Consider the following 144,179-nt stretch of genomic DNA (forward strand, 5'->3'; position numbering starts at 1 on the left):
CATCATCATCATCATCATCATCATCATCATCATCATCATAATCAATGTCAGTAATAAAGAAATAGGAGACTAAAAGCAAGTGAGATACTTTTACGACATGAGTTCCCGCAAATCACAAAGTCAATGTTACATTGTTGTTAATGTCAGAGTGATAAAAGCCATTTATTCCACTTTCCTTTCATTTAATATTGCTTTCACATTTAGGTTTGTAAACCTTTAAAAGCAGATGGTGTACACTCTTAAAACATCCGAGTCAGAACTGACCCGGAACTGCACCTGGGTCCGTTGGGGTCACACACCGTTCCGGGTCAAAAATGACTTGGAATTTGGTCATGAAGACCCCGAATGGGGTCACCCTGACCCAATTCATGACTCTGAATGGGTCATATCTGACCACATTCCTTATCATTTCTGACCCGGAACGGTGTGTGACCCCAACGGACCCAGTTCCGGGTCAGTTCTGACTCGGATGTCTTAAGAGTGTAGGATTTAGCTTGGAGCTTACCAAAACATTTTGTGTGTGTGTGTGTGTGTGTCAAAACAGGTAGGTGTATAGGAAACCTAGTTATCTCAGGGGAGCTGGAGACTACGTACTTTGTTATGATGATGATCAGTTGCCCCATAGTGTTCATAAACACGTAAATTGACATCGCTTATATTCACAAGCGGAAGATTTAGAGTAAAACATATACACAAATTTCTCGTCAAAATAACAACATATTATGCAAGGTAATGCATGATTCTTATTGTTTCTGTGATATTTCAAGACAGTCATACCCTATGTATACATGTACAAGAATCTACCTCACTTCTCGTGAGAAAGAGTTCAGGGAAGAAGAAATAAATTCTGAACTGGGTTTAGGCAGTTTGGTCACGCAATCTTATGTGAAGGGCGCCATCACACGCCTAGTGCTTTGATTACGGTTTAACCTTCTGAGTGCTGCATTTATTTCCTGTCCACAGACATGTGTGCGAAATTTGTGCACATTTAACTCATCAGCACACAAAGGGTTAAAAGCTGCTATACAAGACAGAAACAGTGATAGTTTTGATACTAACATCAAGAGTATTCATTTTTATGTATCAAGTGAAGTATCGCTGGAATTTGCTCTGATGATGGAATGACTTCCAGAGTTTAGAAATGGCGTTATATAACCCATTTTGCAATCAAACTCTTGATTTTTGTCTCCTCAAAGAAATGGGCGTAACAAAATTATGATTACAAATAACACCAGAGGACACCAAACGCCATGCAAGATCCACAAACAGTAGGGCCTATACATTGTTTCATGTTTGATTTTTTTCTTCTTCAAGGTTATCAGGGCCTACATGTATAGCTACTTTAAAGAGGAATTCCAGTCCAGCTATAAGTTAGTCTGATAAGAATTAAAGAATACGATTTCTTCTTTAAGATTTTCCAGTTTGTCTGCTGATTTAAGGTGATACTTTCTGGGAAAATTTCTCCCTAGGAACGAGATGGGTGAAATGGGGTATAAAATGGGGGGAGGGGGTAGAGGGGAAGGGGCTGAAGTCCCACCCCCTGCAAGTTCTCGCGAGCTTTTAGGCCCTATGTTGACAAACTTTTCAATGAGGGGGGCTGCATCCCCCTTCCCCAGCCCCCCCCCCCACACAAATGGAATGAAGCAAATGAAACGAACAAAAGTTCAGTCAATCATTGACCCTCCCCTCCGATCCGCAGCCCCATTCGCTCATGATGACTTCCCATCACCCGTCCCACTCAGGGGCGGCTCCAGGAATTTTGTAAGGGGGGGGGGGGGCGCAAGTAACATTTTCGGTGCCACTTCCGGGTTTCATTTCATTTTTCCTTTCCATTTCTTTTGTTTTTAACGAAAAAGAAAGGGGGGGGGGGCGCGCACCGGTTGCGCCCCCCTCTGGATCCGCCACTGCAATTGTACTAAAATGACTCTTGTGTACACGATGACCACGGTCCGAATCGAAACATTCGGAGTAAACATAGGCTGCCCAATTTTAAACCCCACGTACCACCCCACCTCTCCGGCCCCCCACCCCCAACCCCCCCCCCCCAAAAAAAAAGGAGAGAAAAAAAAAATCAAAACTAAAACAATGCAATCCCAGAACGCGCGCCCAATCGACCTACCAACCATGCAAGCAAATAAGGCACACACTATACGGTTGTCACCACCACTACTAAAAAGTAAACTTAAGTTCAAGACCAGTCTGAACCATGCACTTCTTCCCAAATACCAGGGGTTTATTCTCCGAGGTCGGACAATAGTGTGATCTGTGTACTCATACACACACACACACACACACACACACACACACACACACACACACACACAAGGCCAACACTATCATCAGGATGGTAAGACCTCTGGACTTCCCACTTGTGATGATAATAAAGATCGCTTATAACAAAACATGGAACAGAAAAAAAAAACACACAACAAAAGTTGGCACACAGTGACATTGCATGTGAGCGCAAACCTGTACCTCGACCGGATCGCAAACACGATGTGCATGCACAAAGTAGGCCCAAAATACATCTGTGCTCGAACCGCGACCGCCGGCGGCTCTTACCATTCAGTACATGTACCAGGCCAGCCCAAAGAGAAGCTAGCTTCTATACTCTTTGGTCCTGCCGGACTGCACTGCTGAAAGCCGAACAAATTCGCCATGCCTGCGACTCACTTCACCGACGAAACGTTCCCAAAGGTAAACTATAAGCTTATGAAAATGTTGTGATAATATACCTTTGGTTGATTGCCGTGACAATTTGATAGAATGTCAGAGGGCTGGTGGCCAAAGGCAAAGCTATAGAGATGAAAATTAGAGGGTTCAATTTTAATTTGCCTTTTAATTTTGCCGCTCGCATGTGAAGCTCGCATGTGCGGCTCTCCCATTCGCGCGCAGCGGAGAAGGGGGAAAACCCGCGGCAGACGAACTCGCCCCAGCCTTTCCTCTGTACATCACTATACACAGCCCTGTCGCAGTACACAAGTGTCGGGTTTACTCTCAGAAAGCTACTTGTTCTCAAAAACTTATTCACTGTTTACTGCGTCCACCCAGCTAGCTATAGCTCACGTCAATGGTTATGGCGCGATCTCGCTATGTAAACAACCAAACAAACACCGCGACTGTTGTGGAGGTCTTGCCTTGAATATTGATATTAAACTAGAAATGTCGCTATCATGGCTATGGCGACTGATGCCTCCGCCATACATGATTCTCCCAATAGGTGTATGGTACAATGTCTTCACAATGCTATGCATGTGTTATGACAGCAGGGCTGCCGGTCAACCTTGAGTGAGAGTTTGGCCTGGCGTGAGACACTGCGAGGGAGCGGAGCGACCTCCTGGCTAGCGCCTGGCGGCCCCAGGGGTGGTATTCTGTGCGGCTGTACGTACATACGTATGTACGTACACAGTCAGTGTATGTAAAGTGATGTAAAGCACACGTCATAGCCATTTGTACTGTGATTTGCCAAAAGTACAAGCTACGCTCATTATAGGTAGAAACCAATCGTAATCCAGTAGCTCGTCTTTGCGCGCGAACCGAAAACGATTATTATTGGTTAAGCTTTACACCCGCGCGGGAAAATCTCGAAATTTTGGGCTTGGGCATATCGATATTCGGAATATCAGAGAATTTAGAGATATATTTATTTGTGTAGTCATGTACATTCCATTTTGGGGGTTTAGCGTGAGATTTCGTTTATCAGAGTGAGACAGTCAAAATTGGTTGAATTGCGTGAGTCTCACGCTCAATGCGTGACAGTTGGCAGCCCTGTGACAGTTTCACAAAACTGACAAAATATTGAAATGACAGGTTTGACATAAATATCTTGAATGTTCACTTTCCTTGAACTAGGTTTGCTATAATTGTCTAAGAGTGCATGGTACCTGTATTTGGGGAATTGAGAATTTTTACTTGACTTCTGACCTACCCTTTTTTAAGTTTATGCATTGAGTAATTTTCAAGGTATGAAGAAAGAGTGTAATTACAGTATGAAATATATATATATTTGCATTTAAACCTGACCTTTGACCGTTAACCTTTGACCTTCTGGCTGGAAATTTCTCAGAGAATCTCCATTAGGGAATACATGTATACATCAAGTTTTAGTTTTAAAAATAATAATGTAAGCATTGCATATACTAGTATATGACGGAAATAGTAAAATTTTGAGGAGTTGACCTTGACCTTTGACCCCCCTGACTAGTGACCCATGACCCCTACATTCCCTAGAAATCCCTGCCAGTCAGTACATGTGTATGTACCAAGTTCCATGAAGATACATTGAACCATTTGCAAGAAAAGTGAAATTGTAACATATTCACCTAACCTTTGACCTTTTGACCTTTGATCTTATGACATGAAACTCTCTCTGGAGAATCTTTATGCAGTAGTACATGTCTACACTAAGTTGCAAGATAATACATTCGGGCATTGCATGGACATGGGGGAAATAGCAACGTTTTTAGCATTTGACCTTGACCTTATGACCTTTGACCTCTTGCCAATGTCACTAAAATCTACTCAACTAATTGCCCCATCATACATCATCCTTGGACCAAGTTTGGTGAAAGCTGCTTCGTCCAGTTTTGAGTTATCACGTAAACAGATAAATTTTAGGATTTGACCTTGATCTTTGACCTTTGACCTCTGTCCAATTTCACTCAAAAACTAATCAAGTAATTGTCCCATCATACATCATCCTCAGACAAATTTTGGTGAAATTTTCTGAATCCAGTCTTGAGTTATCGCGTAAACAGATACAATTTAATGATTTGACCTTGACCTTTGACCTTTGGCCGATTTCACCCAAAATCTAATCAATTAATTGCCCCATCATACTTTATACTTGGACCGAGTTTGGTAAAATTCCAGTGAATATTACTCAAGTTATCGCGTAAACGAATGTGGACGGACGTACGGACGGACGGACGGACAACCCGAAAACATAATGCCTCCGCACCACTTCGTGGCGGAGGCATAATATACGAATAATTTATGAGTTGTGAGTGCATAGGGCACGAATATCGCACGAGGCGCGAGATAAGCCACTGGTCTATTCAACAAGGCGCGTAGCGCCGCGTTGAATAGACCAGTGGCGAATCTCGCGCCGAGTGCGATATTATGTGCCCCAATGCACGAACAAAATCATAAATTATTCGTTTTATACAACACCTTGTCCACAATCACAGTACTAAATCATGAAATTAGTGACCGCCAACTCAGGAAGGCCCAAAAATAAACGTAACAATCAGGCCGAGAATTGTAAATCACCCTGTGTCCTGCTTTCAACACTCGTCATGATTCGACCACACAGTCACAGGAATCACAAGCCCTGCAGGGTCTATGCCCATTCTACACTAACGTTAGATCGAGTTAGGCCTGACTGTTAGGCCGATCTGAGATGTCGTTAGATCTAGTAGTAGGTCTAGACTTTGTCTATTTCCGAAAATGATTTTGTATAAAAACACAGAAAAATAATCAAATTACGGTTTCTCAACTTGAAATGAAGTCTTGATTTTGGGATCACTGTGGTCACGTAGCAGATCAGAGTCAAAAGTAAAAACACAGCAGTAGGTAAGGTCGCAATACATGCAACTAGCTAGGTAAAGTAGCTGTGCGTACACGTTAACGTTGCAGTACTCCGCCGCGCCTGGTCTGTACTTAGCGCAGCCGCAGCCGGCCAGCACGTAGTTTGCTGGCGCTTTGCTAGTGTGAGCCACAGAACTCGCGTAGAGTTCTGTGGTGTGAGCGGCCGTGCATTAGTAGCCCCCCGCGAAGCCGTGCTATAGTACCTTCGAGCCGTGCAATAGGCCCATGCCAGGGGCCTATTGCACGGCTGTCACTCTCAATGAGTTTGATAGGTATTTTCTATTGAATGTCATGTGACATGTTCTTGGCCAATCACAATTCGACATCATTCTGAGGTGTTGTATAAAAACTCATATCAAGCGATCACAAACATGGTACAAAGTAGTCGATTTGCAGTTGTAGATATACACTCTACTGGTTTAGTTCAGGAGGTGCAGATCACTATGCACAAGCAGATACAGTAAAATGTAAACCAGCAACTTCGGTGTTGGCAGGAATTCAATACTCAGTTTGCCGTACTATGTGTCCCAATGACGCCCAATCGTTAAAATCATTGGAGCTAAAACAGACATAGGCCCTACTTCTAATTATGTTAAAACTAACATAGTGCAGAGTCAGGCCATTGTTGATGCCAGTGCACCGTAGTACGCATTATGAATAATACACTCGCGTGCATGCATGCGTATTCGTTAAAAAGAAACAAAGGGTCCGCGTCCCGGGTTTAACGTGTACATTTTATGAGATCTCGTCGTAGCAAGTTTTTATTGCTTACGACTGATTTTGATAGTGACACACTGATGTATCATGGTTGCGAAATCAAAAGTAAAGGCGGATGGCTGCTGTGTAACACCTCCGTTATAACAACCTGAAAATACTCGGCATTCAGACGGACTTTGGATATTGGCTCACATGTGATCTGTCATTTCCCGCCATTTTTTTTTTTTTTTTTTTTTTTTGCTTGATTTGGAAAATTCGTTAAGTGCTTAATAAGAAGCGTATAATCATTACCGATAAGAGCGGACGTGGTTCATGCTCAAGTATCGCTGAGATGTGAAGACAGGAAGCAATATATTGTTTGATAGATAAGGATGTTTGATATATATAACGATCATATTTTTCACTTTGGAATGAAGTCCAACATCTGCTTCATGGATGGGGACAGGTTTGCCGAAATCGAACTAGGGAGAGGGGGGGGGGGGGAGGGGGGGGGGACATCTCCTCTCTCACTTTCTTGGAGAAGTAGTATAACATGAGGCTTTCTACATATCAAACACATGGCAACACAGATAAACACACACACAAAAACAAACAAACAAGAAAACAACAACAACAACCCAAATGTATGCAGATGATGATACCTTACTTTTTTTTCACAAAGAAATTTTATTCACGTGTCAACATCCAGGTACAAATAAATGACACAATAATGATACACAAAACAAATGATACGATTTGACAGGCAGCTACATAGGGTGCCTACAGTCTAATATGATACGATTCCAGTTAATGTTGGACACAAGAACCTTTGGTTTTGCAGACATATCATCTATACTTCCTCCGCTGGCTTCAGAAAATGACAGAATTGGCTGAAATCTAATGATTTTTTATTTTAGTTTTTATTTTTATCATTATTTTGTTACATCTATAATAGTATTTAATATACCATACTTGCTCTTCGAAATTATCCCACATGACACTGCGAGGTATATAAAGCAGGATCCGAAATATTTTGTCCCGTGGTGTTATTTTCACTGACATCCAATTTATATGATATGTGCAATGCCAATCAACAATTTTAGGTGAAGCTGGTCCTTAAAAAAATAATAATGTGTTTGTGGTTTCCTTCTGCAGGTAGAGTTACATGTTCATCTTGAAGGTGCCATACGACCTGAGACGATATGGGATGTGTCGAAGTAAGTTCCGACAAATCGTAAGGGGTAGAGTTTGGAAATTGGTATAGGCATGTCGTTTTTTGTGTTGTTTTGTTTTTGTTTTGCCTTTGGTCAGAATTATGGCCCTTTTATGCGTTCAAATCAATCTTTCATTAATCAGCTTTTTTTTTTTTTTTTTGAAAGTAATATGGGGTAACGCCACAGATAAGGCGCAATGAACTACATCGGAGTTGGACTGGGTACACTAAAAAAAAAATTGGATGGTAAATATGAAACACCGAGCTGGTGTTAAATTTCTGGTGTTCATTTGTGATGTTAAATCAACACTTTCGAGCGTCACTTCAAAATGAAGAACTAATTTTTAGTCAGGTAATTAGTTACTGTTTTTCTTGTTTATTTTAGATTTCAATAAGACGAGCAAGAAATTTCCGATAAAGTATTTGATTTAAAAAAAAAAAAGTTGTATACACATTTACACCACAGTAACACCGGTTGGTGTGGTCTCCTATTGAAGCTGGGCTGATGCTATACCATTGGCATTGACACCAGCAATATCAAATCAGCACCAAGTATAGTGTCATTGTTGAATTTACACCAGCGCAGTGTCAAAATATCACCAGCAACAGTGTCAAATTAACACCAGGAAGGACCAGGTGAACGCTTTTCAACACCATCAAAACGTACTTTCTACACCTGTGGGTGTGGTCCTCTATAGACACTTGATCGGTGTTAGATTTAACACCTAACACCGCTCTTTTTACATTGTATAAAGATGAAAAAAAAATGACATATTAAAGTTTGGCTCCATGTCAAGATTTCTCACGTTTTAGGAATTGGTCCACGATTGCCACCCTCTTCCATAATGTACTCTCTCTTTCCCTCTCTCCGCTCTTTTCCTGTCCCTCTGTCTCTTTCTCCTCTCTCTTTTTCCCTCTCTGTCTCCTCGTGGTCAACATCGGGACCCATAATACCTTAAAGGGATGGTGCAGTTTTGGTTCAGATGGGGATTCAGTTTGTAACTTTTTATGAGATCATATGCAGAAACCACTTAAAAATACGAAATATCAAAACGCATAATATATCTATACCATTTTAAGAGGAATTAAAAGTTCATTTGATGAATAGCGGTTTTGAAATGGCTGCGATATAAAAAAAACCCCCAACAACAACAAAGAGGTAGGCCTTACTTTAACCCACCTTTTTCATGAATTGGGACCACTTTGTTTAAAAATGTACTTTGTTTTTGGATATATCACCCATTTCAAAACTGATTTTCATTAAATCAACTTTCATCCCTCTTAGAATGGCATGCTCTTTAATATTCCATATAAAGCAGTCTGTGATTATCTCGCAAAAGGTTAAAACCTGAATCCTCATCTCAGTCAAAACTATGACACCCCTTTAAGTTCCTTCGAGATGACTGTAATGCATTGAGGGTAAAACGTTTCTCTTTCTATTCATTATCCTTCTCCGTCGCCGCCACCGTCCATCAGGCAACGAGGTATTAGAGTGGCAGAAAACGATTCCTTAGAGGAACTCCGGAGCCATCTGGTGGACTGGTCGGCAGGAGACCTCTCGACGTTCTTGCACCAATTCACCCATTTCATGCCTTGCATTGCGTAAGTCTTACCCTTAGAAGTGACTTTTACCTCAACAAAAACAATATGAATTAGCTAGTGAATACAGAGAAATTAGTAGAACGCATCAGTGAAGTTTGGGAAAACGTGGACAATCTGTTGAAGACTTGTGAATTTCGAAGCTCGTGTGAAATCCATGTGTAATCATAGATCGAAAATAAGTTTTCAACAATATGTGGTTTCAAGTCAGTTGAACGAGGATCATAGAAAAAAACGAAGAAGGAAAGCTTATTCTCTTGACTCAGAAGTATAAACGGGTACAGGGAAATGCTGGGGTAATAACGATAAAGTAAGGGTGGTCTGGGAAAAAGTACGTGACATCTTAAAGGTTATTCTCTACTTGTGAACAAGACCATGGTATCATCCACGTAAATTTATTAGTTCACGTTAGTCCACATTATCAAAAGGAAACCATAATGACAGACAAATATAGCTTGGCTCTCAGGAAGGTAACGCTCAAAGCTCTATATCTTGATATTTTTCCACCACTATGAATTTTGTCAACATCGATTATTAATTACGATAAAGGATTATTGTCACACACACACAAGCAGTCACGCTCCCAATTATCATTTATAGTTTTTTTTTTCCATTTAATGTTGAGGTTTCATGTTGGGTGCAATCGAAAAAATAACAATGGGGGGGGGGGGGGGTTCAGAGAGCATTCAGTCATTGACGCCTAACCCAACCAACAACGATCACTATGAAATAAGATAAAACAAAGGGTCCGCGTACCCTGTTTAACATGTACATTTTATCAGATTTTGTCGTAGCAGTTTTCATTGCTCACGACTGATTTTGATAGTGACACACTGATGTATCATGGTTGCGAAATCAAAAGTAAAGGCGGATGGCTGCTGTGTAACACCTCCGTTATAACGACCTGAAAATACTCGGCATTCAGACGGACTTTGGATATTGGCTCACATGTGATCTGTCATTTCCCGCCATTTTTTTTTTTTTTTTGGTTGTTGTTGCTTGATTTGTAAAATCCGTTAAGTGCTTAATAACAAGCGTATAATCATTACCGATAAGAGCGGACGTGATTCATGCTCACGTATCGCTGTTATTACTACTCCTACTGCTGTTGCTGCTGCCACTACCAGTGGCGGCTCCAGGAGGGGGTGCACCGGGCGCGCCCCCTTTTCGTAAAGGCGCCCCCTCTTTACGGTATTCCTGGATCCGCCCTTGACTACTGCCATTTCTATTACTACAGGTGTACTCCTCATGTAACGAACACGGTTATAACGAAATTTTCAATAGAACGATAGAAATTCCCGTCTGAAATTTGTCATCTAGACCTTTGTCTTCACATACTCTACTGGTCGGCTATAACAAAATTTCGATATAACGAAAGAAAATTGCCGGTCCCGAGGACTTCGTTATAACGGGAGTGCACTGTACCGCGATTTTCATTATTTTGATCATAGCTATACATTTCCATTACTCTCCTGTTAGAGGGAGCCGCAAGGTTGCAAAACGCATTGCCTACGAACTGTGCGAAGACCTTTCCAAGCAAGGCGTGGTCTACTTCGAGATGCGCTACGCGCCCCACCTGCTGGCCAACTCTCCGGACGTTGAACCCGTCTTCCAGCAGGCTCCTGGTGACGTCACTCCGCGCGACATCGTCCAGGCGGTCAACGAAGGCATCCACGATGGGGAAAGAGACTTTGGCATCCAAGCACGTTCAATTCTCTGTCTTCTGCGCGAAAAGCCGGGTTGGTAGACATCTCCAGACCTCGTTCATAGTGCTCCCTGGAAATGAATTCGGTGTACCTTTAACCCTAACTAGGCCGGGCTATTTAGGTAGATGATGGGGGGGGGGGGGGGGGGCTCCCAGGCCCCCCCCCCCCCCCCCTCCAGACCTCGGCCGTCGACCGCGCGATCGTGACGAAAATTGGCATACATATTGCCTATGACGTAATCTAAAGTACCATGAAGTTAATTTTTTTAGAAATCATAATTTATGCTAAATTATGCATAATGATGCTTAAAATCAGACAATTTGGTATAAATTACTAGATAAATTTCTTCTTTTTAGTGTCCTTAGCAAATGTAAGAGAAAATAATTGTGCAATCAGAAAATATTTCTTAAGTATTTTATTGTATTTTTATTTCTTATGTATTTCTTTGTTTTTCTACATTATGTTTTTCATTGTTTTTTTCGATGAGATTTGTCCGCGAAATTGTTCCGAACAAGAAAATATATTATTAATTGATTTTAATCAATAAAACCCCAAAATAATCATGCTTTTATGAAATTTGCCTGTAAACACAGTTTGCATTGAAATTGTACGTACGAATTCACGTTTTTGAGCAATTTTTGGTCTGACATGCACGTACATACTTCTGCGCAACTTCGGAACCGCGCGCCCGAGCATCGCAAATTTGGTGTCAAAAGATGCGCGAGACTGAAAAGAAAAAAGTCATGAAACGTCGCGGCGATAGCTTTTCGCAATAGCGATACATCGCGCGAAACGTCATGGGGGGGGGGGGGCTCGGAGGCCCCCCCCCCCCCCGGGCTTAGTTAGGGTTAAAGGAATGGGATAATTTTGGTTGAGATGAGGCTTCAGGTTTCCAACTTTTGGTGAGTCGATGAGAAACCTCTAATGAAATATGAAACAGCATGTAATACCCCGGTCACACAGCACTCCACGTCTAAATCACGTACAAAAAAGTTATGAAAATCTGGTGGACGTGGTCGTCACTGGTAATTTTTGGTCAAATTTTGGTTTGGCCGTGCTTTTGTACGGGGTATGGCCGTCGGCGGCTGTTCCACTGCTGAAGCACTGCCTATGCACGGGTAACCACGTCCAGCCACGTGTATGTACGCGGAAAAATCCATTTGTCAGTGATAAGCCGCTGAACACACGCTATTTCCCGTGATACCAACGCGTAACATGTCACGCGTAAGATGACCGTGCTCTGCCCGTGACAGACCGCTAAACTTTCGCGTCTTACCGCGTCTCCCCAAGTTTTAATCACTGCCGGAACACGGATTATCACGTGTGTTTCACGTGTGTTGCACGTCTTTACCACGTGTGCCGCCCGTGGTTGTCCGCGGAATAAAATTTTGAGCAGTTCAAAACTTTTTACCGCGTCCGACGCCGTTCCGATTTTCCCCCGCGTCCTGCCACGTCTATAAATCGACGTAGCTCGTCTTAAACTCGACATCAACGCGAACAACATCGTCTGCTTCACGGAAGACCACTTTTTGACGTGTTTTGGCCGTGATTAAGCCGTAAAGCGCTGTGTGACCGGGGCTTAAAACTAAGAGGGATTCGAAGTTTATTTGATGAAAACCATTTTTGAAATGATTGAGATATCCAAACAGGGGATTTTTTAAGGTAGGACCCTCCTTTTATTAGGATCGCTTTATTTTACTCTCTTTTAGGATATCTGAGCCATTTCAAAACTGATTTTCATCAGATTTACATTTTGGATTCCTCTTAGAACTATATGCTCTGTTGTACATTTCATAAGTAGTTTCCTTGTATCTCGCCAAAAGTTAACAGCTCAATTCTCATCTCAACCCAAAATATACGATCCATTTAAATAAAGACCCGATAGCGGGGGAGGGGGGGGGGGATACTATGAATTGGAAAGACTGGCCCAGCTCGGATAAGATAGTCGAAAATCCCCGTTACAAAATTGTGAACAGCCTTATCACTGTATCTCTAATCTCTTTAAAGTATACACACAGAGTTCCGAAGAATTTCGACTGGATTCGACCGTTACCGATGAGCGTACGATGTACATATTGCTGATCGGTGCTATTTGGTACTTCTCGCATGTACCCCTTTGGGCATCAAATGAATCGAACCAGCCGTGGATCCTCTCGCTTCCGAGTCTTTAAAGAGAATGTTCACTATATTAAGTTGATTGCAAAGAGAGCTTAAGAATAAATCCAATGGCATACCTGCCAACTGTTCAGTTTTAATCTGAATATTCAGATTTTTCACTGCAAGAAAACGTATTAATTTCAGTGTGTTCTGATTTTTTGGAAATATATGTTAATAGTAAAGTATATGAAATTTATGAAAGTTCAGATTTGTAAATAATTTTTCTTTGTTTGTACAGATTTATTAATTCTCACGGTTGGCAGGTATGCAATGGCGTTTCAACGAAAACCAGTAGAAAGAAGCAGACCGGTATTAAATTTTGAAATTTGATATGGTTAAGTGAAGTGACGATATCGGTTGATATCACGCATGCAAATAAGGCAAGGATATGGGTATATGTGTGGGAAAAAATGCAGGGGAAATCATACATTTGGCAGACATAACCATTCAGCACCTACAATCCCCAACCGCTTAATAATAGATTCCAGGAAAGCTGTAAACATGGAAAATCATGAATTTAGTGTGAAATCCACAGATTATGAATAATTGCGGCGAGATCCGCGTGCAGTGAAAAATAATGGCAGAAATAAACCAACCAGACAAAACCGAAAAAATAAACCAAAACAACAGCAAAAACAAAAGAGGAAAAACGTGTTTGAATTAATGAACTCTTACGTTGACTGATTTTATTAAAAAACAAAAAACAAAAACAGAAACAAAAAACACTTATAAAACAAATAATGAATAATCGGTGCTTCATTACGTTGATGAAGGGCACTTTTTGCAATAAGATGTTACGGACTTTTGTCGATTTACATTGTGTATAGAGTGGTCCGCGGAAGTCCTGAACCTCTGCAAGGAATTCCACAACGATACGGTGGTCGGTATCGACCTAGCCAATAATGAATCAATCCAGCTCTACGAGGAACACATCAACGCCTTCAAGGCAAGCTGTACATGTTTATTGTTCTTCTTCTTTACCCGTATATATGCCACTTTCCTCTGGAATAGATTTCAGCCAGGAAATCCATGAAGATAGTCTTTGCTTATATATTTTTCGTGGGTTGGGGTGGGGGTGGGTGGTTGGACGAGGGCCAAAGACCGTATCGTTAGATGTTATGTTTCCCGGTGTGTTTCAGACGCGCAAGAATAACTTCAGTGCCGCTGTGTATAGAATGGTGATCAATCCTGATCAGAAATTGAAATATGCGTAGTAAAAACTGTTGTTGCCTTTCGATGGTGTGCTATTGATACTGATGATAATAATGATAACAAGGGTAATAATAAAAATTACAATAATGTAAGTGATAAAGATATCAATGTTGATAATTGTCATGTATGTACAATACTACTGTACTACTACTAATAATGATAATGTTAATGATAATAATATATAATCATTATTATAATTGTGGTTATCATGACTTTTGTCATTATCATCATCATCATCATTTATGTCATTATTCATTATTATTTTCTATCATTATTATTTCCACTATTATTTTCAGGGAGCTTTTTCGGCGGGTATTCATCGGACCTGCCACGCAGCTGAGATGGGCCCGGCTGAAAACGTACTCACAGCCGTGCAGAAGCTCTATGCTGAGCGAATCGGGCACGGCTACCAAATGCTTGGACATGATGACATCATCAAGGTATAGTGGTGGGTCGCAGAGAATGAAGAAATAATCTCTACAGTGGGTGTCGATCCTGTGAAAATGACTTCTCAAAACTCAAGGGATGGTATAGTACTAGTATTGGTTGAGGTGAGGATTCACCTTTAAACTTTTTTTTTTTTTTTTTTTTTTTTGCGAAATACTTAGAAACCACTCTATAAAATGTTAAAGAGTATACAATTCTAAGAGGAATTCAGTTTATTTGACGAAAATCGGTTTTGAAATGGTTGTGATACCAAAACAACAACAAACAAACAAAACACACACAAAAAAAAAAAACAACAAAGCAAAACAAAGCGATCCTAATAAAAGGTGGAAGGATCACGTTGTTTTGCATATCACGGTCGTTTCTAAAATAATTTTCATCAAACAAACTTTGATTTCCTCCTAGAATTACATGCTCTTTCATATTTCATTAGAGTTTTCTCATCATCTCACACAAAAAAAAGTTGGAAACTTGGAGTCCCATCTCAACTGAAATCATACCATCCCTTTAATTGTTCAGAACCAGAAGGAGAGAAGACGACTTGTTGAAAATCAATAATCTGTTATAATGCCTTCATTGTATCCGCTTGTTTTTCACACACTGGTCATATTTGATCATACCCATTAACCATGGAGCTATAGCTCCATAATTTACTGGTAAATAAGTCATGAAAAAGAACCAGCCAAGCGCGGTTGTTTTGTTTTGATTATCTCTCTCTCTTTCTCTCTCTCCCACACACACATGTGCACGCGCACGCACACACACACACACACACACACACACACACAGACACACACACACACACACACCGCTGATGGGATAGATTAAGCTGGATATACCCGATGTACAATGTATGTTAAATTTGAAAGGTGAAGCTAAGATTTGAACCCTCTCTGCGTGAGCGGTAATCGGAGCGATCCGTGCATGGTAGGCCCTATAAATTACAATAGTTATCAAACTGAGCATGTGGGATCATGGACCCTGTCCGTATGTTGGGATAAAGTTTTGCGGAGTTATTTATTGTGTAAATCTCACAAAAGCAAAGTTCAAAACACAGTCACATCGCACGTCGACATAATGAAAGAAATGAAAGTCAACAATACCAACTTTAACAACGAATGACAAAACATCATGGTTACCTGTGGCATTTGAGCGGAATCTTCCTGTTTCTTGTTCGTACAATACACGGTCAACATTTTTCTACCTGGCTTGGCTTCCATGGGCTCGTTACAGGGATAAGTGCTTTAAGATAGCCATGGATTCCCAAACTGAGGTTCCATTTTAAATCATATTATCATGACATCCATATTTTTAGATACATTGATAACAAGAGTAGGTTCTGACTTCTGATGTCTTTTACTTCATCTAAGAAAACTGAACCTTTAAAGTACTTTTTCTTGACCTTTGACCTCCAACGCGAAGTACACGTTATAATGGTCACAACTAGAAAAATGAGGAAACGCAGATATTTCCTCCTTCAGCAGTTATCGGTTTCTGCTAACTGTAGAGCGCAAGAGCGCATTTCCACATCGTGTAGGCCCAACAGGATGGCTTCAAAACAGAAAGTGAAATCGCAAAAAATGGCAAACCAAATGGAACAGTGTGTGTTTTATTTATTTCTTTTTAATCCAACATGTTCCCACCATGAATAACGAATAATATCCTGATTCCCTTTGCATTAAAGTAATCGTTCTGCTATAGGCTTACTACAATTTTACAATCTGAATGATATGGACTGCGTTTTTTTTTTTCCTCTGCTACTCATTTTCATATGTACTTTGTTAAAGGGGATGGCTAGTAACTGATCAGTGGGAATGCTGGGGGATGCCTGTTCCAATCCTTGTGGGATTCATTTAAGAGTATATATTATGTATCTATTATGTGAAAATTATTTGCTTCAGAATGGTCTCATATTCAAGCAATGTGCAGTTTAATCGCCCTGTCACTGTACAGGCATGCTAACCTGGAAACATTTAACTGCACATTACTTGAATATGAGACCATTCTGAAACAAATAATTTTCACACAACAAGAGATACATAATGTACTCTTAAATGAATCCCACAAGGATTGGAACAATCATCCCCCAGCATTCCCACTGATCAGTTACTAGCCATCCCCTTTAAATCACACTCTGCAATTATTACAAATATCCTGTACATATGCATTGTATATAATTTCTTTGTTTATTATGGAAGTGAAAATAAATTTGAATCTTGAATCTTGAATCTTGACTGGTCTGCAGACTCTACTAACAATCCAGTGCACACCATATACACATATCCACACACACACACACACACGAGAGCGAACAACGCGAATAAAGACTGAAATCGAACCATACACAAAAATCTCCATGGCCGCTGTGGTTAACCGTTAACTATAAATACAGTCGATCCGTATTCATCTCTCTTTTTTTTTTTTTTTTTTTTTTTTATCCTGGTAGTCTTATCCAGTGTAGTCTATTCGTTCTTACTTTATTTGATTTGCTAAATACACTGTATGAGGAAATCTATGAGATTTGACAGACAGAATCAGATCTATCATTATATCAAGAACACCATGTCTCGCCCAGACATGAAAGTGAGTCTATATAATGCAAATATTTCTTTTAATTCCCAAAAATAGCAAGCTGTGTGATATGCTAATATTTGCTGGTTTGTTCCTCCTCCTCTTTACAATCATATTCTCTGGATTATTCGTGATAAATGTGCTAGCAAAGATGCACCTTTCAGTGGATATGGTGTAGCTAATTGAAGAGTTGAAGCAACGTACAGCATATCGTGTGTCCAAGCCGATGAACATTGCACGTACTCTGCTAAAAAAAAAAAAAAAAAAAAAAAAAAAAGAGAGAGAAAAAGATAGCACCTCAACGTGAGTGTCAAAACATGTGCAAAACAGGTACAGCTGTACAACGATTGCGTTCACACTTCCATTTCACCAACTGTTGTTACATGATATCATATGTATTCTACTTTGATTGTTTACATTATTTTCAATTCAAACATTTTGTTTTCTGACATAGCGCGGTAATTATATGTGACGTACAATGAGGAACATCTGTTAGAAAAACAAAGACGAAACTTGAAATCATGGATCGCACTTTGATATCACGCAAGTGTGATAGATGGAGCTCGAATGAGACTACGAAATTGAGTACTGTAAGGAATGTTGACAAAGTGCGACCAGGGAGGTGGAACCACCTCCATGGTACGACCCAGAAAATCATGCGGGGGGGGGGGGGGCAAAGGGGGGGGGGGGGAATACTTCAGGCAAACAATACTGACCTTTGCACAGAAGTTTCCTTCCGTGATAATGTTTCCCAGGCCTGTGGGGAAAGCCAGCTGTGGTGAAACTACAAAGAATAATCTCTAGCTGTTTGTACCTTTCGTGTGCCGTATTCACATACGCCTACTGCTGTTCGTACGACCATGGAACCTGTAGCTCCATGGTATTGAGAGAGCAACCGTTCTGTTCGACGTTAGAGTTGAGCATGCATGTGATAGATATATCGCTGCCGGGACAAACTCATACGAATTCCAAGATGTTAAAGGGATGGTACAGTATTGGTGGAGATGAAAATTGCGCTTTAACTTTTTTGCGAGATACCAAGAAAACACTTATGATATAGTACAGAGCATACCATTTTAAGAGGAATTCAAAGTTTATTTGATGAAAATCGGGTTAGGAATAGCTGAAACATCCAAAAACAAAATAGGCCCTAAAACAAAAATTGTAATAAAGTGTGGATCCCACGTACACTTTATTAGGATCACTCTGTTTTGGATATCTCAGGTATTTCAAAATCAATTTTCATCAAATAAATGTTGAAATCCTCATGGAATTACAATGTCATGCTCTTTCATATTTCACTATCTCACAAAAAAAAAAAATGATAAAAACCTGAAGTTAAGTCTCAACCAAAACTATACGATCCCTTAACTGAAACGTAGAAAGATCTTGTGATGTTCCTTCATGATCATTTTCTTGAAAGTGTTGAACATCTATTATTGGTGCTATATCGTGCCAGTCCCACGCACGATTGTAGTATTATTAACGTCACATTTTCTGATAGATATATTCTTCCAATAGTAAAGATTTCGCTCAGTTATTGTGTCAAAGTGTACTGCTTCAGATCAGGGAGGTGTTTTGTCTCACCTCCCTGTTCAGATATCCTTGGAAACTTTAATCACTCCTATAACAAGGTAAATGATATACTGTGAACTACTCTCCAGGGTAGGCCCCAATTAACTGATGATAGGCATAGACGCCTGTCATTAATTGTCTAGTCAGCGAATTCACACGAATGAATATATGATGACTGACGTCAAAAAGCAACTGTTTCTCAAAACACACACTGGTGACAAGGTAGTATGATATATGCATCGATGCAAACCACAGATGTGTGTTCATAATTATTAACCAATTTTTATGCCTCCGCCACGAAGTGTCGCCGGAGGCATTATGTTTTCGGGTTGTCCGTCCGTCCGTCCGTCCTTCCGTCCGTCCTTCCGTCCTTCCGTCCGTCTGTAATCATTTTTTGTGGACAGTGTAACTAAAAAACGGTTTGAGGTACATTGTATCCTAATGAAACTTGGCGTGTGTATGTATGAGTGGGCGAAGTTGTGTCTATCAACTTTTGGGTGCACATGCTCAAGGTCAAAGGTCAAAAGGTCAAGGTCAATGCTCAAAATCTCACTATTTCCCCATATCTATGCAATGCCTGAAAGTATTTTCTTGAAACTTAGTGTATACATGAACTACCAAATAAAGATTCACCAGAGAGTTTTGCGTCATGAAGTCAAAGGCCAAAGGTCAAAGGTCAAGTGAGAATGTTAAAATTTCACTTTTTTATCCATATCTCACAAATATTTGAAGTTACCTTCATGGAACCTAGTACATATCAGGTACTAACTGCCAGTAATCATCTAGGGAATTTAGGGGTCATGGGTCAAAGGTCAGGGGGTCAAAGGTCAACTCATCAAAATGTCGCTATTTCCCTGTTATGTATGCCATGCCTGCATATTTTTTCTTAAAACTTTAGTGTTTACATATATTAGCCAATAGAGATTCTCTTGGAAGTTTCTTGCCAAAATGTCAAAGGTCAAGTGAAAGTGCTAAATTTCACTTCTTCCTTAAACTTATAAAAGGGTTAAAAGTCAGGTACAAATCCTCAAATCCCCAAATACCTGCGCTGTTAGACAGTATAGCTATTCATCCAATTAAACCTAGCTCAAGGAGAGTGAACATTCAACACATTTAATTGTGACAAACCTGTCATTTTAATATTTTGCCAATTATATGAAATTGTCATCACTCATTGTCAAGATATTGTACTATAGACCTATTAGGAGAACCATGCATTATGGCGGAGGCATACCAGTCGCCATAGCGACATTTCTAGTTTTTATCTACTACATAGAAAATAATGATAACCTGATGGAAGCATCCGAGAGTGTGTACTTAATGCATTTGGCTGTCAAACCATAATTGTACCAAGACTAAATCATAATTTGCTAATTTGGAACTGAATAACAAAACAAAAGCAGCGGATATTTCTCAACTTATATAGAAAGTGAAAGAATGCGTATTAGGCTCAGGTAAATCTTCACTGATCATTTTTTTTTTTTTTTTTTTTTTACATGGAGGACAGATTCATAATTTCATAAATATCTCTATCCCCACCCCGTACACAATGCAAAATATTATCAATCTTCTCTGTCTGTCTGTCTCTGTATATGTGCATGCGTTTCATTGTGTAACTGTCATAATTAGTTGCTATAGCTGTGTTACATGTATTTTACTTTTGAATCTAAGTTTGTTGTATGTGTCTTGTATAGTTCTATGATTATGTATTGAGTGTATATGATATTTGTTTCGTTTTTATTCAAGATGTATGTATTTTTTTTTTTTTTTTTTTACATTTTACCGTTATTTGTGTATGTATGTGGACCCGTATGGAAACCAGCTTTGCTAATCAGGGGGATCCAACCCCATGAAGTGGCAATGATTTTAATCAATCAATCATTCATTCAATCAATCAATCAATCATTCAATCAATCATTCATTCAATAAATCAATCAATATATTTAATCAATTGATTAATTAATTATTCAATTATGCAGACAAGCGATATTCATGTATTTGTATTATATTCCTTGTGAATAATGATATAAGCACGTGTACCTTAATGGAATGAACTATGGACCGGGCCGGCGGAGCGTTTTGAAAAAATGTGGGGGCCCACTTCCGGGTTTCATGAGCTAACAAGCAAAAAAAAAAAAAAAAAAAAGTCCTCAGCTCATCTCTCCCCTTCCATTTCCGTGTTTCTTCAGCTGACAAGCAAGCAAGCAAAAAAAGAAAAGGTCATCAATGGAAAAACATAACCCATAAACTTACCACGCTCACTTCAAGATCTCTATCTATTTCTATTTAGTGCCACTTACGTACTTCCGGGTTAAAATAAGTGTAGGGCCCAAAGTGATGACACCTTATATATTCCTTTGTATGGTGCACAAAAAGTGTGGAGGCCCGAGCCCCCATGCACGGCCCCCATGGTTCCGCCGGCCATAGAGATGTAGCTATACATTCCAGTTTCAATCTCTTTGCTCCTAGGCAACAGTTTGATGGAGTGTTTTGTTTTAAATCTCATTGCCTGTATGCAGCTTGTCAAAGATAATAACATTCACGTGGAGATGTGTCCAACGTCAAGCACGCGGACCGGCGCCCAGAAGACCGATTTCACGATGCACAGCGCACACCGGTAAGAAATAATCTTTGTCCATGCACTCATTCATAATTTTCCCGCGTAAAAATAGCAAGCCGTGTGCAAAAGAGACCACGGATGTGTTATTTTGGCGAGCCGTGTGCAAAAAGTATTGGCGATCGAGCTCCTTGCAGTTGATCAGATTGGACCTGCAATCTCGATCAGATTTAACGTTTTGTCAGGCAGTGCTAGGCCCTATAACGCATCAATCACTTCGGGAGGAATGAATGATTATTATGGACATTGTGAGAATTTCACACAGTTGAATCGATTTGCTTTCATAGCCATTCAATATGTTCGATGAATAAAGCACATGCAGTGCACCGACAAAGAAAACTGCTTGAATGTTATTCCCTAAACACACATTCACCGAATCTGCACATGGACATCATGCGAAATAGGCGGGAACTGATCATTCTGCTGCGGCATGTGTTCAGTACACTTGAACTTCCCGCGTTTTTCATTGTATTCACTCATTGCAGTCGTGCGTTCGGCTAACCACAAAGGCAGTCATACGCACGTGTTAACAGACAACGACAAAACAAAAATGATTCCAATGAAAAGACCCGAATCCAACTCTATAAGTACGTCACGGGTACATACGTCCATTGTATAGCGAGTCTCTTGATTACGAGTATACATGCCTTGTGTTGATTGCGAACGGTTTCGCCACAGAACAGAAAAGAACAGAAAAGGCAACAGCACACGAGACTGACTTGTTACAAAAATCCCCACTCATTTGGCCTGTGGCTGAACGCGCGGCGGTCGTATCCGTAATGGTTCTGTGTAGGCGCGAAATTTGGTTTCCGTACTGAGTTTGGTGTCGGCTTTCGTACTGACTGACGTAGATCTGAAATAGAATGCAGTGTATGATGATCCGGTTGTAACCTACATGTAGTGCTAAAATGCCTCGGTCGGAGTAGTTGCAAATAGACTGTTTCAAGGAATACGATATTCTATATTAAAACCTACCCGGAGGTAAAATTCTAACTAAACAATATTGATAGTTACTATCTTGGTAAATATGACTGAATTGGCATCGTATGTGCAAATAAGTGGCACGTACTTTTGTCAATTTAATGTTTATGCATGTGACTCAAGGGAAGCAATTCATCGGTGTGGCGATTTTCAACGATACCAAGGAAATATTCAAATCATATCGAACTTGGCTTCATAGGACTATTATTTCCAAATAATGTACAGACCTATCTTATATCTACAATGAGTGGTGGCGAGTTGATTCACAGTACATGAACCGGTATGGAAACGGGAAATTTGAATTTTTGTTTCATAAATGTAAGTTTGTCATTCAGGCACTGCTAAATCAAAGTCTGACATGCATAAAGACGGCGTTTTCTGTGCAATTGCATGGGTCAGCCATAAAACGATAAAATCTTGATACGCAGAACTAGTCAGATCTCAAGTGATTGTGTAATGCTACAGCTAGTTTTACAGCAGTAGGTGATTTAGGTCCCTTTTCAGCGGAGATGATGGAGACTTTTGGAGTAAAAGAGTAGCTTTAATATGAGTAGCAATCCTGGGAATTTCCATGCTACTTTATTATGTGTAACTATAAACATTATATCTATAAATAAGATGAAAACTGACCAAACCTCATGCTTATCATTATCATTATCATTATTATCATTATTATTATTATTATTATTATTATTATTATTATTATTATTATTATTATTATTATTATCATTATTATTATTATCATTACTATTATCATCATTATTATTATTATTATTATCCTCATCATCTTCATCATTATATCTATGAATGTGATGAAAACTGACAGTGATGACACTGACCTCAACTAATATAATAACCAAACCTCCTGCTAACTCTTCTTTGGTGTTGAATGTATCTTAAACTAGATGAAATATTGTGACTATCGAGAAATCCGTATAGGTCCTACCATTGTGCTGTATCTCATTCATAATACCCCCCCCCCCCCCACACACACACACACACATCCGGTATCTCATGGCAACGCCCCTCCCGCTTTCCGGTATGACATGGTAACGCCCCTCCCCCTTTCCTCCTATCCCATGATAACTTCTCCCTCTCCGCGTTTTTCTCACAGATTCCTCAAGGAAGGCCTGAATATTTCTTTCAACACCGACGACCCGACTCTCTTCGGATGTACGATGACGAAGGAGTTCGGCATAGCTCGGACTCAGTTCGGAATGAACGATGCGGACCTCGCTAAAATGGTAAGTCTCTCGGAAATGTTCGCAAGATGCGCGTGTGCTTGCAGACAAGCTAGGTTGTCCGTGTTCTGGCAATATAGTACACACTGATACATTAACTATGTTTCCGTTTGCTGTGGCATTTGTGCAAGAAATGTTGTTGGGAGCTTAATAGGCCTTGGCCTACCTGTTTATGGTTAATATTTAAAACATAACCGTTCAAACTTCTTTGAATGCAAAACTACTTCATGTTCAAACTGACTTTGAGAAGAGTAAAATGAAACAAAAAGACGGACAGAAATATCAGAAAAATATCCAATATAAAGATATAAAATGGGGTATGAGAAAAAACAAATGAAGAATAAAAATTCTTCACGTTTTCACGATGCAGTCATATAAAGATAATCAGAATCGCAATTCTTAGTAGGTGACATATGGAGAATACCATCGCCTTTTAACCGCCATTGTCTTGTTCACAAATACAAGAAATCTTTGAGAAATCAAATACACTAGATCCTAGAATGTTCTGTAGCTTTTGCGACTTTGAGAAGAAAGAGATAAGACTAGAATTGACTCACGTATTTCACTGTGTATTTCATTTTTCCTTCTTCTCGTAGACCCTGAACGCCGCACGTTCGTGTTTTCTTCCCGACGACCAACGAGACAAGCTCGTGATCAAACTGGAGGATAAGTTTTCTGACATTCTGGAACAGTGAGAATGTTGGGGCACAGGGTTTATCGTATACGTCATTCGTTCATCCTATATAGGCGCTTGGCAGTCAAAGTACACCGTATAATGCCTTTGAAACTTTCCCAGCAAATTGCTAGAAACAAAGAGTTAAAACTGCCACCGCTAATTCTTTAGAGGAGCTCCAGAAGAGGTTTGTTGACCCTTGAAGATCTTGAGAGGTTTATGTGCACAATCCAATGAGGTAGAAAAGTACATTTTTACATTCCTTTACTCCAATCTCTCGGGAACAGGTGTACAAAGCTTCACCAGCAAATACAAAACAGTATAGTCAGCGACTGTAAAATTAATTCCCGATATTATAATCATTGTTCTTGGTTTACTTGAGTTGAATCTACATGTATGTCCCATAATCTTGAAATCCGAAAGATTTAATAGAGATTCAGCCAGATCTGAGGTAGTGAAATTCTCGTGTTTGATATACGATGCAGAAGTATTTTATTTTCTATACAGGCAAACGGGTAAAACTGGGAACATGAGACCTCTCCTAGATAAAGTAATAAAATATGCCAGGAAGTACAAGATCCTACAACTGGCCAAGCCCGATTATAGGAACAGACAATATGCCACTTTTCAGGAAAACATGCGCTTGGTACTCCGCCAAGTAAATTCGCTGTCTGCTCGGGTTTTCATAACCTAAATTCTAGAATTAACGCCATTCTTCATCTATTCACTGAAGTTTATCCAAACATTCCTAAGTCAGTTCTCTTCCAGTATCTTAGTTTCATATCTGCTCCGAGATGTTATTATTATTGTACGATATATTCTATGAATGAATGGCTCTTTTTTTTTTGTGTAAAAAGATCATCGATATTAAACCTACCAGTCACGAAAATATATTCTTTCATTGTAGTAATTCTATAGCATCATTTTACTGAACATGTGAACGGAAACCGTATCCAAACCCGTATCAAACATCCTGTACATATATCACGAACTGTATAACATGGCATGATGCAGCTACAGCTGTGTAGTGTTCAAATCGCATGTTTTCTAAACGCATAATTTGGATTTCTGCAGGAATTGCATTGTAAGAAGATACCTCTTCTCCCCCCCCCCTCCCGCGAGGGCGGGGGGGGGGGGGGGGAGGGGGGGGGAAATAAATGTAAATAAAAAATACCGGTATTGTCTCCTGACTGATGAACGCCAACACGAAAATCCCTCTGTTTGTACAATGCAAACACACAATCATTAATACACTACTTATATACAATACAGGCGCTCTTAAACTGTAATTTTCCGAGTAGGCCTACTTGTACAATGCACCAAGTGCTTCGAAACAGTCGATAGGGCTTTTCTTGAATGACATACGCACCGATGTTTCGTGTTGTGTTTTGTAAACACATTGTTGTTGCTTAATTACCAACCCTGAAGCTAAAATGTATAAGCGCTGTAATAAAACAAGGAACTGAGTGGGACATGCATTTCGAATGAATGGTGAGGGACATGATGTACATACTGGATTGATCGGGAGTTACATGTTGTTACATGTTTTGTATCTTGAAAACAATGCCGAAATAATACAAGGGAAGTAATGCAATCGCCGCTGAATTGTAAATTCCGAGAAGAGCTGTAATTTTATGAAGTGATTCGAGGGTTCTTCTGCAATGTCGTAAGCACCCGTGTTGGGCGTTGTGTTTAGCCGCTAACACGTTGATATTGCTTAATTACCAATCCTGAAGCTACGATGCGTAAGCGTAGTAATTAAAAAAGGAACTGAGACAGGGAACTAAGTCGGCTAGGGTAAAGCTATGTGCATTTCGATTGAATGCCGAGAGACATGAAGTAGATACCGGAGTGATCGGAAGTAATACACACTTGTCTCTTGAAAACAAAGGAAAAAGATGGAAGGGAAGTATTTAAAAGGCAATCGCTGCTGAATTGTAATTTTCCGAGTTGTACACTGCTGTAATTATTTTATCAAGTGATTTGAAGCAGTCGATAGGGGCTCTTCTGGAATGGCATACGCACCAATGTTGGTTATTGAGCTTTGCAAACACATTCATATGGTTTAATTGCCAACCCTTAAGCTACATTTTATAAGCTCAGTAATTAAAAAGGGGGCTTAGACGGGGAACTGAGTCGGCTAGGGTAAAACTACGTGTATAATGAATGGTGAGAGACCTGAAGTACTGTACCGGAGTGATCGGAAGCAATATACACTTGTACGTTTGTATGTTGAAAAATGCCAAAATAATGCAAGGAAAGTAATGCAATCACTCCTACACTGTAATTTTCCGAATACTGTCTTGTCCCAATTTTTTACGAAACACTCAGTCGATATTAGAGGGCTCTCTTACAATGACATAAGCACCGATGTTATGTGTTGTGCTTTGCGAAAACAATGGTACAATGTATCGCTTAATTACCAACCCTGAAGCTACAAAGTATAAGCGTAGTAATAAAAAAAAGTAACTGATCATGAGTCGGCCGTGGTAAGACTACTGAGCATTTCGATTGAATGACGAGGGACGCGGCGAGTATATACCTGAGAGATCAGAAGGTTATACAGTGTACATTATTTTGTACAATCTATCGTGGAAAACAATGCCAAAATAATGCAAGGCAAGTAATGCACTTGCTCGTAACTGCCGAAATGTGTGTAAATCAGGTAAATTGAACTTTGATTGCTTGCTTGTCTGTTTGTTGTTTGACGATTAGTTTGTTTTTAGCCTTACCATTTCTCATCTCCGTGTCTTCATAATTATCATCCACGGAAGGATCGTGATTTGTGTTTGCATTTCTTGGAAACTACATTTATGTTGTACATGTAATCAGTGAAGTTTTCGAACAGGGTTTTGCATGATTTATTGATTAATCTTGCTGTGTCAAAGCGTTCAAGCAGAAAATGTGTCAGAAAATTAGGCGCTTTCTCGTACAAAGCTATTGCAATGTATAATAAACACTGCGAAGACGTTTTTTCATCTCATGCAGATATTTCATCCGCTTTGTCTCGCATTTCCTTGTGTGTTTTTCCTTACTTTGTTTCTAGCTTTACACACGCAAATTAGGTGTCATTATGAATCCGAAAGAAATGGTTCTTTACAAATAAGAAAACCAGTTGAACATATCATACCCATACTACAGCCTCCCACTAAGTCTTACAGCTTTTGAAAGTAAATAAGAATGGAGAGCTGTGAGCGCTCCATGTTTCTGTTAAAGAGGTTCTAAGTTTTGTTGTTATTAGAAGGTGAAAAGGGGGGGGGGTACAAGTGTTAACACAACTGAACGTCTTTATATGACACCAAGCGTGCTTCAGCTTGAACACGCAATTACAGTATTTGTGACGGATTTAATCGCACTCGTCGCCTTGCGAGAATAAGTTATAGCTACATGTTGCTTTAATTCCTGAGATAACGACTTAGTGTGTCTTGAAAAAAGGGAAAAGCAGTAATTTCGTGTACAGGAAATTGGAAATTGAGTCACAAAGAATGCCAGCATATATATATATATATATATATATATATATATATATATATATATATTATATATGTATATATATATATATATATATATATATATATATATATATATATATATATATACATATATATATATATATATATATATATATATATATATATATATACATATATTATATATATATATATATATATATATATATATATATATATATATATATATAATATATATATATATATATATATGGACATTACCATCCTCACACACACATACACACACACACACACAAGAAGCGTTCTATACCTGTAAACATACATTTGTCAATCATATTCTAATGCTCAACAAACTGAATTCAACTGAGCAACATACACGCAGGTTTCCGCAACTTTCTCGTTTATATTCCTATCTCACTAAAACTGCCATTTATTCTACTAAGTACATGTATTTTGTTTGACTCTTACTACAACTTGGACTCGGGGTTAATTTTAGTCCTCATCTGTGGTAATCTATGTAATTGATCACATTAGTAAAATACCAACTTGCAGATTACCGATATAATCGTATAATTGGAGGGTAGAAGACGGCCTTTACGAGTTGGACTAATAAGCTAGTTCTTTCGGAGTTAGCTCATGGGCACATTGGTACAAATGACCTTTCTTTTTTCTCAGTCGGTCAGGGGCACTTCACTCGTTTTCAGAGCGACATAATGGATAAACTTTACGATGTATGCGAGTCATCAATCCTGGTCAAACCAAGAATGAACTTGGGAAGACCAGATGACCACAATGATCCGCCAAATAACACTTGGGAAAGCATCCATAGCCCTGTCTTAAAAAAAAACCAAACAAACAAACAAACAAACAAACAAACAAAAACTTGTGATAGAAATCAATCAATCATGAAAGCTGCAATCAATCGCAACCTGTGATTGATTGATTGCAGTTCTCCATCTTAATTTCAATCATAACTTTTTATAAGATGGATTTGCATTCAATCGTAAAGTTGTGATTGATTTGAATCAATCACAAGTCTTTATAAGACAGGGCCCATGTCATTAATTTGCATTGAATGTATTCACAATTTTTTTCTGTTGATATTGCCAATTACAGTACCATTTTTGCTGTCAGGTGGACGTACTGGCTAGCAGCATTTATAAGGATTACATGAATAGTCAATACATCACAGATGCTTTAATATGCCAATGAATTAAAAAACCAACATGTCTGTTGGTACGAATGACGTTTTTCTGCTCATGCTCAAAATGGAACTCCAAGTTGGCTAATTGGACACGGGAAGAGTGACTACAGCATGACGACGTAGATTAAAGCGCAGGGAAACTTTATTAAAAATTCAGTCGACAAATTTGTACAGAGATCATGATACATTTCACACATTAAATAGATTTAAATCTTGTCACGATTCGTGATTGTTTTATAAGCCATGAAACTCCATTAATAATCTTCAAGTGATCTGAAAAAAAAATATCAGTAAAACAAACAACAAACAAACGCCGACTTTTCTTTAAAAAAACCTAGAATCACATTTATACTGCTCGTTGATGTAAATGTAAGGATTAAAGGAAAAGAAAACGAAGTTTGATGCATCTTATAGGGATCAAGAGTTTCAGTGTACTTAAAGGAATGGAATTACTTTTTGCTGAGAACGGGATTCAGGTTATTTCACTTTTTGCAAGATAATTAGAAATCACTTATGAAATATTGAAGAGCATACAGTTCTGAGAGTTCCGAGAGTTCATTTGACAAACATTATTGACTATGGAATGGCCGAGATATCCAAAAATATCTGAACATCTTAGCCATTTTCAAAACCGATTTTCACGAAATGACCTTTAAACTGCTCTTAAAATTGTATGTTCTTGAATACAGTATTTCAAATTATTAATGGTTTCAAATTATCTCCTCAACAGTGAAAATCTGAATCCAAATCTAAACCAAAACTATACCATTCCTTTAAATAACTGTCCATTGTATTTCCATTATTTTGTGGGCTTATCCTTGGTGTCCATAAAGATTAATAGGCCGTTTCTTTGTCGGTTGACAATACACTGAATTTACATTTTGTTGCATACACACAAAAAGGCACTGTTTCAAAAAGACATACCAGCTGGCTAGAAAGACAATATACGCAATACCGAATTGAATACAAGAATTTGTTACATGTACTACACCAAATATTATTGAGATTGGGACGCTCTTTTGTTCGCTAGAATCACAAAGGGGACAGCTACATTCAACATCATGGTAGTTTTGCCATGTTCATGTACTTAAAGAGGGATTTATTTGCATAAATGGACTATGAATTGAGCACATGTGTGTTGAATGGATTTCGGTGCCAGTCAATATCATATTAGAAAATGACTACACACTCATACAATTTTACTTATTTATGTATATATTTATTTATTTTTTAACAACGTGTACCATTACATCAGTCATGTAAAGTACATCAAACAATTATTGTGTGCTGAGTACACTATAATTATCAACCAAGTACCCGAATTAAATTCATTGTTCTGGTCCCTACACTGATTATGGACATTGTCGAAAAATTAGCACTTTGGCACTGTAATGCTTTTGCTTTAAATTTGTTTTTCTTTTTCACAGTATATTTCGCCAGTGACAAAAAAAAAAAAAAAAAAAAAAAAAATTGGCACATACTATAATCATTTCATTGAGAACAAAGATTGTATTCAAGTTCAAGGTGATGTCAATATACACATCTTGGGGATATTTGGACGGAAGCATGACAGAAAAAAGTACAATTTTAGATTACACTGACAGACAGCACTCTTCAAAACCATACATTATATACAGGATTGTATCTACAAAGATTGTCATTCTCGCATAAGGAAGGCTTGGACAATGCATGTATTGAATATCTTTTCATTCAAAGCAAAAAAATGTAATGAGTTATTTCCATTCTTAGCGAGCAGATGGAATCACCACTGTTCAGTCAAGGGGGTGTTGGAGAAGGAGTGAAATCTTTTTGCAATTTGTGCGAATTTATGCAGAGGTTCCGTAGCATGATAATTGAATGCTTACCATTTCACTGGCTTTGATGTTCCATGCCCCAAGCCGCTCTTCCATGAGAGTCTGGATATGGAGACCTAAAAAGAAGCTCTTGATCTGAACAATTTTAAGAGGTATTTCAAAGGAAATGTTGAAATCCTGGAACTTGGAGGTAATCTTGTACATAATAACTACAAATGTACTTTAAGTGTTTCTTCATATCTCCTTGTCATTAATACCCCCGTACTGAAAAAAGAGAATATTTGTACATGTACCTCATAAAAAACGTTGACACACAACCATCTTGCTCACATTAAATTGTGCAAAATATTGTTCGCAAGATTTAGCACTTGAATGTTAAATCTTTCAAATTAAGTACCAGTACCAGTAACTGCCTAGTGTGTGTTTCTGCGAGTTTAGTAGCATTTCACAAGTTGAGAAGTACAATTTTTAGTCATTTTCTTTGCATGTCCAATATTCTTTGCACATTTAAGCAATTACTGCTGAAAATATTGCATGGGACAGCAGCTGCTGTTGTTGCTGTTGGCTAGGGATTTAGTATTTTAGGAATAATGCATACTTAAGCAAAAGTGCTATCTTTTGTTAGTGCAATTTACATGTATTAACACCTGTGATAGAGCACATAACTTCTCGGCGGCACGGAGCATGGGTAAAAAGGAGAGATTCTTGTTTCTTTTTCCTTTTCTAACACCTCTGTGATTCAACCAAAGGCTAAAGAAATGCACAAATACATATTCCAAAGACTCCAAGACTAGTTTTGGGTGTCCAAAAGTGAAATCGTGTCTTCAACCTTTCCAGATCATTAAATCAGGCCAGTGTCTTGCGGATGGAAAAACTCAACTTTCCTTGATCACATCATTTGCATAATAGATGGAGTGCAGCATTTGCGATCAGAAAACTCATAAATTGTTTGAACTAGTCCTTCCATGATTACATCAGAATGTTGTGCCTTTACATACCGGTAATCTTCATAAATAGTATCTCTACACTCAGAATGATAACTGCAGAGTCTTATAAAATTCAATATAATAAGGATCTTTTCTTTGATGATTAGATCAATTTGCTGAGGAAAATACACAATTTAATCAAAATATTAGTCATCACAAAGAAATTTAAACAATATTCTCCTCTCACATGAAAGAAATTAAAAACCAAACAAACAAAAACACTCAAACACATTGAAAAGAATGTTTGACACTCCTATAAGCTTAAATCATAAACACATGTGTACATGCTTTGCTATAGAAACTATCAATCACATTCGAGGTACACTGTATGTACAATAGTTATGACATAAATTACATGTATGTGTTAAAAAAAAGTTTATCCACATGATAACTTCTCACACAAAACTTGGAATGATATTTCGAAGATTATGAATGATTATGGTTGATATACATTGTATATATATTTTTTTATCGGAAGCAGCAGTAGAAAAATCCCTACAACACACAAATGCACATCACTAAACAAGTATTCTTTAAGTTTTCTTCACAACACAACGCTGTGGTCTAATATGGAACGAATCCTCTCTACAATTTGCACATGAATGCGTCTCATTTTCGACAGTAAACTTCACACACAAGCAGATCACAATCTCCATTTCACGACAAGTGACGGATTTACATTCTCATCATTGCAGAAGAATCACATCAAAACATGCTTGATAGAGAACAAATATGTTAGACATATATACAACAAGATCCTCTGAGAAGCACATGAGCATGCAGGACACAGCAAATCGAATCAATACCGTCAGATCAGCCGATCCATGTTATACAATACATACACACGATTATATATATATTTTTCAAATGTGTTTATCGCCACATTATTTGTGGTAATTGCTCCTACAAACACAACTTAGTGCATGACTGAATCCAAATCTCTTGAATGTTGGCATGATTAGGCTCCATAAATTACTAATCGACCGATTAGACATCTGATGAAGATAAATTAACAATTTGATTTGATCTGATGATGATAAATCAACAATTGCATCGACATTGGACATCTGATGAAGATAAATTAAACGCTGAATCTCACATACAGTTTACATGACCCTGCATCACAAAACCACCACCAAAAAGTCGCCAGGCGTGGATTTTAAATTGAGGGTGGATTCTGAAAGAGCAGACTCTAACAGCTTTAAAAATGACACTTCCTGAAATACAAAGGGACTTTCCAAACCCATCTAATGGTGGAAAATATGTACACACTCTTTGAAAACTGTGTACTGACAAAAGAGGCTTTGAAGTTTATAGGGTCGAGTGTAGTGCCTACAATGTAATTTTATCCCATTGTGCTCTATGCAAAGAAAGGAACAAGAGAGCGGGACATAGAGCTCCGTGGTAACCACTTATGAAGGGATATCATACTAAACTGAAAGTTTGCACATCATCAAGTACATTCTATTCATGACCGATACTAACTCACGAAGACACAGCATCACCCTTCCAAAAGATATCAGGGTTGAAAGTGATGAGTTCTTAAAGCGTTTCTGGTGTCTCAAAATCTGTTAATCTGAGAAAGCCTACATCAGACCGAATCAAAGTATTCTTGAAAAAAAAAATGCAGAAAGATAATCTCCCATTTGTTTTATGGTCCTAAATTTCAGAAATATATGGAGGGAGAAGTGCTCTTTCAGAAAATATCAAAAACTATGCATTGACTCGATTTCCTTTTCATCTGTTTTAGGTCCTCACTGAACATCAGGTAGTGTGACTTTGTTGGTTTTGTGATGCATGGTCACATACATATGCACAGTTTTGATTAAGTGGGAAAATGTAAGTGCAGCAGAAATTCACTTGCAGGGGTACTATCTTACTCCAAAAAACATAGTCCCTTATTTTCCATGTGTTCCCCTCATGCCTTGAGCGACTTCAATAGTCCTGTCCTCAGCAGGTTTATTCCTGGGATATCAGATAGGAGCTTATAATTACTATGACCAAATCAATAATATTTGAGCAGGTTGTTGGCAAAACCAACATACAATATCCAGGATTACGACTTCCGAATGCATTTTTGCATTAAAAGGAACACCCCTGGTGCAATTGTGGCCCAAATCCCCCCCCCCCCCCCCTTCAATACAATGTACCAGGTAATAAGAAGCAACTTCTGATAGTATATCATGCATATGGACACATACAGTGTACACTTGTTGTACATTTATTTGTAGTCACATTCTATTGATTGGTGAGTCTCTACAATCAGCTCCCACATTATAATAACATGTAAGACTATTGTCCCCAATAACCTGATTTATCATATTGCAAGATGATTGACACGAATCAGTTGTCATTCATTGTCTGCAGTATCCAGTCCACGAAGAGGGATGTTCTCGCGTAGATGCCAGGGAATCCTGCATAGGCACACCCAACACCTCTGCTGGTCACGCCTACCAGATGCCAGCGACCATCACCACCTTCACACACCAGTGGGCCTCCGCTATCCCCCTGTGGAGTTTTACAAGAAAAAAGATGATCCCATGAGAATTATTACTACACGTACGATGAATACGACATATAGCAACTTGTTTCTCTTAGTCTCACACCTCATAACTTGCGTGGTCTTTGTTGACATACATGTACGTGTACATACACAGTGGACACATGCTACGGAACATCGCTTTTTAGATCTGTGCACAATCGACAAGCAAGTATTTCATATTCACTGCTTGACTGACGAATTAAATCTCACATCAACAGACGATTGCTAACTGATTGATTCATAAATTGTTGTGGATTAACCCTAACCAGGCTGGGTGTTTGTTTTGGCTGTTCCGTGGTTGGGATTGCGCAATTGCCATAAAACTTGGCGTGTACGTTTCCAGTGGCATCATCTACCAAACTAAAAAAAAAAAGAAGAAATTCTCATTCTTCATATTTCAAATTCATGAATAATGCCAATTATTGAGTGAAATCAAACATTTTGCTCTAAATCAGAAAATAAAGCCACTAGAATCCTAACATTTGGTGTAAATATTCTTTGTAGCATTCCTTACAATATACTTTAAAAAAAAAAATCAAATTCAATTTCTGATGTATTCTATTATTTTATGAATTTCTTACGTATGTCCTTGTCATTCACCTCCTTTTGTTATTTTTTCCACAAAATTAATCACAGAACCTTTTTCAGGCATAATCATTCTAGAAAGACTTGATTTTATCCAATGAAAGTGAAGAAAAAAAAAATATTTGGAATTAGGTGAGAAAATTCCATTTGCATTGACTTTGTACAGAAAATCATGTTTTTGAGCCACTTTTGGTCAGTCGAGCATGAATTGTATTTTTACTCCTAAAATTATCTGGTTCGGCAGCGTCGTAACGTATGACCGATTTTTGCAAGAAAGGTGTCATAAGATGTGTTCATTCACCCCCCCCCCCCCCTCCCAACACCCCGGCCGCATTAGGGTAAAAAAGTTTCCTTGATTAGTAGATTTAGTTTTCATGTTCAATTTGTTTGTTATTTTGCATGTTACTGACTTCTTAGAACGATTATAAGTTCTTTCATGCAAAAACAAGCAAACATACAAACAAAATATAAACACCAGGGGCCTACAATTCCTTTTGGCCGGTAATTTTGATAACCCTGTGTGTGAGAACTCCATAGAAATTTGTGCAACATTCAACCAAAATGTTTGCGGACACTGGCCCTCTGAAATGGGTTTGATGGAGGGAAAATCCGACTTCGGAGAAGAATAATGCTGTTTCCATGGGAACGCACCTGACAGGAGTCGACGCCCCCCTCCTCATATCCGGCACATATCTCCGAGTCCGCATAGACTTCGCCTTGATAGTATCCGTAGCAGGTGTCAAAGTCAATGAGCTGAACAAGAGCCTTCTGTAGAACGTGGGAGATTACTCCTGCCAAAGCACAAACAAGACATGAATTCTCATTTACTCCGAGAGACCTACAATTGTACCATGGCACAGATCTACTGGGGGCATGTTGCATGAAACTATTATCCTGAGAAAACTTAGGTAACTTTGTAACAGTTTGCTTTTCTCCTGCGTTCAAGTCAAAGGCAGAATTGTGCAAACATGAGGTTTCAGTTCTTACAGGAGTATTTCCCAGGTAGAAAGTTTTAGACAACAGGACCCTGGTTTAAATGCACCAACATTTCCTGTTTTTCATCTCATTCTGTGTTGCTGCATAATCGAATTGAAGTTTAAGACTTGAAGATCTGAGCTATTCATGGGTTACAATGTATATAAATGCGGTTAAGCAATCATATATGTTACATAGGGGACCTCTCTGACGAGTGATTCATAGACTTGTACATGGTGAGGAAAATTTTGAATAACGTATAAAAACACTAACCCATTTTTTCTACTGGTCCAACCTTTCTGTCAGACCAGTAGGTACCCAGTTTTTCCATTTTTTTTTTTTTACTGGTTCATTCCTGAAAAAGTTACTGGTCTGACAGTGATTTTTACTGGTTGGGGACTGTTAGACCAGTGCCAATGTGCAGCGTTGTATAAACAGTAGCATAGGAAACCAATGGAGAGAGCTATGCTAAGGTTGAGCTGGAATACTTCCTTCAGCCTTGAATACTCACAGTTGAATGAAATGACACATCAAAAGTGACAGGACAACACAACAGCTTTAAGGAAAACCACTTTTGTACCAAATAATACGCAACATGCTATTGCATAACAATATTTTTATCTGCATTAAGTGCAGTTATCAGTTGCCTCATCATGTCATCCATGAGGACGGACTGAATTTGCTACAACACAATTTCCCATAGACACCAGCCCAGGTACACTCGGGACTTGTCCTCAACGGGTTAAGTTCCAACATAAGTCATTAATTCTCACAAGTAAGCCCATCAGAACGGAGTTAATTTTTTGGTGTGATTTTCACCTTGTCCTTGTTTGCATTTGTTTTTGCAGTTATGCTGTTTTGTGATATTTTTGAATTTTTTTTTTCCTCTTTTGATTTAAGAAAATGTGGAAGAGACAGGTACAGGAGGAACTCGGGAGGGTTGGTTTGAGAAAAGAGGATGCCAAAAATTGGGAGAGATGGCGAGAAAGTGTGAGAGCTATTGCTGTGAGAGCAGTGAGGTAATTTCAGCCACGCCTGTTATCAAATACAGATCCGGATAAAAACTGGTATGATGATGATGATGATGATGATGATGACGATGATGACGATGACGACGATGAAAACGATGACGACGATGACGATGATGACGATGATGATTTGGTGGTGCTGCAATTGTGGCAGCGGCGTAAAACAGTTATCTGTGCTGGTGGTGCTGTTTTTGGTGATGTTATTGGGGAGGAGTGGTATTGTACATTGTGGTGGTGTTGGTGATGTTGTGCTGGTGGTATTGATGTGGTTGTGGTGTGCATGTGCTGTTGGTGGCACCTGTGTGGTTGGGGCTAGTGGTAGTGGTAGTGGTAGTGTTGGTGTTGGTGTCAGTAGCATTGGTGGTGTCGGTGGTGTTGGTGGTGTTGGTGGCATTTGGTGGTTTTGGTTGTGTTGGTGTCAATGATTTCAGTGGGATGATGATGTCAATGGAATTGGTGGTGTTCTTTGTGTTGGTGTTGGTGTTGTTCTGGCATTGGTGGTGGCTGTGGTGGTGATGTCCAGTTACTCTCAATATAATGGTCTGATGTCTGACCCCTCCCATTTCTAACCTCCAGACGATGTGGTCCCCCAGCCTGCAATCCAGCATCGTGTATAGTCCTCAGTCTCGTTCCTACTCGTTGCTAGGCAAGCTGGCCGGATGTAGTCGGTGAACTCCACTGGTTCAGACAGGAGCAAGAGGCTGAGGTCAGCGCTGGGGTGATTGAAGTAGCTGTCGACAGTAAGGGTGACTGTGTGTTCGGTGGGGTCAGTCAAATCGCGCAAGCCAAGGTACACATTCTCCAATGCCCAAGGTCTGTGGAGAGAGGAAAATAAAATATGGGATGGAAGTTTGCATTTCACACCAAATATTTTGATTCTTGCATCTTAAAGTCATATTTGACCAAAATAACCCCTTCCTACAATGTAGGGTCTACAAACTCCTTTGAGTTTCATGCATATCTACGAGGAAGCCTTGCTAGAACTCCTGGTCCTGTATTATCTATTTTCAAACTTGACAGTGCAGGTAATTTGAAGTGTCAGTTTCACTTTTGATGTTATCTAACAATTAACTTATTGATGGTACAGATGATAGATGAGCAGGTACACTGTAGCTACACAATGTCATGGGCATAGATTAAAGGCTTGACAAAATGAATGAATGGATGGATGGATGGATGGATGGATGGATGGATGGATGGATGGATGGATGAATGAATGAATGAATGAATGAATGAATGAATGAATGAATGAATGAATGAATGAATGAATGAATGAATGAATGAATGAATGAATGAATGAATGAATGAATGATGAATGAATGAATGCATGAATGAATGATGAATGAATGAATGAATGAATGAATGAATGAATGAATGAATGAATGATGAATGAATGAATGAATGAATGAATGAATGAATGAATGAATGATGAATGAATGAATGAATGAATGCATGAATGCATGAGTGAAAGTGTGAATGACAGCCTGAATGGATGGGTGGATGTGGTGAAAAAAAAAAGCATCTGCTAACGCTGACTCACACACAGTGTTCAGCAGTAACCACCCATCTGTCAGTGATGAGAGTCCCCGCACACATGGATGAAGACCGGACTGATGCGATCCAGGGGAATTCCCCAAGGTCGGCATCGACTCCACCCACTATCCTGGGCTGGGAGCTGTCCACAGCTGGGCGGGTCCCACAGATGTCTGTGCCAGAGACATCTGAGTGGAAGATTAATAGAAGGAAGTGGAAGATAAAAACATGCTGGAATGATTAGCAGAACATCAATACTTCATTGCATTCATACAGCGTAGAACCTACAAGCAATATTTTTTTGGGGGGTAACTTTTAAAAAAGTTGACACTTTCTTTATTGATAGTGGGCAAGATCAGGATGAGCATTGTGAAACATTCCCTTCCATCACAGTACATTCAAAAGCCTTTGGTTTGGAAAGAATTTCATACCTTTTTCCCACTAAAAATTCATTGGGGGCCAATATGGACAGTGGATCTTTCTTTTTGTGTTTTTTTTTTTCTTTTGTATTGCATTCTTGTTGCTTGATGTATTTGGCCATACTACGGATAGAGGATTTTCTAGAACCATATCACAATCCCACAAGTAAGAAATGTAGCAGTAAAAGTACAATGAATTTACATTCTTAGTCCTGATTCTAAGTACTATTTCAGTCTGACCATCCTCATTACCACTAATATTCCTGTTGTTATCATATCTTTTGTACTCTTGTATGCTCTTCAGTGTAAATGAGTATCACCAGAAAGGCTGCGATGTTCCTTGTTGATTATGTCCTTCAATTACATGTACTGTTACAAAAGTATAGCCGTGTAAGAAGAGTTTCGCGTGTTTTTAATACCGTGGAATCAAGACATCAACTATGGGAACATATGGCAAGCAAAAATATTTGCGTGCTTTTATTTTTACGCTAGTTTCTGGTTGCGCGAAATGCGCGAAACATTTCAACACCGCGAAAATTTCCACTTTCACAGTATCTTAACCTGTAAAGGGATGGCACAGTTGTGGTTTACATGGGGCTGCAGGTTTCCAACTTTTCTGTGTGTGTGAGTGTTTGTGAGATAGTGAGAAACCTCTATGAAGTATGAAAGAAAATGTAATTCTTTGAGGAATTCACAATTTATCTGATGAAAATAGTTCTTGAAATGCAATCCTAACAAAGTGTGAAAGGCCACGACTTTTATTAGGATTGCTTTGTTTTACCTCGTTTTTGGATATCTCAGTCATATGAAAACAAATTTTCATCCACAAAAACTTTCACTTACCCTAAGAATTGTATGCTCTTTAACAGTTCATAGGGTGGTTTCTATAAATCTTGCAAAATGTTAGAAGCTGAATCCTCATCTCAACCAATACTACACCATCAATTTAATTCCCAATCAAAAAAAGCAAAGAAGATTTGAGCGTTAACACCTATCCACTTATCGAGCATCTCACCTCCCTCCCCACCGTCACAGAACTTCTCGTCCACCACGCCGTCATCGCTGAGCTCTGCGCAGTCAAAGGGCCAGCTCTGGTCCGTGGCCTCCAGGTAGGCGCTCTGGCAGGCGTCCATCACCTCCTCACACACCGCCCTGCAGGGGCGCCGTGTGGGCCCGTTGTGGAGACACTCGGGGAAGAGCATGCTGCAGAAGACCAGTTCGAAGTCCGGATGACACTCGGCCGTGCCCTGCGCATCTTCCATAACGAGCTGGGCGCTCGCCTGGCTGTCGATGCTGGGGTTGGGGAAGTAGGTACGGCTGTAGGGCACGACGGACGAGCACATCATGAAGTTCAAATCAGAGCATCGAGCTGCAAAAGATGAAAGCATACGAAAAGAAAAATATTCCATAAATCATGCTGATTACATGAATCCAACTGATTAAAGGCATAGTTTATCATTTGTAGATGAAACAAAAACCCAGCTGTAGTGCTTCAAAATAGTTCTAAAATGTGAGTTGGGGATATAAACAACCAATGTAACAATTTGAATCCGTATAATTAATGTTACATGTAAGTATTGTTGATTATATGATTATGATTACGTCTGACAGTTGGATAGCCCATATTCAGCTACATTAAGCTGGTCTTCCATGGGGTCCAGTTGGATGTGAGGTGAGACCACTTCACCGGGTTAAACACCCTGCTCTTTGCGATGAATGAATGAAGCGGGATCTTTTACGTGCATGAGTTGTTACTCTCTCATACATGGGACCTCCATTGTATGTCCTATTCGAGGGACAGAGTGTTTTGCCTCTTGCTAGAGGGGACGGTATGCTTACACACAACATTGCTCAGTCCAGACTCGGGTTCGAACCCGGCCCCTTAGGATCGTGAGGCAGACGCGCTACCGACTGAGCCAACTCACCGCCCCTCAATAATGTTCAATATACAAAAGGTGAACGATAGTTATTCTAAAAATGTTTCTACACTAAACCATATGGCAGTGGAGGATATTGAGAGAAGAAGTACATTGTATGACAACTTACGGCACTCATCCTCATCGGTGAAATCTGGGCAGTCGGGTACGCCGTTGCAGACGTCACTGGCGCTATAGCAGGTGTCATTGTTGCTGCACAGATAATCACAACTTTTGGGTGTTGTTGACATGGTAGTCGTTGACGGTCTTGTCGTTGAATGTGCTGTCGTGGTATCGTCTGCAGGAAAGAAAAAAAAATAGTACAACCGTATATAGTGGAAGACCAGATACTAGGAACAATATCAAAATTCAGGCTTGTCATGTTCTGAACTTTCATTTCCCAGCTTGAATTTCCATAAAAACTTTCAATACATAAATGGACTATTCAAATTAGTGCATTTATGATGACACCAATCGAAGACTAGATTGGTCGGAAACTTTAACTGGACAACAAATATAACACAAGAAAGAAAATTAAACATGCAATTGCATATGGCCAGCCTCACATGTACATTGAAGACATTAAAACCACACAACAGGATCCAAAATAGATTACATGCCTATGTTTATGAAAGTAGAAAATCCATTTGAGAACTGAAATTTGGCATTTACTGAAGCTAGTTTTTTTTACAATTTGAAACTTCACCTAAATTCTACTCCAGGGAGTGTGCTTGGTACCAAATGACTGTAGACACATTAGCAATGAATTCTCCATTGCGATGTGTGTTGGCATCAAAACACCTTTGAAAGATTAAACCTTGAATGTGCTTTCGTGGTAAGATTATCATAAGTGCGTATGCATAAACTGAATGCATAATTGCCAAACAGTGCTCGAGACAATAAAACATTGTCAACTTAAGAATAGGTGCAAGGAGATGAGCTGCTCCATGTCACAGACCCTTATATTATCGGGCAGGTGTCTATGGGAAATGCATATTGTAGCAAAATCAGCCCGTCCTCAATGGGTTAACAGATCCTGATGGTTTGTATTAAAGTGGGTCATACTCATCATAGAAAGGTGTCCGAGGACTTATGGTCAACTCTAGCTGGTACATGGATCAAGTTTATTTCCTGGACTACAAGTTCACTAACTGCACAAAATTAAGTACTTGGACTCAAGTTTAGAACCTAAACTACGTTTAGTACCTGGACCAAGTTTAATACCTGCACCAGATCAAGTACTCGGGACAAGTCTAGAACCTTGACCAAGTTAAACACCTGCAGTAAATTAGGTACCTGGACGAATTTCTGTACCTGCGCCAAGTTAATCGGTTGATGACTTGTCCCGAGTATCGATACTCGGGCAGGGGTCTATGAGAAACATGTGTTAGAGCAAAATCAGCTCATCCTAAACAGGTAAAATACATTTTGTACCTGGCCAAAATTTAGTACCTGGACTAAAAGTGCCTGCCACAGGATCTGGGCAAATTTCAAAGTAGTCCTCACAGCAGTCACCAAAGGAATAACACTGGTCGTCGCAGTAGCAGCTCCCTACATAGCAGTCCAGATCTGGGTCCATGCAGCAGCTAAGGCGACAGGAGCCTTCTGAATAGGATGCTAAACAACAGTGATTCAGGATTTTAAATTACTTTAATATCACAACAATGAAAACAACACTGCTCCTTAAGGACAGTGATAGGGCCTACTAATAATGCAACTAAACATATAATGTGTGTTTTCTAATTTACTGTAAGTGTGGTAGTTAAAACATGCTATAATGCATTATTATCCAAGTCATAATTGTAACAAGACCTGTAGCTTTAAAGTTTTCACTTCACTCTTGGGGGTATTCAAAGGTGATGGCTGGGACTGGCGGTAATTTCAAGTGGGTTTTCACTTTATCACCCACACATAGTAAATCCAACATGCAGCTTGCTATGAGGCACACATACAATATATTGGGATTAATTAATTATAACGTGTCCTATTCTAGGACACAAGTGGAGTAACAGAATCTTCATCAGGACCCTTTTCCATGATTGAGTGGGAGTAAAGTGTTCAATTCTTGACATCACAGACTATCCACTGTTCAATGTGGCCAAACTCTATAAAATCCAATTAACAACAAAAATGCTTATACTGTGTGAGTAGAAGAATTAATGTCATTCTCTGGACTAACGCTCAAAAATTTTAGAATATTCTACAAAGTTTTCCCCCGACCGATGTTACTGCCTTTAAAGAAGAAACACAAAGATTAGTTTGCATGACTTACGGCCTGTTGACGGTCTTGTCGTTGAATGTGCTGTCGTGGTATCGTCTGCAGGAAAGAAAAAAAAATAGTACAACCGTATATAGTGGAAGACCAGATACTAGGAACAATATCAAAATTCAGGCTTGTCATGTTCTGAACTTTCATTTCCCAGCTTGAATTTCCATAAAAACTTTCAATACATAAATGGACTATTCAAATTAGTGCATTTATGATGACACCAATCGAAGACTAGATTGGTCGGAAACTTTAACTGGACAAAAAAAATAACACAAGAAAGAAAATTAACCATGCAATTGCATATGGCCAGCCTCACATGTACATTGAAGACATTAAAACCACACAACAGGATCCAAAATAGATTACATGCCTATGTTTATGAAAGTTGAAAATCCATTTGAGAACTGAAATTTGGCATTTACTGAAGCTAGTTTTTTTTACAATTTGAAACTTCACCTAAATTCTACTCCAGGGAGTGTGCTTGGTACCAAATGACTGTAGACACATTAGCAATGAATTCTCCATTGCGATGTGTGTTGGCATCAAAACACCTTTGAAAGATTAAACCTTGAATGTGCTTTCGTGGTAAGATTATCATAAGTGCGTATGCATAAACTGAATGCATAATTGCCAAACAGTGCTCGAGACAATAAAACATTGTCAACTTAAGAATAGGTGCAAGGAGATGAGCTGCTCCATGTCACAGACCCTTATATTATCGGGCAGGTGTCTATGGGAAATGCATATTGTAGCAAAATCAGCCCGTCCTCAATGGGTTAACAGATCCTGATGGTTTGTATTAAAGTGGGTCATACTCATCATAGAAAGGTGTCCGAGGACTTATGGTCAACTCTAGCTGGTACATGGATCAAGTTTATTTCCTGGACTAAGTTCACTAACTGCACAAAATTAAGTACTTGGACTCAAGTTTAGAACCTTAACTATGTTTAGTACCTGGACCAAGTTTAATACCTGCACCAGATCAAGTACTCGGGACAAGTCTAGAACCTTGACCAAGTTAAACACCTGCAGTGAATTAGGTACCTGGACGAATTTCTGTACCTGCGCCAAGTTAATCGGTTGATGACTTGTCCCGAGTATCGATACTCGGGCAGGGGTCTATGAGAAACATGTGTTAGAGCAAAATCAGCTCATCCTAAACAGGTAAAATACATTTTGTACCTGGCCAAAATTTAGTACCTGGACTAAAAGTGCCTGCCACAGGATCTGGGCAAATTTCAAAGTAGTCCTCACAGCAGTCACCAAAGGAATAACACTGGTCGTCGCAGTAGCAGCTCCCTACATAGCAGTCCAGATCTGGGTCCATGCAGCAGCTAAGGCCACAGGAGCCTTCTGAATAGGATGCTAAACAACAGTGATTCAGGATTTTAAATTACTTTAATATCACAACAATGAAAACAACACTGCTCCTTAAGGACAGTGATAGGGCCTACTAATAATGCAACTAAACATATAATGTGTGTTTTCTAATTTACTGTAAGTGTGGTAGTTAAAACATGCTATAATGCATTATTATCCAAGTCATAATTGTAACAAGACCTGTAGCTTTAAAGTTTTCACTTCACTCTTGGGGGTATTCAAAGGTGATGGCTGGGACTGGCGGTAATTTCAAGTGGGTTTTCACTTTATCACCCACACATAGTAAATCCAACATGCAGCTTGCTATGAGGCACACATACAATATATTGGGATTAATTAATTATAACGTGTCCTATTCTAGGACACAAGTGGAGTAACAGAATCTTCATCAGGACCCTTTTCCATGATTGAGTGGGAGTAAAGTGTTCAATTCTTGACATCACAGACTATCCACTGTTCAATGTGGCCAAACTCTATAAAATCCAATTAACAACAAAAATGCTTATACTGTGTGAGTAGAAGAATTAAAGGCATAATTTACCATTTGCAGATGAAACAAAAACCCAGCATTAGTGCTTTGAAATAGTTCTAAAATGTGAGTTAGGGATAGAAACAGCCACTGTAAAAATTTGAATCTGTATTATCAATGTTAAGTATTGTTAAATACACAAAATGTGAACAATAGTTATAATAAGAATACTTCTAGACTAAACCGTCTACAGTTATGGTTTATTGAGAAAAATACTGATATCTCCTTATATTTTAGGCTTTATTGCGAAAATTGTACATGGTAGGACGTTTTGTAATACAACAGATCTACATGCATCAAAGGTGATATCTTGAAAAATTTCAAAATCACTTCTCCCAAAGGTAAACTGGACCTTTAATGTCATTCTCTGGACTAACGCTCAAAAATTTTAGAATATTCTACAAAGTTTTCCCCCGACCGATGTTACTGCCTTTAAAGGAGAAACACAAAGATTAGTTTGCATGACTTACGGCCTGTTTCATTAAAGAAGTCATAGTCGTACTCGTAATAGACGTAGTCGTCGTCGCCGTGGTAATCGCACATGTCGTCCTCACCCCAACCCTCGTCCGTCAAGTTCTCGCAGTGAAGCGGCCAGTCCATGTGCATCTCGAACTCAAAGAACGGCTCGCAGAGGTCCGTGACGTTGAAGCACGAGGAGCGGCAAGGCCGGCGGTGCGGCCTTTCGCAGTCGGGGAAGGCCATGGCACAGAGGACCAGGGTGGACGAGTTGTCGAGGCAGTAGTCGACGGCGGAGATGTTCTTGAGGAGGTCGATGGCCTCGAACTGGTCGAAGGCAAACTTGTTCGGGAAGAAGGTGGAGTTGTAAGGGAGCACTTCGCTGCACAGGTCATACTTGATCTCCTCGCAAGACCCCTTCTCTGCAATATCAAAGAGTAATGATACAGTCCCACATACTTATTTTGCAGTCTTGCTTGCACTTTGTCTTCTCTATGAGAAAAGGAGATGGCAAAGTTACAAAGTTTTCTTGACAAAGTGTTATTATGGAATATCAAGCTGATAGCAATTTTAATGTATGATGCACAGGAAGAAAGCAAACACTTATGCACAACAATGGTCTTTTATATGAAAACAGTTTACAAATGTTAGTCCTCTGTATGCAAATTAACATTCGAAGTGCTCTCCATTTGTGACTTTTTTTAAAGCAGGCTTAGGGTACTACGTCACAGATCATATTGAACAAGATATCTCTCCCATGCCTGACTAGTGTTTAATTTTCAAAATAAAGCTATATTCAAGACAAGTACCAATAGTGCCTCAAGCAAACCTTCCTGGAGGAGGCATAAAAATGAGAATAGAAAGTTGAGATCAACTGGCAGATGTTGAAGGAAAAGAAAGACTAAAAGCACTAACAAAAAAAAAAAAGAATACATGACCATAAGCAACTCAAGCAAACACATCATCTCTAGCATATTACATTTAACACAAGAAGACACAAAACTTGATTAAGGAAGGGTTTGAGGACACCACTGTCAGCCAGCAATGCTCTTTCACCTTTGACCTTTAACCTCTGACAGTGCATGAGCACTTTGCATTCAAGGCACGTGGGATACAGAGAGATAGAGAGAGGTAGAATTGAGGTGTAGTGATGTTAGAGAGTGATTCATTCCTACCTTTCTTGTAGTAGGCGCTGATCTCCACCTCAAAGCCCTCCCGGGTTTCACTGTAGTCTGTGGTGAAGACCAGCCACATGTTGCTGTCGAAGGAGACCACATCCTTGGGCAGCAAGGGACCGGTCAGCCTGGCCAGCTCCGAGTGGCCGTCAGTAGGGTCCAGCCCCCCGCCAATGAGCAGGACGTCGTGCTTGAACTCTAGGTCGAAGGCTCGGAAGGAGGCCCGGGCCAAGAACTCCGGCGGGCCCATCACCAGCCAGCGCATCTCGACGTCGTTGGGGTAGTTCCCGGGGAAGTTTGGCGACTTGATGAGGATGGGCTCGTGGACATCAAAGTAGAGAATATCTACCTCATCATGGGCATCTACAGGAGGAAATAGATTGTGTGACAAAAGTTGATGTCATGTGCATACATTTGTAGCTTTTGTATTTCCCCAAGATATTCTCAAAAATATTCTCCTTCATGAGACTGGTTTGTCAGGCCGCAACATGTCAAATATATACCACATACATTGTATTATCTTGCCATAAACTATTTGCAAACAGAACGAGGACACACAGAGATCCCATTCAAGAAGACAATATAATTTGTTTGTTCCTTGCATCATGCCTTGCCAAAAAAGCCCCCCCCCCCCCCGAAAAATGCATCTAATGTCCAAGAGTCCAACCAAAACATAACTAGCAAAAAAAGGGGTTGCGTTGGAAAGAGAAAAAGAAAAAAAACCTTGTCGCCTCTGTATTATATTACGACTAGAGAAGCACTCTAAGAGTGCAGACCTCTGCCAAGCAGCTCATTTCCACCATTGATCTTGTTCTTCCATTGAGATCAGTGATTTCCATCCATACACATGCATTCTTAAGGTGAAAGTTGCCCGATTTCCTAATATAGATTCGCCTTTTGTTGCGTCATCAACTTCCAGCTGCGCGGCGTACCTCGCTTTGATGGAGCACTCTATTGTGCATATGAAAACCTAAAAAATGCACAGCTTGAACTCCCAAGTTCATTAACTCTACCTACCAAAATAACAAAAATCCTTCATAAAATCCACAAAAATTGCTGGATCACTACTAAAATTGAATCATCTGTTACTTGTGTCACATTCAAACTTCCCTGAAAGTTTCATCCAAATCCATTCACAACTTTTTTAGTTATTTTGCACACAGACAAACCAACCAACAAACAAATGCCGAAGAAGACACAACCTCCTCACTTGGTGGGGGTAATAAAGACTACATCATACTGTATATGCCGTTAATTTCGAGTACAGATATTTCCGTGAATGAGGAGGTCACAGACATTTTCGCGAGATGTTGTTTTCGCGAATTGACACGGAGGCCTACATAAGTGCACTACTACCTTCGCGTATTGTTAAATTTGCGATCCAACTGTGATTCGCGAAATTCGTGAAAATTAAACCCTCACGAAAATAACAACTTATACACTATATTTTGCGAGTCTAAATATTCCCGAATCGGGAATTCCCCAATGATTTTGCGAGTGGTTGAATTCGTGATCGTGAAGTCCTGCACTGGACTGAGAAGAGTACACGCATACGTCACATTCACATCGGGATCAGAGTCAATATTTTTGCGTATCTTTAATTTCGCGAATAGCACCTGACTTGTGAAATTCACGAATCAAAAACCTCGCGAAATATTCAGCGTATATAGTACTCACCAACTGCCGTAAGTTCCATCTCAAGGTGATCATGAGAGCGGAAGTCATCCGCCTTGAAGACGATCCACATCTCGTGGGTGCGGGAGACAAAGTCTTCCAGCCTGCTCTCGGCGTCAAATTCCTCTATCACTGTCATAGACTGACCCGGCGCAAGACCGTCACCAAAGGTCAACGTCTCACCATCCCATCCGTCGTTGTTGCCCTACACAACACAGAGATTACATTGTAGGATGAGAAAACACCAACTCTAGAGTTGCAGGACTGGCAAAAAGAGTATCACGCAATTTATATATACTCTAAAAGTGATACACTTGAAAACAAAAAATGTTACCCAATCACTTTAAGTAGTATTATTGCACCTGTTCTGTTAAACTGCATAGTTTCATGAGACATTTACTATTCCTTTATTTGATCGATGTAATATTTTGGTAATATTTCTCATCTTCCTACTGACAAGGCTAACTAACCCATTTCTTCTACTGGTCCTACCTGTCCATCTGTCCAGTAGGTATCCAGTTTTTCCATTTTCATGGGTAAATTCCTGAAAAGGTTACTGGTCCAACAGTGATTTTCACTGGTCAGGGACCAGAGCCTATGTGCAACCTTGTCCTACCTCATGGAATGAAAGTCTCTTTCTACAAAAAGCAACCATTATCTCAAAGCTTTTCGACATTTCATATCCCACTTATCAACTTAATCGGTGGTTGACAGTGATAAAACTGGAAAAGAAAGCAGCACCTCATTACATTGTGTTCTTTTAGTTTTATCTGAATCCTCATGGCCCCAATAGGTTAAACTAAAATAAAATACTAGATTGCAGGTCAAGTGAAAACATTGCCTTATGATCCCTAAGCTGATCAACCCACAAAGTTTACATCAGTGTCAACTTGTGCCTCACTAAACTACTGTTTATGGCAATATATTTGACTTTGATAATAAGGTATCATGCAAAATGATATCTTTCACACGTAGTACGGCCTACTACGAACATAAAATCACAGGAAGTACAATGTAAAACCCAAACAGGATTCCAGTTTTCTACATATTTCTAAATTGTTCGGAGATTTGAATAAAAACAGCTGCAAGGAATTATTCTGAACTTTTGCCCATTTCAGTTCCGCACTCTTGTTGGTCTTACCCTAAAGTGGACTTGGATCTTGAAGCGGTCATCAGTGGAGACAGTCCAGTGAGCTTCGTTGCCATTGGCAACCAGGTCAGGCGGTAGCATGATGCTTAGATAATCATGGACATCAAGCTCATAATGTTCCTCCGTGACAAGGTCTGCAAACACAACACAGATTTTTGAAAGAAAAAAATCAGTTACGGAGTAATCTTTTGTGCAGTTATCATAAACATACACCCATGCTACCATGATGACTGTATCTGATTAAGAACACAGTATATATATGAAAAATGAGCAAAGGAAATGGGGTTTCAATAGGATCTCAACCCAAGACCTTATGATTGCTAGACCCAGCTCTTACCAACCAAACTATGGAAGGCACATAGTGTGATGTTCATTCAAGAAACTCCTCAATCATTAATGAATGCTTCTGTGGTCAAAAGCTTTACGTAAACCTGACTGTGACGGAGAACCGTGATGTGCCTTGGTGAAACCAGGGTGGGGTGGAATAAAAAGTGTCCATTCGGGACATGAGAGTTGGAGTTGGCAAACATGGCGTGAACAGCTGTATTCATTCGGTGCTAATCCAAGAATGTTTTGTCGGTGTATGACAGTTGTTATGTCGGTGCTGACGGGTGTTCTGTTGGTGCATGACATGTGGGGAACATGTCCGGGAAATGAACATACAAACAAAGCCATTTTTTGGTAGTATTTCGGTGTTTGGTACATCGTTGTAATGGTTGATGCCCGTTGGAGGTACAGTATGTGTAGTGTTCGCACTCATGTGAGATGTGTACACAGGGTAGCGAACGTAACAGTGTCGTTCGTTCGTTCGTAGCGGTATTGTATACTGCGTGACATTGCACGGTATGTGTAATGGGGCTGCGTTAGCAGTGGTTGTGAATGGAAGTGCGATTCGCGAAGTGATGCGATGAGTATGTTTTGCGCACTTGTACTGGTCTTCTCGCAAGTTGAATCACCAGGGTTGCAGCATTGATTGCTGGAAAGGAAGGGTACGTATAACCGTTCCGTTATGTCATTCTATCAGATTAGTGTGTCACTTTCTGGTTATTTGGATTAGCATCGTTAGATGTGGCTTTACGAGGAAATTGGCCTCGAGATATACGAGTGTTTGTCAGGTCTGAATTGCTTAGACTATTCTCGTAGTTCGGTACGCAGTGGAGTGTACTGTGGAAGTTGCGTTAGCGACGTAGTATTGAAATCTAGTCAGAAAGCTAGATGTGAATAATCATGGCAGCCAAGTTCGATGCTGCAGAGTTTGTGAAAGACGTCACTCTTGGTAGATTGAGAGGGTTAGTGAAAGCTCAATTGATTGAGGTTGCAACTCATGTAGATGCTGATATCAGAGAGTGTAGTCGAAAGAAAGAAATCTTTGCAGTTCTGGTGAAGAAGCTTGAACTGGGTGGTGTAGAATATGAACACACAGACCAGAGTGAGAGTACAGATGAGATTGAGAGCGCAGGTAGAAAAAGTGCTCAAAGTACTACTACTAGACCTAGTGAGATGAGGGTAGATTCCACACAACTAGAACTGGCTAGATTGGAGTTAGAAAAAGAAAAAATGAAGGCAGAAAATCTGAGACTCGAACAAGAGTTAATGCAACGTCAAATTGAGTTGACTCAGGTACAGGCCAGTAGCGTCCCAGGGGATAGGCCTAATGTTACTATGTCGAGACCAAAGACGCCCGACATTGCAAAAATGGCAAACACAGTCCCCCGCTTTGATGAAGAGGATGTAGACTCTTTCTTTTTCTCCTTTGAGAGAATAGCCAGGAATTTGGAGTGGGAGAAGAAATATTGGTCCATGATAGTACAACAAAAGCTCACAGGCAAGGCACATTCAGTAGTGTCTGCTCTCTCGGATGAGGAGGCAAATAACTATGACACAATTAAGGAAGCAGTCCTTCTTGCCTATCAGTTAGTCCCAGAAGCCTACAGGCAAAAGTTTCGAGGATATAGGAGAGGTTCGAGACAGACCTACGTAGAGTTTCAGAGAGAAAAAGAAATTCTGTTTGATCGATGGGTTCGATCAATGAAAGTAGATCTCACTTATGAAAATTTGAGAGAGATAGTGTTGATGGAGGAGTTCAAGAAATCGACACCTCCAGATTTGAGAACATATTTGGAAGATCGAAGAGTACATGATGTAAAGAGTGCAGCAGTCACAGCTGACCAGTATGAGTTGACACATAAAGTGAAAACAAAAAGTCCTGAAGGAAAGAGGAAGTTTGATCAGTCGAGAAATCCTGACACTCATAAGTGGCACAGTAGTCATAGTGAACGCAGGGATAAAGTAAAGACTGAATCACAGAAAGAGCGACCAAAATCGCCACGGCTTCAATATAAAGAAGTGAGATGCTTTTTCTGTGGGAAAACAGGTCACATTAAGTCCGAATGTAGGCGATTGCTGGAACAAAATGAAGCAAAAGAAAAACAAAAGCAAAGAGCAACACATGGTTTAGTCCATGCAGACACACGTACACAGAACAGTTCAGATGCTGAAACAAAAGAGAAACAGTACCAAGCAGCCACCAATGGTTTTGTTAAGTCAAGTGAAAGTGATGAACAGCGTCATCCAAATGTTGTGAAAAGCAGTGTCTCAAAAATGACAGATACATGTTCAAGTGGTCGTGTGGATGAAAAGTACAAGGACTTCATTTCCAAGGGTACAGTAACCATTGCTGAATTTAGAGTACCGGTTGTCATCCTTCGTGATACTGGAGCTACACAGTCCCTCATGATAGGAGATGTGAAGAGTATGCCCATAGATTGTAACACGGGTAGGAAAGTACTGATACATGATGTCAACGGAGGAACTCAGGCGGTCCCTCTTTTCCGAGTGAATTTGGATAGTGGACTGATTTCAGGGGAAGTGATTGTGGGAATTGTTCCATTTCTCCCCATGGATGGAGTTTCCTTTTTGCTTGGTAATGACCTTGCAGGAGGTCGAGGGAGTGTCCTTCCGGTTGTTTCCGAAGTCCCAGTGTACGAGCAGGAAAGCGAAAAACTCGTCGATGAATTTCCAGAAGTATTTCCAACATGTGCTATCACGAGGTTTCGAGCAAGTGAAGCAGAGCGTGAGAGAAATGAGTCTGAAAGTGAAATTTCTCTTGGTGACACATTCTTTGGAAAGGTGACTAGTGAAGGTGAAAGAGAACAAAGTTGGGAAGAAGGTGTGTTCAGTCAGCCAGCTTTAATCAAAGCACAGATGGAAGATGAGGAGTTGATGAAGTTGAGAGAGGGTGCATTGACTGTAGATGAGGCGAAGGGAGTGCCAGAATGTTTCTATGTAAAGTCTGGTGTTTTGATGAGGAAATGGCGTCCTCCAGATCGTCCCGCAGATGAGGACTGGACGGTTGTCGACCAGATAGTTGTTCCTCCGCCGTATCGAAATGAAATTCTACGTCTTGCACATGAAATTCCAATGGCCGGACACATGGGTGTCAAGAAGACTTTGTGTAGAATCAGAACTCATTTCTTCTGGCCCAAGATGAGAAAGGATGTGTCTGAATTTTGTCGAACGTGTCATGACTGTCAAGTGGTAGGAAAACCACAACATGCCATTAGACCTGCGCCTTTGATTCCTATTCCGGCTTTTGAGGAGCCATTTAGCCGTGTGATGGTAGATTGCGTTGGTCCATTGCCGAAGTCCAAGTCAGGATGTCAGTATTTATTGACTGTGATGGATGTTTCCACGAGATACGCAGAAGCATTTCCGTTGAGGAGCATAACTGCTAAGTCAGTTCTGGATGCCTTGTTGACTTTCTTTACTAGGTATGGGCTACCAAAAGAAATACAGTCGGATCAAGGTAGCAATTTCATGTCTCGTGTCTTTCAGGAGTTGATGTACCAGCTTGGTATTCAACAGATCAAGTCGTCTGCATATCACCCGCAATCACAGGGGGCCTTAGAAAGGTACCATCAGACGCTAAAGACGATGTTGAAGGTCTACTGTCAGGATAATCCCAGGGACTGGGATAAAGGCATCCCTTTTCTTCTCTTCGCTGCTCGTGAAGTGCCTAATGAATCCACTGGATTCTCCCCCTTTGAGTTGGTGTTTGGGCATGAGCCAAGAGGGCCCCTGAAAGTTGTGAAAGAGCAGCTGTTGTCTGATGAGGAAGACAAGGATTCCAATGCCTTAGACTACATTTCCATGTTCAGAGAGCGTCTTGTGAGAGCGAATGAAGTGGCGAGAGAACACTTGAAGTCTTCGCAACAGACAATGAAGGAAATCTTTGACCGAAAGGCAAAGAGTCGTGTGTTTGAGGTTGGAGACAAAGTCTTGGTTCTACTTCCATTGCCAGGAGATGCATTGAAGGCTAAATTCAGTGGTCCCTATGTAGTAGAGAGGAAGCTTGGGAAGGAGACTTATGTGGTGAGCATGCCTGATCGTAGAAAGACCAAGAGAGTGTGTCACGTTAATATGTTGAAGAAATACCATAAACGTGTAGAAGACGTAGGTGCAGTTGTGAGTGAGAGTGTCCTACACAGTGCTGAGAAAAGTGCAGAAGAGTTTGAATCTGATGCTCCAGATTCTAAGAGTGTGAGTTTCAAGTCAGGAATGATTCCGCGAGTAGAGAACTCAAAGGCACTAGAAAATCCAGAGTTACTGCTCAGTCATATGTCTGATTCGGAGAGGCAAGATGTTGTCGACATCCTCCAGGAATTTCCTGAGGTTTGCAGTGATAAATTGGGCTGTGCGAAAGACACTGTTCATACGGTAGATGTTGGTGAAAATGCACCCATTAAGCAGCATCCATATCGGATTCATCCTGCTAAGAGAGAACAGGTGGATAGGGAGATAGATTTCATGCTTGCAAATGGAATCATAGAGCCTAGTAACTCAAACTGGAGTTCCCCAGTAGTGCTAGTCCCAAAGGCAGACGGAACGTCCAGGTTTTGTATAGATTACAGGAAGGTCAATACCATAACCAAGACTGATTCGTTTCCGCTTCCTTTGATTGAGGAATGTATTGATCGGGTAGGAAGTGCTGAGTATGTCAGCAAATTGGATTTGATGAAAGGGTATTGGCAGGTGCCATTAGACAAAGATGCAAGAGAGATCTCGGCGTTTGTCACGCCCTCCGGGTTATACCAGTGTCGTGTCATGCCCTTCGGGATGAAAAATTCCCCCGCAACTTTTCAACGAATGATGAATCGAGTTATTGCTGGTCATGATAACTGTGTTGTCTATATAGACGATGTGTTGGTTTTCAGTAATACGTGGGAGGAGCATGTTGCTCATCTTCGAGAGCTGTTCCAGAGGTTGTCACATGCAGGACTCGTGGTGAATCTGGCCAAATGCGAGTTCGGGAAAGCTTGTGTGACTTACCTAGGTCACAAGGTAGGCCGAGGTAGCGTCGCACCACGAGATGCTAAGGTCCGAGCCATCGTGGACTTCCCAGTGCCGTCATCGAAACGGGAGCTTCAGCGCTTTTTGGGAATGTGCGGATTCTACCGGAGATTCGTCCCCAACTTCAGTCACCTGGTGGTGCCCTTGACGGACCTGTTGAAAAAGGGTACAACGTTCCAGTGGTCGGCGAGCTGCCAGGATGCGTTCCAGAAGCTGAAGGCCGTCCTCATGAATGATCCCGTGTTCATCGCACCAAACTTCGAGAGGAGCTTCCAGCTAGCTACGGATGCTAGTGACCGAGGAGTAGGAGCCGTGCTACTTCAGGATGACGACAACGGACACAGCAAACCCGTGTGTTTCTTCTCCAAAAAACTGAATCGCCATCAGCAAAAGTATTCAACTGTGGAGAAGGAATGCCTCAGTGTCGTTCTAGCCGTGCAACATTTCGAAGCGTATTTGGACGGTGGAAGAGACATCATGGTGTACACTGACCATAACCCATTGACATTCTTAGAACGCTTCAAGCACAAGAATCAGCGTCTCTTCCGTTGGAGTTTGATTCTCCAACCGTACCCACTGAGAATTGTGCACATAGCAGGAAAGGACAACAAATTAGCAGACGCTTTGCGCGAGTTTGAAACTGTGCACGCGCTGATAATGTTGCCGAACGATAATTATATCAAATCTACAGTGAAACCTACATCAAGCTGAACATTTCAAACAGGACTCAAACCAGACAAGAAACTGATGTTGATTTTTTTTTTTTTGTATATGACAAAGTATACATGTGTTTATGTATTTTCGTTCAGTTTTCTTCCTTTCCCAAGGATTTGTGAAGGAAGAAATTGTATTTATGTTAATCATGTTTGTTTCAAACGAAAACAGTATAATGTGAGTGATGCTAGGAAGTATGAGAAAGTACTAGTACACAATATTCTGTCTTTATATGAAGACATCGCTTGAAAATTTCATGATGTGTTACGAGCCAAGCATTATATGATATTTTGAAAACCCAACATTACAGGAAGCGCCAGGATACAATATCTGTGGTGTGTAAGATTACGGTGAAAGTTGTGCTTCAGTTGCACACTTATATTCTGATTTCATTCAATGTATCCCAAAGAGTCAAAAGATTCAGATTTGTATGTATACCGATACGTTACTAGCAAATGCAAAAACAGTATAGCAAAACACAACCGGCCAGTCACAGGAAAACTGTTGATCAAATTATGAGTCATAATTATGTCAACCGATTTGTGTTAAAACACAAGAATTTGTGTTGTTTTGTATAAATGAAAAAGTGTTGAGTGACAGTGAGGCATCAAGAAGCCAAGGTATAATGTCACTTTTGTAAATTAACAACTTATATGTACAATGTATTTCGTTACAGAGTGACAGCGTCACATTTGTGTGTCGAGTATGATCTCGATATTTTCCAGAGTTTGCACATATATTACAACATCTTATCGCGTGACAGTGCATATGTGTGAAAGGACAAAAAGAGATGTCCGGTGGTTAAAATTTTGTTGTTGTTTTGGCTAACTTATGACGAAGAGTTGACATAAGTATAAGATGTATTAGCAAGTACATGGAGTAGATGTACACGTGTGTTGACGTGTTTAAATACGATTTTATTATAATCAAGAAATGTGTGCTGTTACCACATTCAGTGAAACTCCAGTGAAAGTTTGTGTTGGAGAAACAGACATATCTTTGCAACAGTCAGAACAATTTTATGAAGAAAGTGTATTTTTGGTTTCCACATTTAAAGATGAAGTGTATGTGTTACCAAAAAAAAATAATATATACTATTCATGCCTGAAGTTACGTAAGTTTATTGATCAAGTATGTGAGGATATAATTACAGTCGAGACTACCAGAAAGCACAGTCTCAGTCAAAATATTGATACTACTGGAGAAATGATTGCTTACATCTGGTGTAATTTTCCAGATTATGTGCACTCGTATGTGCACCCGTTGAAAACAGTTTCACATGCATATTACTGTAGACTGTTGATTTGTGTATTTACATGTTTTGTAGGGGGCTTGTCAAGTTTTCATATACATGTGTATTGTTCCAAAAGGGGACAATTGATGCCGGAGTTAACTGATTCTGATAAGGCTCAAAATCAGTAATTACAAGTGTAGTAGGCTAGGTGATGTTGTAAGAAAACAACACCAAACTATTTGAGTTTGTAATCGTGTAAGCTGAATAGTACGCAAGAACAGTGAAGTAAGCCGTGCAACGAAGGTGTTTATAGTCGAAAAGTTACATTCATAACTTTCCTCTTGTTGGGGGGAGGTGTGACGGAGAACCGTGATGTGCCTTGGTGAAACCAGGGTGGGGTGGAATAAAAAGTGTCCATTCGGGACATGAGAGTTGGAGTTGGCAAACATGGCGTGAACAGCTGTATTCATTCGGTGCTAATCCAAGAATGTTTTGTCGGTGTATGACAGTTGTTATGTCGGTGCTGACGGGTGTTCTGTTGGTGCATGACATGGACATAAACCCAAAAGGAAAGAAATCAATTTGGAGATAAATGTGACGTATCACCAAAGTGATGCAGCTTTTCAAATATTTGAATGCAAACAAAGGGAAACTGACCAGAAAGATGTATGTATAAATGTACAATACGGAAAGGAAATGGGGTTCCACAAATGGAATGGGAATGGGATTAAAAACACATTATATCTGCATTTCTGTTCAACCCTGTCATTCATATTATTGCTCATTATAACAGCAATGTCTTTATTGGTTAAAACAAGTTTGGGGCCTAATTACAACTCTATTACTGAATCACAATGACAAACTCAACTCAACTTCTGATAAGTTCATGAATTCTCCCTGGTAAATTTTCCCCACGCACACCACACTGTGCTGCTATTTTCAGTAAATGCATTTTATTATCAAACCCATTGAGGATGGGCTGATTTTGTTCTGACATGCATTTCCCACAGACACATGTCTGAGTATTCTTGTGACTCGTCCTCCATGGGTTAACAAATTTCTTTGTCAGTAGTGAAGGAAGTCATAAAAATTTTGATAATATAGCCACTTTTAGTTTGCTCGGTTTCTAACAAACCTTCTGGAGATGCCGAGAGGACGTTGACCCAGAACCCACTGTACTGCCACCTTCCATCGGAGGTGAAATGGAGGAACATCTCGTTGGAGTCCGAGATGACGTCATCCGGGAATTGGAAGCGACCGGTGAGCACGGCGAGGATGGCGCCCTCGTCGTCGGCGTCCAGGCCGGATCCCATGGTCAGGAAGTCGTTGTTGGTCTGCAGGTTCAGCATGGCAACGAAGACGGCCTTTGTGCGAGAGCCGCGGGGCCCCGACACCAGCCAGACGATGTCCGCATCGCGGGGGTAGGAGAAGGGGTAGGAGGGTGACTTGATGTTGATGCTCTCGCCCACCCCGAAGTATTCAACCGCGGGACCTGACCAAGAAGAAATGGAAAAATCATGTTTATCTTCCAAATAAATAACATCTTGTCATAAATGGCACAAAGGTATCAGAATAAATGTGTAAAGTACAAATCTATCAAACCAGGGCCCTCTTCAATGAAGAGCTACAATTGATTACAGACTAGTTTCGATCATAAGTCTATGGCAGCCTGTGTGTTAAGGAAATTTAAAGTCAATTGTATCTTTTGGGAAAACAGGGCCCAGACTGTCTAATTGGCTGTGAGAAAACTCCCTAAAATGTATGTTGTTTCTTAATTTGGTGAAGAACTAATATGATTGATCTATCACATCTACTGTTTCAAGACTGATTGCTTGTAGAATGCATACCTGCCAACAATATAATGTATCAGTAAAAAGCAAAAACTGGGAGAAAATAATGCAAAAATAGGAACTTTCACCCATGTCCCATATACCACTAACTATCTATAGGAGATGTGACAAAAATGAGAAAACAAGGTTGAAACGAAGCTTCTTCTCTCCTAATAGGGATGTTCCTTTTACCGGCAAATGGGATCAGTAGGTAGGTTTGGAAAACGGCAATACGTATGTCAAAGTTGTGTTCTACCAATAGTAATACACTCTAACAAAGAAACTGAGAATCAAACATACTTCAGAGTGGTTATAGAATCTAATCCATTGCTGGTAAATCCTTATCAACTGTTTATCAACTATCTGCTGACCACTAAAAGTGAAGATCAATCATAGAGGTCATTAACTGTCAGCCATTACAGAAACATACATGTACCAAGCAAGCCAGCAAGCAAGCAAGCAATATCACTGGAGAGATTTTATAATTCCTTCAAAAAATCTGTGCCACATTTGTGAAGAACAGATCTGTTCCTTTCTTGCTCTGAAGCTCAACTCCCATAAACAGGACAGTTCATATTTTCTGCAGCATTCTTACAAATCACTCAGAGAGAGGTCCACTGGCCTACACTGACCTTCTTCCATCTCAGATGCGGTGAGCTCCACCTCGAAGCCCCGGTAGGTTATAGAGTAGTCCGTCGTGAAGAGGATCCACATGGCATTACCGCTGGACGTCACATCTTCAGGAATGGACAGTCCAGTGAGGTTTGCCAAGAGGGATTCAGGCCGATACGGCGACAAACCATCGCCTATGACCAGGTAGTCATAGTCTAGCTCCAGCTCAAAGTCCTGGGATTGGAAATACACGTACATCAAGACCAAGCTAGTACTGTCATAAAAGTCATTAGCAGTTGTATCATCTATTATTTGGAATCTTTCAAAATTATTTGAATTAATTTGGAATCTTCCAACACAACACATTGAACCTATAGGGATTTTTGACACTGTAAAACAACGAATGTTTGCGTGCATATTAATTTCGTGAATTTAGCGAAATGAAAATGCGCACGAAAATTCTTGCCTACATAAAACGCATTGGCTGCCAATAGCAATTCGCGAAAATTTCATGCTGCGAGAAAGGCCGTCGGCTCCAATTTGTGAAATGTCAAAGCACAATGAAACATACTAGATGTAGTACTCTATCTCAAAAAAACAAAACAAAAACAAAAACAATATGATATAGTGTCCTCAATCATCTGCACAGGAAAGAAAAGATTAGTACATAATGTCTTCAGCTGGTTCCAACTGAGGCTTGAACCAGTGACCTCACAGCTGTGTGCCAGGCATGCAGACACCTGAACCAGCCTCGTACCCATGTTTCCCTACATACGTACCTTGAAGGAAGCGGTGATGACCCAGCCCTCATGTGTGGAAGCCGTCCACGTCCTGTAGACATAGTTGTCATAGTAATCAGGATACCCCGGAGATGAGAAGAGGGCAATTGATGAGATTGTCAAATCAAAGTGATTTGCGTCGCCGAATCCTGAAACGAGAGAATTCATCCATCTCAGTGTGCTACTTCTCATTCTTCAAGTGCTTGATATGTATGCATCGTGCTCACAGTTCAAACGCATGAATTCATAGGGTAAGAATAATAAGGTGTTAACCCTAAAAGGGCCGGGGGGGCGGAATCCACCCCCCCTTGACGTTTCGCGCTATAATTTTGTAACGCAAGAAGGCCTCGTCGCAAGGCTTCTTGACTTTGTTTGTTCAAGTCTTGCGCAACTTTTGAGACCAAATTTGCAATGTCCGCACATACTTTTGCGAAGCCACACCCATTTTTGTAACGGAATGTTGCCCCAAAACGGGCACAATTTTGTGATTCTGTGTACATTTCCTGTGGAAAACAGTGCTCTGTCATGAAAGTCATAAAGACCTGATTATTTTTACAATCATTCACTTTCATTGATTAATTTTGTGCTAATTATGGTAGAAAAGTGGTCAGTGACAATTTCCAATGAAAAAACAAAGAAAAAACAAAAGTTGAAAAACAAAGAAATACATAAAAATTCTGAAAACAATAAATTACATAAGAATTGAAATGAGTTTTGGAAGTTTTTGTGATGTACAATTGTTAAATATGCTAAAACAGAGTTACAGATCAAAAATTAGACTCTCAATGCTTCCAATTATGCTAAAATATGATCTTGAGCTTAATTCGCATAATTAATTTATAAAATTAGAAATCTTATGACACAGTCTTGTAAATTATGATGTGGGTCTCAGGCATGCAAAATTTCATCGCGATCGCGACCTTGGGAGAGCTACACTGAATTGACGGCCAGCGCATGCGCACACAAACATCTTATCCGTTCATGGATTTGAAATTTGTTCGCATATGATGTGTGCGTATGCGCTGGCCGTAGTAATCAGTGTATGTAGCTCTCCCAAGGTCCTCTCGACAGAGTCACATTCAGTCATCAATTCGAACAGAAAGAGACTATTGGCAGAACCAAACGTTGCCCGAAGCCGGTTTTCAAGACTTCAACTTAATTGGTAAGTCTTCAAATTGAAGAATTGTTTGAATTTTAATTGATATTTACCCGCGATACTCAATCTGTCATGATCCTGAATGCTACAATGCGAAGCCCCATTACGCTATGCGTATGGGGCTGCTGGTCGCAGTTAATTGCATGATTACTAAGAAATGAGAGCACTTTGGGGCGAGTAAGTCTCACAGTGTTAGTTATATGAAAGGTACTTTAACCTGAAACACGGAAATTCAGGGAAACTTTTGAGGTACCAAAACTTTTTATTGGCTTTAAGGTGCTTTGAACAATATGCTTTGAGTGACAACTTAACGCCCTTATCATTCTCAACCGACAAATTGTCAGTGGTTTATGAATTGACTATATACTGTAGCATGAGGCCTGTCCATCTACTTGAGTGCAGATGTGGGAGGAAAATTTTCACTCTATTTTCAGGAAACCCCCCAAATTTCATTTTGTAATAAATGTCCAGCTGAGCTTGCAAAATAAAACAATAGCAAAATTCTTTTGAAGAAAATTAGTAATCGGTTTATTCTGACATCACTTCAACCAACTTTCCTGTACAGGCAGATAATAACAATATATTTTATACAATTCTTAAATATAATTGTGCCTTGCTTTAATCAATAGATAGAGATCTAGGAAACAGTATATATTACAAGATTGTAAGCTGTTTGCAAGAAAAATATCAGTAGAATAATTCAAGATTGTTAGTTTTATGCATGAGCGACATCAGTATTAAATAACACAAGATTGCAAGTTTTATGCAAGAAAGATATCAGTAATTTGTACCAAGAATGATGGTGGGAATTATTTTAGGGGGGCCAGAAAAAATTTACAGGAAAATATACAGTATTTTATCCCTTTCTGCCACAAAGACATTTCAAGATTTATTATTCTGATGGAAGGTCTAATTTACCTATCTAGTATTCAGCATACAATTATACCACCTTATGAAAGGGATCTGATATTCAAAGTTCCAAAAGGGACACGCAAACTTTATTATCATGCATCATTATGCTATATTCTTTAAGAAATAATTCTTTTTCTTCCTTACCCAGTTCGGCACTCAGCTCAATCCAGAATCCTCGATACGCGATTGAGGAATCAGAGGTAAAGGTCAGCCACATCTCATGGGTGGAGGACTCCACCGCTTCGGGGAGGTCCTCACCAGTGAGATAGGCCAGCTCCGTGCTTTCATCTTGGGGATCAAGGCCGTGGCCTATGGTCAAGACATCTGCATGCCACTCCAGCTCGAAGATGTGGAAAGTGGCGACGACGTGGTAACCGTATGGAGCCGATACAAGCCAGGTGTACTCGACATCATCAGGGTAGCGCCCCGGATATTCGGGAGAATAGATCGTAATGACCTCACCCGCACTGAAGTATTGGACTTCATCCTCGTCATCTCCATCGTGATCTTCATCGTCGTTATAAAAAAAAATGAAAAATAAGAAAATGTACCATCATAATGATTTAGATTTTTATCTACTTGATTGCTGTCAGACATTGGCTGCCGGCATCATATCTTCTTTTACAATGTAGTAATCACTACCAGCACCAAACCATCATCATCGCCATTAATGACATTTGATTACCGCCAACAAATGTTCTATCATCACCATCCACTATTATCATCACCACTAGCATTCACTGCAATACTTTCCCGACACTCACTACCATTGATATTGCCATCATCAATTCCCCTAGCTCAATCAGCTTCATCGTAATCCACTACCATCATCATCATCATCACCACCATTGTCATCATCATCATCATCATCCCTACCATCATGATCATCACTATCATCATCATCATCATCATCATCATCATCATCATCATCATCATCATCATCATCATCATCATCATCACCATAGTCTTCAAGATCATTGTTGCCATGGGCATCATTTCCATCATCAACTTCATCAAATTCATAATTACAGAAACACACCAATTCCTTTCTGCTTTTCAGAACCAGGAATAACCCATTTTTTCCACCTCCCTTATGCTGGTTCAACTTAATTGCAAGTTGACTCTGCTGCGCGACTCACCAGTCTGGTCTTCTGAAGTGAGTTCCAGGTAGAAGCCACGTGCTGTCTCTGCTCCATTTGTGCGAAGCATCATCCACATTCTGTTGCCGTCGGTGACCACGTCTTCCGGGAAATCTGACCCAGAGAGGACGGCTATTTGGGTCCCCCAAAGCAGGGCGGTCAGCCCCTCTCCGATGGCTAGATAGTCACCATCTTCACTCAGATCAAAGTCCTGGTCAAATACAAAGCAATCAATACACACTGCATTCATAATTCCATCAAACATCTTATCTAATTAGACCATCCAATCTATGTCCTTTTTTTCCATTTTTAATGAAATTGTACCTCCTAACTCTCCTTAATTTGATCACGTTTTGAATGGTTTAGGATGGTGCAATTTTAACACATGTTTTATATCATTCTAAAGCTTGGAAGTTACTTGTATAAACTATGTAGAAAAGTGACAATTCATTTTAGCCTAGTACTTTTTGTAAATTATGAGCCAGGCGGTCACAAATCTAAAATCAGAAGATGAAGAAGTAAAATGATTTCTACCCAGAAGGTGACGCGAATCCTTTCTCCCTCGTACGTGGAGACAACCCACAGCCGGTAGAGGTTGTTCATGTAGTGCTCGGGGTATCCAGGCGAGGAAACGATTGCATAACCATCCGTGTGGGGCAGGAAGATGTGGTCGAAGACGTTACCGATGATGTCGCCGATGACACCGCCGATGCCCGTCGAGTGGTTCCCTTTGCCTTCGCCGAGCGTGAAGTTTTTCTCACCAAAGGTGGAGTTCCATTCGCCGAGTGTGAAGTTTCCGTCGATCAGCGTGAAGTTGTCTGAGGTATTCGAGAAAAAGGTTGATTATAAGCAATAATCACACAGTGAATTCAACAATTCAGACAAAATGGCATAGTTTAATTTCAATTTGCTATTGAAAAAGAAATCACTTCTATCTTTTTCTCAAGCTCTACTTTATCATTTCTTCCACCACTGCGCAAATCATGACATTGTTTCAAAAAAGAATTTTTGAAATAATCACCTATCATAATATTTCATGATGAGAACAATCCATTACACAATGCAGCAGTCTAGCATATCCATACTCAAGGTCAGATTTCAAGAGAACAGTTCTAAAAATCACGCACACAGAAAGGAAATTAGCAAGTTTTAGTTATAAAGCTCTTGCAAAGAAGACATCACGGAACATGAGTGCAAGAGTACTTAATGTTATGTTAACATCAGGTTTCAAATGAAATCAATTGGCACATGGATGAAAAAATGCTTCACTTCTCATCTGGAAGCTCTCTTGGGCCACGATCTTGGCCAAAAGAAAGATACAAGAGATTCTTTCTTGGTCTTACTGGGTCTCTCTAAAAAGAAAAAAAAATGTAGGAGCCAAAGTGGGCCTTGGAGTGAAAAAGGTTGAGAAGCATTGACTGGTCTATTGTATTACTCATGTTCCTAATGTTTGAAAGTTTGGGAACTTTTAAACGACTGATATCTACAATGCTTGCTATAACTGCACCTACCAGAAGAACATGCTAATTCTTGAAACATGGTAACTGTTACCTAAAGCATGTTATAATGGTAGCTATGATTACCAAATTTGCCTATGGTGTTGAAGATGAAATCGATGAACTGTGAGACCCGGATGAAGACAGTGGGGAATCCCGGAAGACCACACCCAGCTGAGTATGAGGACACGCCCACCAGATGCCACCTGCCATCATCCCCCCTGCAGACCAGCATGCCTCCCTGGTCACCCTGTGTGGTTCATCATCGGTACAAACACGTTAACCCTCTTAACCCACCGTATATCAAAACTCCATTCTCGCTGTGTACAAATGGTTGATCAGTGGGAGTGAAAGGGGTGTATGTAGTCTCCACTGAGAGAGAAACTGTTTTGTGTCACAGTAGCATAAGAATATGATATGCAGCAGGGTTCCCACAGAAATTTGAAAACAGAATTCCATGACGTTTCCATGACTTTTCCATGACCAAATTGCTGCTTTCCATGACTTCCTTTCTGGCACGGTTTCCAAAATCAGACAAGTTATGATGGCCTCAACCTCCCCTTACAGCCATCCCTTCCACCCACTATCTTACTCATGACATGTACATCTATTATCATTAGTATATGTCTCGGGAGTTATGTAGAATTTGGGATGTCACAAAACTGGGAAAAATGGAAATCATAAACACCAATTATAATAGCAGAGTATGATCACAGAGTATGAGAGTTGCGAGACATGACAAACTGGAAAGCTGCCATAGCCAAGAGGTAAATGCAATTCCATGACTTTTCCATGACTTTTCACAAATTTTCCAAATTCCCTGACTTTTCCCTGACTTTCCATGACCACAAATTTTTCCAGGATTTTCCATGACTGTGGGAACCCTGAATGCAGTGAAATAGATCGGATAACTTGATTGCCTTAGCAGCATATATGACGTTGAAGATGCAGTACTTCAAAGCGATAAAAACAAAGCACACACACACACACACAAACACACAAACAAAGGGATATCCAACAAGCAACAATAAAATATATCACAGACTTCTGACATGGGTCTCAATTTGCACAACAAATAGGCAGCTCTGTAACATCTACAAACTGAGCTGCTCTCCATTCTGTTGGACACAAAAATTTATCCATTTCAATTTTCCTCTGGAGAAAATGTTTTCTTTAGACCTGCTCTTGGTACGTGTCTATATGACAAGAGCACAGCTTGACATCAGTGGTGGTCCGGGGCCACTAAAAGTTTGGTTTTGCACCATCAAACTTCCAAAAGGTTTTCTTTTGGTGACCCCTTCAGGCATCTACAATTCTGAATTAATTTTCTGTTGTCCTTTTATTTTGGACAATCAGGGGGCCTACAATTCTTTTTCCAGTCACCAAAATCTTAAGTGGCCTTGATGGGCTACAAGGGTAAAAAAGTTGGCGTGTCAAGTCCTGAGAAGAGTAAGATGCTTTTGCATTTCCTCCTCAGCAGACGAGTTCCGTCTGTGTTCCAATATTTGAGAAAATTGAACATATTAGGTACACTTCGAGTGGCACACAAAACAAACAGAGAGATGCCCAATACAGTACTACAATGTATCATGTAGATCACTTAGAATAGCAATTTGTCTAACTCTCTCAACTTTAAGAATTCATCCCGTTTTTTAAAGTGTTTTGCGTTGTTGTTTTTTTCCAAAAAATGTTCATTGATCTACTTCTCTAATTTTTCTGTGTTCATACAAAGCAACATAATCAGGATAGAATGTCCCATCAAACATGATGGCTGCTGAATATCACTGGATGTGAGAAGCCTTAGGCCTACCTGACAGGTCCCGGCCGCTTCTTGGCCCAGTCCAGCACAGATCATCTCGCTGGTGATCTCCAGGTGGTCCCCATACAGGGCCTGGCACTCCTCGTGGTCTATCAGCTGGACCAGGGCTTGCTGCTGATCCTCACTGAAGAAGCCTAAGACATGGTGAGTCAGGTGAAAGCAAAATTCCAACAATAAGCATGAGAAAAAGAACAAGAAATGTACTTCAGTCTATAAATAGGTAAAGGAACACTCATATTGTTGGTGGAGGTAAGATTCCTTAGAACACTTAGCTCAGATTTTGCTTCTATTTCCTACAATAAATCTGTTTTCTCTCTCTGCCAGACCAGATGCACACTCACCACTGGACATGCCCCACCCAGCAACGTAACAGCTACTGTACTCCATGGTCTCCTCCTCCTCCGTTGCCAGGCAGACGGGTCGCACGAGGTCGTTGAAGTCGACGGGCCACTCCAGCTTGATGAGGGCCAGGGCGTCGCTGAGGCCCATCAGCCCGATGCCCGGGAGACCGAAGATCTCGGCGATGGGCACCTGCATCTGGAAGTCGTCTTCGTCCCAGATGGAGTCGAGACCGGCGAAGGAGATGGTGTCAAAATGGCCGCTGGGGTCACAGAGAGGTAAGAAAATGATTGTGCAGAGAAAAGAAATTGAGAGAGAACATATGACAGACAAATTTAAAGTGCACAGTAAAAAAAAAATCTATTAATATTAATATCTATTTCCATGTATCCATCTGCATTAGCCTCCAAATAATATGATTCACAATGCAAGGTTTACTTTGTTGAGTTACTACATATATAAATAATAATGAGACCTGAGGTAACAGTCCATTCCTGGTTGAGGGGTAAGGGCCAAATATCCATTTATCCACTGATGGCATCTTTTTATCGATGCAATTAGCCAGGCATCCATCTATCCATTTAATTATCCATCGACCCATCCATCAACTCATCCACCTATCTGTCTATTCATCCATCCATCCAGCCATCCAAAAATCCATCTATTCATTCATCTTTTCATCTGTCAATCTATTCACTTTGGTATTTATCCATCCATCTATCCATTTTTTTTATCCATCCATACATCTACCCATATACAAATGTGGTATCTATACATCCACATAACTGTCCCTCTATCCATTCATCCATCCATTTATCTATCTTCCTATCCAGCCATCTATATATTTGTCTATCAACCCATCCATCTATCTATTCATCTGTCCAGCCATCTTTCATTCAATCAATCACTCTATCCATGTACTCATATAATGTCCAGAGGTGTTGCCCATTCTGGGCATATCTATCTATCTATCTATCTCTCTATCCATCCATCCATCCATCCATCTTTCTATCTATCTAACTATCTATCTATCTATCTATCTATCTATCTATCTATCTATCTATCTATCTATCAATCTATCCACCTATCTACTTACACACAGTGTCCAGAGGTGATTGCCCACTCTTCATTGAGAAGTGAGGCTGAGTATCTAATCATCTATCTATCTATCTATCTACAATCTATCTATCTATCTATCTATCTATCTATCTATCTATCTATCTATCTATCAATCTATCCACCTATCTACTTACACACAGTGTCCAGAGGTGATTGCCCACTCTTCATTGAGAAGGGAGGCTGAGCATTCGTGTCCATGGTCCGACTGCAGACTGCCCAGCCATGGCCACTCCCCAAGCATGGATGCCAGACCACCGTCCACCCACTGACCAATCAGTCCTCCCACCACATTGACGATGGTTGGACGGAGGCCGCACAGTAGGGAACCGGTTACATCTAGGAGTAAAACAGACATTGTGACATAGGAATAAGAATCAGACATCTAGTACAAGCATATTCATTTGCATAGGCAATGAGGTAAGACTATTCATTATTGATAACAAATGAGAGATTACACTTTGTAGCTTCTTTGGCCAGAAAGAATACATTGATCTTTTGAAGCAAATGAAATTAGCCAAAAGTGTGCAAGTAAAATCAGATGAATACATACACATATCTTCTCTTTCAACAGAATCAAAACAAGTTTCTTTGCCATGGGATGTATACTGTAAAAGTGGAAATATTTGTGACCAGCGACAACGGTTTCAGGCAAAAGTCGGGAATTTTGAAAATTCATTTTTTCATTGAATCACATTGCCCATTTCCTAATCTTTACATTGGTATAAAACACTTGTATTCTCTGGTACTGTAAGTGGTCATATAAAGCGAAATATAATGCACTTTTTGATTTGTTAGCCTGACAAAATTGCGAGAAAACGGGCTTTGAAGATTCTCCTCATGCTAGAAGACAATGCCCAGCGGCGATGCGAGGTGAGAATCACCCATCCGTACAATGGTGCCAATCAAGATTAAGCTCCGCCTCTAGCAACCACAACGGCTTCTGATTGGCTCACTGAGAGAGTCAAATTTCCCGGGCACCTTCCTCGGAACTCCGTGTATGGAGCCGAATGCACAATGCGTTTCGCTCGGGTTTGTTTGCCAGTACGTACGTCTTTCAAGATGGCGGATACGATAATTACAAGCTGCTGGTTACGTGTGTATGGTGCACGTATTACTAAACAAACAAACACGACTTTACTTTAATAGTTTGGTGCAATTTTGACGTTTGCGACAGTGTATTATTTGAATACTGGTCATTTATGACCACTACTTTTCTTTCTTCTGCTGTCTTTTTGAGTCAACCTGCTGTCATATTTGCTACACGCACAATTAACAAGTCAGTTCCGATCGTATGTTGCACGATTTGTGTGGCAATTTGTCACTCTGATACGCTTAAATCATGTTCCCTATCGTATCTATTTTCACGTTAAGTTAGTGCCTTTTGTTTCACTTCCGTTGTCAAACATTGCGGTAGAAAAGCTCGGCTAGAAAGCCAAACGAAGACTGAGCGTACTGGTATCTATTGTAGCAACAACAATGGAGCATGCATGCGTGGACAAAACATTTCCGACACGCTGCTAGGCGTATCTCCGAAAGCCGAACTATGTAAATGTGTGCGACGCACTATCCAATCGCACGCGAGATGCCGCGCCGTAGCAACACTGGGCATAAGTGGCGTGGCGTTCGAAAGAAGATCGAAACTGACGAGTGCGATCCAACATAGGGTGTTTAAAATTTCATTTTCGGTAGGAAAAACTTAGTGTTATGCTGTGAAATTTAGTGTAGAAGTAGAAAACATATCAAAGATTCAGATTCTGCAAAAACCTAAAATCGACAAAAATAATAGTCAAAATCTTTGTACCCCGCCTAGGAGGGAATTGCTCTTGCGACTTTTGCCTGTAACCGTTGTCGCGGGTCACATTTAGCGGTGTAGAAATTTTCGCGCATTTCATGTAACCGTTAGCCAGTGTGAAAATTAAAGCACACAAAAATGTTCACATGCCATATGTTCCACTCGTTAATGTCCTGATTCCGTAGAATCAACAACATGCAAAATTCATCGTACCCGGCTGAGCACAAGAAATTTCTCGCACGAAAATATCCACTTTCACAGTAACCATCTTGAAGCACTAAAGGCAACTGTCTTGTTACAAGAGTCGCAAATCATATCGTCAATACAAAAGGCTTTTTGAACAGGTCAGAGTAGACTTTCAACCACAGAGGTACCATACAAGTAATACATAATTATATAGTATGGTATACTCGCAAATAAATAAAACACAAGAATGCAGACTGCTACCGGACCAGTGCGTCAAAAGCGATGTTGTGTTGTATATGAAGAGTTTGCTTGCAAAACGAAGTAAGTGCCACATTTAACTATTTTAAAGTATTATGACCGTCATCACACGGCACAAACTAAGACCTTTCCAATGATACCTCCTCCCTTATTGTATAGACAGGGATATTCTTGAAGTTATGATAAAAATACATGCCACATTTCCCACTTTTTTATGTTTTTTGTTTTGTTTTGTTTTGTTTGTTTGTCTGTTGTTTTTTTTGCAGGTATAATGGTAAATATCTAAACCTGACGAGAATGGAGTGAACTCATTTTGTAAGTGTCCTCTTCATGCATACCTCCATCTCCTCCTAGACAGAATCCCGTCTCGTCCCGGCCGTCCTCCGGGAGCCCCTCACAGTCCAGCTCCCACTCCCGATCCATCTCCTCATACCGCTCCCGGCACTCCCCAGTCACCTGGTAGCAGGTGTCGGCGCAGGGGCGGTAGGTGGGGCCGTCGTAGGGGCAGTGGGGGAAGAGGGTGGCGCACGTCACCCCCAGCAGCATCTCGTGGCAGTCCTCGATGGCGGCGGCGGCCGAGAGGACGCCCTCCGCGTACCCGAGGAACTCCTCATCCTGCGTCTGGTAGGTGGTGTCATAGGGCAGGACGTGCAGGCATTCCTCAAGGACGATCTCCGAACATGTGGCTGTTTGATTAAAGACGAAAACAAACAGAAACCATGAGAAATACGGGTAAAAATATTGTTGTGTCACAGGATTGCCAGACTGAATCCTTGCTAAGCTTTGTTAGCAGCTGATTGCCAGGCAGTCTTGAGTGAGTCCTTTACCAACTGGCTCAGATGTCTGGAAAGTAATTGCCAAAGAAAAGAGATTACCTATATATCCCCTTAATCCCTGTTGTGCCACTATGCCCTTCTAGTTGGACTCAGTACAATGAGTGGGCTTACTAACTTTACAACTGCATTCAGTAGGTCAAGTTTGGAAAGATTTAATACAAAATGCTGATAAAAAGCCTGGCAAGTATAAAAGTGCATGACCACATAAAGACCTTGCTTTCCCACAATTATATATGCCACCCAATATGGATACAGTGCACTCCCGTTATAACGAACACAGTTACAACAAAATTCTGGTTAAAATGAAGTAAAAATTCAGGCCCCAACATAATCCACTCTATGTTTTTTACTGTTTATTTGTTTGGTTGTAACGGGATATTATACATGCCACCCAATATGGATACAGTGCACTCCCGTTATAACGAACACAGTTACAACAAAATTCTGGTTACAATGAAGTAAAAATTCAGGCCCCAACATAATCCACTCTATGTTTTTTACTGTTTATTTGTTTGGTTATAACAATATTTTGACATAATGAAAGAAAACTGGTGGTCCGGAGGACTTCCTTTTAACGGGAGTCCACTGTATCATTTTTGATTAAACAAGAACGGATGTTCAGGGCTGCCAGCATTCCAACATCAAATCAGGGGAAATTCCAAATGCAACGAGAAAGATACTTTGAAACTTGCTCACTTCACATAACAAATAAACAACAAAAGAGGATGAGATGGTCAAAATGTTGTAGGAAAGTGCTTTTGGTAACCATGGCAACATAGCTGCATCACTTACGACACTCCTCCTCATCACTGTAGTCCATGCAGTCGTTGTTGCCGTCACACAGAGCAGAGATTGGTTGGCAGACAGAGTTTGGACACTCAAAGTAGCCCTCCGGACAATCTGAGGACAAAAACAGATCATGTAAATAAAATTGATAACACTGACTGACTGAATGATATTATATACAATTTGTATGTGTGGTGTTGTTTAGTTTGTCTGTTATATCTAATATGCAATAATACATTGTATGTATAATACATTTAAATGTATATCATACAGACATGGACTGCTTTTTGGGGCATTGCTGATCTTATTGCCAAAAGGGATCTTCACTACACTCTAAATTGCTCCCAGAGTCATCGCATGGAGTTCATATGCCGACGGGCAATAACATCAACATTTCCCTATAAAAAAGCAGTCCATATCTGTTTTATATACTAAGTAAGATTGAAAGAAATTTTACCTGACAGACAGTGATCATGCCAGCCACATCAGACATGGTAGCAAGTTTGCTAATGTTTTTTTGTGTAACTCATATTTCTTTTAACAATGCTGGAGAATGCAGGACAGATATACACCAAAGAGGGCAACAGAGAAACTTTCAGAAATCATTTATTCTTTTTTTTTGATATTGCTTGCATTTCATCTGCTTTTCTTCTATAGCACTAGAAGATACTTCATTCTGCAATGCCAAAGACAGCAGCAATTTTTTTTTTTTTTTAGATATACTCCTGATATGTGTTGCTGTTTTAGTTTTACTTTTCTTTCTGCTAGATGAGTGCTGAAGGAGACACTATCTCTGTAAATGCATGGCCAAAAGAGGGCAGCAGACGTACCTTCAAGAATGGCTGGAGAGGCAGCGAGCCAGAACCCGGTGGACGTGATCGAGTAGTCGGTCTTGAAGTTCATCCACACGAGGGAGCTGTTGGAGAAGAAGGTCATGTCCACCACACTGCCAGTCAGCGAGGCGATGAGGGTACGGTTCCTACCGAGCTCCGGACCATTGTAAGGCAGGAAACGTTCCATGCCAGGCTCAATTCCTGCAAAAGACAAAATGCAAACGTAAAACAAAGATGGGTCTGATGATAAGCCACTGCACTTAACTCTTTATGTGCCACGTTCGCACCCCCGAGTCAGTCGACGGCGTGCCAACTTTGCATATTCTGCTCTAATGCAAAAACCTGCCCAAACCGATCTGTAAATTGCCAAATGCCACAGTACAATGAAAGCGTGTCTCGTGATTCTGTTCCTCTCACACATACGTAGCTTGCATTTCATGTGGTGATCGACTAATACAAGGTGTTTCTTACTGGATTTGTGTGTAAATTCTCAGTTTCTGTCACTGTTTTGTGTGTGAAAGTCATACCTTTACAGTAATGTAGCTGTCTGTCATTATAAGCATTTAAAAGAAAAGCAGTCACATATTTGTCATACAATTCACATCACTGCAAAGCTTGTATTTTCTCTACAATTTTCCTCACTGCCTCTACAGCCTTACAGGTAATCAGTCAAAAGTTACATTAATTTGAAAAGCAATGTTTTCTCAAGGCAGGACTACATTGGTGTCTCAGAATAATGTGGCACACAGGGGGTTTCCACCATGGCACATAAAGAATTAAAAGATGTTGTCTACACTAATACGCTAGTATTACATGACTCCATCTCTCCTGCTTCGAGGTCATTTTGACAAAATCTCCTGCTCTTCCAGTTGAATTTGAATTTATCTCGATCTAGCTGTGTGTCTCTCACTTAATAGCCTCCTCCCACTGAACTTAAAGGTGCATGGTCCCGGTGTTTTAGTCAAATGCGTACGCGGGCGCACGGCGCAAGTTTCCTATAGAGACCTGTACGCTATTGACTCCTCTTTAGCGCTTACGCTTTGGCCCACTTTCCCGAGTCCGAAGAAGTCCGATTCACTGTAGTCAGTGGTCGGGTCACAGTTCGGCTCATGATTCGGCTGAGGGGGATGACAGCTTTAGCAAACATCTTTTGTGATGTCATAATAACGAGCACATATCGTCTGTTGAGAATGAGAAGGGCGTTAAGTGGTCTTGAACACTATGGGTTTTGTGGCAACTTAACGCCCTTATCATTCTAAACCGACGATATGCACGCACCCTGGCATTACTACAGACTGCGCGATGCGCAGAGAAGACAACAAAGGCTACTTACTTAGCAACAGCTAAGTTACGTTACTTAGCAACAGCTAAGTTACGTTACTTAGCAACAGCTACGCAGTTACTCTTGACGACAGCTCAACTTCGGTAATCTTCGTATCAATGCTAACGGTGATCGGCAGTATCATCAACAGCGCCCTCTACACTACCGGGACTATGCCCCTTTAACTAGAAAAGCACTCAGAGAGCACAGACCTCTGCAAGCAAGCAACTCATTTCCAAAAATAGGAGCTTTTTGTTTATGTCATTGCACGGCACCTTTCCCACGCAGAGCACGAGTACGCATTTTAGTGCGCGTAAATCTATGTAAACCTCCAGACTGTGTAGCTAACCCAGGTTCGTTGTCCTTACATGCTGAAAGATGAAAAATCCTTCAAAAAATCCATAAGAATTTCCGGATCACTAATAAAATCGAAGGGGTTGTTCCTTGCGCCAATGTCAACTTTTTGTGTGAGTTTCATTTTAAACCGCACACAACTTTTTGAGTTATTTTGCAAACAGACAAACCGAGGCCGACGATCACTTAACCTCCTTCCTTGGCGGAGGTAAAAATAAAGATAACACCTGAGAACATTGCTACAATCCTGAACCACAGCAGCAAAGGGACATCACACTTCATACCATGCCACAGTAAAATGAAAGCGTTTCTCTCCATTCCATTCCATTCACGTTTTGATTTGACAGAGATTTGAAAGAGAGAATGTTTTCCCAAAGTATGTATGACTACGTTGCTGTCTAAGAATAACAAATGTGGCACACAGGGGTTTTCACCATAAAGAGTTAGAGGGAGGTAAACTCCATAGGAAGGGGGAAAAGAACACTCTTTCGGGTATACAGAGGGGGAAACAACGAAAATGGAACCAAGATTGACCAACCTTCTCCGATGTGGAGGTAATCATAGCGGTGCTCCAGCTGCAGATGACCGATGTAAACTTTGACCCCTTGACCCTCGGGGGCGTACAGGAGGTAGTGGCAGTCGAGGTCGTTCTCGTAGTCGTCGGGGTAATTCACGGACTTGATGATCACCGGCTCATCACCCAGGCGATAAATCTTCTTGCCACACGGATCTTTGAACAACATTAACGAAATGTCAGAAGTTTGATCAAAATGATGGGAAAAGGAAAAATGCTTTTTTGCATCTTTAGAAATGTTGACAAAAGTTTGTAGCATGAAAAAAAAATATAACAACAGCAAAACCACCCAGATTACTCATGCCATAAAGATATACCCAGTAGAATTTTAATGATTAAACACACAACCCTGCATAAGCCAACTGACCAGAATATGAATGAAAATGAGCCCCCTCAAAAAAAGGGGAGATTCCTTTTAGATTCAAACCCAGGACCTCCAGAATGGTGCCCCTACAATGTATCAACTGAGCTGTGGAAAGTCCTAGTAACTGAAACCCCTTGTTTGCATAGCTTGTGTGGAAAGAAGCTATTACTAGAGTGTATATAAGTCCACTTTCGCAATTATCTCAGGGATATATGTGAGGGATCATCGAAGTAAAGCAGATTTTTGTATAGACACAACAAATTCGAACAAAGAAGTAAACTGACCCAAATATTTGATATGAATGAACTTTCATATGACACAATTATGTATTAGGAAAACAATAATTTTCTCTGTCAGCAATAATAGAACTGCTGGACCACTATACGACTTTCATGATCAGCGATGCTGGAATCTTCACCTTCTTTTTCCACAGCACTGAGCTCCATTTTGAAGCCCCGCGCCACGATGAGAGAGTCGCTGGTGAACCTGACCCACAGGAAGTTCTCCCTGGACGTGAAGTTCTTCTGCTGGCTGTAGCCCGTCAGTTCCACCTCCTGCTCCTGGTCGCTGATGTACAGGTAGTCGTACTTGTGCTCCAGTTGGAAGTCAAGGAAGTGCGCCCTCACACGGTATCCGACCGGGGCGGTGACTGTCCACATCTCGTCGGCGTAGTTCGGGTAGTTTCCAGGGTAGTTCGGTGAGGTGAGAATGTGGGTCTTGCCAACGGTAAGTTCAATGCGACTGCCATCAACTGCAAAGAAAAAAAAAGGAACATAACAAATGTGCTGGATAAATTCACACGCTGACTTGAAAGGGTATATGCATCGGGCAATGTTAATATACAGTAACAACATGCCATTATCAGCTCTACAATATGGTAGAGCTGTCCACAGACAAAAATTGCATCATCTACTGGAAAGTATAAACAATTAAAGCAGTAAGGATGAAAGCAATAATTCAACCAATGACTTTGAATGATTTAGCACTAACTAGTGTAGATATGGGCAACAATTTATCTTTAATGAAGGCAAAATCAGTCAGCATTACTGATCCATATGTGCCTGAAGCCTTTTTCCCTTTCTTCTGCTTGCATATTATTCATATTCAACTTACTGTCAAACATTGCAGGTTGTCAAAAATGAAAGCAGTAAGCCTTAAAGCATGAGTTTATCGCTTACCCTCATAGATTGTGTCATTAATCCACTTGAGGAGCTGTGAGACACGTGTGTAGACACCTGGAGCGGAGGGCTGGGCACAGCCGTAGCCCCAGCTGGTCACTCCAACCAGATGCCATCGGCCGTCTGGGCTCTCACAGGCCAGGGGCCCTCCGCTGTCCCCCTGCGGAGAGTTCAGAGGTCAGCGGTCAGGCCATCAGCCACATACACAGTACTGATTGCTGTACTGTCTTATTATCACCTCCGCCAAGAGAGGAGGTTATGTTTTCGTTGTTGGTTTGTTTGTTTGTTTGTTTTATATGTTTGTCCGTGTGCAAAATAACAAAATAAGAGAAAGTAGTTAACGGATTTGGATGAAACTTACAGGAAAGATTAAAAATGACACAAGTAACAAAAGATTAAATTTTGGTAGTGATCCGAGAATTTTGGGGGAATTTACGAAGGATTTTTTAATATTTTGACAGGTAGGGTCAATGAACTTCGGAGTTCACGCTGCGCATTTTTGAGGTTTTCGAACGCGCACTAAAGTGCGTGCTCTAGTTTCTGCTAGGGCGAGGCGCGCTGTGCAGCTGAGAGTTATAACGTAACAAAGGCTTTTATATTGGGAAATCGGGCGATTTTTTTTAGCATGCATACCTATGGGTGGAAATTGCTGATCTCTATGGAATAGCCCAAAGAGCTTTTCCCAATGGTGGAGAGGAGAAAAATCTCTTTAGGAAGAGCAAGATCATCGGTGGAAAGTAGCTGCTTGGTCTGCGCTCTCAGAGTGCTTTTCTAGTTATTATAATTATTATTATTACTGCTGTTGACAAATCGATTGCTGATGTCGCCATGCTAGGATATGTGTATGCATGGAACAAAAGTGCCTTTCAGACACACTCCAGATGATGGTTGCTTAATACCGCCCTCTTGTGGTTCATCCGGGGTGACTTACGATGAACATACACCTGTTGCATGGTGTCATCTGACTTGGAGATAATATGTGACCACCCAGCTCACAAGTCACAAAAAGTACTGTAGGTCAAAATGAATTTTCACTTTTCTACACAGAGAGTAAACTCTAAGCTTTAGAATGATTTAATAACTTGTTAAAACTGGACCAACCTATCCCATAAAAAAAAAAGGGATTAAAATGGGAGAGAGTAATAGGAGGTGCAGTTCATAGAAAAGTGAGAAGATTAAAGGGGATCTAAAGATCAAGGTCACTTTAATTGTGCAGTTAAGAAATATGATCAATGAAAATCAGTGAAAGCAGCGCTCGTCTGAGAAAATATGGTCCAAAAATTCTGCTAATATCTCTATTTTGGTTTTGTCTTCAGCCGCCTGGTTTTGACACTAGGTAGAGAAAAAGTTTTACTCTCCCAGCTAGGCAAGACAAACTTTAAACAATTGAGTCGGTCCACCCAAATGATTATTTTGATCCATTACACAGAATCCTATGATGCGACTTTTTGTGGGTTTTGAACTGGGTGGTCACATACACACTATTATATCCCACATGAAATGAAAAATAATATTATGAGGGCTGAAAAAGTCTATGTTGGGTGAAAATACACAATTTTGTAGCTTTCCTGTGATAGACATTATCAATACATTTTGTGATAACAGCTTTCCTGTGATAGACATTATCAAATACATTTTGTGAAAACAGCTGATTTTTTTTTTCATGAAACCTGCACAGATTTTTATTAATAAAACACACACAAAAAAAAACAGTAGCAGTTAGCATCTCTTACAACACATGATTTGTGACCATGCATCACAAAACGAACAAAAAGTCGCACACACTGATTTTGTGTGAGGACTGAAAATAGGTGAAATGGGTCAACCTAGCCAATCTTGACTTTTTCATATTTTCTGAAAGAACAAGTCTTCTTCTACATTATGCTAAAATTTGGGATCGTAAAACAGGCAGGAAAGTGTGTTTTTTAGTAGTTTATCTCCAACATTTTTTTGGCAGAATAGTGTGATTAAGTGTGTCTTTAGAGTCCCCTTTTCATTTCTTAAAAACCTTGTACACGCTCTTCACTTTCAACTCTTATAACCTTTGAAAGGATGATGCTACTGCTTTGAAAGTTGGCATTAATTAAGGACAGAATGTGTTGATAAGGCATGATCAATTTCAGTTTAATCTGATAATTCCTTCATTATTGTTACTCCGGTGGTTTACATCCCGTTTGTTGTCCCATTCATCGCAATGCCAGCACAGCTTGGTAAAGATTAAGCGCTTGAATAGACCCAGTACTTCAGAGCCTCTTTTCTCAGTTCCCAATTTTCCTGAGCGTGTGCTTTCTTTCCAATATTAGATAGGGTAGGAGAGTCCATTTGATTTGAGTAATACATCATTTCAAAGCTTAAAGTCTGCTCTTTTAAAATATGCTCTTAACTAAAATTTCATGTCTGGCGACTTTTCGTTTTGTATTGTGATGCAGGGTCATAATTTGTACTAACTTGGCATGAATCGATTCCTCCTCGCTCGTAGCCGGCGCAGATCATGCGGTCGCTGATCTCCTCCTGAAGGTAGAACGACTGGCACTGGTACTGCTCAAAGAGTCCCACCACGGCTTTTTGGAGCACCTCCGATATGTATCCTGCACATTGCAGAGAGAATCAGCAGCAAGTAGGAAAGGTCATATTGTGACTATACAGTATGTCCCCCCCCCAAAAAAAAAAAAAAAGCAAACAAACAATCAATGATAATAATGATTGAAGTGTAGCGAAAAAAAAAAAAAAAAAAAGCTGCTGAAAACTGCACAGTGGCGAGCCAAAGGCGTAAAATGGAGTCAAAAGGGGCCTGAGCTTTCGATCCTAGCAGAATCTTCTTCAGAGGCAAAATGACAAACACTCAGGGAAAGTAATCCCACATAAGGACTACACAAAACAAGAACAGTCAGTGGAGGGCTAGGGACACTGAAGAAAGAATTTCAAAACAAAAGGGAAGGGTTGGAGGTCATGGGCAAGGAGTAATGAGTAACGTTTGCCTAAATCTACATCAGTAACGCTTACACAATTCTGTGCACAAGTTAGGAAGCCTTCACCTATCTTTATCAGTTGAAGCAATCAGATTCAACACTGGACCAAAAATGACAGAGAAAAAGCAAATTCAACATTTTGAGAACACCCAAACATATGGATGGACACACCCACAGACACACCCCAGGACATACAGACACACCTCTATATGCACACACATACTGAGGCCATTTTATATTCCCCTCGCCAACCTCGTTTCAGCAAGGGCAATGAAATAGTTTTGCCGGAAAACTTTAACTTAAAACCTCAAATGACCTCCAACATCACTGTAACATGGAGGTCCCCCAAGTGCATCTATGATCCAAGTTTGGTTGAAAAGGGAGAGACAGTTGCATAGTTATGTGTCATAATTCTTGCAGGTAAATTTGGCAGTTGACCTAAAATGACCTTTGACCTTACCATCTGACCTCCAACACCTCTGTAACATGAAAGTCTCCCAAGTGCATCTATGATCCAAGTTTGGTTGAAAAGGGAGCAATGGTTGCAAAGTTATTTGTCTTAGACTCTTGCAGCTAAGCTTTAATATATGACCTCAAATGACCTTTGACCTTAACATGTCACCCCTGATGGCAACATAATATGCAGGTCCCCCAAGTGCATCTACAACCCAAGTTTGGTTGAAAAATGAACGATGGTTGCAAATTTATCTATCATAGGGGAGTCTTGCAGGTAAACTTTAACATTGACCTGAAATAACCTCTGACCTTACCATGTGACCTCCTATGGCACCATAACATGAAGGTACCCCCAGTGCATCCATCACCCAAGTTTGATTGCCATTGTAGCAACATGTGTCGAGTTACGTGTGATAAGAGAGTCTTGCAAGTAAACTTTAACGTATGACCTCAAATGACCTTTGACCTTATCCTGTGACCTCCAACGGCACCATAACATGAAGGTACCCCCAGTGCATCTATGACCCAAGTTAGGTTGTAATCCAAGCAACTTATGTGAAGTTATTTGTCAAAAGAGAGTCTTGCAGGTAAACTTATCACATAGAAAAGTGACCTCAAATGACCTTTGACATCATCACATGACCTCCGACAACACCATAACATGAAGATACCCCTAGTGCTTCTATCACCCAAGTGTGGCTGCCATTGCTATAACAGTTGCCAAGTTATGCATCATAAGAGAGTCTTGCAAGTAAACTTTAACATTTGTGACGGACGACGGAGGGACGCCATTTGGGTCCCTTAGTCTCGCCTTCACCTCCGGTGGGCGAGACAAAAAGGAGAAAAACCAGGAAAACTGAAGAGGGAGAGAGATTGATAAAACAATGCGGAAAAAGTTCGGCATGTCACAAAACTTGGTACGTATTGTGTGAACGTTGATCTCTACCTCCTTCTTGCGTGACGCCCCAGCCGGAAACGATGCAGCGCGAATACGTCGACGTCTCCTCGTCCGACGTGGCCAGACACGCCGGCCGGACGTAGTCGTTGAACTCCACGTCCTCCAGGAGCTCGATGAGGGCGACATCCCCGTCGTAGGAGTTGTCGGGGTCGTAGTGCGGGTAGACGTGGATGTGGTGGGGCTGGACCTCCAGGTGGTAGTCGGAGTGAGTAGAGAGGTAGATGTCACCCAAGACCAGGTTGTCTATGTTATCTCTAGAATGATTGGTGGAGTAACAGATAGAGAGGATAAATGTGACCGTGCACCACAAAATGAACAAAAAGTCGCACCCCTTGATTTTAAGTGAGGACTCAAAAAAGGTGAAATGGGTCAACATAGTCGATATTAAGTTTTTCATATTTTCTGAAAAAGCTAACCTTCTTCTACATTATTCTTAAGTTTGGGATCATAAAATGAATGGAAAAGTGCATTTTCAGCAGTTTTTCTACAACCCCTTTTTGTAAAGTAGTAAGATCAGGTATGTCTTAGAAGCCCCTTTTTTCATTTCTTGATTATCCTTTGCATACTTATCACTTCCAAGTCTGATAACTTTTGCAGGGATAATGCTAGTGCTTTGAAAGTTGGCATTAATCATGGACAAAATGTGTTGAAAGAGCATGCTTAATTTCAACTTAATCTTATAATTCCTTCATTGCTGTTGCTCCAGTGGTTTACGTCCTGTTTTTGTCCTATTCATCGCACAGCTAGCACGGTTTGGTAAAGATTAAGCGCTTGAATAGACAGATAGACCCTGTACTTCAGAGCCTCTTTTCTTGGTTCACACTTTTCTAGAGTGTGTGCTTTCTTTCCAATATCTAGATAGGTTAGGAGAGTTCATTTCAATTGAGCTATGCACATCATTGTAAAGCTTAAGAGTCGACTCTTTCAAAATCTGCCCTTAACTAAAAAATCCATGTCTGGCGACTTTTGTTGGTTTTGTGATGCAGGGTCACAAATGGCTTCATACAACTATGGGCCATTCTCTCAGAGCTCTCTCTTCAGACTAGTGCAGAAAATATTATATTTTTCCTCGCATTTACCCAAAATTGATATACATCCTAGGTTTACAACTGCATGTCAGGTGAATAAGTGTGTGTGTGTATGTGTGTGTGTCTCACCTCTAATGTGGAACCTCACCATCAGCAATGTCAATGAACATTTGGTTTACATGGATATACTGGTATACATTGTCAGCAATGAAGAATGGGCCCCATGTTTTCAGAAGATATAATCAATTACAAATTTCTTTGCTACACAGGCTGGTATACACTTATCATATAGAAATCAACTACCATATATGTCAATTATAACTCTTCATAAAACAGGGCCCTTATCTGATTTCATTAGAAAGAGTCATGTCGTCATACAAGTCTTATTGACTTGCCTTTTGATTTTAAAACTTAAATCAGCTTAAACCGATAGATTCTTCTTAACTAATAGCTATGACTCTTCCTTTTGCACTATACACTATTCCTAAATGTATTGACCTTTTTTTTTTTTTTTTAAAGGACATGGTGTTTGGGAGCTGCAAACGGTCTTTCTTTTTGGAAACATTTTTTGAACACAATGAATTTAATTAATTAATACTTATTAATCAATAATGAGGAGATGATCATAACTCTAGGATATTTTGAAAAAATTCTGTTGACCACAACTCCCTCTCTTGTGTTGAAAGCTAGTCCAGAAGTCGGCCGGGTGGAAAATTTCTCGAGGATTGATTAAAGGTCCATGAGACTTACACACAGTGGGCTGCGGTCAGAACCCAGCGCTGGGCAATGAGAGTCCCTCCACAGAAGTGACCGCTGTAGTTGTCCTGAAGTGACACTGACCAGGGGAACTCCCCGAGCCGGGCATTGAACCCGCCTACGATGCGCGACATGATTTGGTCCGGTTCATATGCTGGCCGTGTCCCGCAGACCATGGTATCCAGTACATCTGCAGGCACACAGCAACAACAAAAAAAAAAAAAATCAAACAAGCTCAGGTGTCATAATTATGATAAAATGAATGATCTCAAAATTTCCAAAAGTTTTCCTTAGTCCCACATGTGTATTCAGTTGTGCAACCTCTTCTGAGTAAATCCTGTGAGATATTATCTACTGTACTACTGGATTATTCCTTTATGCGCTTACAGTTTCTGAGCTGTAGCTCTTGATTTTTTTTTTTTTTTAAATCACCATTCATATAATCCTTCTATTAAAACTTGATCTAATCGTGAGATAGTCAGGTGAGTATGATAGGCACAACATGCTTAGTCTGACAAAAGGCCACGATGACACAATAAGGGAGTTCCAGTTCTGAATTGCGCATGTGCAGAACAAAGGTCAAATGAGAATGTCTTTGCATTTGCCACTGACTTTAAAATGTAAAGAAGTCTCGAGCAACTATGAGAATCTGAATTATGTCAGTACAATGTATGTGTTTCAGACTAAATTAGAACGTACAGGTGTGAGTCATTCATCAACACTGTTTAGCAAAATCTCTCCTTGCATTTTCTCAACACTGATGATACAAGATGACATGCTTCAAGAAGGAATTCTTGATCACAACACATGTCCATGTTATTTCAAAGTCTGTGGTGAAGGGGTCAAATGAGACATGCACTAACCATGAACTCCCTTATAGGGATAAGGAAGAAGAGATAATTTCTTTTTATCCACGACTACTTTCCAGATATCTGTGGTAATTCTGCTAGATTTGCAAGATTCAGTTAATTTAACCCTATTTTCACTGGGGGGGGGTCAAATTGACTCCCCCCTCGACATTTCGCGCCACGATTCCGCAACGCGCAAAGATTTTGCCGCATCGTTTCATGACTTTTTTCATTGAAGTCTCGCGCATATTTTGAGACCAGATTTGCGACGTCCGGGTACACCATTCTGAAGTTACGCAATGTTTTGCATATGCATGCCAACCCAAAAACAGCTCAAATTCATGATTTTGTGTGCAAATCCAACGCAAATTGTGTGTTTTTTTTGTTTAATTGATATAAATTAGATTATTTCAACTTTTAAACAGTGAAATTAATCAATTTTAGTGTAGATAAGCTTGAAAGAGTGCCTGCAACAAATTTTGGCAAACAAAAATAGAAAACAAAAGATCGAAAAACAATAGAATACATAAGAAATTAACAAAACAATAAAAACAAAAGAAACTGATTTTGATTGCGCTATTTTTTTACAAGAAAACTGTTTGACGTGTCTTGAGGAACTGTGACACAAAAATTTAGCAATCCTTCAGTCTTTTTGATGGAGTTATAGGTGAAAATATGATTTCATGCGTAAATTTGCATAATTAATTCATTAAAAATAGAAAGTCAATATTTTTCCATTGTATGACCATATAATCTTGTAGTTGACATCCGGCTCTACCTTTAGGCAAAATTTCGCGGCGATTGCACGATCGGCGGTCGAGATCTGAAGGGGGGGGGGAGGGGTCAAATTGACCCCCAGTAAAAACTTGGTCTCAAATAGCCCAGTTAAAATAGGGTTAAACTTGACAGCAGTTTATAGGATAATTTCAGTGATGCATTCTTACAGCTTAGTGGATGACTGAAGAACCAATAAAGGTTGTGTCTATCCGGTATGTGTGCTGTAATTGTAACTTGTAATTGTGTGATATTTATTTACTATTTATATTTATCAAAGCACTCAGAGAGTGCAAACCTCTGCCAAGCAGCTCACTTCCACCTATACACCTCGCTGAAAATCGTCAAATTTCCTACACGATAAAGAAGCCTTCAACTGTTTACTTCATCAGCTTCCTGCATGCTGCATGGCGCCTTGAGCAGCTACTGTATACGGCATATATTTAGCGAGTCTAAATTTTTGCGAATTGGGACTTTCCAATGATTTTGCAAGTGGTTAAATTCGCAATCGTGGAGTCCTATACTGAGCACAGAAATGTAAACGTGTGCGTCACATTCATATCTGGATTAGAGTCATTATTTTCGTGGGTCTTTACTTTCGCAAATAGCATCTGACTTGCAAAATTTGAGAAAATAAAAACCTCGTGAAATATTCAGCATATACAGTATCTCAAAATAAGCAGAGACCTGAACCCCTGGCATCCAAAAGAGGAAAGATCATGGCTGCAATTAGCATTATCATGATGTTTCTCTTTAACAGAAAAATCACAAAAAATATAACACATCACTATAAAGACAATTTACCCACCTCCCTCCCCACCGGTGCAGAAGTCGCCCTGCTTCCCGCGGTCGTCGTAGAGCTTGTGGCAGTCGATCGGCCACGTCTCGTTGTCGAACGTCAGGGCGTACTCGATGGCGCAGGCCTCGGCGATCTCCAGACACTGCGAGGCGCAGGGCCGTCGGGTGGGGCCGTGATGCGGGCACTCCGGGTACAGCACCATGCAGGCGTAGTCCAGGAGGTCCTCGTGGCAGCTAGCAATGGTCACAGCCTACCAAGGAGCAAATTGAACTTGAAGATGATTGCACTGAAAGACCATCTCGGGTGCGATGAATCATACTCCATGCTCAATACCCATAGAAATTTAATTTCACACAGATTATCAGAAATGTTTGACTGTAATCTGAAAGAACTTTTAGTATCATCAGAAGAAACTTATCATAACCATAAATTGAAATTTCATGGAAAGATACGAAAAGATGCGCTAGAAGAAAATGTTTTAGTAGTAAAGAAGTGCTAGATGCTATCGTAGCTAAACAGCCCATTTATGACCACATACACCTACTAGGCTCAAAGATATGACCATGGCTATCTAGAACCACTCTGCACTTTTTTATTCTTTTCCCAGCATCTACTACCAGCAATGTAATTTTCTTTCTCTTTTTTTTTTCTCTTCTCACCAAAGTGACCTTTGAAATTCTCACTGCCTTGGCTAACCCACCTTCTCCAAGAAGCTTGTCGCTGCATCCTCCCTGCTCTCAGCAAAGCGGTGGGGGAAGTAGGTGGTGTTGTAGGGCAGGAAGACCTGGCAGTACGGCATTGGTACAGGCTCACAGGGGGCTGAGTGAACCAAAACAATGGACATCAAAACAAATTAACAGATACACACACACACACAAACAAACAAACAAATGTTACAACAGTATTTCTCTTCTTTATATTTATTTATTTATTATTATTTTTTTTTTTTTGCTCATTTTGATAAGCACAACACAGTTTCGTCTTTTCCCAGGATGGATGCTCTTACAACTCCAGCTATTCAGTATACATAATATTGTATAGAATTACATGAGTTGCCCTGCAAATGATGTTTCACCACGCAGAAATACATATCTCATGCTCACTATGAAATAACTTTGGTATTGTTGAATCAGTTTAGCTGATGTCTTATTTCTTTTTGTTTTAATCTTTTAGTTTTTTTACCCACACAAAGAATTTTCTTTTTGCTTTTGAAACATTAGAGTCTATCTAGCATGAGCAATAATGTGATGTCATAGACAATGAAAATAAACTGTAGAAATACAGAATGACAAATACACTGAATGCTGCCATAAAACACACAAGGATTGCTTTATCATATGTATTCACACACAAGGATTGCTTTATCATATGTATTCACACACAAAAAAGTATTAAAATGATACAGGAAACAGTTTGGACAGATAAAACACAGTTACATAGTATGGCTGTTGGTTCTAGAAGCACGCAAATCAATTATCTGGTGCAAGGTGTATGGATCTTTATCCCATTGAGGACAGTTTGATTTTACTAAAACATGTATTTCCCATAGATGCTTGCCTGAGTATACTCGGGACTTGTCCTCAACAACTTAAATGCTACATTCCTGAGTCATCACAGATAAAAGTACAAAAGATATGAAACTCACGGCAGTACTCCTCGTCTGAAAAGTCATAGCAGTCATTGAAACCATCACAACGAACATCGGCAGGCTTGCACAGACCGTTGCTGCACTTGAATTCACCTTCCTCACATTCTGGAAAGTTGGGGGTAGAGGGTTTTGAAATGCAGATAGTTACAAGTTTAGGGAGATTCACAAATGGTTTGCACAACTTGTATACAACAAAAACTTTTACAGGGAGGCATTTAAATTGAAACAGGTTGTAAATTCTATGAGATTATGATACAATACTTCCAAATTGGGATCTACAGTTGTAGTCACAGTTCTATACAATGTACTTCACTGCTTTAAAAACCTTATGACAAAGTGTTTATGAAGGTCAACACATTTGAATCCACCAAAATTTTTCAGGTCTCAATTTTAATACTTTGATATCAAGGGATCTATCATGATATGTTCTTCCTTTTATAGAGAATGTGATACCACTGCTCTAATTGCTTCCCTAACAAAAAAGTCCTGTGGTATTCCCTGTGGTGCTTGTCAGTACCACACAATGTACCTGTACCACAGGCTTGTGTAGTACACGGCTGTGGTATCTGTGTGGTAATGCAGTGTGCCCTGTGGCATCAGATGTTACCACACAAAGTACCATAAGAATATCTGATACTACAGGACTTAATGGGCTATGTCCCACAGGCTCATGTAATTGTTTTTGATTTCAACAAAGTAAAATTCACCTGCAAAGCCAAACATTTCAAAAGTGATGCTGAATCCGGTATACTGCACTATGTAGTCCGATGTGAACGTCATCCACATGGCGTTGTCGGTAGAGAAGACCGGCGTTGAGGACTGATCGCCAGTGAGCCGGGCCACCAACTCTTCCCCCGGGACGTCTCCATTGCCAAAGTAGACAAAGTCGTAGTTCGGTTCGATGTCGAGCACCTCGATGTGGGCGACGATGACGCTGTCGTCGGGGGAGCGGATGGTGTACTCACAGTGGAGGTCGGCCGGGTACTCCTCGGGGAAGTTTGGCGACGTGATCGTGACCGTCTTCCCCGGGAGGAGGGTGTATTCGGTGTCACCACACACGGGGTCGAAGCCTAGAGTGGAAAACACGGAGTGGAAGGCAATCATGACTAACAACATTGCTTGTAAAATGTATGGTGAAGATCTGTAAAGTATGTAATATAGAAAAGGCCACTGCTGACACAGATTTCAATTTCAGTTCGGTTCAGATCAGTTCAGTTCAGTTTCATTTCTTTTCCATCCAACATCCAACAAAAAGTACAAAAATACAAGAAGATAGACAATACAAAATACAGAAATACAAATACACAATATATAACAAGGTACACCATATCAGGACAATTAGTAGTCCCAGTTGAATATCTGTTTGTGGTAGGGTTAGAGTAAAGATTAGGGTTAGGTTTAGGGTTAAAGTTTAGGTTAGGGTTAGGATTAGGGTTACAATCAGGGGAAGGATTGGGGTAATTGTCAAGAAGGTGATTGCCCTAGAGTCCCAATATACACATAATCAGACACAAGAGGTCTTGCAAACAAACAAACAAACAAACAAAAAACAAACAAACATGACAATGATCAAATTCTGAGTTAAAATGGTATGAATCAAACATAAAGCTTAAAAGCTGCAGTGAGAAGTACAACATACGTACCATCGTAGTCTCCGGCCGAAACCTCGATGTAGAATCCCGGATACTGGATGCTGTAGTCCGAGTAGAACTGGAAGATGAGGATGCTGTAGTCGGAGATGAGATGCTCCTCCCCGAGTGTACCGGTGTACGATGTCACGTACTCGTGGGTGGAGTTCAGGTCGGACGCTTGGAAGACGTACAGGAAGTCGTACTCTTCTTCGAGGGAGAAGTAGTGGAAGTTGGCCCAGATCTGTCAACGAGGGTGGCAATTAACAAAAAACAGAGCATTTGTTGTTGTTGTTGTTGATTTTATTTGATTTCTGCATTCCTTTTTCATACAAGAGTATAAAATGATCAGCCGATTGAACGGTTATTGAGTCATATTTGAACAGTAAACTACATATAAACAAGTTTTAACTCAATGGTTGAAATAAGTATACATCATTCTTTTTCTTAATACATGTAGTACAAAATGACTGTGAGTAGGTGTCTTTTACACTTATAATGAAACTATTATTTCACAGACTTGTTGTTCAAAAGACAAAATAAACAAATCTATTAAGTGTAATAGAAATGCAGGAGACCATTTATCATCAGCATAAGCTTAACCAAGATAGGATGTAACTAACATAACATAATAACATAATTATGGCTTTAACAAACAGAATGTTTTCCAAAAGCCCTCACGCATTATTGAGGTCTCAGAATATCACAGCACACAGGAGGTTTTACACTGAGGCACACATAGAGTTAACACTCAATTCGATACTCTTCTAGAGGACAGGATGTGTGAATTGTATGATGAATTCGTATGGTGAACTGTATCATCCACCATCAATTGAGAATAGAAAAAATGCAACAATCGCCACTGAAGATTCCCAAAACAAATCCTTTGACGAGGAACAATTAACCCTAACTTACCTGGGGGGCATAATGCCCCCCCCCCCCCTCGATGAATTCCGCGACCATTCTGGCGCGCAAAATTTTTTGACCGCACCGTTCGCTGACTTTTTAATTTCAAGTCTCGCGCAACTTTTGAGACCAAATTTGTCGCGCCCGGGCATACCGTTAAGAAGCCACGCCCCTTCAAAAAACTTTGTCAACCCCAAAATTGCGTGATTTTGTGTACAAAGTCAATACAAATTGTGTTTTTTCAATTACTTCATATAAAGATTCATATTCTTAATTTCAATGGCTGAAATCAATTCATTTTAGTACACATGTATTTATGCTTCAAAAAATGTGTGTGACAAATTCTGCTGAAAAAACAACAAAAACAAAAGTTCAAAAAAACAAAGAAATACATAAAGAATTGATAAAACAATAAAAAACATAAGAAATTAATTTTGATACTGAAATTTTTTTACGCACAAATGTTTTCACATATATTTGCATAATTAATTGATTTAAAATAGAAAATGCAATTTTTTTGACAATTTAACTTAACAGTCTTGTAGATTACAATTGTACATCCGGCTTTATGTTAATGCAAAATTTTGCAGCGATCGCGCTATCAACGGCTGAGATCTGAAGGGGGGCCATAATGCCCCCCCCCCCCCCCCAGGAATTCAAGCTCGCTAAATTATAGCCCAGGTAAGTTAGGGTTAAAATCCAACACAAGCTGGAACTGAAACATCTCTTCAAAAAAAGAGTTCTCTATCAAAAGGGCATCTAGGTATGCAGCATACTCATCACATAGAACTGTCTGAAAAAATAACTTTTATTGATGAAAGCACTTGATACTGGGTCTTTGTCCTATAAAGAACTGTAACTGTAAAATTTAAACAGAAAAGGAATGTGGGCAACAAGTCAATGACATATGAACCTTTACACACTGTATGAACTCAGCTAGACTAATCTTTTATGGCAACAAATGTGACCTGCGACAACGGTTTCAGGCAAAAGTCGCAAGAGCAAATTCCCTCCTAGGCGGGGTACAAAGATTTTGACCATTATTTTTGTCGATTTAGGTTTTTTGCAGAAATCGAATCTTTGATATGTTTTCTACATCTACACTACATTTCATAGCATAAGACTAAGTTTTTCCTATTGAAAATGGAATTTTAAGCACCCTATGTTAGATCGCACTCGTCAGTTTCGAGCTTTCTTCGAACGCCGCGCCAATATCCCAAGCGTTGCTACGGCGCAGGGTCTCGCATGCGATTGGCTGGTGCGTCGCATACATTTACATAATTCGGCTTTTGCAGACACCAGTTGCAGCGTTTGGGGAATGCTTTGTCCACGTGTGCACGATTACATGCTCCATTGTTCTTGCTATAGTGGTTTATATACGCTCGCTCTGTAGTGCGTGCTCTTCGTTTGGCGTTCTATCCAAACTATTCTACCGCAATGTTCGACAACGGAAGTGAAACAAAAATCATGTCGCATGACATAACCGTGTGAAAAAAAAACTAGATATTCTCAAATTTGTCTACTTGTACATGTAGTAAAAATTATGACAGCAGACTGACTCAATGGAAGGGAGATGAGAGGAAAGGAGCGGTCACATGCGACTAATTATATTCAAATACTACACGTCAAGATCGCACCAAACTAACGAGTCGTGTTTGTTTGTTTCTTTGTTTTAACTTGATTAGCACCACCGAACAAAGCAACATATGCCTGTCTTGTAAAAGCAAAACAAACAGGAAGCGTGACCCTTGCCAGCACTGCATGGCAATTTTCTGCCTTCAAAAGGGTCGCCAAAGATATAGACAAATCAACAACAATGAAAACGCGATTTGTAAATGTGTGGATTCGCCACCGCTCCTGTTACATGCACACGGTCATGGTGTGTGGATGCCATTGCTTAATGCGTGCACCAATCAATGTACACCACACAGCTGTACGTGCAATTATCGTATTCGCCATCTTGAAAGACGTACTGGTAAACAAACCCGAGCGAAACGCATTGTTTTTCGGCTCCATACGCTGAGCTCCGAGGAAGGTGCCCGGGAAATTTGACTCTCTCAGTGAGCCAATTAGAAGGCGATGTGGTTGCTAGAGGCGGAGCTTAACATCGATTGGCACCATCGTACGGATGGGTGATTCTCCCTTCGCATCGCCACTCCGACATTGTGTTGAGAAAGAGGTGAATCTTCAAAACCTGTTTTCTCGCAATTTTGTCAGGCTAACATCTTAAAAAGTGCATTTTATTTCTCTTTCTATGCCCACTTATGGTGCCGGAGAATACAAGTGTTTTATATCAATGCAAAGCTTAGGAAATGGGCAATGTGATTCAGTGAAAAAACAAATTTTCAAAATTTCTGACTTTTGCCTGAAACCATTGTCGCCGGTCACAAATACTTTCACCCCAGAATCCCATCGTGTGATTAGCGACAGTCTCTTCTGAAGTGAAATCATTTTCTCTGCAATTTTACCTTTCTTTTTTTTTTTAAATGCCTTTCATACAATAAAACTTTTTGTTAACATGAGATCTTGCCAAATATGTTTTCCTGACACTCCACTGTAGGCCTATGGCAACAATGGCTCGTGAGCTCCAAATACTTCAAGGTAGCTGGCTGTTATAGAGACTTAATGGGTGCACTGAAGTGAAGACAATCACTGCATGGGAAATGTTGTGGTATCGAAAGGCACTGATGCTTTAACAGAAGACATATGGATTATCACTTAATCCTTGCATCAGGAAGCAATGCAAGGCAAACTGTAAAGCTACAAAGAAGCTTTCAGAGTGGGCATTCTACAATATTCAGGGACATGGACCACTGAGTTGGCTAGGATGCTGTTACTTTTAATACATTCCGATTATGATCTACCTCCCATTCTTGGTAGGAATTGGAGACCTGAGCTTAATCATCACTACAAAACAATTCTTTTTACTATCAATAAAGCAAAAATGATGTCATGCTTTTATGAAATTTGACTGAAACAATAATTTACATTGAAATTGCACATGAATTCCTATTTTATAACAATTTTTGGTCTGCCGTGCATGTTCATATTTATGTGTAACTTTGGAACTGCATGCCCGAGGGTCGCAAATTTGGTGTCAAAAGATGCAGGAGACAAAAGAAAAATGACATGAAACATTATAGAGATTTAAGAAAATTCCTGTTTTTGTTGTTGAAAAGTGCACATTCCCTTGGCTTGTTCCTGACATGTGGTAAGAGTAACATTACAAAGTATTCCCCCTGCTTTCTGAAAGAATCTAGTCAGATGCTCATTTATTATGTAAGGAAGTTAAAGTATGTCGAATATTCTTTATATTTTTTTATATTATCGTTATATGCACGTGACATCACAAACTGCAGTAGTCTTCTCATCCAGCAGTGACTGCACAGAAACTTTATGGATTGTCCAATTTTCCTCAAACTTTCACTGATGTGTTATACTAAGGTTGCCGCATTGACTCAATCCAAGTGTACATGAATGTAAATTTGTCCTTTACGAGTCCAGGGGGCATTTTATGAAGCTTTTGTCCAACAAAGTTTTCAAACAAATTTACTCTCAGCCAATCAGATACAAGGATTTCAGTAGCTTGTAACAGTTTGTCAGAAAATATCCAACCAAACTGCTTCATGAAATGCCCCCAGGGCTTAAGACAGTGGTGTGTTCTCACCTGTAAGCCCTCTGGAGCTACCACAATCCAAGTCTGTGTGTAGTTGTTTGGGTAGCCGTTTTGGAAACTCGGTGTAAAGATGTACGCTGTTTCACCACTATGCAGGAAAATGAAGTCTCCATAGTCTAAACACAAACACACATAGACACAGAAACACACACAAGATATAAAATGTACATGTAGCTTGAGGTCAACAACAAGGCAAGTGCCATAATGTGTCTCGCCCATTTGCGTACAAAAAACTGTACGCGAATGGGATTTAACAGATAAAATAAAGAGATATAACAGATAGAAAAAAGAGATATAACAGATAAAAAGAGATACAAAAGGGTAAAAATCAATGGCAAAAAAGAAACATGCCATAAAAACTTAACATTGGGCCCTTAAAGTTTGTTGACCCCTGCCCGTAACCTTTGACCTTGTGGTGACCATCCCCTCACCAAGGGACATCTACCATCCAAGTTTGGTCACAAACGCACCTATGGATCAAAAGTTATGACCCATAATAGAAACGCGCCATAAAAACTTAACATTGGGCTCTAAAAGTTCGTTGACCCATGCTTGTGACCATTGACCTTGTGGTGACCATCCACTCCCCATGGGACATTTACTACCCAAGTTTAGTCACAAATGGAGTTATGGATCAAAAGTTATGACCCATAATAGAAACGCGCCATAAAAACTTAACATTGGGCTCTAAAAGTTTGTTGACCCCTGCTTGTGACCTTTGACCTTGTGGTGATCATACACTCCCCAAAGGACATCTACCATCCAAGTTTAGTCACAAACGGAACTATGGATCAAAAGTTATGACCCATAATAGAAACGCGCCATGAAAACTTAACATTGGGCTCTAAAAGTTCATTGACCCCTGCCTGTGAGCTTTGACCTTGAGGTGACCTTCATATGCGGTAAAATGTGAAACTTTGTATGACCCCTCTTCCCTCGAAGTTTGATTGCAATTGAAGCCCAGAGTAAAGAGTTATTGAAGTTTTTGTAGCTTTACAGACAGACGACGGAGGGACGGACGACGGACGGACAGACGCCGCAGGTGATCCCTTAGTCTCCCCTCACCTCCGGTGGGCTCGACAAAAACAAGTATTGTACACTCACACAGATGCCAGTATCTGGAGCCACAATACTGTATAGCTATCGAGGAGATCGAGTGAAAGAGAGGCTTCTTACAGTGCACTCCCATCACAACAAACACAAAGTAAAAATTCAGGTCCTAAAATCATCATCTACATTGTAGATAGCCGTTTGGTTATTATGAAATTTTGATATAACAAAAGAAAACTACAGACACTGAGGACTTTGTTATGATGGAAGTCACCTACGCCGATATGGTTTTAATGAAAGAGTACTGTAGCTTGTTTCATCCAGTTTTCAGATATATATCAGTGGCGTATCCAGAGGCGTGCACACTCAGTGCGCGCCGCCTCTTTGTTTTTTGTTAATAACAAATAAAATTAAATGAAAAAAATGGGGGTGTATGCGCCCTCCCCAACTCATACTTTCAAAGTGGATTGTATATGTACATAAAGAGTCCGCCTTCTTGGTTGGTTGTGATAGGCATTCGGATGTGGTCTAACGACAATTTACAGTATGATTTCTGCACAGTGCAAGATAGTAAAGTTTCCTTCATCCCTGCAGGAGATCGATCTCACCTTCCTGAGGTTCCTCCACCGTCAAGATGGCGGTAAACCCGGAGTACGTGATGGAGTAGTCGCTGTAGAACGCCATCCATCCCTCATTGCCTGGTGACACGTGATCAGCCTGGGGCTCCAGACCAGTCAACTCGACGAGATTGCTCCCAAGCAGTGTGGGCTGAAGGCCCGTGCCGAGGTACAGGAAGTCGTAGCCGTACTCCAACTCGAAGTGCTGGAAGTGGACGCGGATGACGTAACCCTCGGGGGCCACGGCGGTCCACTCCCGGTAAACGTCATTTCCGTAGTTGGATCCGTTGCTAGGAAATGTGATAACATGCTCCTCTCCCACACTAAGGTAGATAGTTTCGTTGTGGCCTGCACATTCAGAATTAAAGAAACATGGAATGAGATGAATAATCATCAATTACCAATTCCAATTGAACAAGGGGCTCATGCAGACATGCTTGGCTTCTGTTAATTTTTCCCATAATTTTTGGTGGTAACAATAAAAAACTAACTACATTAAATAAATTGTCAACTTTATCGACATAAATAAACAGTGATTATTCAGTGCATTATGAGTAATAGCCAGCATAAAAATAATGGGCCATACATACTCCAGGGGACTAGAACCCATGATCTCCTGATTGCTACTAGTATTAAGAATGGCACGAGACTACCCAGCTTACACGTATGCTCGCCAGCTAGTGATGGTTCTGCTCCCTTACAGCAGCGGGTATCACATATCTAATCAAATGAATGAATACTCCCTGCTATTTGTACGAGGACCAGCACTGGCTGTTGGTAAGAAGCTTGGTAACATAGTGCTTTGCTTTTCAAAATTTTTCACCAAGAGACCCACTTTGGTTTCTACAAATTTTTTTGAGGTCCAATAAGATCAAGTATCTTATATTTTTCTATTCTATTTGAAAAGCGGGGATGTAGTGGATTTGACACCTGTTTAGCAATCAGGAGGAGATGGTTTTGAATTCCACTTGGATATGAATGGCTAATGATTTTTATCATGGCTGCTACTCAAAAACACTGAATAATAAGTGACCCTGCTTTAATAACAAAACCAACAAGAGGTTGGCATACATGGATTTTTAGTTAAAGGACAAGTTCACCTTCATTAACATAAGGATTGAGAGAATGCAGCAATATTAGTAGAACACATCAGTGAAAGTTTGAGGAAAATTGGACAATCGATGCAAAAGTTATGAATTTTTAAAACTTTTGTGTTGGAACCGCTGGATAAGGAGACTACTAAGATTGGTGATGTCATATGAGTACAACAGTATAAAGAAAATGTAAAGAAAATTCAACATATTTTCACTTTTTTTTCGCATAATAAAAGAGCACTTAACTTGCCTCTTTCTAAAGGCAATGGGAATAATATTAACCATAACATATGTCAGTAACGAGTCAAGGGAATGTGTACTTTTTTCAAAAGATGAAATTTTGTGAAATTCTCTTTATATTTTCCTTATATTGTTGTATGCATGTGACATCATACACTGTAGTAGTCTTCTCATCCAGCAGTGACTGCACAAAAACTTCAAAAATTCATAACTTTTTTTTTTTCCTCAAACTTTCAATGATGTGTTCTACTAATATTGCTACATTCTCTCAATCCTTATGTTAATTAAGGTGAACTTGTCCTTTAAGGCAGATTCGAAGAGAGCAGACTCTTAGATCAAAATTGTTGTATAACTCAATACAACTTGACCATTCTAAACTGTCTCCCAGTAAATGATAGAAAGCAAGTACACACATTGGAAAAGTGTTTACTGAGAAAAAGCGGCTTAGAAGCAGGTCTGTTCAAGCGCTTAATCTCACCAAGTCGTGTGCTGTGCAATGAATGGGACATAAGACAGGATGTAAAACTCTGTGATAATCACAATGGTGGGATTATCATTAGGCACATACTACTCATGACTGATAATAACTTTCAATACAGAAGTACCATCCTTTGAAAAGATATCAGAGTCTAAAAGAAAGAAAGAAAGAAAGAAGTCCTTTACAAACTGCTAATAAACACCATATCATATTCATTTATAACTCAAAACTTTAGAATTACATAGAAGAAAAATTCCTCTTCAGGAAAATATAAAAAACTGAAGATTAACCAGGTTCACCAATTTCACCTATTTTGAGTGCTCACGCAAAATTGGGGTGCATGACTTTTTGTTAGTTTTGTGATGCAGGGTCACATATGTTGTCTTTTACACCAATGATGTTTATGAAACAGTTGTAATAAAAACAGCTTGATGCAAGAATCATTCATGTGGAATTATGAGAGCTTCTGACAGAGGCTGCAGACAGTGTAGAATGGGTTACTACAACTACATGCAATATCACTTGTAGCCATACATAACTTGCCACTGCATAATGCTAACTGTCACTGCTCACCCATCTATTACATGGGTATTGTATTTTTTTTTCTTTATCACTGGAATTCCCATTTTGTCTCACCCAAGCCCTATTTCTGCAATGTATCACTTTCTCATACTGTCATACAATTGTATGCTATATACTTTGGGACCTTGCTCAACAAACTGTACTTAATTTAGGTCCCTCACAACATTCAATGTATAAACCTGCTGCAGATTTCTTAAATAAAGTGATTCACACACACCTTCCTACATGCACAGGGTAGCCTAAAAAAAAAATCACTGTCTTCACACAAATGTTTGCGGGAAGAGATTGGAATTGGAGTAAGAGTTGGAATTGGCATTGGAGTTGAAATTGAATTTGAATTTGGATGGACACTAAATTGAAACAGAAATTGAAACTAAAATTGAAATTAAAATGTAAAATTGAATTGAAATATTGAAATTGAAATTGAAATTGAAAATGGCCTCACCATACAGAAGATCCTGGACCATGTCACTGTGGCTAGCCACCTCAACGTAGGCTGCAATGCTGTAGTTACTCTCACAGCTCATTCTGTGGCGAGACAGACCCACTAGGTGCCAGTATCCCTCGAGGTCCTGACACATCAGGGGTGAGCCTGGGTCCTCCTGGGTTGGGAGAGACCACAACCATCACAATCAAAACAAGGGGATGCCCACCATCTACACTCTCAAAGTGGTCCCATATTGTGTGTGTGTGTGTGAGTAACCCATTACTGCATTTTGATCTCAATTTAACAAATGATACATACAGCTTTTCTATCTTGATTAACTTGCGCTTGGTTCTTGCATTACAATTCAGCATCACAAAAAATATAACTATAATACCACCTTCTGCCTCAAAACATATGTTCATGCCCGCAATTTGAAGAAAGTGAAAATGAGGAGAAAGGTAAAAGGGTTCAACAAAGGTACAAAATTTCACATATTAAAAACATCTGTTGTAAATCTTGCAAAGCAATGCGATGAAATACTCACAAAACGCAGTCATACATATCAAAATGGAGATTAACCTGCAGCCAAGACTGGCAGGTTTTCAGCATGTACAATGTAGTTGCACAGCACAGAAAATACAGAATTACACGCCAATGGGAAACAGAATATGACAGGCAATGACCTGATGCTTGGATTAACATCCTTTTAACGTTACATGGTAACGTTTACGTTTACAAGATAACAAGGTTCAATGTTATACAGTACATCATACCAAGCACCCAGCCTCCGTTTCCTCGCTAGCGGCACAGATCACATCTCCGTTCATTGAGTAGTGGCCCCAGGAGATGTCATAGCACAGCTCTGGGTCCAGAACATAGGAGGGATAGCTCAGGAGTGTGAAGTCTGGCTCTGGGAACTCATCTGGTTAAGGAGTAAACAATAGGAGATTATCAAGGTGGAGCATAATCAACCTTTTCAATCTCATAGTGCTGGAAATGTATCAAAAGATTGGGAAAAATCAAAAGCATTTGAGATATATGTAAGTGAACGTACATACACTGTACAGTCTGTAGCTCAATTTGATACCATGGTAATGAAATGCAATGCAAAGCTAGCAAAAGCACAATATACAACCTGTAGCACCATGAAAAATTGAAGAGTGAATGAATCCATGATTTAAATAATGCCTGAATAAGACTCAAAACAGACTGTGGGAAATCACATAAAAATAAAAAAATTAAAAAAAAAGATTACCAGTATCACCATATTTGATAGGCTGACCTACATGTATGTTAAGGTTTATTTTTAAATACTGGATCTAATGATGTTTCATTTGATTGTTTCAAAAATATATAATGAGTTATATAATAGGGTGAGAATGGTCTCTCAGAATAGGAGAAATTACAATGTAAAACAGTTACTCCACACAGCGCACCTGTTTCATTGAAGATGCCGTGAAAGTCCAGGTCCTTTCCGCTCCTTGCCCTGCTCCTTGCCCTGAGGGAGTAAGCGTAGCCCCAGTGACCGTGGTCCCGCTTGACCGAATAGCAGGTGGACATATTCAGCTTCGCCTCGCCCTGGTCGACGCAAGCCGGCTGGACGAATTCATTGAATTCCATCGAGCCGTTGAAGCGCAGGAGACAGATGTCTTGGGAGTCGCGGTAACCGGCGTGGTGGTAGGAGGGCAGCATGTGCACCTCTGTGAGGTTGCGGCTTTGGGTGTGGTTACTTCCTTCTTCTACTGGTCCTGCCACTATCACGATGGGGTGGTTCTCTGTCATCCTATTGGGAGAAGGTACAAAAAGTCAAACAGATGCAATGTTCAATATGCATGTTCAATTCAATTTAATTCAATTCAATTCAATGCAATTCAATTCAATTCAATTCAATTCAATTCAATTCAATTCAATTCAATTCAATTCAATTCAATTCCATTCCATTCCATTCCATTCCATTCCATTCCATTCCATTCCATTCCATTCCATTCCATTCTATTCCATTCCATTCCATTCCATTCCATTCCATTCCATTCTATTCCATTCCATTCCATTCAATTCAATTCAACTGAATTAAATTTATATATTCATCTTGTTTTCTGATAAATCAATGCCACAACACTGAGTTTTACAATTCAACACAGAAAATGATTAATCATTAAGAAATATCTGTAAAAAATGACCACAAAAAAAAAAAGGAGAACTTGAATAAAGTCCAAAACACCTTGTCAGGTAAGTTCCCTTCAATACGTGCATGTATAATATAATTGACTGAAATACTAAGTGTAAATATGGACAGTATTAAACAAACAAACAGAACAAAACAAAACATACTTTAGATAATGATCTTTTCATCAAAAATATTAGAAGTGATTTTTTTTTTTTTTTAATACTGCACATACACAGGTTGCACTTGCACAAGCCTGCACATGGTAAACAAGTTGAAATATTTGTTGTCATTTTTGGCAATGACTGGTAAATCCCACACAGCTGACAGGTTGCATTCAAGCCACAACTGTGTTAACTACCATCTTTGCATGATGCAGATGTTTAGTTGTAATGTGCTCAAAAAAAAAAAAAAAAAAAAAGAGCCTGGGACATGCTCATTTTATAGAATGAACTGAAGTGAAAGAGGTTAAAACAAGAAGAGCTTTGACTTTGAGGGACTATGGGACACGTACGCCATGCAGGATGCTGTCGTGATGGCCCAATCCTCAGCGATGAGGGTGGCTGTGCAGACGTGGCGGCCCCTGGCAGACTGCAGCGATGCCACCCACGGCCACTGGCCTGCCTCATACTCCAGCTCACCCTCGCCAAACTGGAAGGCTTGGACACCGCACTGCACCGCCTCATCTGGAATGATAACATGATGTATGCTGTTTAATTTAGCAACCCATATTACAGAAATTCAATGCAACAGTTTATTGGCATGAACATTTCTCCACTTGGGCGATACAATCACAGGAAATACCCTGGGAACATGTTTTAAAGAAGGAGACATATTACAATTTAAAGAGATACAAATGCCATAACTCTTCACAGTTTACATCAATCTACAAAACTTTTTCAAATCTATTTCATCTGCTCTGAACATCTGTCTGCTTTATACTTCATTTTATTTCATAGACACTGTTTGGTTTGTGCAAAGTGAATCACACAATATAAAAAACGAGCCTTTTATTCTGTTCAACAAATGACATTTGTTTGTCATTAGTATGCTGTCTCTTTTGGTTCCACAAGGTACCAAAAACTGCATCATTTGTAGCCCCTAAGAGTGGCGCAATAATCAAAGCCAAAAAGATTTTGAATTGCCTATATAGATCTCAGTATAATTATACAAGACACTTTGAAATTAAGCACTTGATCTGGACTGCATTAACATGGAAAATCACAACAATTTCCAAAGGATTGTGGCAAGTTGGTGCAATTTGTGGAAACACACAAGTCACAAACCTGCCAACTCAAGTACAGGCGATGCCGTCGTAGCTGGTGCATCAGTTGTAGCTGTAGTAGTTGCCTCAGTGGTTGTTGGTTCTGGTGTGGTGGCTGTCGCAACAATAAACAATATTAAAACATCCAGGGAGAGGTAAAATTCATGTTAAGAAAACTTCTATTTATAGCCCCACACCAGGATTAGGGAAAATGTAAAGCACATATGCACTGTATAGAAACATTACAGCAAAACAAGCAATATAAATGTATAATGCACTGATGACATCTTAAATGCATAACTTACTCTAACATAATTCTGAAGTGGTTGAAAACAAATATTTAAAAAAAAAGAATCAAACAAACAAACAAATATGAGGGATTGGTGTGCCCATCAGGCTTTCTACTATTTAAACTCATGAATCATTCATTTGCAGATCTAGATTTCAAAAACCTCTCATACTTCAAAATTCATCCTGGCTCCTTTACTTGCAATTGATGGCACTATGGCCATGTTCTAGCACTCAAAAGCAAACCAAAGCGAACCGTGCCATGCATGCTATGCCAGATTAGGAGCGTTCAAGTGCTCTGTGGAGAAAGCGCATCTCACAAATTATTTTTCGTGGAGGCCATACATTTTGTAGACGCCTAGGGTCATTCACCTGGTGCACTTTAGCTACTTACAGGAGTCCCAAACAAAGAGAATGAACTCTTTGCATTATGAAGTATGTGCATGTTACATGCATTCTTCACATTCAAAATTTTGGTATGGTTCTGGATTATGCTTTTGAAGAATATCAGGAGGTGGTCCACTTTTAGCTCAGTTTGCTTCAGTATGGTACACTTTAGGAGCGTTCAAGTGCTCCTCTTGCGTGGGTATGGTACGGTTCGGCTCATTTTTTTTTTTTTTTTTTTTTTTTTTTTAAATAGGAGAGCACTCAAATGCATCCTATAACAGCATGAGGGTGTTGGAACAAAGGGTTAGAAAGCCAGAAGACATTGCTAAACAGAAAGACAGAGGATCAAATTGAGAGGAGCACGGAAGTTGCTGAAACCAGAAAGGCTCGTTAACTCTTTTTGTGCCATGTTCGAATGCCATCGACTCGGTCGACAGCGTGCCAACTTGACATATTCTGCTCAAAAGCACAAACCCACCCAAACTGATCGATAAATCCCCAAATGCCACAATGCAATGAAAGCGTTTCTTGCGATTCCGTTCCTCTCACATATAGCTTACATTTTATGTGGTGATTGACTAGAAAGCCGTGTTCCCCACTGGATTTGCGTGTAAATTCTAAGTTTCTGTCACTGTTTTGTGTGCAAAAGTCATGCCTATACAGTAATGCAGCTACTGGGCATTTGAAAGAAAAACAATCACAGATTTGTCATGCTACATCTATAAAAGCAAAGCTTGGCATTTCCTCTCCAACTTCGCTTACTGCATGTCCAATTCAACAGAAATCAATAAAAGTTACAGATTTGACAAACAGAATTATAGCTGTTATGTTTTCTCAAAGCATGGTGTCTCAGAATAATGTGGCACACAGGGGGCTTCCATCATGGCACATAAAGTGTTCAAATTAAAAAAAAACAAGATTTGTACAGAAAGACTAGTAGATTAATGCTGAAGCATTCTATCATTCTAACAATATGGAACAACGATATGGAGAATGGAGGGAAGATGCTGCAACAGACTATCCATACCCGCTGTGGTTGTGGCTGCTGTGGTGGTGCTGGAAACTGCATCTGGCAACACTGTTACAACCTCCGCAAACACCTCGGCTGTCACGTAAAAGACATACAAATTTACATTGGCTTATGTCACTCAGTTTGAAATCATGTAACTAAATTGTAAGGTTCCAATACACATTGAAAATTTATAGTACATGTATGTCCTATATACACTTAGAATCAAGTAAAGTGAATCTCTAGGCCACTTTTAACCTGTTCCTTACGGAAACCTGGTATACCAGGTTTCCAAATTGTAGGCAGAAGCATCTGCATTCCTTGCTTAATTCATGCTTATTTGTGTTATGCAGACCAGAAAAATGATTTTGATAAAAGATTACAGTTTCCTTTATCAATATCTATTCTTTTTCTGTAACTAAAGAGTGTGTTTTTTTTGTTTTTTTTTGTCTAATTTACCTCTTCCAACGTAGCAGTGTGCTTGATTTGCTATAAAATTTGTATGAACACTTACTTTAAGTGAGTGAGGCTGAGCTCACTATATTTTGACTTTCCCTGACCCCATATGGGTGCCCTTATATTGTTTAACAAGAGTTTGCGGGCCCATCATTGCACATCTGTTCATAATCTCTCTTATCTGATTGATACTTCTCATTGTTCGATGGCACATGCAGTTAACTACGGAAAGTACCGCTCGACATTCTCACAGGCGGATGAAAAATACTATCCTGTCCGTTCTTCCTCGACAGGTAAAAAGAATCTTGTCTGGGGGCATTAAAGGTTCTAAGATAACTGCAGAAGAAACCGGTTTAACATAATACAATTTACAAGAAACATATTATGTACAACAACACAGCACTAATGTGCGTATCCCTGTATGTCACATTAACCTGTTGAGGATGGTTTGATTTTGCTACAACACGCATTTTCCATTGACACCTGCCCGAGTATACTCGGGACTCATTCTCAATGGAATAAACAACTGCGGAATAGCTCTTGATTCTAACTAGAAAAAATAACAGTTTTTCTCTTTTCTGAAAAACTGCTGTTTTGCTATTTTTCATCTTGATTCCCTCTTCCCATTTTACCTGACAAGACAATGATGGTATCGGTTGAGATTCCAATGCTGGCCAGAGCGCTGGTGGAGTTGGATGATGTTGCTTGGTTCAGAACTTCTTCCACGATGCTTATGGCTACTGCCTGGACCTACATTTTGGGGATATATATGTATATATTATTTTTTAAACAAACATTTTGTAATTTGATAGACATAAAGCGACAGCAATCAAAAGTGAAAGTTATAAGATACTGCAGAAGGCATCAACACAGTCTTCCAGTGGTGTGGGGTTAACCTCCGTCAGTTCTACAATGTACTTCATTTTCATCAATACATCCTCAACAAGATGCACTGCAGTAATTAATCATTTTATCTATGTTAGCAAAGGGAAGTACAATGTATTCAATTTCTTTGCATTGATACGAAAACTAGTCTAACAACTATAATTACCTTCTCACAATACAAGGCAATATCTAATGAAATTTCTCGGACAATAGCATACGTGTTGACAAATGGGGGAGGGGAAATCCTGACCCAGTATAAACATGAGGACCTACTGTCTAAACTACAACCCTGTATGGTATCAAATGGAGAAAAAAAAAAAAGACATAATTTAAAGATTCACTTCTAAAAAGTTAGTGGAAAAGTAATTACAAACTTCAAACTTTCCCATGGTGATTTCATTTTTCCTCTTCTAGAAACCCCCCCCCCCCACATTTTCAATAAATACAAAACAGACAATTCACTTTCTTTCTGATTTTATGTCTTTCCAGCATATAAATATATGCAGTCAATAAAAGAGTTGTCAATTCGATGAGGACAAAATGATAATTTCTGTAGTTATATTACCCTTGGATTGAATGGGTCAGTGGGAGAAGGGGAAGCAGCAAAAAAGGGATACCTGTGCAATGTAGGTAGATGTGTCCAGAGTCTGGCCACCATCAGTGACCGAATTGCTGAGCTGGTCAGAAACGTCCAGGAGGATTACGTAGAAATTCACGATGATACTACCAGCACTGTACAGAGATAGATAGAGAGAGAGAGAGAGAGAGAATGAGAGAGAAGCGCCCTCAATGCTCAGTGAGGGGCAGTGTGCAAAGGGATGCATACATACATTATGATCAACATGTCGGATATGAACACAAAAAGACACACACATACAACTACTGTATGTGCACACTCTGCACCTGAATCCAACACTAAATGTAAAATGCATTAGCAATGAGATGCAACTTATTTCTATGATTTCTTAGTCAAGGATAGAGAGGGAGAGTTTATTGAATAACTTCTTTGAAAATTTCATATTCATGGTAAATAATTAACATTTCTTTTGTATCCGGGTTATGAAGCTTAACACACAAAATGAATACAAACCACATGATATTACATCACATACTGCAAAGAATACAGTACTGTAAAAGTGGAAATTTTCCCACGTTTTTAATTCTGCAGAATCAAGAATTAACTATTGGAACATATGACAGGCAAAAATATTCCCCCCCCCCCCCCGAGATCTTGACCGTCGATTGCCCGATCGCCACGAAAATTGGTACATAATCTACCAAACTATACGAAAAGGAATGGAAATTTTCGTCATAATAATTAATTATGCTAATATATGCATAAAAATCAAACATTTTCCTCTAAATCAGAAAGTAAAGCTCCTAGAATCCTAATTTTGGTGATAATATTCTTTGTAGCATTCCTGACAATCTCTGCCCCCCCACGGAAAAAAGCAGTAACTGACATTTTTATGAATGTTTACTTTTTTGCAAAAATGAATAGTTTACCCAATGCTCTTCAATGTTAATAGGTCAGTTTTGCAGAAAAAAAAATGAAAGTGACCAAAAATTCAATTTTTCACTTTTGCAAAAAGCAGTAACTGCATCCAGTTGATTCAACTTTGCAAGTTTCCCCACGGAAAAAAGCAGTAACTAACAATTTAGTCTTTATCATTCAGACTCTGTATAGTCCTTCCTGTATATTTTTTTCCCTAATAATACCATTTATTTTTTCTACTAATTTTTTAATAAACAATGTAAACAGCAGTTTCTCCCATAATTTAGGAGAGTAGATATAAAAAGATTGTTTCACCAGTAACTTGACTCTGCCCGCAGGGAATCATATGACAAGTTGTAGAAAAAGCTTCTTTCTGGAGACTAGCAAACCTGGCAGACTCGGCGCGCTCAGAGTGCAGAATACGCGTGCAGCAGCTGCATGCGCATAAATTCTGCAGCATACAGTAACTAGCTAAACATTGCATCACATCACAGTCATCACTTGCATGCACAGTATTGCAGGTCTTGTACAGTCTGAGTGATCATGCCAGTGCTAACCGTGCTGTCACACAGTTTCTGCGGTCCAGGCATGCCTGTAAATCTATCATGAATTGCAGAGGAAAAGTCATGGTAGCCATGGCTTTGGCCAGAACCAGAAGATCTAGGTGAGCTGAAAATATATTGAAGGGACCGTATTGAGCACTAGTATTAATGCACTAACGTTAGTCTAATGTTAGATGTAGGCCCTAAAGTTTAAAATAGGTCTACCAGATCTAACGTTACAGAGTAGATCTAGATTCTAATCTATTGTTAACTGTTTAGTGTTAGACAAAATGACAGTAGGCCTAATCTAACGTAATAGATCTAGGTCTAGCACTAACATTGGGCATAGATCTGTAGTCTAGCTTAAGTGTAAGGTCAGAGTTCGACTACGATCTAAGACGAAGAGACTTGACTTTATTGTCTAGTCCAGGGTCATGTGTCAGGGGCCAGGCCGGGCACTCCAAAGTTCAATTAGGGTACATAGGTCAATAGGTGTCTACCTTATTTTTACACAGAATGCCATTCAATCGAGAAGACCTAGTCTAGGTCTAGCGATAGGACCTAGATCTTATAGATCTAGACTAACCAGAAAGTAGAAGAACTTTATAACCTGGTGGTGGTAACAATTCTCCTCCTATGGTCATGTGACATGTGCAGTTACTGCTTTTTTCCCTGGGGAAAACAGCAGACTCCTGGCCGTCTGCAGTTACTGCTTTTTTCCGTGGGGAAACTACCCAGAATCAAGGGTGAGCCACCGCAGTAACTGTATTTTCCTAAATAACATTTAAAAAATAACGGAAACATAATTTTTTCCTAGGTATTGTTAGACAACTAGGTATGGTGCATAATCATACCACAAAATTATTTTTGAATGTTTCTGTGTTTTTAAAGAATCTGCAAAAAACACAAAATCGCATTTATCTCAGCTCAGCAGCTATGCAGTTACTGCTTTCTTCCGTGGGGGGGCAGATCTACTCGAAAAAAAATCTGGTATCACAATCAATTTCTTTAATATGTATTTTATTGTTTTATGAATATTTTCGACCTTTTGTTTTATCATTTCTTTCCCCAAAATTATGACAGAACCTATTTCGAGCATAATCATGCTAAAATTAATTAGTTTCAGCTTATGAAAGTGAAAATAATCATATATCTTTATGAATTAGAAGAGAAAACTCCATTTGCATAGACTTTATACACAAAATCATGTTTCTGAGCCATTTTCGGTCTGAAAGGCATGTACAAAGGTCATGCAGCATTGTAACGGTATGTGCAATTTTCGGGAAAATAATGTCAAAATGCGAGAGACTGGAAAGTAAAAAGTCAATCAAAAAAATTTGGCGCGGCCAAGTAGTCGCGAAAAATGTCGAGGGGGGTGGGGTTGACTCAAACCTCCTTCCCCCCCGGCCTTTTTAGGGTTAATGTTGAGGATTAAATTATTTTTTCCCCAATTATTCCCCAATTAATGTGACAATTATATGAATGAACTGACAACAAAAGTAGCACAGAAATCTCACCTGAAGCTCGTAATGACGGTACCATTGTAGATGTCTGCATATTCTCCCTCTGAAAAAGTCAGGTCCATCTGGATTTAAAACACAAATTTCATACATCTTCGGTTTGAAAAACCCATTCAAACATCATCTGTGAATACTAAAGCTATTCTAGTCTCATCCATTTTCTTCCATCTGATAGTCCAACCATACCCTCCTTTCACTCCCTAATAATGAAAATAATTTAAAAAACTACACCATTTAGGATTGCATTATATATATATCAAATGTGTACAGCTTTTCTTGAGCAAATGAACTTCAAACTTGATGATCACATTCGCTATCTAGGAAAGTTTTACAATTTAGAGACACGAGCATATAAAAGAGATATACTTAGAGAAGATGAAATCAAGAAAACAAACTGGTAAAAATTTTTAGATGTTATGTACATCACTTTACAACAAAATATACTATTATCCCAATGCCAGTACGGAGCCAATTATTCACCAAAACCATGCCAAAATTCACATACAACAGGTCTAAGTTTTACAATATCAAATATTTGTCATTCATCTCCTCAGATGTATTCATCCAACCAAATGAGTTTTTTAAAAAAAGTCATTGAACAGGTAAAACTGACAATGAGGAGTGTGTATAAAGTATCCTGTCATAATCCATTTTTTTTTCTTTTTAACATTCTGCTACTCTACATCATAGCTTCTACAATAGTTGCTAAGCAACAGCATTTCATTCTTTCTTCCTGTGTTTATCATCTCACCACATATGTAAAGTTGCTTTCCAGTTCTTGGTAGGCGTCTGACGTTGGGTCGTTGTACTCATCTGTAAACACTTTGTCCTCGAAAGACATTGTTCCTGCAACCTCTACGGAAGCTGCAATAGTGCATATATATAGAAAATATCAACAAATCAATTCCTTTGAACAAAATTTGAAAGGATGCTGTATACAGAATTTATACCATAAAAACAAATTAAAGTCGTCTATGTTTGTAAAAGAGCTTGGGATTTATTTCTTGTTTTGTTTTGTGTTTTTACTCATGCCATAAATACATTCCCCCCCCCCCACCTCATGGAATTCCCTATATTCACACACACACACACACACACACACACACATGCACACAAAGATATCCCATATAATAAGACACATGATGAGGACAGCACCAAATTACGGTGCTCACAATTAACAAGAGAACTAAAAATATAATACATCAAGTGTAAATAAAGGTAGAAGAAATTAAAGCATATATTTAGCATTACATTAGACAATGTGTCTACGTGATTTTGAAAAGTTTCAATTGGCAGGATTCTGGGGCAAATTATTTGTATAGGGCCCCATTTTCTCTCTCTCTCCTTTCGTTCTTTAAAACAACAACAACAACAGGATTAAATGTTTTTTTTTTTTTGCCTACTGTATTGTCAGTTGATCACTGTAGGAATTTTAGTTTCCTTTTCTCTTTTTAGTTTATCCATGCAAGTGGGCAGGGAGTTTATCCACTAATGATAACAATTAATGATACATAATCCATTAGTAGTGGTTCTATTATATTCTCACTGCTCTTCTTTTGATAAATTTCAGGCCACATTGTGCTGTATCAGCATATACTAATGTGGTGCGCGGTGCATGCATCTTTGTTTTTTGAAATGAGAATTGGAATTTCTATTTACTGTACAAGTGGATATTTTTCCGCAACTAATTTTTTGCGCTTTGCCGGATAAGAAGAGTTTCGCATGTTTTTAATTCCGTGGAATCAAGACATCACGTACAGGAACATATGGCAAGCAAAAATATTTGTGTTCCTTTTCTTTTCACGCTAGTTTCTGGTTACGCGAAATTCGCAAAAATTTCTACTTTTACAGTATTGCTATACAGAGGAAAGTGTATTTTCTTTTTAAATAATGAGAATTTGAATTTTCTATTTAATACAGAGGAAAGTGCAGATTTGCTACTCCAAGTTTTGATTAAAACTTATCTGTTCCTCTCACACTGAGGACTGTAATTGCTGCATGTCATTAATGTTTGGAACAATATTGTATTTTTTACTGGTATACGTTGTATTCTTTATTTGGTATATTATATTTGTGTTTGAACATATGAACACTAAAAGGTGGACCTGTGCACTATACAAGTAGCCACTATTATTATTATTATTATTATTATTATTATTGTCATTATTATTATCATTATTATATAATAATTATTATTATAATTATGTTATTAAGATTATTATCATCATCATCATCATCATCATTTACAGCCCCGTAGTGATAGTTTGATACTGAGCTGTTTGTACAATAGCCTGTACTGGTACTGTATGTAGCTGGACTCTGGAGTGACTTGGTGGGAAATGGAGGGAAACTGTAAGAATAGATGAGTTTAAATTATGTGGGAGAGCCTGTACACTGGCTGGACTACGTACCATACATGTACACTTCGAGGCTGCGCACAAAATAGGCTATACTGCTGCGCTGCCAACTCTCATGCAATTACTGCGAGTCTTGTGCAATTCAAGGAATTTAAACTAGCTGTCTCACTCTGATGAAAGAATTCTCATGCATGCTGAACCCCAAAAGCAGAAAGTACCAGTAAGAAAAAGAAATGTCCCCCAAATCCCTCATCCAATCTAGTTTCAAGATTTCCCAGTGCACCTAACCGTTACATTCAGAACTAGCTATCATTTAATATCTCTCCATGCATGTGCTGAAATCTTTACTGAAATATGCTCCCCTTCCATAGGCACAGCGACCACCACCCCCCCCCCCATACTGTACTATTGGCGTTGCTCTCTATCAATGTCCATCTCCGAACTCTCACTCAAAGTTGGCAGCCCCTAGACCTCAATCTCTTTTTATCTATCACAAGACATAATAATCCATTTATAACTTATCAGAAGACTAGATCTATATATCAACCCCTCTTAGAGTCTTAGTTCTGCAGGTTCTCACTAGTTTCAGCAGTTAGTACGAAAGTATACACAAGCACCCAGTTTTTGTTGCAAAGCTAGACCCTCCGCCCGTTTGTGTGTGGGTGATTTCCATCCTGTCACCAGCAGTATTGGACGGGTTCCCTTACCATCCGCAGCCGCAGCCAGCTGGCTGCGAGTCTTCAGTGTGCCGCATTGGAAGACTTGCGCAGCGAGAGTAGCCAGCAGGCCGGCCAGGCTGAAGGTGTAGATATTCGCTCAACCGAGCCGTAGAATTCGGAGGGCAGGCGGCTTGACAGCTGTTCAAAAAAGATGTTCAACATCGCCATGGCTTGCCTCGGAAAACGTGTACATATACCGACGAAAACGTTTCTTTTCTTCCCATACAGTAAATGACCGAACCGAAAGATCGGTCTGTACTTGGTCGTCGGGAAAATGTTCCGCGGAGACTGCGTCTGGCTCCTGTCTACGGCCGGCCGGAGGAGAGCGATAACGTCATAAAAGTAAAAGACTCCTTCGGACAGACGGATCTTTCTGTCTAATTGTAACTTGTAAGAGATAATCTTGTCAACAAGGTTACACCAGTAATAATGCAGCATAACTAACGTTACAAGCTAGTTACAGAGTTTAGAGAGGGCCGGCCAGGCAGGGTCGGGTTAACTCGACCCCCGCGCCAGGGTGTCAGTGCGAGAGAGCGAGGGATGTTGACAGCCGGCCGCCGGCGGCCAGGGGTGAGTGCAGTAATTGGAACAGCTACATTGGTTCGATCGTTCCGACCGTAGTACCCGTCGTCATCCAACGCATGCATGTACCCGCAGCGCACGCAGGTGGCTCCCTTATTAGCTAGGTCGAATAAATGACCAATTGAAACAACTGTCACAACGTGGGTTGCTCGCGAGCAATGTGGAGTAGATACTGCTTAGATGGTATCCACGCGCCCATTGGACAAGGCTGATCTAACCTGCGATCCGACGACGACACGATTTGCATAATGAAGAGTGCGGCTGCCATTGTTGTCGGTCGCGTCTCAACCCTCTGCCATGCCATGCATTTCCTACGTAATACCACTGCACTGTACTTGTCGTAAATCCATCGAAGCCGTCGTCGTTCGTCTTGCGTTGGACTAAATTTTGTCGCGTTGAATCTTCGCAAATCGGACCCTCACGAGTTCGTCCCGACAATCACTTTTGACCAATCACAGACAAGACTCAAATAGGGTCTAGCCAGGATAATTCCAAGACCAATTTTATGTCGGTTGCTTTGAGAAGAAGAAGGCATAATGGCGGTTTCTCCTTGGAACCACTTCAAAGAAGATAGGTTAGTTGAGTGGTGGAACGAACATGACTATCTCTACGACAATTCACACAAACAGTACACGGATAGAATGGCCAAGGAAACAGCTGTGACGGAAATTGCCGCGGAGTTGAAAGTTACGCGTAAGTGCATGATTCCCGTCTAACCAGTTACTTAACCCGTTAGTAGATTATCTTGAGAATGTCTAACGTTTAATTTATTTTCTCCCTATTTTTGAAAGACTGAAATGTAAATCTATTAGAAATATCTAGTGACATTCGAAAAGCATGCAGGGCATTGATGGGGCGGGGAGGTGGGGTAGTTGCCCCCCCCCCCCCCCACAAATATAGGGATGATTTATTAACGTTATACTGTGTATAGAACACCTATGTAAGTTGTTATATATATATATATATATATATATATACATATATATATAATATTTGGCATATTTTGGAGGGGAAACATCATTATTGTTTGTTGTTAGGCCCCTAACCCCCACTATAAACTTGACATGAGGATTTTTTTTTTTTCTTTATTGATAGAAAACTCCAAATATTTCAACCAAAGTGTGCACGTAGTCTAACTGCATGTCATGAGCACAATGTACAGCTGCTCAGTATTCCTTTGCCTGCAGACTTAATTCAGGACTATAATACATTTGTAACTAAATAAAAGTCTAGGCATAATGTTAATTAATGTTAGATTAACAGATTTCAGAATATTTCATCAAAAAGTGTGCACCAGCTAGATCTGTCACTTCAATTCAAATAAATTTGATAGTTCCCTCATCCTCTGAGTCTAACTCTGAGATTTAATTTATAAATCTTTCCCCCTTTCGGTTCCTATTCATAGATTTATACTTGGCATACTTTGGGGATTGACAGTTTTCTGAATGGATTTGACAATTTAAGTGTGCATCATATTGTTTTCAATTGTAAAAATGCAAAAGCTGGTTGTGTGGTAAGGGATTCCTCCCTCATGCACCCTCCTACAAGTTTGTAATTTGCACTCTTAAAGTGGTTTTACACATTGCAAGTTCTATGATATGAACAAAGTACATGTATGCTGGTACTCATTAAAACTACAATGTACACTCTATTAAATTCAAGAATATAGGCAATGGACAATGTATTCCATTATACTCTCTGTCATTTAATCAAAGTTTTGAGATCTTGAGTGAAACGATTTCACTGTTTTCAATTGTTTGATATAATTTGTAACCTTTTTTTGTTTTCTTTTCCTTTTTTTTTTTTCTTTGTGTGTGTGGACGTGTTCACTTTCAGCGGCTCACATCCGAAAGCGAATGCTTAGTCTGAGAACTCAGTACGGGAAAATAGCCAGAGCCCACCTCAACGGGTCAAAGACCAAAATGACGGGGCGTCAGACCTGGCTCTTGGAATCTCTCTCTTTCCTTAGCCCTCATATGAAGACTAGGCCATACGTCTATGAGAGTGTGAGTACCACATCCCATGGTTCAACATAGGCCCTGGAGTATCTGTAGATTTATGCAGAATTTTCCAATTGCCGTGGTAGCCTTCAGCAATGAACTATTTGGATTTTTTTTTTTTCTGGAACACCTAGAACCTACTATAGAAGAGCTGCATGCAACTTAAAATTATGTCTCCCCAAAAGTGACAGAAAAATCAGCAAATCTATGGCTAATGTTGTCACTATTGATGAAAGTAATAATTCAAGTATTGCTATTTCTTCATTCTGTGATCATCTGAGGTCTCTGTTAAAACAATATCACTTCATTAGTTTAATAAGAAAATAAAGAAATAAACAATGTCCTAATTCATGCCTTGTCATATTAACACGTATGCCTTTTGGACTTGTTGCGTGCTTAAATTCAATAAATATTTCATTTTTCCTCTTTTTCGTAGATGATACATTACAAAGCCTTCTCAGTCTGTATAACACAGCCTATTGAGGCAAAATGCTTAAAGGAGAAGTTTACCCAAATATACATAAATGTGGATTAAGTGAAAGAAGCAATATTAGTAGAACACATTAATAGCCAGTGAAAGTTTAGAACAATTTGATAATCCATTCAAAAGTTTTATTGCCGCTACGGCTGGACGAAAAGGCCACTAACTGCTTGTAACATCACTCCAAAACAATGATATAAAGAAGATGAAAAGAGGATTTTGCAAAATTTGATTGTTTTTTTCAATGAAAAGTACACAGTCCTTTGACCTGTTCACATAAATATTATCAATTTTGTTCCCTGTACTTTCTTAATGAGGTAAGTCAATTGCTCTTTCATTATGGTAGAAATATGAAATAGCGTGATATTCTCTTTATATCACTTTGTTATGGTTGTTCTGGTGGTAAGTCTTAAGCTACAACGTTGTATAGTAGCCTTTTCTTCCAGCCATAGCGGCACTAACAATGTAAAAATGCATAACATTTGAATGAATTATCTGATTTTCCTCAAACTTTCACTGAAAAGTACTTCCTATATTGCTGCATTCACTTAATGCACATGCATATAATTTGTGTTCATTGATTGTATTCAATTCTAATTATGAATTAAATCATCAACACAAGTATTTATCTGTTGAAGTACATTGTAAAGAAGTACAGAAGCGAGCAGAGACAGAAGGAAATTACAAAGACTGCAAGATCATGCCTAGATGCGTATTACTTGTGGGCAAAGTGCTGAGAAGGAAAATATTTGAACGCCCTTCACTCTCAAGCGGATTTTCATTTTGTTCCTTTAGGTTGACCCCTCCTTACAGCTGACGGATGGCGAAGTCTTTGAGGTGCTGAATGAGGGTGAGGCAAAACAGGAAGCTGCAGAGGGAAGGACGGAGGAAGGTCAGCAGGGGGGAGAGGATAAGGCACTGGAGATGAAGAGGAGGAAGAAGAAGAGGCGATTGGTCCCGGAATACGAGCCGAAGAACCACACCCCTCCCGCCGTCGTGAGACAACCGGCGGAGGAGAAATCGGACGAGGACGGACTGTTCTGCCTGTATCTCGCCTCCGAAATGAGGAAGATCACGAATCCAAAGATCAAGTTGATTCTGAGGACTAAACTTCAGTCGGAGGTCACAAACGCCATACTCCAGTGCATGGAAGAGGCCAGCGGGAACCAGTAGATTTTGGACGGAACCACAGGTGCATAGGTTTCCATTAATGGGCGAACTAGTCTGAAATCCTGCAGGGCTTCAGACTTTTAAGGACAAGTTTACCCAAATATGTGTCAATTGAGTGAATGCAGCTAATTACTAGAACATATTTGTGACAATTTGAAGAAAATTGGACTATACGTTCAAAAATTATGAACTGTGAAGTTTCAGTGCCACCATTACATGTACTTGTTGAGAAGACTGCAAGACAACAATATAACAAAATATAAACAATATTTGACATATTTTTAGATTTCTAGCAAAATGAAAAATTGCTTGACTTACATGTACCCCTTTCTGACAGCGGGAGAACAATGTTATGTTTATTATTATTCCATATTCATTGTATGTCAGTAACAAGTCACAGGATTGTGTGCTTTTCATTAGAAAAAAAAAAAAGGTTTGTTGAATTCTCTTTATATTTCTTATATCATCCTGCAGAGGGTGTCACAGACCGTTATAGTCTTCTCATCCAGCGATGGCAACGCTAAAACTTAAACAATTCATAAATTTTGAATGGACCGTTCCTCAAACTTCACAGATGTGTTCTACTAACATTGCAGTAGGCCCTTATTCACTCAATCCACCCATATACAGTACATGTATTGCAATGAACTTGTCCTTTAAAACTATAGTATTATCTACATGTCATTCCCTTCCCCTACCCCCAAACAGACATGCCACACCATTAAAGACTTTGTTTTTGTGGTCTTGAAGGGCCAGAGAGCTTGAGATAGTTATAGTTGTAACAACCATGTTATCTACATACAGTAGCTGAACAAAATTTCCCTTACTAATTTTTGACAACATTCAATGTAAAATGCACGACTGAAAATTCATTTGTGACATTTGTTTGTCATGATATCATCTGATGATGGAGATTATAATGGAACAATGAAGCAATGTATCCTAATTTTCCAAGTCATATGACAATGCTTAAATAATTCCAAATTAACAGTTTGTTTGATTGTTTGTTTGTTTGTTTGTTTGTTGATCCCATAGCTTAAACAGAATGGGAGTAAAGGCCATTTTGTTTTAATCCTCAATCCCACCCAAACCATGGTACCATGCAGACATTTAAAACAGATCGGTAAACTGCCAAATGATGGAGTCAGGCAAAAGAATGATTTGTCTAAAGTTTTGTATGTGGACAGACTTCTTTAACAACTCCTAGTATTCAAATGTGTCAAGACATTACAGTTTGATTACTATCACTTTTAAATAGAGCATTGAATCCTTTGGGCATGATTTGCTGTCATTAATAAGTACTGTATCGTCTGCATTATTTGCATTTTGCCTCCATTGTACATTTAAAACGTTATGATGGGTTTGACTTCTTGTTATTAATGTGGTGCAAGTATATCAAATATATCTAAATATTTTTTTCTGTTGCAATATGAAAGAAAATCAGAAATGAATTTTCAGGCACCTAGTCAAGTTAACATGAGTCTTTTACAACTGAAAATACATATCAGTTACTTAAGTATGACAGTTTGTCATTTTTTTTTTCTTTTCGTACGCCAGTATAAATATTCGGCAGCATGTTACTAGCTTGGGTATGCTGAAAATGCCATGAATTATTTTTACCTTTATACTAATTAAACTACAGTGTATGTACATGTACATTTACATTACCATATTTCTGTATTATGAAATGTGGCAGTAGTATAATGGTACAGTTACATTGTATGTGTATTCCTTGGTTGTAGTCTGGAAGCTGACCATTCTACAGCAGTGTGAATACCGCCTATACACCACCTCATTTAATATGTCTACAGTTACAACAGTAGAAAGTGACCTCAATTTGTGTTTGGAAAAAGTAAAGGATAAAAGCAAATATTGGATTCACATTGTTTGAAGAAGTGCTTGAAAGACTGATATGTGGAATGAATGAAATGTTAGATAAAAATAGCTCATTTTTTATGCGAAAGTCTGAAATCTCCCCAAGCTGTAAACCAGATCTATCCTATTTCGATCAGCAAAGGGTTGAATTTTGCCAATTTTCACAATCAAAGGGTGCGCAAAAAATGCAATTGTATATTGTACATATGTTTGCTGGAACTTGGAATAAAATCTAGCAAGTTTCTTTTGAAATTATCTCCCGATTGTTTTTACTCAAATACAAATTACACACTCACACTCATGTCATCTTTAAATCACCATCATTCTTATTTTCCACTGCAATTTTGTAGTCTCCACTGCAATTTTGTTGTTAGTGTTATTTGGTTGATTTGGCATGAACCACTATATCGGTGGAGGGTGTAACAAGTTAGAAATGAACAAAATACCAATTATACAGTGGATAACAAATCGTGAAGAGTGTTGTTTCCCTCTTCAATTTAGTGCAAAACACAATATGAGACATTTTCTAGATATTTTACTGATGTAATGCATCAAAGCTAAATCAAATTACACTGTTGACAGGTTTCATCTCTTAGTGATGTGCAACTCATGTGATAGAAATAATGTCATGACTACCAAGTAAACCTTTTCTTCTTTTTTTAGCACACAAGACTTTCAATGATGTCAGCATTTGGTAGGCTAATTCTGGGGGGGGGGGGAATTAAAAAACTAAAACAGCTGTGGGATGAGAAAACAACAACCAGAAAATAAGAATGATGGTGATTTAAAGATGACGTGAGTGTGAGTGTGTGTGTGTGTGTATGCCTGCATGTGTTTGACTGAATGATTTAAGACTTGTGCGTCGTGCTAATCTTGTTCCAAAAGTATCCTCGGTTTTTAGTTTGTTTGTTTATTTGTTTGTTTGATTGTTTGTTTTTCTCAATCCTTGCACTTGCAGAGCAGCATTGACCTGTTCAGAAAGAAACAGACGTTGAGGGCAGCAGATGAATACTGCCCAAGGGCGTATAATACTAGGTGTAACAAAAAACGTTTCCCACTTTTGATGCTTAATAGTTCAAAAACTATTACATGTACAGTAAACTGTATATCAAATAAAACTGTCATTGATATGAGTGATAGCTGAATAGTGTACAATTTAGTTGGAGGTGATTTGAATACGAAACCATATAGCAGTTTCATGAAATCCATGATTAATTTCAAAGTTTGGTTCCAGATTTTGGTCAAATTTTAACCCTCTGTACAAAACCTGAACTTTACACAGGAACCAATGATGTGTATGTGAGTGTGTACTAACAATGAACCTGAACAATGGACATGGATGCCACCTGTTCAGAGCTCTGCTCCAAGGCACATGAATATTCATGGTGGATTGCCCTGGGCACTGCTAGTCTGAATTCATGGCAAAGGGTGAAATGCATGCACATGAAAAAGGTAAGCACATGTTTCCATTTGCTTGCATACACCACATTTCAGAAGGAATAAAGACTAGCTCATTCCTCATGAATAAATATTGGAGCATTCAAATCCTGGTCATTGTCCAAGATCATTGTCGGGTGTCAACCACACACTCCCATACACACCAATTGACTACTGTGCAAAGATAAACTTTTATACAGAGGGTTTAAAATAGAGCAAGATCTGAAACCTAACTGAAAAATCAAATTAAATGAAACTGAATCATGCTTTCATTTTAGAATTGCCTCCAACAAAATTGTACACTATTCAACTATTGCTCATATCAATTTCAGCGTCATCTGATGTATAGTTTTTGAACTATTAAGGATCAAAAGTGGGAAATGTTTTTGTAACACCTAGTACTGGTATAGTACAGTCCAGGACACTGCCCTTGCAGTTTATTATGCATTAGGCCTACGTGAGATATAGTTTTGTTTTGTTTATTCGGGTTTTTTCTTTGCTTTTGTGTATTTATGTTTGTGTGTTTGGTTGTTAGCTTGCTTGATGGGATTTGGTGATGTTTGGTTTTGGTATTTTCTGCGTTTGTTTGTTTGTTTGTTTGTGTGTTCTTGTTTTGCTTTCTGTCGCGTGGAAAATTTGCATTCCTTAATGTTACGCACAAGTCAAGCAGGTGACTGCACATAATACCTCAGTGCAGATTAGGCCTAACCATACAATCGGAATATACATCGGTTGCCAGTATACTTTGGGATGTATTGTTTACAAACGAATTGACATACATAATAATCATAAATTATCTGACCAAATGAATCAGCTACAAAAATGAGGAGGCTTTATGCCTCAAAATTATGATTCTGTGTACTTACACACGACGACTTGAGTGACGTACTCAACAGCTGTTGTAGGTGCGACAGTATTTACTGCAAGAGATCAGAGAACACATTTTAAAACTTGAATTATCTTCGTCTTTAATCACAATGTCATTAGTTTGACTCTTAATCGAGTATAAATCTAGACTGATGTAAATTCTTCTCATCCGTCCAGTTGAATAAAGAACTGGAACTGAACTTACTTGTTGCGACATTTCGCCAATTATCAGTCACCAATTTCATTCTTTTTTCAAATCAACTAATAATATTTATTATCAATGATGATATCTAGCACAAACGATCATTCATTGTACCGCATCGCTTCGTACATTGTGTTTAACATTTTTTTTTTTGAATTTACGAAACATTCATCCGATTTATATCGTGCTTCGCACAGGAACTACACTGATTACAGTTTACTGAAATCGAAAATATGCTCGCTTAATAAACATAGTTTAAGATTTCTAAATATCACAACCACATCCAAAGAGGCTAAACTTTTACACCACTTCCAAATAAGTTTCAAAGTGGAACTTTTTTACAATTACAGTGTATTTCAAATGAATCAACAGTCATGAAGATTCGTGAGCTTATTTCAATTTCATTGAGTATTGCGCATTACAACTGATATCCAACGAAACAAAAGATGCGCTCCTTTGATGTGAAGATAGTCTTTTTTAACACGTCCACACTTCAACTCTCTTCCAAAATGTACAATGATATTCGCTGAACACGTATTGCAACGAAAAACTCCATCTGATATATCGTGCATTTATGTAAAACTCCTAAAATCAGCGCTTACACTAATTGACTGCGTATCAATTTACAGTTTTTTTTTCTACTCCATCACTCATTAGAAAAGTTCTCCTTTGCTCCATTAAACGAGATCAAAGATAGTTATGATAAAACCATTGTTACATTGAATGACAATTATCGTCTATGATGGTGCAATAAAATTGACGAAGTGTAAAACTGGCGGGAAAATAGAAATGAAAAAAAAACAACAACAATATGAACACTCACCACTGGATGAATCCCCTGAGACTGTGGGAAGGGAAGAGAAAGACAGAAAAATAGGAAAATAATAATCAAAAAGTTCTACATGTTGTCGTGTCTTGTTATATTGGAAATATATGGTTAAAAAAGGTTACCCTTATTATATAGTAGTCTAAACACAAGACAATGCTAATTGATTTATCTTTTGAAAGCCATTATTTTTCTATCAGTTTGTACAATATACTTGTTTACTGTGAAAACAGTTGCAAAATCATTTCTCTTTACACCGTAATACATCACGTAGCGCGGCACCAATAAACATAACTTTCTGTTATAATCATGAATCTCACAGCAAGCGATCTTCACATGACAGAGGCAGAAATAGCATGTACACTTACGAACAACTCCTAGAACCGCGCCAACGACAACAGCCACGAGGACAGTGACGGCGACGACGATTCCGATGATGAGTGCCTTTTTCGAAGACCCGCTCCCCTTCACAACACCGGTGTCCACTACGTCTACGGGCTGCGCACTGGTGGCGGGGTATTCCTCCAAACCGGTACTAACTGCACCGATCTCGTCATATTTGTCCGACGTCGAAGGCCCCGACGAGACCTCGGTTACTGGTGGCACTATAGGAGGGAGTGAGGTCGATTTCGGATACACGTCCGCGGACGACGGCGCCAGTTCGACATCACCGACAGGCGCCAGAGCCGATGCCCGCTTGCTCGGCACCGCGGCGAAGGCTACCGATTGTGACGTCATCTGCGAGTGTCCCATTCCCGCAGGTGGTAGATTGTAGACTGGTTTTCCCGGTGTGTCCCCGTTGTGATCGACCCATCCTTCGGGTGTGTTGATGGGCTCGACTCTTCTCAGAGATCTGCATAGCCGAGGCGTGAAAGATAAGAACGAACGAAATCATGTTATTCTTTTTTTTTTCTTTTATACACCATCATACATTGCTATGATTTTGACTCTCCAAGGAAAATGAATACGCTTTGGTTAAATTAGCCACGACCACAAACATCCACAGCGCCTCCGAGTTTCCTTACGACTCAGTACGTGCTGTCACGTTTAGTTACCTATAGCCACACCTCCTTTTTTTTTTTAGCGGCCTTCTATGTTGCTCAACAGCACTGTGACATTCTTCTTTCTCTTTGTTGTTGTTGTTGTTGTTGTTGTTTTGTTTTGTTTTGTTTTGTTTTGTTTTTTTGTTTTGTTTTGTTTTGTTTTGTTTGTTTGTTTTTTTTTTTGGGGGGGGGGGGCAGTCTGAAAATATGACTCGGCATCCACTGCAATTACTGCCTGTCACGTTTGCCCGTCCCGTCACCCCGCATTGTCTCACGTCCATCCCGTTTTGTTCATTGCAGTGGCCTGAAACGTGACTGCCGTGGCCGCAGGGAACATGGAACATGTTAAAACAGATCAGGAGATATAATTTGTTCCATCAAGGGAGAGGAAATCTTTTTCGATATTTTGTGTAATGTTATTTCGTCTATATTACTTCAGTCAATTTTCATTGAAATGTTTATGTTCTTTTCGAAAAATGAAATAAAGTTTGAATTGAAATTGAAATTGAATTGAAATTCAACCCGTAACTGCGTCACAAATAACGGTGAATGCATTTTCAGACACACTGTCAGAAGGAAACGTTATAATAAATAGTACATGATAATTATAATGGTTATGTAAACTCGGATCTCGTTAAGGGTGCCTTCCAATTCTTATGGATTTCCTGTTTAAAAGACATTATTTTAGTGAAAATTTAATGTGGGATATTTGTGGGGTGAGGGGATCACCACCTTTGCTCAGTTGAGTGTGTGATGATGGTTGCAACTGATATTAGACATGGTAGAGGTAGAGTGACTGCTTAATGCTGCTATACCCAGAATTTTGGAAGAAGGGTTTTATACCCGAGTTCAGGTGCACCTGACAGCTGCATTAAGATATAGTTTTTTTATTTGTCATGTTTGAAGTATAACACAAGAATTGCAGAATAGTTTCCTGCAGCTCTTTCATGTTTCCATTTTTGTTCGGGGGGGGGGGGTACGTCTACAACTTCAGAGGGTGTTGGGCCTTATCAGGGGTAGCGTTCGTCATGTTCGTGGTTGGGTCGAGGGGTAGTGCTCCCTCACACCGTTCAATGGCCCTTGGAGTAGATGGGGCCAATAAGTAGCGAGAAATAAAAGTTTTCATTTTGTATGATGATCAATCATTAAACATCTTCCACCTGCGTCATGGTAGAATGAGCATCAGAAATGTCGTCTCGAATCGAGACCTGCCTGGATGCCCTCACAAGTGAAGGCTATGACATATTTGGAACCCGGATAATACCTTGTAGGTCCTCAAAGAAAGAAACTAATGGATGCCGAGATATATTCAATTAACACTGACAAGCCAGGACCGGTTTATCATCTTTATGAACGCTTATTCCATATATCCGGGTAACGCATAGATAAATTTTGGAGGCTTTTCAAATTGAAAGATGGCTATGCACATATTGTGCCACATTTTAGTATTTTGATACGTAAGGCAAGCCCTGCTTTTTTCTGATGGGTTGTAGGAATCGTATTACGGAATCAGTTACTTGTCTTTCTATCGTTGTACGTCTGTCTGATTTCAAGAAGTGCTATACAATGTGAAACCAGCCTGGCCAAGGCTGTGTGTATTCCTATGCCGCTTGACAAACAATCACGGCGCTTCACTCTTCGGTGGTCTTTTGTTCTCCCGTTAGCGGCCTGCGGTGTTTTGGATTTATCACCATAACATGCAATTCTAGTTCTTAAGTCTTCGACAATCGCGCGTCGTAATTCCTTGGCTGGCTAAAGCGGTAATCTCGTTTTCGTAGGAGGAAGCGACTTAATCATTGCAGCTGGGGCTTTACTCTCCAGCCGTTATGAAAGGAACGTTTGCAGTTAGAGGGTGTTGCAACAGGGGTATCCAAGAGTGTCCCCTTGTTTCGAAGAATTTCCAGAGTCATGTTTTGTGTAGTTGCGATAGTCATCAATCAGAGCTGAAAAATAGGTCTGTATTCAGCTCAAGTGTTTCCAATAATGTAAAATAAGCAGATTCAAAGGCTTGGTATGTTTCGTAAGATACTTTTCTTATAAGGAATCTTTATCGCCATCTTGATTTGTAGAGATAGATTCCTGTTTTTCCTCCTGTGACATCATGTTCTATCCTCTACCCTTTTTTTAACTTTGAGTTGTGAGAACAACGTGATATATTTGATGCAGTTTTGATGAAAAAAATAAAGAAAGAAAAAACTGGGGGGGGGGGTGAGGTTTTTTTTTTGCACAAAGGCACAAATTTCTCGTCATCAGTTTGATTATCGATGTCACAAAAGATACGTAAATTTCTCGTCGTCATCACGTGGTTGAGTGATAACTAAATCACACACACACAAAAAAAAATCGTTATTTTCTGTTCATCCGATCGTCGCTCTTATTTTGACACGTGGTAAATGTGTCGTAAAAAGATGTGAATTTGGGTCATCTGTACGTCGCTGATATGACGTGATAACTGCGGCATATAAGAAGACGTATAGTTGCAACTGACTGACAACTTGCCCTACATCGACGTAAATAAGTACTGAATTGATCAGTGTTTTAAACAACTCGACGCAAGAATTTCATCAATTTGAATACGAAGACGTAGATTCCACGTCGTCAGTACGTTTTATGACGTGATGAATGTATGAATATGTCGCAAAAGACGTTAGGCAAAAAAGAGAGGTGGTTTTAATGTTTTATTTTTACGACGTGCTACCAATCAACCAATTACAACCAATTCAAGACGTCGTTCCGTCTTCGGCTTACTATCTATAAACATTGATAAAATGTTCTACTACATTAAAGAATAGCAGTGCCGTTGCAATTGTAAAAGGATTCTCTGCATTATGTGTGGCTATGATCGACACTGCAGCAGGAAGGAACGATTATAGTGCAAACACAATTGACAGTGCTCTGAACCATGATTATAATTACATCGTAATCTCTTCATAATTATCAAATTTCTTCTCTTTTTCTCCCTTGCAGCTAGTCATCGGGGATTTCATGACGTTTACTTGACCATGAATGATGCCCACAGGTGGCACAATCTGCTCAGATATCTCATCGTTCTGTATCTCAACTTACAGTGTTCCACGTTTTACAAGCGTGGCTTTTTTAGTGGAACACTGTTTTCCATCATTGTGATTATTTACTATTTTTGTTGCCATGACAAAGTGCATTGTTTCTTTTTACGACACCATTCGTGTATAATATACTTTATATTGTATTGAGAAAAAAAAATCCTTTATCGGACGAGTGTAAGAGAAATGAAAAAAAAATTGTATCACTTTGGATTATGTCAACTTTTTCTTTTCTTTCTTTGTGATGATGGAAATAAATAAACTATTGAATTGAATAGTAACACGTTGGGCAAAATTTCTTCCTATAGAAACCTATTGCTGCTCTTATCAATCTGTTGCTTGTAGGATCCAGTTCCGGCAAGTATATAGGAAACATGGAGACTATTATTAGAATCATTGGGTGCACTGGGTTAATTGGGGTATTGTCGCGCGTTATCTTAATGAAGTCAATGATGACCAGGCTTGAAAAGTGGGACAGCGATATACAAAATCGATAATGAGACGGATGAATAAATTATAATCTGAGTGCGGGGATGAAGCATTTTGAATGCAAGAAGAGTAACGAGGTATTGCGGGTTTACTCTGTACAAGTATGTTACATGACTATACATCCATTTTAGGTCAGTAGGTGTCTCATACGTTACATGACTACTATAATACCTATCGTCTACCTGATCTCTAAATACTTTGGTGTCCTACTGATTTGTAATCTTAAGGATTTTGGAGAGTTGAGGGAAATTTGCACAACTAATGCTGTCCATTAAAAGAGCCAGTATCGGAAAGACAACCATACAACTTGTTTGAAGACTGGATTATTATCATATACGTGACCACTATGGAAACAAGAGATTGTTGGTATAACTATCAAAGCAAGAAACCATGGTACCAACAGTTAAGAAAGACGGTAGGCAACGGGGATAAATTGCCTTGTCTCTTATAGGTGATAGGGACAGAATCGCTATACAATGAGGGACTCGTACCGGGTGTATGCTACCAGTTCGACACATTATATGAATTATACAGCCCCGAGTCAATGTCAAACTCGTGCCTGTGGAGTTCTTGGGTGTCAGGCTCTTTGGATGACACTCTCGTACCAGGGACCGCGGGATTATGGTCTTGCCGACTCAGCCATGACAGCTCGATAATATAGCTTTTATTTTAGATGCAGCATCTTAGCAGGGGCCTAGATGCACAACCTTGAACAACTATCTACAACCCCATTCCTACAGATCTAAGACGTCTTTCAATTCAATGTTAACATGACATTCTTTATCAGAATTCATACATACATTATGCTGTTGAATATGATAATGATTGTGATAATGATAATGACGATGATAAAGATAATGCGACCGATTCGTGTAGTCCTGCAAACTTGACGTTAAAGGGATCAAAAGCCCGAATATAAAATGTGGATTGAGTGAAAGAAGCAATATGAGTAGAATTATAAGATATCAGCCAAAGTTTGAGGAAAATCGGACAATCCCTTCAAAAGTTATAAACTTTTAAAGTTTTTGGTGCCGTCATCGCTAGATAGGGAGACTACCTCACTTTATGACGTCATTGTAGACAACAATATAAAGAAAATACATCGAAAATTAGACATTAATTTTATTTTTCTAGCATAGAGAACGAAAGAGCACTTGATTTATCTCTTTATATAGCAGGGGGAATGATATTCCCCTTACCATGATGTCATAACAATTTCATGAAATGTGTACATTCATAAAAATCACATTTTGTTAAACTCTCCTTGTACTTTATTTATGTTGTCGTCACCTTAAGTCTTCTATCCAGCAGTGAGGTCATCGAAATTCATCGAAATACATAACCTTTGAACAGTATAATGTCCGATTTTCCTTAAACTTTCACTGATGTGTTCTCCTGATTAATATTGCTGCTTTCATTAAATACATATTCATACTTGGGCTCTGGTTTTCTTTGAACAAAAATTTTACGTAACATTAACAAAGCTTTCAACAGTATTATGTTTGGCAAGGATTCATTCCATCTTTATGAAAAATCTACCTAAGCATGTAGCGTGAAATCACAGTTTCCTTTCCGTACTTATGGATGGAGGATGGAAAGTTGTGCCTTACTCAAGGAAATATTGGTAACAATCAAACATACCAAACAAAAAAAGAAGAAATCAACAAACATTAGATATAGAACAAAGAGCAATGGAGCGTTCTCTTCATTCTTTTTTCTTTTTACACCCTGAAGTAGCTCTCCAACCTTTCAAGACAAGTGCAGAAATGGCAAAGCGACGGGTGGATAATCTGTGTGTATTCCAATCAAACAATGCCGACTATGGGAACACTCAAAGGGCGCGTGGTCGCGATCGACCGGTAATTATGAGCTGATGAGAAAACATGTTTCTTCCTATTATCATCTCAAGGTTGTGATGTAGTTCCCTTGGTCACTCGTGGTCACTTCTCCACGCAGGACAAGAGGATATTAATCACCTGATTCGTTTGAAGCCATCAAGTCCCCAAACCGCATTTCTGTGATTTGGTGTAGTGTATATCTCTTAATCATATTATTAATGGTTAATGTTCTGCTTATAGGCAGCCTTTTTATTTGAAATATTTGTTGTTCACAAGTAATTTTTATTTTTATATCATATTACCCCCTCCCCCCCCCCCAAAAAAAAAGAGAAATCGCTTGATTGCTACATTGATGGCAGCCTAACCGATTAATGAGTTGGCCACATACATGTTTTCATAAGATTGCTGTGATGCAAACTCCATAAAAAGTGTAACCAATATCATAATCTTTCTACGACATAACAGGAGGCGCAGTTAAAGTCAAAGTTGCCAATTTCATGAGTGTGAAATAATGATTAAAGCAGCACTAGATTATGGTCTTGGTAGCAGTTAACCCTCGAGGAACAAGGGACTGATTTAAACACTTTTGGTGTCTTTACGTATGCAGTGTCAAAACCAGTAAAATAGTCAAAGAGTTAACAACAGCCGCGTGTGTTTTCCAGCTGTCTTGATAACAGCGTTGATGTAAGCATGGCCATTCTGTGTGGCCTACAAAAATATATTTACTTGACGCAAATTGCTCTATTTGTTCTCCTTACCAGCGCAGCACCGACGGGGTTGCGAATACCTTTTTAGCGTAGCATCACAAAAGACAATTGCACTTAACTGGATTCGTGTATTTTGAAGGATGGTTTTGTAACTATGTATGTGTGACAGTTACGCACACTTACGAAATGTTGTACGTAAGGTCATCTAACAATAGACGGCCAAATTTGATATCTGAATAGGCGAAAGTGAAACATAGCTTCTCTATCTGTAAAATTAGAAAAGAAAACATATCGTAGGCGTGTAATAAAATGATGACTTCGATCCTTAGTCTATTTTTTATGTACAGTGAAGGAACAGAAAATGATAAGTAACAGGGATAATTCTATGCTTTAAAAATAGTCATCAAATGACATCGATGGAAAGAAGTATTTGTGAAAATTTCTCCAAATTCTGCTCTACTTACAACCCACAAACCGTAATATTTCATTTTGGTATCATGCTCTGATTTCTAAATTCGGGCTCAAATCGCGTCAGAAATCTACTGTATAGACTTATCTGCCCTTGCAATGAAATGAATCCTTGCAAAATATATCATCTGCCAACATTAAAATAGGCAAAATCTTTAGCGAAGAAAGCTGATGAAACCCGTCCTTCAGGTTTAGATAGATATTCTGTAAATATTTTCACAGATTCTCTCACGCGCCACTGAAGTAAATTGTTTTCAGGCATTCTTGCATGTTTGATGAGAAAAGAAGAAAATAAAGTATTTTGCTTAATGAAGAATTTCGCTTTATGCTGCATATCTTCTCTTTGTGTCTTTTAGGAGAAAGATCCTTTACCTTACATTGAGAAGCCTTTGTCAAGTTGAACGTAAGTAGGTCAAGCTCTTCAATCATTATCATTATCACCATCACCATCACCATCACCATAATCGTCATCACCACCATCATTATCATCATCATTGTCACCATCATCATCATCATCATCATCATCATCATCATCACTATCATCATTATTATCATCACCAGCACCAGCACCATCATCACCATCACCATTGATCATCATCATCATCAACATCAACATCACCATCATCATCACCATCACCATCATCAACATCATCATCATCACCATCATCATTACCAGCATCAGCAACGATACCAACACCATCACAATCTTTATCATCGTCATCCTCACTTACATTATCATTCCCACCACCGCCATTATCTTTGGCATGTTCAGGTAATGAATTTCGCTCTTTTCACTCGTTTCTCCTTCTACTTATTTTGCTTATTCCTATTTTTTTTTTTACCCACCCATCCATCCATCCATCCATCATTTCATTCACCAATCCATCGATTGATTCATCATCCATCCATCTACACATCTATCCATCTAGGCCCACGAATCTGTTTGAAAGAGTAAAACTGACAACAGTATAACCTTCTGTTATTTACCAATTTTCTCACCTACATTCACCCCACCCAACAAAGGACTGAAACTTTTCTATCCCCTTGTGTTTGTGTACGTATCGGCAAACTTCTAGGCCTACTCGTGATAGTATAGAGACTATAAAACATTACATCGTCATACGTTTAATAGGTCAGATTGCACATGATATAAAAACAAAAAGAACGGATATAGTTTCGCCAGTTGCTGATTGGTTTCTTAGTAGATCAAACTTAACTCTGAAAGATTTTTTTTTTTTTTAATCACACGGACGTTGCATCATTTTAATGGCAGCCAATGAGCCAGTAGGAATTAGCCCATGCACGTTGGTGCCAATGACCTTTCTTTTTTTTTTTCTCTCTCTCTCTCTCAATTTGTTTGGCACTTCGGTTGTTTTCAAAGCGACATATAGGCTTGAATTCATGTTCATACAAAGAGTGAACTTATACGCAGGGCATAGCACGTATAATGACTAGAATGGTCATGAACACTTGGGGAAGCAGTCATTCAATTGCAATGAATGCAATAACATCCTTTTCCTTTTATTTTGCAAAATACCGGCCTTACTGTCAGGTTGATTTGCTGACAACCACCATTAATAGGGATCACATGAATAATCATCGCATCAGATATGTTCATCTCAGTGAATTTAAAAATCGACATGGCTGTTGGTGCAGATGACATTTTTCTGCTCATGTGCCAATTGAAATTACGAACTGGGCCCCATTTCATTAAAAAAAAATGTTAGGATAGCAACTCTTGCTGGAATAGTAACTTCCCATAGCAACAGCCAATCGGGAATGCATGACATTTCTTCCCATCAGCAAGAGCTGCTATCATGTCATCTTTTTCTTTTTATGAAATGGGGCCCTCTAATTTTCAGAAATAGGAGGGATGGAAAAGATGTTCAGATGGTAATGTCCTTGAAGCATGGTAACAAAGCACTTTGCTTGAATTGCAAAATTATACTTTTGCCAACAGTGGAAGTGGTCATTAATTGACCATCATCACACTAGCCCGGTACACGTATACAATAATCTACACAGTCAAGAAAATGAATTGGTTGCAGCATGGTAAAAAAAAAATCAAAATCAAAATATGCATACAATGCCTTGTATCTTGTAGATCAAGTCATGTCGCTCAGAACGCATGAAAACGCCATGCCCCTATTTTCCTCCACCACTTTGCCATTAGTTCGGGCGCTAATTGCAAATTCACGCTTGGCGCGAGGCAAACCGTGTGTTAAAGGCCCCTAAAGCCGGTTGGCAAATAATATCATATCACCATGCAAAGGAATCCGTCCATCAGAGACCTATGGTATCTATTTACATGAAACTTTAATCCGCCAAAGTAAACGTGGATATACTAACTCACTGTTTCTAGTTTGTTTCTCTTGAACTCATGAATATTTGCTCTATATGGACCACCCCATCAATTTGTTAATAGTGTTGGTTGCAAAGATGAACGTGCTCAATTCACGTTCCCCTTATACGATATGGAATTTTATCAATTCATCTTTTGCACATTAGAAGGGATGTTAATTGATGACAACTTTTACTATCTGGTAACACACATAGATGATAAAGACCACTATGAATAAAAATGGAAATCAATGTAGTGATGACAATGGCATTTTACGCACTCACTTAATTCTCCTGCTAAGATGTGAAAGACATTGCGAGAACTTATACGTACTTACATCTCAAGAAAATTAAAGTACATGGTGCGTGAATCAGATTCAGCATATAGCAATAACGACGTGGGAGTCCACTGAAACACTGCGACCTGGCATCACTCGAGAAGTTTGCTGTCCTCACTTTGGCAAAGGGAAGCAAGTGACGATCAAGCCAAATTTCATGATGAATCGTTTTGACACTGGACTATAATGAACAGCTTGGGGGTTTATATACCGATTTTTTTTTTTTTTTTTAGCAACTTTGTGACTAAGTTCATTTAGCCACAGTAGGAAGAAATTTCTGTAACTAACAGTTGAACTCGTATTCGATAATGGCAGATATTTTGTAAAATGATGAGAAAGACAAGAATGTCCTTCATGGACCTTGACCACAAAGAAGAGTTTATCATCTGCTCTTAACGCATGTAAGTTTTCATAGTTACACATATCTGTAAGGTGCCTACTACTAGCATGTACACATTAAAAGCAAATATGTGCACACTTATGATATAGTATCATCATATTCCTCATCACAAGCAGAATATTTTATTTTCATTTTTGGCCAAGAAAGATATCAATGAATAATGCATGGCTAGTTTTGTATGACTAGTTTTGTCAGTAAAATTCTTGTTATTATCAGCAACTTGGGAATATCATATGTGTATATTACAGATAAGGGGTAGACAGACAGACAGTCAGACAGACAGACAGACAGACAGACGGAGGCAAGGAGGCCATAAAGTATTCGCCCTGCATTGATTTCTACTTAGAGGACATTTTATGCGAACTCACCGTGCCGACAGTGGACGGCCCTCGGTGGGCGATTTGGCCCGCTCGTCTCTTGGCGACGTGGGACGCGACATTTTCGTCCTGTCGCAGCGACGACGATGGCGAAATATTCAACCCCAGTAAAAGCGGAATATTGCAACCGTCTTGAAATATAGAATACTAAGTCAAAACATGTGTATGTCCCGGCCGAGAGGCAGCTAGCGTAGCTTTAAGTCCACCAGTGAGCGGTCACCCTTTTTTCCTCTCCAAAGGTGCCTTGATCGAGCGTGACACGGGGGAAGAGTACGTCCTTCCGTGATTTCACTGGTACTCAAAAGAAATCATTATGCTACCCACTCTCACCGAATGGTATTGGATCAAAGCTTGCATAACAGTCGTTCGGTCGTCTGTGCAAACACCGCTCCAGGCGGTTTCTCCCAGAACGTCTCATACTTTGGAACAGACAGACGATTCCGAAACAGCTTGCTTGGCGGATGCACTCCACAAGAACATTTGAAGGCTCTATCATGACTAACATTATTTGCTTCTTTGGTAATCTTGCACACAGTTTTTAGAAAGTTATTGTGCTCTTTGTCTTGGTCTTGGTACCTCTTGGTCTTTTTGTGTGATGAACATGTGAAACAAGTGTTTCAACGAAGAAGAGAAGTGAAGAAGTTTTGCTGCAGATGTAACGTATAAAGAGAAGAAATGCAATTACGTTCACATCAGAGTAAAGAATCATACATAACTATTTGACATTTTGATAAGATCGCTTCAAATGTTTTTAAGTTCAGAAACAAAACAAATGCTTCTCTTTTTTTCTTTACCCGATCCAAATATTTTGAGAAATAATGCTTTAACTTCAGCGCACTTTCAAACGAATATTCCTTATTTTTGACTTCGACTTTATTCGCATTATATATGTTGTTCTCGCTCTAGGAAAGTGCTAGGTGATGCCACGAAAAGAAGTTTTCGGAATTTATATTCTACAGCGAATATAGTTTGAGCAACCTACCATACCAGTTATGTAACTCATCATCATGATCCTCTATTCAAGAAACAGTAAATTGGAAGGCCGAGAAAATAACATCATTCGCCTAAATTATACATAAAATCATATAACGATTGTGGATGTCAAGCTTTCTCATATTATTGAGGATATATTCAGTTTCATTCGAAATGACACGTATGAGTGTGAAATATTGAACCCTCCCCCTTTCACATGATTCGAGGAAAAAAGTGGGTAGATTATAATATAATCTACCCACTTGTATGTGTGTGCACAAATTGTAAAGGTATATTGTTTTCATATTTCTTTTATCGATTTTTGATGTATATGCATAATATGACATTACTTTTGTGGAATTATTCCAGATGTTTCGTCACCCCCTCGTTCTGTTTTATGTCTATTGATGTAATAACGTCAAATTACAAACAATAACTAAAACACACAAAATGGCAAAGACAACGACGAGTAAGACTGCTGAATGAGAATAATCCTCTTTTTGAAAGAAAATAAGACTTTAAAAATTCTTCGGTGCAATATTGAAACAATTTTACAACATTTGAGACCGTAATATAGTAACCAGTTGCCAGGTGCGCAGTTATTCACCTTGGTCGAGGAGAAATTTTGGTTGACATTACTTTGCCCGAGGACGATACAACAGGCGCCTTGACGGGATTCGAACTTCGGACGTCCAGTTAAAAAAAAAGAAAAGTAAAAAAGAGTCTTATCCATTATGCCACACTGCTCCCACTCATGTTAAAGCATTATTTAACAAATGGCTACGAGCGAAAATAATGATACATTTATTACAATTCATACGATTTCTACATATGTCTGTATTGTTCATTTCAAATTATTCTCGATTTTATGTATACTATATTTTATGAACATAAATCTGGTAGAAATGTATGGAATTGTGCAATGGTCAAATAAAGTGCACATCGATTACAAAGTCGTCATTTTGTTTCGTATGTTTTACTTCGTCTTACAAGCTCAAACTCCACGAAATATCTCCGAAATGATTATTGAAAAAAAAATGATCAGGGTTTTCAGGGGTTATAAGGTATACCTATTATCACAATGCAATGCATTTAGAGAACAATATGACCCTGATGTTCTGAATAATGAGGCAAACTGCATACAGTCTTGAGAAAAATATACATACCTTCTCAGCTCATTATTTCAATTTCTGTACGAAACCAGATAAAAAGTGCACCATAAATGGATGAAATAGTGATCAAAATATTACTGTTCAGCAAAGCGCATAGCATACTCACTCGCAGACATTCGCGCATGTCCATAATCAGAGCAACAGTTCAAATTTGGTACTTGAAACAGCTGTATAATTCTATACCGCTGGTTTAAAATCATTGTCTTCCCATTTTATTTTGATAACTTCAAAAAATGGCTTTCTTGCCAGGGAATGTAGGCCTACATTCTTTACATTGTGCAGGCGCTTTGTCGTGAGTAATTAATGACTGAAAACGAGACTCGCCATGCTGGGGGTACATTCTGAAATGTATGAAGCAAAGAAAGAAGTTAAGGATGTCAAAACATCAGCATCACAGCCTACTGAGCTGTGGCATGAAAAACAAGGCCATATCATACGAAATAACATAAACACCATAATGCGAGACCAGTATGCATGCACCCATTTTACAGTATGCCCCCCCCCCCCCCAAAAAAAAAAAAAAATTACAATCCGACTTATCACTGATAACACCCAATATGATTAAACCGTTTAAATGCTACTTCAGGGTCTTAAAACATAACATCTTAGCTCTATTTTGCAGAAAACCCCATTTAATTTGGTTGAGCGGTCACAGAGAAATGTGGATTGTTGTAAAGCTCTTCATGAGAATAATTCTTCCAAGTTTAGCACTTCGATATTGATATTAATGTGTAAACACAATATACAGAACTTGGAGGGAAGTGATTCTTGACATGCTCTGCAAAAATCCTCGTTTCTCTTTGACCATTGAAGCAAATTGAGTTGGGTTTTCTGTAAGATGTGGGCAGTGAGTTATAATTTCATACCCTGAAATTGTGTTTGGATTGATTCACTGCTTTCAAAGTTATCGTTGCAGAGGGTACCGTTGTATTTTTTTTTTTTTTGAGAGGGGGGGGGGGCATACGGTATTGCTTCCGAATTATTGATAGACACACGTATCCAGATGTGCATATTTGTTCCATGTATTACAAAATGATGCATCTCTTATGTCTTAATGTCATTTAAATGTTGTTAATGTAATTGTGTTGTATATCAAAAAAAAAAAAAACACATGTGGACAAAAATACCATGATATGGAAATAAATGATTGAAATGAAATGAAATGAAATGAAATGAAATGAAATGAAATGATTGAAATGAAATGAAATGATTGAAATGAAATGAAACGAAATGAAATGTTTGAAATGAAATGAAATGAAATATTATAGAAACATAAATCTCTGGGCAAATGATTCAAGTTGAAGTTCAAGTTCATATTTATTCGTTTTTTCCACAATATACAAATATAAATCTCACTTTCTTGAGTGACAAAAACAATGCGTACAATTGTACAGAGAAGACAACAATAATAGGAAAAAAACTAACAGTAGCGATACATTGCAATTGTTGCTAAGATAACGAAAGTGAAATAGTTTTCAATATATGCACTGTGTGAAAAAAAAAATTGTACATACAAGCAGGTAAGTTTATCACGGAAAAGGGTAGCATAGGGTATGATTCAAATACCTCGATTGTCATTCTTGCATTTATATCCTGTTTGGTCTTCTTCTTGTTATCCTTTTGTAGAATTTTGTTTGCATCGTTGTTCTGATTAGCGTGTAATGATAATGACTGTAATGCTCTGTATTCATCTTGATCGCCATTTTACTATAAATCAAGATTTTAAGGACTGTGTTGTCTGTTTAAGGAGCTCCGGGTCAAGGGAGGGTGTTAAGGGGATTTATTGATGCTAATTTTAGGATAAAAACATGGGATTTCTTCCCCGTTAGACAGCCAAAAGTAACATCCTGTTATTGAGATTCTGAGATTCTGCATTCGTTTCTTTATGTCCCCAATGCCCTACTTCTGAAGGAACCCAGTCACGCAGTATGCATTTTCCCCCTTTGCTTTATCAGAGTAGAAAGGGATGGACAACGTGTTGCGTAATCACTGCTACCGAACGCAGATTTGAGTTGGGCAGGGGAGCTTCCAACCTCTTAGACCAAATAGATCCTTATTGTGCTCCGGACAATGATTCCGTACACTCTACGGCCTTCTCCTACTTGCTTTACTCGGTCGCTACGGCGACGGGCGACGCTAAGATTTTCTCGAGTCTTTGTCTCGACTGGACCAGATTTAATCAGCGCGCCGTGGGTTGATGAAGAAACGGTTGGATATTCGGGCCATAGACTAGATGACGGGATGAGTGTGCAGCAGATCTGTTGGAGGTGTGCCGGGACTGGCCGGGGGTCAGTGCAGACACCGCGGATCTTCTTTCTCATCGAGAATGCTTTGGATTTTCCTGGATGTTCTCTCTGTCCCTTTCTGGCTCAAGTTCGTCGTGCCGTCTTGCGTCATTAGAACCGAGGCCCTTCGTTTGACTAATGTGTTTGAATCAGACATAATTATATCTTCCACGTCAACTTCACAAGAATGCCACACGTCTATATGAGTTAAAACCTTATATATGAAAACTTGTCCAAAATTGATATTCTAAGGGGCTAAGCATCAGCTACAATAGAAAACAAATGCTGTATACATTCTGCCTCGATGGGCTTGGGGATTTTTTTTTTTTTTTAATCCAGATTGTACCACTATGATAGTGATGATGATCATGATGATGATAGTAACAATAAGAATAAAAATTAAATGGTAATAACAGTGATGATAATATCAATAATGGTCATGCTACTAATAATGGTAATACTAACAATGATATTGAAAATAATGATAATGATGACAATGAAAATAACGATTCTGCTAAATGTGATCAAAAGTAAAAGTGATGCAAACACTGTCTAGTTTCTATTTTGTTTTGTTCCAGTCTTGTTTGCTGAGGTGTGGACGGTTATTGCTATCACACTAAAACGTGTCAATATTTGGATTAGTTTGGATTCGCCGTGCCTTACACGGCGTGGCACCGGTATGGGACAGAATCGACGCAGACAGTTTCACACCCTTTATCTAGCAGCTTGTGCTGGAGGACGCCCTCAGTCGGACTTTGTTGCTCCCAGTTAATGATAATTGATGTTACCGGTACTCACGGATTCGCTCGAAGTATATAGACGAATCGCCGGAGGGAACCGTTGTTTGTATGCGATCTTGCGGTAAAATTCAATACTCAACTGACTGGAGTGTGCAACTGATTGACAAATTGCCCCACATCGACGTAAATAAGCACTGAATTGATCAGTGTTTTAGTAGTAGCCATGATAAAAAAAAAAAAAAAAAAAAATCATGGGCGTACATACTCGAGCAGGATTCGAACCTACGACCTCCTGATCACCGGACAGGCGTCATCTCCACTAGACCACCGAGCTTTCGCCCGACAGCAAGTGTTGGTTCTAATCCTTATAGCATGCAGCGGGTACTGCTTTGTTATTCAAATTCATGAAATTCTTCATCGATGAAATTCTTCGTCGATGTGGGGCAATTTGTCAATCAATCAGTTGCAATGAAAACATCTCGACGGAAGAATTTCATGAATTTGAATGACTGGAGTGTCTTTTGCAGAATGAAAGGAACATAAGATTTCATCACATGTTAAAAAACATGAACAAATAACAAACAAAAAAGAAAGAGAAAAAGAATGACAATCCGTTGTGGATCAATGGGCAAGACCAAGAACTATCAATTAAAGGACCTTTGTTCGAGTCCCCTATGACAGTATAAGCGGATGTGCCCTTATAAGTAACTATATTTCCGTGTCATTGATTAATTCAACAATAATATTGTTTCTTAACGCGTGATTGATGCTTCCTTGGCTTCTTCGTACAAACACAACAACAACAACAACAAATTTAATGTAATACTGATAAGAATTCAAATGATTATTTATAAAAAAAAACAACTAGGAACAGATGACGCAGTGTGTAATTAATCTTGCATTTATTGCTCATTTTTGTTTGCTTGTTGTTTTGTTTATTTTTCTTTTCTTTTCCTCTTCTTGCAGGACCTACCCCTGATTCAGGTTCCATGACATGAAGTAATAATGATTTTCTGCTACAAAAGAATTGCGCACTACAGACACAGTATGATGAGATAAACACAAAAATCTAAAGCCGTTTATAACAACTGCAGTGTCGACCTTTCTTGTCCTGACAGTGAATGATTTTTGTGTTTTACAAAATGCACGCTTCCGATCTGTACTGTTACAAGCTGAATAGCTCCGTTGTATAAAGAAGCACGGTGCCAATAAAACCACTTTTTTGTTTCCTGCCGTTGGCGCAAGATGAACACTAGTCCAAGCTTGCGATGTATTTTTAGCCACATACGTTGATTACCTCTCAATAGGTGGCGCAATTCAGGAATTGCTAAGCGGTGTGGTTGTCGACCCTAGAGTATAGTGCTATGACTACTCATACTTTCATAAGGCCCTGTCATACCTTTCCGGGCAAAACTTGCGTGCGACTTGCAAAGAACCATTTTTACTACCCTGAGGTCCCCGCAGATGACCCGCACATGACAGTACCTAGCACGTATCTCACCCGTAGAACTGCAGTTGCCCACGTAAGTCCTATTCACCCGCAGCCAAGCCGGTTGTTGACCACCACATCACACCGACCGGCCAGCGGCTCTTCAGAATCGCGCCATCTATTGGCGGGCAGTAGAACGTCAGACTGGCTACCGTAGATGCAGACTTATGATACACCAGCTGAGTCAATTAGAAACTATAGGTCTACCACAATTCTGAGTACGGTGTACGCCTGTTGCAAGTGAATCCAAAACACACACATGAAACAACAAAAATAAACAAAAAATAAAACAAAACGGGAGATACCGAGTACCCATATACGCTGTCTAAAAATGCGTAGGCCTATATCTATTGTATACAGACTTTGTCTTAAACGCAAACAGAAAAACTGACCAGAATGAATAATAATTATTTATTGGTGGAAAATTGAGCAAAGAAAATGAAGCTCAGTCGGTTCTATAGCTCAGTCGGTAGAGCACCGGGCTAGCATCCGGAGGTCTCGGGTTCGAATCCCGATGGAATCCCATTTTCTCTGCTCAATTTTCCACAGACTTTGTCTTCTTAGATGTGTGTGTTATTTAGGTAATACGTCAGTTATCACGATCACCTTCTGTATCTGTATGAAGTCTTCTTTTTTTATTTCTTCCTCGTCACATTCTTGGACAGAGGTGAAGTGAAAAAAGTCTGTCAACTTCAAATTTACGTTATCTGTGTATTGTAAGGACGATCAATCATCTTTGTCAACATGATCAGTCATCGGGACATCAGTATGACGTAGTTTTAAAAATCATGTTATTCTCGACTATACATTCATAAACGGAAAGCAATTATATTTACTTGTCATACTATATTTCAATGTGTCATTAATTTCAGTACGCGCTATGCCTAACAATAGTTTATTTATGTACTGACCTAGGAATAGTTTACACCTGACACATTGCATAACCTTTTGAGTCACCCTTTCGTCTTATCCTGATGGAAGCACCCCCCCCCCCTTTATGGCCGATATACATGGCACTAGATAGTTTGCGTTTCAAAACTGAGCAGACTATAGGTCTGCAACAGATCTCTGCTTGAACACTGCACGGAATTGCACATTGAAATCTATTATAACGGAGTACTAAAGCCGACATTGATTTACCCCCTTGAAATCTGTTTCTTCGAAAGTGAAACGCACACACAAATAATTAAAAACGTCTAGCCGGGAAATGTACAAAAGATCAATTTTGGCCACCCCCTAGATCATCCGCCATTGCAAAATCAAAACTGCACTCATACAATGTACTTACTAACATAGAACTGTATTAGCTCTATCACTTCTGGTTCTAGAGAATTTAAAGGGCGGTGAGTTAGCTCAGTCGGTATTAGCGCTTGTCTGTCTTACGATTCAAAGGACCTCGATTCGATTCCGGGTCCCACTGTTTGTGTGTAATCACAGCGGCCGCGGAACGTTTTTCAGTGTGTGTGTGTGTGTGTGTGTGGGGGGGGGGGGGCTGCGGGACCGGGGGGACGGGGGTGGCAAGGTCAAGACCCCCCCCCCCCCCCCCCCCCCCCCCCGCTTAGACGGGAAGAATCTAAGGGCGGAATCTTTGGGAATTGAAATTCATGAGTGTTGTGATTTTTTTTTCGATTTTTTTTTTCGGGTTTTTTTTTTTTTGACGAACCAAAAGTGTGTGTGTGTGTGGGGGGGGGGGGGCTGCAGCCCCCCCCCCGCTTCCGCGGCCCCTGAATCATACCGTCCCCACTAGTAAGAGGTAAAACACTCTGTCCCTCAGATAGGAGGTCCCGTGTGTGAGATTCACGGTTCATGTACACAAAAGATCCCATTTCAACTATTCATGGCAAAGTGCAGGGTGTTTAACCCGGTGAAATGGTCCCACCTTACATCCAACGGAACCCCAAGCCATGAAAGACCAGTTATTGCAGCTGAATATGGGCTTATCCAGCCATAAATTATTCTCAGATGGAAATGAAACAAACAAACAAACAAACAAACAAACAAACAAACAAACAAAAAAACAACAACAACAAAATGAGATGCCCCAACTTCACTGCCGTCCGACCCCCCACATACAATAATCCTATCCGGCTTTGCAAAGTTTCCGTTATATCTGAATGAAAGGGTATAAACCTATGTTTAGAAAAACGTGAATTATCTTACAAACACAAAGGAGGTAATTTGAGCACTTTACAGACCATGACTTGCATATTGCAATAACGCCCATATGCCAACAATTTCCACACCATTTTTGTATAATACCCCGATGTGGCTAAACATGGAAGGTTAAGCAAACTGGTCTCAAATAGTTAAAGAATCAACATTATGGACGTCAATTTTACGGCGTTTTGGTCATGAAACCAAGTGAAAGGGCGTTCAACAGATTCCATTTGTCAGTGTTTGTGGGTGACTGTGAGATCAGTCGTGTGTAACCATGCGTTGGACCCAGTAACGCTCTTTTCATTTCCACCACATGTTGTGATATGACAAGTTCAACAAATCACGAATTTCATTTGTTTGTCATTTTCTATGCTTTTTTTTTAAAATCAAAAGATGCATCGTGAATTTGTGATCACTTTTCTTTAATCATTTTTTGTTTACCCCAATTAAGCTCATCCGTATGGATTACACCCCCATTCCAAAGAGCTTTTTTTTTTTTTTTGTCATGGTCACTCATTGGAAGCAAAGTTTGTTACTTCCGGCTTCCGGCTACCCATCGAAGTGTACGTATCGGATCGCAACCTGATGATTCCGACTTATTTGGTCAACTATCAGGTGACCAACATGTTGCGCGTGATCGTCATTGGACGATCTTGCCTCATCGGATCACCCAGGTCTGACACTGACCTGATAGTCTTCCAACACAAGGCGGATCCATCCGACTGCGATCCGATACAATTTGGTGGGTGGCCGGAAGTGATAACCTTTGCTTCCGATGAGTGACCCATGAGAGAAAATCTCTCCAGTATGGGGGAGTAACTCTCTTAACTTGTAATGTCATCAACAATATAGGGTCAGGTGAGTCATGGTGATAACGTCCTGCACCTCACTTGGACTTATGTATGATACAAATGCGCAATAGCAAAATAGATCTCTGTAGAATATACACATCGGAACCTTTCTGGTGACCACTGCTATGTGGAAAATGTTCTGGGATTGCGAGCGCAGAATAATGGGAACAGATACATTGTAGGTTGTAAAAGTATAGTTCGTTTGTTTTCCTTGAAATTGTATTGAAAACGAAAATGTGACATTGGAAACAAAATTTTATTTGAACTGAACTGAACAAATATTATTTTGAATGACTGAATACCAGGATGGCAATGAACTGCGCCGTTATGATCCTGTTGTTTGTATGGATTTTGCAATAGAGGTGGGAGTCTAGTAATGGGCGTACTGCCATTGGTGTTTGTTGGCACGACGTTTCGTACCTCAAGGTCCTTAATTATCATTGTACTGATTTTAGTTTCAGTACACACAGATTCTGATCACGTGATGCGTTACACAGTCACAAGTCATAAATGTTACATTGACAAATCATGTTCTCGCCTGGCCTTGTCAACACAATGTCAGATTATTTGAAGAGGTTCGTAAACAGCAGAAAGATCTCCGGAAAGTGAACATAGTTTTTCTTTTCTTTTTTTTTAACCCAGAAACCAATCTGTCAGTGTTGCCCGCTTTCTACCACAAGGATTTATAATACGTCGCTGGAAGAGGCGCCCAAAATTTCAAGGAAATGATTCTTGTAGTTTTGTGCAATCTTCAATATCATTGTAAGAACACCCGAACCCCCGAGAAGGTAAGGTAATTCAAATCCTTACTTTTCGTACTAGGTCTTGGATTATGTAATGCGATGAACTGCATATTTTTTTCTAGTTTCATTTTGTTTTTTTGTGTTTTTTTTTTTTTATTGTCAGGTCTCGAGTAATATTCGTTTTGGATGAATAACGTGAAAAGTAGCACAGACATTACCAAAGTATCCTACTGGGATGACCGAATCAACCGTGTGGAGCTTATCTTGAACTCCCTTGCTTGAACTAACTAACTGCATTTCCTCATCTAAAGTTTTGTCTCGTCGTAAACAAATGACGTGCATTTAAATTTCATTTGAATATGCAAAAATAACATTGTACTTTACTTTGTTTATGTTTAAGCGCATTTGAACATGTACACGCGCGTTTATGGAAAATGCACTATAAAAATATATTATTATTATTATTATTATTATTATTATTATTATTATTATTATTACTTTTATTATTATCATTATCATTATCATTATTATTATTATTATTATTATTGTTATTATTATTATTGTTTTTATTATTATGCAATTTAATATAATATTGTATAATTCCGTCGGAAATGAAATAAAATGAAATAAATGAAGTACCTTGATTATTTCTTTCCTCCCTTACTCACCTGCCCACGTTCTGGTTCGCTTGTCCACCGGTACCTCCTTCTTCACTTCTTTTCTCTTTCAAAATTCTGAATGACATAATAGACATAAATTATTGACAGACTGTATCGATGTGAAAATGTGCGTTGAAAGTGATGATCTCCTACGGTAATGAACAGGAAGATAAAGCGTGGAAGGTTTCTCTAGTATATACGCTCCCCCTGTCCACTTTCACCTCCAACTGATGACACCAACGGTTTGAGCAACGAGCATGGCTGATGTCCATGCCTTAAAGGCATAATTTACCATTTGCAGATGAAACAAAAACCCAGCATTAATGCTTTAAAATAGTTCTAAAATGTGAGTCAGGGATAGAAACAACCACTGTAAAAAATTTGAATCCGTATAATTAATGTTAAGTATTGTTAAATACACAAAATGTGAACAATAGTTATGATAAGAACGTTTCCAGAGTAAACCGTCTACAGTTACGGTTTATTGAGAAAAATACTGATATCTCCTTATACTTTAGGCTTTATTGTGAAAGTTTTATATGGTATAGGATGTTTTGTGACATAACAGACCTAAACATATGCATCAAATGTGATATTTTGAACATTTTTTGAAATCACTGCTCCCAAAGGTAAACAAGACCTTTAAAGCCCCAGTCACATATCGTCGGTGTTTTTTATGAACCGAAGCTATGGGCAATTTTGGGTGAAAATTTTCGAAATTGAGATATTGCCACCATATGAAATTGCTTTCAAAACTCTACCAAATTTCAGATCGTAAAAGTAAATATTTTTTCATTTAACAAAAAAAAAAAAAAGAAAAAAAAAAACCCGGAAAAAACCGACCGTACCCGAAGTATCGCAAATACGAAGTTATGGGTCTTACGAAGCGACGCAGTTAGTCTGGTTTCCAGACCCTTTGCCAACTGGTCTCCGCAGCGACGAAGTCGCCGCCTTTGCCAAAGGATCAGGGCTCATTCGCTTTAAGTGGGAGGAGCCTAAATTTACCCTCAGTGAGAGAGGGCGCTCATTCTGTCACTACTTAATAAGGAAGAGGTAATGTTAGTTACCCTTGAATTCTCATCCAGAGGTCCCACTGCCACTCTCCACTAGTATTATACATTATCATGCATCCACTGTCAGGGGAGAGTATTTCCATGCACTGTTCACTGTCAAGTCAAGTCAAGTTGATTTTATTTCACTTCCAACAAACAAATAAGAAATACAAAGAAACACTCATATACACAGACGTCATGAAATCAGTACCACAATGCGATGAACAGAATAACATCGTAAGAAAAATAAAGGTAAATTATCAACAGAGATACAAATATCTGTTACGTCACTGTGGTAAATGCATAAACGATATTGCTGGAAATGGAGGGGACTGCTAAAAAGCAGAGCTTGTAGAATGCAGTCCCCTCATCAAGAAAAAAAAAATACAGAAAAAAACAACAACAACACTGTATGCCAAGGTGCTCTACAGCAATAATCCTGTTTGTTACTATTATTATTATTTTTTTTTGTTATTCTAATTTATTTGGCATTTAGCATTCCTCTAGGAATATTTACGCCGTTCCTGTTTCTGATATAGGGTAGTCTGGTTTACAGACCCTTTGCCAACTGGACTCCGCTGCCTCCGGGACGCGAATATTTTTTTCGTACATGGAAACGCTACAGGACATGAATTATTCATAAGTTGAGATGAAATTTTGAAGTGCGCAAGCGCGTGGACTTCACAATTCTATAGCTCGGCCAATTTGTACATTTCAAAAAGAATCTCAAGACATATATTTTCAATTTAATTTGACAATATTGTATACCTGTTTGTATAGTATGTTATAGGCCTATCGTTTGTTGGTTTATTGTTTTATTATTTTCTGTGATACTGTTGTAACGTGACACAATATGTACTCTGTTCTGTATCTTTTTTTAGGTAGAACATCACATTGACAACCAACAGAGCACTGCTTGGGTGCAATCTGTGAAAGGACTGAGAAACCGTTCAATCACGGAATCAATCAGGCAGCAAGAAAGGATAACTTATAGACCGATTCTGTGACGCGCTATGTGTATTTTTTGGCATGGGCAGCGCCATTACTGCGGTGTCTCAGCCGACCCCCCCCCCCTCCCCTCTCCCCCACCCCCTTCCGCGGGCGGAATGAAAAACTGATGCATGGTCGCTTTAGCCAATGGGCGTCTCGTACTGAGTGCGCGAATGCTTGCTTAGT

The 144,179-nt window shown here is 39.5% G+C and overlaps 3 protein-coding genes across 3 annotated transcripts; 2 read left to right on the plus strand and 1 right to left on the minus strand.

Annotated features, from left to right (window-relative positions):
- The first annotated feature begins 2,589 nt into the window (after positions 1–2,589).
- LOC140239556 (adenosine deaminase-like) lies at positions 2,590–27,289 on the plus strand. Its single transcript, XM_072319390.1, has 9 exons — positions 2,590–2,697; positions 7,441–7,502; positions 8,975–9,100; positions 10,577–10,836; positions 13,788–13,906; positions 14,469–14,612; positions 21,285–21,382; positions 23,478–23,607; positions 24,201–27,289. Exons 1-9 carry the CDS (start codon positions 2,659–2,661, stop codon positions 24,297–24,299), a joined length of 1,077 nt encoding a protein of 358 aa, XP_072175491.1. The 5' UTR covers positions 2,590–2,658; the 3' UTR covers positions 24,300–27,289.
- A 6,805-nt stretch (positions 27,290–34,094) lies between these two features.
- Positions 34,095–111,231, minus strand: LOC140239657 (uncharacterized). The gene is given in 49 exon segments (XM_072319487.1): positions 34,095–34,259; positions 35,530–35,669; positions 37,452–37,680; positions 38,418–38,602; positions 39,849–40,202; positions 40,880–41,047; positions 42,202–42,366; positions 43,022–43,066; positions 44,219–44,383; positions 45,398–45,805; positions 46,559–46,921; positions 48,236–48,437; positions 49,374–49,516; positions 57,815–58,171; positions 59,141–59,354; positions 59,900–60,048; positions 62,112–62,474; positions 63,107–63,317; positions 63,641–63,924; positions 64,690–64,852; positions 66,413–66,555; positions 66,763–67,022; positions 68,014–68,215; positions 70,454–70,801; positions 71,744–71,851; positions 72,568–72,771; positions 74,784–74,975; positions 75,602–75,934; positions 76,362–76,521; positions 78,810–78,949; positions 80,733–80,998; positions 82,523–82,718; positions 84,959–85,199; positions 85,650–85,768; positions 86,595–86,702; positions 87,305–87,667; positions 88,241–88,469; positions 92,799–92,923; positions 94,466–94,822; positions 97,314–97,470; positions 98,069–98,217; positions 98,732–99,078; positions 99,974–100,145; positions 100,754–100,838; positions 104,366–104,480; positions 107,303–107,370; positions 108,057–108,169; positions 110,370–110,458; positions 111,182–111,231. Coding segments are annotated over 49 exon segments (9,912 nt in total).
- A 97-nt stretch (positions 111,232–111,328) lies between these two features.
- LOC140240155 (uncharacterized) lies at positions 111,329–114,859 on the plus strand. Its single transcript, XM_072319961.1, has 3 exons — positions 111,329–111,656; positions 112,800–112,969; positions 114,240–114,859. The coding sequence occupies exons 1-3, from the start codon at positions 111,500–111,502 to the stop codon at positions 114,615–114,617; spliced, it is 705 nt and encodes a 234-aa protein (XP_072176062.1). The 5' UTR covers positions 111,329–111,499; the 3' UTR covers positions 114,618–114,859.
- The last annotated feature ends 29,320 nt before the right edge of the window (positions 114,860–144,179 follow it).

Source organism: Diadema setosum, chromosome 16 (assembly GCF_964275005.1).
Source record: "Diadema setosum chromosome 16, eeDiaSeto1, whole genome shotgun sequence".
Taxonomy (NCBI): domain Eukaryota; kingdom Metazoa; phylum Echinodermata; class Echinoidea; order Diadematoida; family Diadematidae; genus Diadema; species Diadema setosum.

Coding starts and splice junctions, on each gene's coding strand:
- LOC140239556 (XM_072319390.1), top strand. CDS start 2,659: ATGCCTGCGACTCACTTCACCGACGAAACGTTCCCAAAG. Junction 9,101..10,576: donor CATTTCATGCCTTGCATTGC/GTAAGTCTTACC, acceptor CTCTCCTGTTAG/AGGGAGCCGCAAGGTTGCAA. Junction 21,383..23,477: donor ACGATGCACAGCGCACACCG/GTAAGAAATAAT, acceptor TTTTTCTCACAG/ATTCCTCAAGGAAGGCCTGA.
- LOC140240155 (XM_072319961.1), top strand. CDS start 111,500: ATGGCGGTTTCTCCTTGGAACCACTTCAAAGAAGATAGGTTAGTTGAG. Junction 111,657..112,799: donor CGCGGAGTTGAAAGTTACGC/GTAAGTGCATGA, acceptor GTTCACTTTCAG/CGGCTCACATCCGAAAGCGA. Junction 112,970..114,239: donor GGCCATACGTCTATGAGAGT/GTGAGTACCACA, acceptor TTGTTCCTTTAG/GTTGACCCCTCCTTACAGCT.